Genomic DNA, 129,785 nt, shown 5'->3' with positions numbered 1-129,785 from the left:
TCTCTGACACCTAGAGACTTTTACATCTCTAAACAATGTTAGTACTTCTGTTGTTTGTATATTTTTTTATTAGCTTTTTTTGTGTAATTTGACATTTATATTTATGTAATTGTTTCTTTTTTGTAATTTTGGGTTAATTTTATTGTTTGTAAAAATTTACATGTATAAGTGCCCCTGTGGCCTATTTGCTGAATAAATGTTTGATGTTTAATGAACCGTGATACAAATACTAAAACGTACGGAACCCTCGGTGGGCGAGTCCAACTTGCACTTGGCCGGTGTTTTTTACTTTTTTGTAAAATTTGTTACGGCTACCGTTGCGTTGTAGTGCGTCTGGTATGTTCACCGAGAACAAAGTAGCCTTTTACGCTATAATTATTAATTATTATTTTAATGTAATGGGCTGATACCTGAATAAAAATTATTTTTATTCTTATTTATTAACAATCCTTACCCTGCGACGACGTCACCGCAGCAAGAACAAGTATAATCACGAAAATAAGCTTCCACATGATAACTCTTTGACTGAAGTTGTTTTCGAAATTTTGCGTTTTTTATTACGGCCGTTTCAGTTGTGCAATCAAATGAAATGTAAACAGTTTCAAGTAAACAGATAATACAGATATCGTCAATTTGTATCTTGTATCTTATACAGTTTTAAAAAGGTTCCTTATTGAATAGTGGCATATAGTACACGTGTACAAAGAAACAATAAAAATAAAAATTTGCAATTTTCTGCAACTATTTTATAGGATTTTTTTCGACATTTATTTTTCCCTGACTATCCTGTCACTCCTAATTTTCCTGAACCCGATAATGTATTAAAATGTGTATGTCCGGATTTTTGGGTCAAAACCCCTGTGAGTGGCTGTGACTTTTTCTAACGGTAAAAGCGACTTAAACTAATAAAAGTTGTATAGAAAACGTATCAAATAAGAACGTTTATTTTTTTGGTTCTTCGTTAAGGGGATCCCATGCCCCAATGACCTTCGATTTGAATCCATTAGGTTTCTAATGTTTTTTGTAGCTTATCATATTAACAGCAACAGATTTTAGCAATATAGTATCCCATATTTACTTCAAAGTTCATTGTTTTCGAAATATTTGGCATCAAAGTTGAACAATTTTAGGCCAAAAAACTGGTTTTCTGGCCATAACTTTTGTGTTAATTAGTTTAAAATTAAAACCTTAGACAAATTTTTAGAGACGTCTAAGACGAACGCAAGTATGTAGATTTCGTATAAGTAAGATCTTTCACAGCAATCGAGATACGAAAATAGTTATTTGTTATACAAGGGTGCAAAGTTGTATTTTACCCGCGAGTGTAGAATTGAAACACGCGCAAGCGAAAGGATTCTATAGGTGAACCACGAGCGAAGCGAGTGGTTCTAAAATAGAATCCTGAGCGTAGCGACGTTTCAACACACGAGAAGTAAAATACATTTGCGCCCGTGTATAACACAAAACTTTTCACCTCACTATAGCGAGGAAAATACAACATCCACAGGCGTTAGATCATCTTCATCACTGGAATCACTCATTTCTTTACGATATTATAACAGAAAACTCTGAAAGTTGTGTATTTTTACGCGAGTCGGTGAGAAAAGTTTTTTAGTAAAAAAATTGTTGACAATGTTGACATTTCTGACGTATGAAATGTCAACGATGCGTTTTGAAATTGCATCGACTCAACTTGTGCGTTCAGAATTATATTTAACATCATTATAAAAAAACAAACGTTTCTTATGGAATTTTAAGGTTTATGACTTAAAATCATTAAATAAAGCTAAATTTGGTATTTTTCATTAGATTCTCAAACCATTTATTTAATGATAATTAATATCGAACGAATCATTTTCATAAACGATTTACGTTTTGTTATCTGTCAAGCTACTTAAACACGCTCTATCCAAGGTCAAATTACTTTCCCCACTAGTGGATAAAACGCGTTTTACCCCGCTTGTATTGAAGGATAAAAGACAACTTTCCGAGCTAGTGAGGGGAAAAAGTGTTTTTTTAGACAATGTTTAAAACAATCATAAATAAATAAGTATTCATTTTTTTACAATCCGGTAGACAAAAATGGAGATAAAAGATTGAAGAACCGATAGCCGCTTGTCTTATAATTCTATATGTAGTGCAAATGTAGGAGATACAATTCAAAACTTGTCAAAAATCGATGAAAACCTCAGGTAGCCCCTTAAGAACGAACTGAATATTCTGCAGTACTACCTACTAGCAAAGAGAATTATGTAGACATAGAGTGCTCCCTCCATACATCAGTTTTGTTACCAATACGACTATTATTTCCGTAGTCGATATCTAGCGTCAAGTAGCGGAATTATCAGTACAGCTACTCGACAATAGATGTCGCGACGAATGGAAAGTCTAATGCTCAACGATTTTCAGCGAATATTATAGCCGGATTAACCGGAACTCTATTTTCAACTCCTTCTGCTTATAATATTAATTGTAAATTGTTGAGCAATACGCTTTTCGTCAGTCGCGACACACGGGACATCTAGTGTCGAGTAGCAGTACTGATAATTCCACTACTTCACTGACGCTAGATATCGACTACGAAAATAATAGTCGTTTTAAAACTGATGTATGGAGTGAGCACTTTATGTCTACTTACTTAATTCTCTTCGCTACTAGGCTACTAGGTAAGTAGTTGTTGTAAAAAAAATACATACCTACTGTTTTTTTTTAACAAATAAATTGAGTGATATACGGATGTATTAATAATAAAATAACTTCAAATAAAAGCATTCATTTATTCAGTTTAAAATGAGGTCAGGCCGACGCGGTAGTTCGGAACGTAAACTTTGTCCAGGGAGAGCGGCATTTCTAACAACTGCCCTGGCTGATACATCTTTAGTATTAGGGTATTAGTTTGATTCTAAAGGACAATCCTCAGGCGACACGCAGCTTTTAGTTTGCTTGTTATAGTAGAAGCCATCTTTGCATTGGCATGTGGTAGGGCACGATACCCTAGGGCAGATTACGTTGACACCGATGTCAGAGCATTGTCGACCGCAGTTCCAGCCACAACCTGGTTCGGCGTTGGGGTCGCCACCGCAGGAGTCTGGAATGATAACATTTTATTAGGCAATAAATAATTTTCAATTTGGAGTTGAAACTCTAGGTACATGGGGTCCCAGCGGGCACAAGTTTTTTGCAGAAATCGCGAATCGTCTGTTTGACGTAACTGGTGACCAAAGAGCTGGCGGCTTCCTCGCACAACGTATCAGCATTGCGATACAACGAAGAAATGCCGCCAGCACAAAAGGTACAATTCCTCAAGGGTCTATTTTAGATTTAAGCTAGTTATTAATTTCGTTTAATAGTACCACTGCATAGATCTATCTTGTATGTAAATAAATGACATTTTCTTAGAGCAAATTTCTTGTATCTGTGAAAATGCGTTATTATTGCGTAACAATCCAGTATCGATTTAATAATGACTTTAACATGAAATGTTGTGTGTGATCAAATGTCGCTATGGTGATGCGGTTCCTGAACACATAAGAGAGTTTATAAAATGTGTGTGTAGATAAAGCAGTGTATGTAACTGTAAGTACATACTTAGGCATTAAAACACTCGTGTGATGTTTTTATGAATAATGCCACACTCGTGTTTTAATGCCTTTCATTATGCAGTAATCATATTTACTACTATTGTTTAACAATTCAATTTATTTTCTTTAAGTGTACCTACGGCAATGCAGTGTGTGTTGTACAAACACACACTGCACTGCACTGTTGGAGGATGGTACGAGAAATGTATGGATATTCGAACAATAAATAGTCGATGTATCGATAGCTCCCAGAATGTGCATATCTATCAAAATGATCGGCAAAAATAACTCGACGTTATTAGCAAAAGTAGGTAGTCAGTCCAAGACTGGACATGGACATTCTGTCAAGTCCAAGACTGGACTTGACAGAGACCTACCGATGGTCAATTGATCACCGAATGCTTACGCAAGGAATGCTTCTTTTGACACAAGCAATATTTACGTATGCCAAGTGTATTTAATCTTTGTTGTAGAAAAATGTGTGTAGATTATTTAAGTTTAACAAAATTGTTTGCTATTTACCGTGGCCGTTTACGAGTTATTTACGAAAAGCTATACACCTTTAACCCCCCCCCCCCCCCCCAACCTACCCATTAGCGCCATCCATCAGTACTTTCAGTATGTTGTAAAAACCGACCAAGTGCGAGTCGGACTCGCGCACTAAGGGTTCCGTACCATTACGCAAAAAAAGGCAAACAATCTGTTGTATGGGAGCCCCACTTTTATATTTGAGTTGATTGAATGAAAGGTAAATTGCGGTTTACGATTTATGACGTATTAAAAAACCGGCCAAGTGCGAGTCGGACTCGCGCACCAATGGTTCTGTACTTTTTAGTATTTGTTGTTATAGCGGCAACAGAAATACATCATCTGTGAAAATTTCAACTGTCTAGCTACCACGGTTCATGAGATACAGCCTGGTGACAGACGGACAGACGGACAGCGGAGTCTTAGTAATAGGGCCCCGTTTTTACCCTTTGGGTACGGAACCCTAAAAAGCACCTTTACCTTATTCTGTGCCTATACCTACAACTGTGCCAAAATTCGCTTATATACCTATATACACGAATTATTTCCCGTCCCCTGTTTTTTCTTCGTTTGGTGGCCTACTATCATTGTGAAAACCCTCTTACGGTGTTAATGCGCCTTATACAGGAACAAGTCAGTAAAAGGCGAGGCAAAACTTAGTGATTTTTCGAGCTTCGACTCTAATCTGGGAACCTGTTACACCATTTGGTTCTTTTGTTACGGCTACCATGGCGGTGTAGTGCGTGGTTTATTCGCCGAGATGTCGAGAACGGAGTAGATGCCTTTTACGCTATAATTATTATTTTAATGTAATGGGTTGATACCTGAATAAAAGTTTTTATTTATTAACAATCCTTACCTTGCGACGTCACCGCAGCAAGAACAAGAATAACCACGAAAGTATGCTTCCACATGGTAGCTCTTTGACTGAGGTTGTTTGCGAAATTTTGGGTCTTTTATTACGGCCGTTTCAGTTGTACAACCAAATGAAATGTAAACAGTTTTAAGTAAACAGATATCGTCAAATTAAGTGTTTGTATCTTATACAGTTTTAAGAAGGTTCCTTATTGAATAGTGGCATATATTACACGTGTACAAACAAACAAACAAAAATGAATTTCGCATTTAGGTAGGCGCAGGTAAACCATATTCGAAAATACAATCCTCCCGTTTGTTATTTGAAATAAAGTATTATATTTCTTATGTAATATTTTATTAATACTTGTAAGTAGGTACCTACCATCTATACCTAGCTACCATCAATATCCTAGGCCAGGCCACATAGAGGACTTTTAAATAGGCACTACTGACAAACGAAACGTCCTAAAGGAACAACGCTGTCAACTAATTTTGGGCATGACATGACCAGCCTTTAGTCCCCTAGACTAAAGAAATTACAAACAATTTAAAAACTTATTAACTACATGTACTAATTCTTGACTCGCATAATTCTCAATAACCCCGTAGGTTACAAATAGCCCTAATCAATGGTATTATTTATATATAACTGGGTTTATATAGAAAGATTCTTCAGTTTTCCATTCAAGTGGCGTTCCTCATCATTACCACAGATTATATAATACTAGTACAGATACCCAATCCCATACTAAAAAAGCGCACCGTCCTAAGTAGCATATACTTGTAGGCTATTTTTTAGTTCACAGTAGCGAACAAGATGGTGCACGGAGCTAATACAACTCTTACGACTAACATGCGTTGAAACACCTCTCTTGCGACATCTGTTGTAGCTTCCACGCAATAAACCAATACGTCACATTCACTTTTAAGGTAAATTATTACTAGATGGCGTTTCAGATATCAGCGACAAAATTAAAATTTATTTGCATGATTTTGAAGTTTGATTGGGTACTTTAGTAAGGCGTCAAAGTTTCGTTACAAACACTAATTAATAAACTAGTGGATGCGAAATGACTGCTTTTAGTATAAAAACCAGTGTCGCTAAACTCACACATTCATAGCCATGTTAAAATACATTACACACTTACAAAATTGCTTTGATTCGTAGCAACTTTCCATACCAATAGGTTATTACCGGTTGACATTTCTCGAACGGTTATCAACTGTAGGCTACACGAGCGACGGTCTAAGGTATAATGTCAAAGTTATAAGACATACGACTTTAATTATCTCATTCATCTCACAAAACCTCACTCAACGTTCACCTAATACAACTACTGAACACCAGATGGCGCTATTTTTTTATAGTTTTAAAATCACTTACTTATTATAGGCGAGAAAAGGGCTAAAGAAACCAGTATAAGTAAGATCTAATTACGCATGGTTTGTTACGGATCTCACGGTCACGTTACACTGGTGTTTTCGAGATCTCTACACGCCTGCGAGTAGCTAACCGTTGGGAACTTCTTTCATTCGATGTAGGGAGGGGACAGTGTAATCCGAGTGTTTTATCGATATTTGTGTGTTCGGTTAGGAATTGATATTTCATTACCGTATGTTTTATAACATTTAGATTATATTTTATTTATGATTATAATATAGGTAGTGATAATCGTGATTGTATGAAAAATAATATGTAGTACAGTACAACAAATATCTAACTAAAAATTTGTTTCTTATTTATTGACCAACTAGGTTGTTAATGTAAACATTCAGATTCAGATTCAGATTCAGATATTTATTAATAAAATTTAGTATTTTACACGTCATTTTCAGTATAATAAATAGTTATATTAAATTATCACTAATTAATTTACATTTTTAGTATACATTTTACAAATATAGGTACTTAACTTACGTATCTATTTTTATGTGGTTGGGTTGGCTGCCCTACTGACAAAGTCGTCGATGGTATAGCACGCCAGTTCAGTTAAGAGTGCCCTGAGTTTTTTTTCAAATGTTGTATCGCTTGCATCAATTATTTCGGCAGGAAGCGAGTTGTACAATTTTGCCCCAACAACAACGAGTGACTTTCTAGATTTAGCTAGTTTACGTTGTGGGACAACTAAAAGGGGTCTCCATCGGGTGCTTCTTTCCCTGGTAGTAGAGGAGACATAGTTGTGTAGATTTGCTCTTATATACTTGCACGCAGTGAGGACATAGACACTTGGAAGCGTAAGTATTTTCAATTCTTTAAATAATTCTTTTGCAGGATGGTCGTGACACTTTCCTGTTATGATCCTTACTGCGCGCTTCTGCATTTTAAAAGGTCTGTCACGATCAGCTGCCAGGCCCCACAGGTCTACACTTTGCGTTAGTATTGAATGGAAATATCCATAGTACGCCTTAAGTAAGTTAATGCGCGATAGGGTAGGCGCGAGTCTGGATAAGGCATAGCACGCTGATGCTAGCCTGTCACATTAACATGTCACATTAAATATATCTTAAGGTTAAATAGATAAAATCATAGTTATTGTTGTTATTTTGCAATCACAAATCTGCAATTACCTATGTCAGTATTCGTCTTTAATAATTTGTAGCAGCATTTAAGCTTAATCTAGACGGGACAACCTGATTCAATTGTCAAATTAATTGTATGGTGTGTAAGCAAACATTAAACTGGATCATCGATCCCATGCCTATCAAATCAGAAAGGGGCGCTGCAAAATTCCAATATTTGACGTTAGTTTGCGTGGTAAGAAACACTTTTTATTAATTTAGTGAGCCCGAATGTCACAAATAATTACTAAATTAGTAATTAAGTTTTAGGCGTGTGGACGCTAGATGAGATCAGATGTATGTCAATTTTATCCCCAAAAATCTTTCTCTAAGAAATGCTGCGAGCAAATGGTGCTTTATTTTTGGGGAAACTAATTTTCTTGCCCAGTAGCATTAATCCATTTATTTTTAATATCTGCATCTTTTGGAAATCTAAAACATTTAATAATAAAGAAATGGAAAATATAAATCGTTTATTCATGGCACGTTGCATGCATTCTACGCATAAGTACATTAAGTACCTAGTCTAATTATATTAACGATGAAAATATGATGGGTGTAAAAAACAAGAACAAATAAATGTATATAAAGGAATACAAAGGTTTGAAAGGTTGCCATGAAATGACCCCGACTTAACTTAGTGCTTGATGACCAGAGCTGCCATATTTACTTATAGACATTGATTATCCCAAATAATAATTTATTACCTACTAACCAAACATCAAACTTGAAATATCGTACTGTTACGATATTTCAAGCTTTAACTTTATCGATATAAATATCGACATTGCGCAGCATTTAAGTAGCGAAGTTGTTTGACATTTAGGATAGCGAATATTCCAGATAAACGTAAAGAATAGTGACAAAGGATTATGAACTCTAAGTTTAAACAAATAAAATATAGTTTTACTTAACGACAATCGTAAATAATGCAAAATAAACAGACTTTTCGTATTTATCGGATTATATTGAAAGAAATAACCACCGGTGATAGGAGATACCTCCACGTGAAAGGTTTTTTTAAACCGCTGTGATTTCTGCAGCTTAATACTGCACAATATGGCATTTTAAATTTAATTAGGTATAAATTTTTGTTAGACGAGCGTACGTATGACGTGAATGTCATTCGAGCATGAAATTTACACAACAAACTGAGCATAGTCTGTGCATAAAGTGAGTCGACCGCTCGCTACTATTACAATTGTGGTATTTTCTATAAAAAGGGACCTTATTGTCGATGGCGCTTACGCCATTATTAACGATGCTCCGATATAAATGCAATGCCGCGCGACGCTGTGCGGCGTAAGCGCCATCGACAATAAGGTCCCTTTTCATAGAAAATGCCCCAATTACCGGTCGGTGTTGGTACCTACTACCTAGTACCTACCCATCGTTTCATCGTCTAATTTGTGCAGTAGACACGCGAGAGTCAATTAGCGTGACTCGCGCCATAGAACATTGTGCTAGCCTCGGGCCTCGCCGCACTTGCCGCTCTCGCTCTCGCTGGGCGACTGGACGAACGGGTGTTGCTTTGCGTGGTTTTAACTCTAAGATTGCATTAAAAAATGAAACGCAGAAAACTTTTTTTTTAGGATTTATGGATTTTATGGACTAGGTACCTAAGCGTGTTTTGTGGCTTATTCAGTGCGGCTACCATGAGTTGACATTAGAAGTTTATGCCGATCGCAGTCTATTAAGCTCGTACCCCTATAATATATTTTTTAATACAGTTGCTCAAAAAGTGCTACTTTACGTAGCTGTTTAGCGTGCGGAAAGTTGGTATTCGCTTCGCGAACAACTAGTGCTTTTTACTTTTCCAATTTTTGAAATTAATACTTGTTTTAATTCATGACTACTTATTGATGAGTGTTAATATTAGTTTCCTTTAAACGTCGTAACCAACATAAAAACCTACTGTTAATTTAAGAATACGAAAAATATACATATTTCATATTTTATTACTTACCTCTTTATCATTATAACACGTTTATTTTTTAATATTGAAAATAGAAAAACCGTTCTTAATAAGTTGTCTGTATGGAACGGAATAGCTCTGGAAGGTAGAGGTAGGAATAGCTGCCGAAACGCCTGTCAAAGAAGAAGCGTTTTTTCTTACTGTTTCCAAAGGCAACATGCGATATTGTTTTTATTCCTTACTTGTTGTTTTTCTTATTTGCGCCGTTTTCAACCAAAAGGGTAGTTATTGTCGGTTGTCAATAACGTTGGTTCTTCCCATAAAGCTTCAATTTGAAATCAACCTTATCGACAACCGACAATGTGGTACCTTTTAGTTGAAAACGTCACATTTTATCGCAACTGTATTAAAAAACGTCGTTCGATACACGTGCGGAAATGTCATTCTTCACTCTTCCCGAGTCTTGCCACTCGCCTACGGCTCTTGGCAAGATATCTCGGTACTCGTAATGACATACTTTCCGCACTAGCATCGAAATGTACTATAAAGGCTCCGTCACACACGCGCGTTTTGCGGACGGAGCGGACGCCGGCGCGACGGGAGCGCTTTCATTGCGCTCCGCTCACGCTCCGCCCCCAAAACGCGCGTGTGTGACGGAGCCTTTATGCGGTTTTCACCTATGAATAAGTAGGGTGATTCTCGAGGAAAGTTAAGGATGGTTAAGGCGTATAGTTTGTTAAGGTTTTGTGTAAATTGGTTGAAATATGAAGATATTTGCTAATGAAGTCAGCTTTCATTGGTTTACCTACTAAAAAGTCCGCGATGGCACGCGATGATGTATGTCTATCTTTTAAGGATAACTTACTAAGTATACCCATTCTTATCTTCTACAAACAGAAACAGATTTCATAGTATGTGGTATTTGCAAAACTATTTACACGGATACAGTATTAATAATTATCAAATTAAATACGTTAGTTCTATTAAGCATTTCATACAGATTACAATGGTCTCATACAAGATACAATTAAAATGAATATCTCAGGAGTAATCGTAAATTAAAGTTTCACTTCGACCCATATAACTTGTATGAAATGTTAAAGACGCTAACGTCCGTTAGTTGCCAATTTTTACCACCTTATGCGCTGCGATCGTTTTACTTACCCCCACCATAATCTTCGCACGGTGCCAGTTAGCCAACATGAGGAAACAAATATTGTCTTCGGTTACCGCGATAGTTACTCATGAAATAAAACTATGAAAACGGATTATATCGCGTATATTGAATTTATAATACATCCCGACGTTTCGAACTCTTTACAGCGTTCGTGGTCAACGGGTGACTGAGGAAAAATTACAAAATGCAAAAATACCCACATACTAAAATAATGAACAATCATAGACTTATGAACCGATTTTGCATGTACAACCAGCCTTAAAGTTTGTAGTCTATGATTGTTCATTATTTTAGTATGTGGGTATTTTTGCATTTTGTAATTTTTCCTCAGTCACCCGTTGACCACGAACGCTGTAAAGAGTTCGAAACGTCGGGATGTATTATAAATTCAATATACGCGATATAATCCGTTTTCATAGTTTTATTTCATGAGGAAACAACTCAAAATTTGCATCAAATGCTTTGCCACTTTGCTCAGTAGATAAATAAAATACAACTGTCCCATATGTTTCTTAAATATATATATAGAGCCTTCAGAACTGGTATGTCAAAAAAAATATCCCTACCTACTTTTAAAAAACCGGACAAGTGCGAGTCGGACTCGCCCACCGAGGGCTCCGTACTTTTTAGTATTTGTTGTTATAGCGGCAACAAAAATACATCATCTGTGAAAATTTCAACTGCCTAGCTATCACGGTTGATGAGATGCAGCATGATGACAGACAGACGGACAGAGGAGTCTTAGTAATAGGGTCTCGTTTTTACCCTTTGGGTACGGAACCCTAAAAAAGCAAAACATGATAATATCAGGTTCTGTGTGATTCTATTTCTTAAAGATAAACACAAATTGTATTCCTATAAGTAAATTGCTAAAACATAGAATTAAATAAAAACAACAACAAGAAGTTAAGGAGGATATGTTTATTTTTGATAGCTAAAGATAACCGTGGAGAAGACAACCTGTCATTTAATGCCTCAAATCCCTTATAAGCATTTGATTACCTTATTTGTGTTATAGGCTCGCTCGCTCACTGAATACATTGCAGGTTCAATATAATGACGCATTCAGGGTGCTGTTGCGGCTGCCGCGGCAGCACCCTGAACGTCTGGCATGTTTGCGCACGCGCACGTGGACGGCTGGACGGTTTCCATGCGACGCCACACAAGCGCTGCGCCGCGACGCTCTACAAAGTCTGCGTCAGCCGCCACACTCATAGCCTCCTGAGCGTAGTAGCGGGTAGGTGGGACAGTGGCGTAGTCAGGAACTGGGCCTCGCTTCACAGACGCACAGCTGTCCATAGCCAAGACACGACAACGGATGATCGCCCTACACGGTGAGGCGCGACAGTCTCCAAAGCAGAAATGCGGACGAGAACTCCCACATGCACCCTTCCACAGGAAGGGTGTCGAATGATTAGGAATAGATTAAGCGCTTAAATTTATTAATTTCTTATTCTGATTTTTTTTCTGCAATCGCCTATGCTTCATTCTTTCTTTCTTTGGTATCTTCAATAACAGTTTTTAATCTTTTACAATTCGGTGTGTCGCTATCGGCTGGTCGCTTGCGTTTTTTCGGTGTCGTAAATATTTCCTCCTCATTTTCTTCTTGATTTTTAACACCAGGGTAAACTTTTTTGGTGTTAATACTTTTAATTCTGTCGGTCCTTGGCCTAGAAAAAAAATAGGTACATAATATTGTAACGAACTGCTATATAATAATATACCTACTATTTTTTAGGGTTCCGTACCTCTAACGGAAAAAACGGAACCCTTATAGGATCACTCGTGCGTCTGTCTGTCTGTCTGTCCGTCTGTTACAGCCTATTTTCTCCGAAACTACAGGACCAATTAAGTTGAAATTTGGTATACATATGGAAGTTTGTGACCCAAAGACGGGCATGAAACGTAAACAAATACATTTTAAACACGGTGGCTTTTGGGGGGTAAATGAGAAAATAAAAATAAAAAAGTTTTCAAACTATATCGTGTTACATACCAAATGGAAGAGCTCATTGTGAGAATCTGAAATATATTTCTTTATAATTTTAAGATAAACAGTTTAGAAGTTATTCAAGAAACGACCATTCCCTCCCTTTATCTCCGAAACAACTGGGTTAAAAATGTTGATAAAAAATACACAAAATAGATCTTTACACGCACATAGGAAAACCTATTATACATGTGCAGTCAAGCGTGAGTCGGACTTAATTACTTAGTTATTGATCCGACACCTACGGGTTTTTTAAAGACATTTCACATAAAAAATACATTGTTTAAATTGTGTAATGTACGGGACCCTTGGAGCGCGAGTTCGACTCGCACTTGGCCGGTTTTTTTTTATCAGCGTAATTTAGTGTCCCACTGCTGGGCAAAGGCCTCCCCAAAACGCTGCAAATTGTGTTAAAGTTATGAAAATCGGCAAGATTGATCTTTAGTCCATATAAATAAATTTGACCCAAAGCACCAGAAAAAAAAACAGGAGTAGAGTCCTATCGTAACGTGTGTAGTATTCAATAAAAGGGCATCTTGAGCCGGTTCTAAAAATATATCACATCATTACATTGCAGTGACGATAATTTTCAAAACATACCAAGTTTGGGCTCCTTCAGATACGATACCGTTGAATAATTTTTTGTAAAGTATATTCTGGGTATAATTTTCTTTTCTAATCATACGCAATATAATCCATTTACAAACAATAATTAAAACTAATAATCTAAAACTAATAAACTAAAGGTCTAATATGCGCCTCCACCCTGCATCGTACCCGGCTCAAAAGTTCCCATGATGCCTGCAGCATTCCCTCGCTGCACTGCAATTGAGATCTGTTGAACCAGGTACGATCCAGAGCGGGGGTCGCATTGTAAAGTATATCTCAAATAATACCTAATATCCAAGAAAGTAATTTTGAAAATAATTTCATTAGTTTTTTTTAACTGGACAAGTGCGAGTCGGACTCGCCCACCGAGGGTTCCGTACTTTTTAGTATTAGTTGTTATAGCGGCAACAGAATACATCATCTGTAAAAATTTCAACTGTCTAGCTATCACGGTTCATGAGATACAGCCTGGTGACAGACAGACGGACAGACAGACAGACAGACAGCGAAGTCTTAGTAATAGGGAACGAGACTTATGGCACAGAATAACTAATATTACTACCGTACAGAAAATTCACTCCTTCACAAAAGCCAGATTTAGGTATAAAATTATACCTACACTCGCCGCCTGCAAGCAAAATTGAAACTTATAACCGCGCACGAACCGTGAATCTTCTTTGCGCGCCGCAGTTTTATGACCGAGCTGCGAGTGTCGGCACGGGGTTGTCACGCGACAAGTTTTTGTACCTATACCTACTGATTTATTATTTTTAAGATAAATATGTAGGAATTACAAACGTTGATTCTGTAAACATAAAATTTTTAGCCGGAGATAGTATGTCTGATTCTCACGGAAGTAGGTATGCCACATAAGTACTTATTCCTTTGAAAATATGTCGGTCAATATAGTCCGGAATTTAAAAAAAATGTTTTTTTCTGCTTCTTGGTTCTTCCGTTTATTCAGACATCCGTAAACAGAACATTATCTTTTATACAGATTAGATCGCGATTTAGGTTTCGAAGCCATTGCGTATTTTCAAATTTTTCAATTTTGCGCGAGCGCCACGTGAGCACGTGACACGACTATCGTGCGAGCCGAGCGGCAGCCCACTGCCATACACCTGCCCGGGCGGTGCGCCGGCCAAATATACCTAAACTGCGCAGTGACACCCCCCTGCTTATGGAAAGTCTCGTAAAATAGGTACTGAAGTAGAACTGTGTTACTTTGTAATATTGAAAATAATAAAAAAAAACAATGGAATTATTTTCAAAATTTCGTTCTTGGGGTTAGATATGAGGGTATCACGAATGATTTGTACCTATAGTATATTATACAAAAAAAAACTGCCATATCGTATCTGAAGTATCGTATCATATCGTATCTGGGAGGAGGAGGACTTGGTAGGTATTGAAAATTATTTTTATTTTTATTTAAAACACGTGACTAAAATGTAATGACGAGACATATTTTTAGTACCGGCTTAGAATGCCCTTTCATTTAATAGCATACACGATATAATAGGTTTCTAAACAAAAACAAATTTCTCCTGTTTTTTTTGGTGCTTCGAGTCAAATTGATTTATACAGGGTGTCCCTTAGCCATTGGACACAGCCGAAATATACATATGCATTAGGGTATTTAGAACCAGTATACAAAGTAGGTATCATAACAACGGGTGTAGCGGTTACGAAGAAATTAACAAATTACGATTTTTTACTTTAGAGCAGCCTGATGTATGTGTTAGTAGCTCCTGAGGTAATAAATAGTATGAAACCTTCTTCGACCTTTGTGATTATCTTTTTTATTTATGACACTAATACGATTCTGACTTTTGACAAATGTCATCATTGCCGTACATTTTCGAACAAATTGTCAACAGCACTGCCAATGATTAATACAGCATGTTTATTTTTGTTGTCGATTATTGGAAATAACTTTTGTTTGAACATTTATTTTTTTATCTTTTGTTCTAATTAAAAAAATATTAACGTTATAGAGCATTAACAAGTTTTGAGAACAAATCAAATTATTTTATTAAATATTTTGATTTTGTGTTTTTTTAAGTAGTCACACTACTATATATAAATTAAGAACAGTAATAGATGTCTCATATATTTAAGAAAAAGTGACGAAGCCCTCCAGTGGTGAAGGCCGGATTCGAACCGGCGTCTTTAGCTATCGCGGCTAACGCCATGAACCCCTAGGCCACCCCGCCACGGCGGTGCCCGTCCGAATTTCTCGACTATATGCCATCTTAGTAAGACTAGGCGTCTTTGACCAGCTCTAAGGGCAAGCAGTGCGCGCTTGCACCTCCTAAACGAACTCCTTACGGATTTACGTTGTAGCGAGAGAGACTGGTGCTGCCATCTATGAACAAGTTTTGGAAGTTATAGAGCATTCCTGAGAAGTAACCCTACGTGGGATTTCAGGGTCTGTCGAATGGCTAAGGTCACCCTGTATAGACTAAATATCAATCATGCCGATGTTCACAGCTTTAACACCATTTGCAGCATTTTACTGAATTTCGAGGTGAACCGCCAGGACTATACCGCGAACACCGAAGTTCGCAAACGGGCATCTTTTTTCACATCACCAACAAAGACACTGAATATATACATACGATAGGTATAGGTAACGACATGCACGAGCTAATTAATTATAGGTAATCACATACCTTCTGATGTTGACGCAACTGGTGAATCTGGGAAGTTCTCTGTCGATGGATCTCCTTTGTAATGGACAGGTACGGCTAACTTATTCAATCATTTGAATGAACCGCTTTTCGAAATGATCAATGCAGACATATTTGTGACGAAGAGCATCTCGAGACAAGTGGGCAATGGTCATGTTACCTGAAAATGATATTTATTTAAACTCTTTTTTTAGTTTTTTGTCAAAAATTTCATTTTTGATAAAAACTTTTATTGCTGACTGTAAGTACTTCTCTTGCGTTGCCTGTGGAAAGCCCAAACCCAAACACAATTAGGTGGCGTTGTTTTATCTCAGTTCCAATGGCCACCTCCTGTCTCCGTCATCAGATCAGCTCGATGGTACCACAATATTGCATTGTCACCCTTCTTACATATGTATGCAAATTTTCAGCTTCATTGGAAACCGGGAAGTGGGCCTGGGCCTAAGCCTAACTTGCAATACTTGAATACAGACGTCCACCAGACGTCTGTCTGTGTCTACACTACACATACAGCAACAAGACAGGTGAAACTAAAAAAATAAAAAATAAAAATAAAATATGTTTTATTGCTTATACCAGAAGAAAAATATAAAAACATTGCACAAGAGCCAAACCAAAAAAAAAAACATAGAAAACATGCACAGAAAAAAAAAGAAAATTGAAACAGTAAACTACATCTAGGTCTGTTTGTGGTATAGGCAATGGGTACCAGTCTCAGCTTTTGCTAGATATATGTTGATATACCCAGCGCTGATTTTCAGACGGGCCCCTTTTGGTCGGTCGTTACACACCATTGCTCAAACCAGTATGTACCTATACTGGTCATATTATATATATGCGATCGGCGCGGCTGCTTATAGCTGTGTGTGTGTGTGTGTGTGTGTGTGTGTGTGTGTGTGTGTGTGTGTGTGTGTGTGTGAGTGTGTGTGTGTGTGTGTGTGTGTGTGTGGTGTGTGTGTTTGTGTATATATATATATATATTTTTATTAGTTATATTGTTATATTGTTTTTTATTTATTCGTTAGATAGTTAGGGGGGGATTTCCTTTCTGTATTCTTAGTAAATGTACTTTACCCAGTTTCTTGAATTTTAGCAACGGCATAGGAGTTCTTAGTGGTGGTGGGAGATCATTCCAAATTTTTGTTGCTGCGTACTTGAATCCTCCCCTAAAGAACTTGGTTTTATGTTTAGGTTAAATTAAGCTTGTATTAAAGAGGATTTAATGCAAAAAGGTATTTACTACTACTTATGCAAGGCAAACATTGTGTCAGCAAACAATTATTAAATTATAAGAACAAGAACTTTTCACTGGTACATGTAAATATTAATATTAACCAACTAAAATATGGCTACATACTTTACATATAATATACAAAATATCAACTAATATTATTTCCATATAAATAACTGCTGGTAGCCTAGCGCTAAGAGCATGCAATTTTCCATCCGGAGGTATCCCCGGCTTGTACCAATGAGTTTTTTATAAGTTATGTAACTAACTAACTCTTCATTAAAGGACAATATTTATGTGATCTGTGACAATATTATGAGAATCAGCGGGATTGGAAAATCAGCGGGAAATCACTTTCATTAAAACTAGTGCCTATGCCAATAGTTAGAATTAGATGCCAAATGTACATAATTTCCATTGTTTTTAAGGCTAAATTAGATGCTTGTAAAATTATGTAGGTGGGTATTTGGAAAACTTGATTTCCTAAACATCTATCCGTGTTGAATTATGTTTCATACTTAAAGTTTAACTGCCCATAATTAATACTTTCCAACACAAAAGACAAAAATAAAATTTCAAAATGCAATGGATTGGAACACCTTTTAATTGGCATCTACACAATGATACACTAGGATTGCATGATCTGTGACAATAACATTATTTGTCACTGTATCTCTGTAATATGTAACATACCTGTTACCACAAAAAATTATAATTTATTGAAACAAAATCTGTTTAGGTATATTTTATATCAATAGACAAATATGTACATTGTCAATACAACATACCTAAACTGCAAACACTTTTTAAGAGGAAAGGGGATGGCCGTATCTCCATACTATGTTAGTCCCCATTTTCCTCTCTGGATATTGACATTATGGAAGATATTTTTACATAATTGGATGTACATATGTATATTAACCATAGCTATGCCCCTATGTTTGACTATTTTGAAAATTAGGAGCGAAAACAGATTTCATACAATTTTTTTATTTTTTTTTTCTCTTATAATACTTAATTAAAAATTCGAAAAAATCTAACATAGCTGTGGTTTATATACAAAAAATTGTGTCAAAATATTCTCAATAATGTTAATATCCAGAGAGGAAAATGAGGACTACGTTTGTATAAAAAGGCGATTTCGCGCGGGTCCTCCACTTTCGTCTTAAATCAATTATTGAATTGGTTAGAGGAAAGTTTAATGTAAGAAAGCTTTAGAAAGTAGTAAAAACTTACCACAGTTGTCAATCCAAGTTTGCAATCGAGCACTGTCGCCAGTTGGGAAGCGGAACATCGACTTCTGACCGGTCATGGCCTTGCATTGGTAATACGAACACGTGGGCGGCATTTTTCTGCATTACTTCTGTTTTCGAAAGCGTACGGTACGGCGTATCAAATTGTAGCGGATTTTCGAGTCCAAATCCAAGCCAGGTCGTCGTGAGTAATTGTCGGAGTCCTATTAATTGCCAGTCGCGTATGTGGAATGTCCGTCAAAAGTCCGTTTGAATGCCAGGTCGTCGATTGCAATTATTGGTTGCAGGAAATTAGTAAATACAAAGGTACCTAAGGTGCGCGTTTGACTCGGAAACCAAGCGAAGTGAAAACTCCAAAAACTGGATTCTGTTTACAAAGTATTCTTGCGTTTTGATAATGCAGTAGTAAAAGACATTGCGCTTTGCGTTTTTAATTTGTATTTTAACATCAGGCCTACTTTAAAACACCCATTTAGATTATATGTATTCACCGGTCCCTTTTTTACATTTTGTGATAATTTTCGTAATTTATAACTTATACGTAATTATTTGAAATCAAACATAACATCACACCTTAAAAACGAGAAAACGAGAAACAAAACGCAGGATAGATGGATGAAACGGAACGCACACACTCGTCCCGTTTTGATGAACATAAACAGAGGGCCTACCGCGAAGCACGTTCGATGTGTTGCCTCTCTGTCGCACTTGTAAATTCGTATGTAAGTGTGACAGGGAGGCAACACGTCGAACGTGGTTCGCGGTAGGCCCTCAGAGCAAAGTATGTTATCTTCATGCAACGTGATACAACGCACCGCGCGCGGTTTGTATGTGTGCGCGACTTGTATCTATGGTCGCCGCACGCACACTGAAACAAAATCTCGACCCGCGTTTCTCAGTGCGCAGGTCGGCTCCATCTAGTGTCAATATTCAATATTATTTGGAAAGCCCAAAAACTGTCGCATGCTGTTACTTATGTGTGTTTACGTCGAAGACGTTCGCCATATAGTTGTGATTTATAACTTTCTAAAATAATGCATTGAATTCGTGCTTTTATTGATGTTTGTATTTAATTTATAATGTTTTGAATTAATGACACTTTAAATACCATTAATTAAGTCTTAATCTGTAGGATAAAAATTTCGTAATGGTCGATCGTGACAGTTGGCGCCATCTATTGATATCGATTTGAAAATAATTATAAGGCCTTCGGGATGGGAGGGCATGTCATTACATTTAACGAATGCCACTATAGACATTACTAGTAACTACCAGTCTGTATTATTTATATGTCCGAGCCTCTTTTAAAGATGCAAACCTACCCTCAGGCTATCGAAATAAATTCTAAAGCGGGCATAAATACGTATACGTAATCACTATTTATTATTGAATTATGAAACCTTGTATTACGAGTATACGGGTAATGTGATGATATAGGGCCTTATAATTTAACTTTTGATTTGTGCCCTATGGTACCAATTATAACAAAATTTGACCCGTAAGTAGTAAGAGGGTACACTATGATATCGATATAATAAAAAAGACATAAATGTACATTAGTTAAGAGACTACGCGGCGCGAAGCCGTGAATCGCGCACGAGTGTGGAGGTCCCTTGATGTCTGCTGATCACTCATTTTGCTCATTGCAAAACTTGAAGCCTTAAAATTACTTTTTCAAATCTGGTTTCAAACGATTAACTACTATCCTATAAATATAAAACACAATGATTGAGAACATGTTACGTCGTTACCGTTTGGTTACCGTTCACTCATTTTTGAAAATAGCTAAGAATAAGTCATTTATTAAGGGTGTGTGATGATAACATAGTCTGGAAGAGATCGCTTTTTAGCGATAAGTCCGCCTGTTGTTACCTACTCACTTATGTCCTGTCTTTGTTTGTAACATGTATTTTTTTTTGTAGTGCACAATAAAGTATTTTATTATTATTATTAAGTGTATCTCCGTTTTAAAACTCTCGGGTCTTTCGAACCCGGTCATTTATAAAGCGTGCGTGGGGATATACAAGTGCGAAGGTCAATACAAATCAGAAAACCGCGTTATCAGCCTATTTTGCCTTCGCCCATGCATGGCTCCAATACGGTGTAATATTATGGGGAGCCAGCACTGATGTACACCAATTACTCATATTACAAAAGAAATGTATCCGCATTCTATCAAATACCCGGGTACCAGATAGCTGTCGTCCGCATTTCATTAAACTTGAAATCCTTACGTTACCCTCTATTTATATTCTGGAAGCAGCTCTATTTGTTAGGAAGAACATGAAATAAAAAAACCAGCTAGAATTACCAACTTCAACGTTAGCAATGTTCAGAAATGGTCCGTATTACCGATGTATACTATTAGCAAATAAAATACCCGAAGAAATAAAAAACGAAACCAAAGATGAATTGTTCAAACGAAAACTTAAAGATCTGCTAATTAAAAGGTGCTATTACTCTATTGATGAAATTTTTAATGATACAACCTTATCGAATTAAAATATATATAAATGTAAATGTTAATAAAATGTAAATCATATTTTCTTGTACATTGAATCAATTTAGATTTTAAGCAATTATGTAAAATATTAAAAATGAAATTTTATTATTATAAAATTTAATCATTTTATTGTCGACGTTAAATGGTTCCTAATCTAGTTAAAATTAAAAATATGTATTATGACGTGTCATGTTGCATGCAATATATATAAAAATAATAGTTGAAATATTATTGCTTTAGTATTTAGTATTAAGTTTTAGTTAATAAGTACATTGCTATATACCCTAACAGGGTTCATGTGAACACTTTAGCTGTAAAATGCTCTTTGTAATACCTTATTTATGTACCCACATGATTATAAATGCAATAAATGAATTATGAATAATAGATCCAACACGTAGAGGCCGTTTGGAGAGATTTGATGTCATGTAGAACGCCTGCTGGAACCCATTCACGGGTACATCAATAGATACCCGTGAACCGGTTTCAGCAGGCATTGGAAGCTATTGTAGAGAATATGGACAGAGTACTGGTCTATGGTTTAAGTTTGGGTGGAAAAATGTGTCTTATTCCTGTAAATTTCCCTCCACACTCGTACGCGAATCGCGAACGCGAGTGTGGAGTCTAGTTCGCTAATCAGCAAAATCAAATTCACACTCGCGTTCGCGGCTTCGCGCCGCGTAGTCTGGAGCGAGCTTAATATGATCTATTTTTTATTTGTAAATCGATAGTAGGTATCGATTATTATAGAAATTGCGTTTTACATAGAAAAATACATTTCACTTATCTGTATTTAGTATGGCAACACTGCAAATGCCAACATTAGAAGAAAAAAAAATTGACAAAAGTGTGCTGTCATTTTTCTGTCCCAAATTAATCACTGTTGATTTTCTAAAACAAAAGCTATTTAACAATATTAGTAATTATGTTTCGAGCAAATAATTTTGATAAGTTGCTCGGTAAGTATCTAAGAGTTACTTTATACATAGTATACAATACAGTAAGTATTATTAAGTCTAGTATTTAAGTTGACAATTGCAATATCTCCCGATATCTCTACCTAGTAGAATTTTCTCTGATTCACTTTCTTTAGCTACGTATAAAAAGTTTCTAACACGAATCACTTATCTCGGCCAACGTAACGGCAGCAAAGCAGCAGAATTAGTTTTTGTAAAATTCCTGCAAACATAATCGAAATGTTATGAAAATTTTAATTTCAGACAAAGCCACAAGTAATCTACGTTTGGATCCAGACTGGCCAACTATCCTACAAATATGTGATTTGATTCGGCAAAATGATTGCACGTATGTATTATTTACTACGAAACTTGAAGTTTACATGATGAATACTGATGGTGATTTGGTGATGACTTATGTTGATAATATTTGTAGGCCAAAATACGCAGTTGCCGCCATCAAGAAGAAGTTGTACTCTCAGAACCCGCATCAGGCCATGTTTGCACTGCTCACCCTTGAGAGTGTTGTAAAAAACTGTGGTAAGGGTAAACTCATTAACTTCATAATGCAATGACTCTGAGACCAATTAATATGACTGCTTAGGGCCAGTTACACCAACTGTAACTGATGCACCAATCAGCAGTGAACTATGTAATCATGTAATCAAATTTATCAATTATTTTAACATGGTACAACCAACTAATTCCCGGTTCTCGCCATACAATCTCAGTACCGGGAGCAAGCCCTACAACCAACCCTTACTGTCCAATAATAATAAATCAACATTCCAGCCCATTTGTGTGTGTATAACATACATACACACACAAATGTTTGACGATCGGTCTGGCCTAGTGTTCAAATCCCTGTAAGGGCATTTATTTGTGTGATGAGCACAGATATTTGTTCCTGAGTCATGGATGTTTTCTATGTATTAAAGTATTTGTATATTACTTATGTACTTACTGTGGAACTTAGTCAGTTTGTGTAAGAATGTCCCTATAATATTCATTTATTATCTTTTCTTCTCATATTACCTTAGATTCTCTGTTACAATAGTTAACATCATGTATCAAACATGTTTCATGCAATGCTTTAAGTATATTTTTTTTGTTTTAAGATATTTTTAATACAAAATATATGTGTGTTTCACAAGCATTGTTGTCAATACTTAACCTTTTGGACGCCAATGACTGATATATATATGCACCGTAGGTTCAGCATCAAAGACCGATTAATCGGTCATAGACCACATATTAACTTGTCATCTAATGTCTTGTTTACAAGTTTATTTACTTTAAATGACCCTGCACCTACTTATTATTTCTGGTTTAGCCTATGAGCCAACTGGTAAAGAATTCCGCCGTTTGTACTTTCATGTATTGTGCAATAAAGATTAAATGAATAACTACTATACTTTTGTTAACATTCTTACCATTACCACAGGCTCCGGCATGCATGATGAGGTGGCTTCAAAGGCGTTCTGTGAAATGCTGAGGGACCTGGTAAAGACCACCCAACATGAGAACCTTCGTACCAAGATCCTGGAACTGATACAGGCATGGGGATTCGCTTTCCGGAACAATCCAAAATATAGAGCAGTACAGGTATGCTTTGAACGCTATTCGACAACAGTGTTTTTCACAAACAGTACTCTTTTAATACTTTCAAAAATGCCTTGAAGCCATTATTTCGCTCTGACAATAATCAATATTACATGGCTTGACAAAAAAAACCGGCCAAGTGTGAGTCGAACTTGCGCATGAAGGATTCAAAAAACAGCAAAAAAATCACGAGCCCCACTTAAATATTTATATTATTCTGTTTTTAGTATTTGTTGTTATAGCGGCAACAGAAAAACATCATCGGTGAAAATTTCAACTTTCTAGCTATCACGGTTCATGAGATACAGCCTGGTGACAGACGGACAGACAGACAGACAGCAGAGTCTTAGTAATAGGGTCCCGTTTTCACCCTTTGGGTACGGAACCCTAAAAATGACCAAAGTTAGGCTTATTATATGGGCTTTATATTTATTTTGCCAGCGAGTTACATGAGGTGTTAATTCATAAGAATTATCCTCAAACACTTTATAATCTAAAATAATTATCCTCAAAATTGGAAAGGTAAACCAGGAAAAAAAATCAGTCGGAAATAAAGTTATTTTTGTAGTAATGTGATATGAATGCTCAATCAATTATACTTGTGAAAACTCTCTGCTGGTATAACCTTTATATGGGTAAACTACTGATCCTGATTTAATAGAATTTGGCCCTTTAGATGGACATGTGACACTTTTTTGTGAATCAAGAGAGGTAACGCAGGCTAAATCCTTAACGGGTGGAGTCATAAGGTAGGGCAAATTATAATTATAATCTGTGTATGTATCAATGGTGCTTGGGTAAATACTTCAAATACAAATACCTACAAATCTTTATTTATAACGTCAGTTACAAGTCACAATATTCACAATAGGTACATTAGTAAACCTTCACATTAGTCACTGTCGTTTTCCTATAGCAACGCCCTAATCGTAATTGGCTATCATTATTTACATATTTTCATTTTTATCTTCTTATTTATCTTAATTAGAAACACTTAAATATACGAGTATTCTTATCATAAGCAATACCTACTTGCAAATATGAATTTTGTTTAGTTTTAAAATATTATTAGAGACCACTGATGTATGACCTTTAACAACCCGCGTTGTGCTTATGCTGTCAAAGGTAGGTTCATCTTGGCATTGTCATTTTGACTAGGCCCCTAGAAGATCTTGCTCATCTAACTCCAACAGTTTGTAATGTATCAGGACACTTACTTATTTCTGTAGTAACAAAGGTGTGTTATGATATATTTGGCCACTTTAGCCCTCATTAGGTATTTTGATGCGGCCACTTTAGCCCTCACTAGGTGTTTGATGCTGACTGTACATTATCGTATGAAAAGGGTCAACTAACATTAGGGATAGGTACTATGTTTATAGGTATGTAAGTGTAGTGAGTCATCCTTTATTATTTTCTCTAAAAATCCATTTTTATAGTGCTACATAAAATTTTAGTTTCTTGGCAAGGCTTGCGTCTATCTATCTAGCATAGAATATTGACTGACAAATTCCAGCTAGACGAGGTCATGCTTAAACATAGACAATGATAACAGAGTACAGTCGGCTACAAAAATATACTTATACTTACTGCTGTGGCGCAACGACCCAAAGTGGATCTTGGCCTCCGACACCAAAGACTGCCATGCTACTCTGTCCAAAGCCGTTTCTGTCCAGTCGACGGCGCCGAGTTCGCTGAGGCCTTTCTGCACTTCGTCTCTCCAGCGGTACCTAGGGCGCGTCCAGACGGTCTTCGTCTTCGGCCACTTGGTACTCCAGAGTACGCCCTCCAGACAACTACAAAAATATGATACACTAAAAATAATGTGTAGACAATTTTAAGCGTCTTTACAGCCCATATATGTTTTTAATTAACTCTTTAGCTGATGGCGGTGAGATTTTTTTAGGATCCAGAGGATCAAAATGTTTATGCTACCTATTTGGCGGGTGTCAACTGTCAAATAGCTAATATCTTATACCTGCCCGAACAGCTCGACATTCATGCACACAGCGAAAATAATGCTTTAATACTTCCATTCCACATAAACATGTTTTCTGAACAAACTTGCGAATCTTGCGATATCAAAGTGTTTTCACCGTAGAACTTGTTAAAATTAGGTAAGGTTAATACAGATAAGTGTGGCTGGCCTTCACATTGGGGTCTGTTTACACATTGACACAGAATAAGTAATATTACTACCGTACAGAAAGGACACTTCCTACAAACCCGAAGTTTGACAGCGATTCAGGGTCGAATCATGCTGTCCCTTCCCTTTCTAATGTATGGCACTATCCGTTTCGGCTATTTAGGGTTGTCAAAATTCAAGTCATTATCTTATCTGTGGTCGTGCACGCAAAGGGACGTCAAGTTGTGCTAACCCTAATTATTGCTCGGAGCAATGCTGAGCCGAGCGGAGCCGAGTTTGCCCGAAACGAGAAGTGTCCCCCCACTGACATTGATTAGTGTTTATTTCGAGTTCATACGTTTACCACTAAACTCAAGTATCAAATACGACACATAAATATAAATAAATATTATTATAGGACATTCTTACACAGATTGACTAAGTCCCAGTCCCACGATAAGCCCAAGGAGGCTTGTGTTATGGCTATGGGTACTCAGACAACGATATATATATAATATATAAATACATAGAAAACACCCATGACTCAGGAACAAATATCTGTGCTCCTCACACAAATAAATGCCCTTACCGGGATTCGAACCCAGGACCATGGCTTCGCAGGCAGGGTCACTACCCACTAGGCCAGACCGGTCGTCAAAACACATAGCCACATAATATAGAAAATACAATTTGCCATAGTGATTCTTGACACTACTGTTATTTTATTGATTTCTAACCCAGCTAATCTAATTAGGTCTCATTATCACTTGACACTGCTCAAAGCCCAGTGACACTGTACGTTTCCTAGTGATAAAATGACAGCACCATTTATAAGAGTAAGTTGAAGATTGAATGTAAGTAATTACAGTAATAGTTGTTAAACATTATTCATTATTAATGTGTTTATTTGTATCGAGAGTTCTCTGGAAAACAACTGTCATTGTCATTAATATTATTTAGGTATTTGTTGATTTTATAAGAAATCATGTATCAACCGACTTCAAAATTTCGAAAGAGGTTCTCAATTCGCCAAATTGTGTTTTAACCAAGTTAGGTCACCCCCCCAGGCCTTGGAAACCCCCCAAAGAGTTGCTTTATGATAGTTAGGTATACTATAAATAAAAAAATGCCGCCCAGATCTATATACCGTGTTTTTATTGAATTCCGTTAACTTCGTGGTATGGTAACTTAACCACTTGCTTACGTTTAAAAAACACGTACTTACGTACGTACACGTACTTACGTTTAAAAAAAAAATGGTATAGTTAATTTACAAAAAAAAATATATACCTATATTTTATAAATAGTATTTAAATTAATTTTTAACAAGCAGAAACGTCTGCGATCGATGCTATTAATTTATATATATAATAAGTAATTTTTCCACTTTTAAATTTATTCTAAGCTTAATAGCATCGATCGCAGACGTTTCTGCTTGTTAAAAATTAATTTAGAATGGGTAGCACATCGTAACTGGTGAATTTCCAATATGACTTGGAACTCCGGTGGCCGTTTAAGAAGTGTAACACTCTTACGGTAGATGTCGCTAGGGTCCCCTAGACCCACATAGTGGAAAGATTTGCTGACTATGGATGAGGTCTTGGTGGCTCAGTTGGCAGAGCGCTGGAGTATCGATCCAGAGGCCGTGAGTTCAAGTCTCACCCAAGGCAGTAATTTTTCCACTTTTAAATTTATTCTAAGCTTAATAGTAATTAAATGTTGCATATAGCGTTGTTGTAACACGGGCATTACATTTAACTCTACCAAACAATTGAATGTCATTTTGAACATCGATCATCTGAGATAGTACTTAAGTTTAGTAGAAAACTAGCGACCTGCCCCGGCTTCGCACGGGTGCAATGCTGATGTATTATACATATAAACCTTCCTCTTGAATCACTATCTATCTAAAAAAAAACGCATCAAAATCCGTTGCGTTGTTTTAAAGATCTAAGCATACATAGGGCAGACAGATGAGACAGATAGCAGGAAGCGACTTTGTTTTATACTATGTAGTGATGTATGAACTATTACTAAACACTAATCAATATGTAAACAGGCCCTAAGGCAAGTGTACACGCTCGTTTCATTATCACAAAAAAAATTGATATACCAGTGTCTTTAAGAAAGTTATTTGATCTAAGCTCAGGAATGCACCCTTGAAATTAACGAAAAAAAACACGGTGTATAATATTGTATCGATTTATTAGCCGAACTATAAGCTCGGGTGTTTTCATTTCTAACGAGATACCAGTAACAGCAACACGCAAATGAGGTCATTGACCTGATCACCTCACAATTACTTAGATAAGTAGTAGTAAGTAGCAGATAGATTTGCGCAGGGGCTCATTTCTCGAACAGTATCTAATACCTGTTACTTTCTTATTTACTTACTACAGTATATAGTTAGCCCATATAGTTTCTGCCCGCGACTTCGTCTGGAATGATTAAGTTTCCCCGGGAATCAAACTATATCTCCATTTCAAATTTCATCTAAATTGATCGTATACAGATTAAGGGCCAGTTGCACCAACCCAACCGACTTAACCAGCAGATTGACCAATGTTAACCAGCTGTGGACTTTGAAACTTCCCATAGAATACAATTTGACGACAATTTTAATGGCGACAGACGGTTTGGTGCAGTCAACCCTTACTTTCGCATTTATTATTAGTAAGGCATGAAAACAATATCTGCACCATCTTATTTAGTAGGTACCTAAGCGAAAGCATTATTGTGTTTATCTTCATAGCCTGTGGTTAAAAGTGTTACAACTTTAAGACGCGAGTTGCGTTATCGCCTACCTGTCAATGATAGTGACTCATACCTAAACAGAGCAAAACGTCATACTGAAACTCGCATTCACTCAATACAATGTCCTTTAACAGTTCAGTGACTCGTTAAAAATAATATTTTTTCACTGTGTGTGTTGGCGCTGTACGTTTAGTTTAGTCAGATCATTTTTAATCAGTGTAAAGGAAATAATATCTTTCAAATGGTATGATATTCTTCATAATCATCATTTTCTATTAATGACAGTTTTTACATTGCGTTTTTTTCTTCCCAGTTCCTACTCGTGGTTATGTACAGTCAAGGCCATAAGTATATATTTACAGTACATATGGTGCTACTTTTTCGCACTAGTGCGGGAATGAGCACTTTGTGCATATGTCGAAAGTTTAAAGGGCCATATGTACTGTAAAAGGTAATTCGCAACTCGTGTCGATTTAAAACACTCCCTGCGGTCGTGTTTTAATTTATCGCCACTCGGTTCGAATTTCCTCTTTTCCGCACTTGTATTGTAAATAACTATTACATTCCCGGTTTCAAAAATATGGTTACCTACGCTCTTACACCTTAGACAATAAAGTCGTGTTCACACATTTTTGAGCCATTAGTGTGGATCGATATTTTTGCCTTCGACTGTAGCTGTAATAAGTAGTTAGAAACTGTTTTCCCTGCATGGAATCCGGTTAGTTTTGTTTCCCCTACCAACTCAACGGGTGTGAATTTCAAAAAAATTATGTAGCTTATTTCCGCCCTAGAGCTTATACTTTCTGTATGACAAATTTTAGTTATTTTGAAAAGGTAACCGAGAGGTAGTATTAGGGGGGGGGGGGGGTGATTCGTGGGGCTACAATGTCATTGTTTGACAGATGTCAGGGCAGGGCGGCGCCACTGCCACTTAGGGTCTCCCCAGATATATCGACGCGGAATCGGCAAAACCCGATAGGAAAAACCTTTATGTCTGCGCAATAAGAGCTAAAAAGTCGTAGGCGCCGGCCGATGCGAGCAGAGCCGAACGACGACCCTATCTGCTTTTGCCGATTCCTCCTCGATATATCTGATCCTTAGAGGCCCATATTATTAGTGATTTTAGGAGTGGTTAAAAGTGTTAGAACTAAAATAGAATGGTTGTCAACAGGACACGGTGAATATTCTCAAAGCCGAAGGATACAAGTTTCCACCGCTAAAGGAGTCAGACGCCATGTTCTCTGCTGACACTGCCCCGGAGTGGGCTGACGGTGAAGTGTGCCATAGGTTTGTATATGGAACGAATTTTTACTCTAATGAAAAGGCTTTTCTTGCTGTATCTGCAAATGTGCGTTTCCAATTTAATTTGCTAATTTTATGGACAGCAAAAGTACTAAAAATCAGACAAAACAAGGATGGAATAGATTTTTTTTTTACAATAAGGATTTCCTCTATCACAGCAATATCCATGTTCGTTTGACAGATTTCCCATTGAGCTTTTAACTAGAAAACCAATAAAGTATGTGCCTGAAGAACTTCTATAACTGGGGTTAGATCTTGCTAGCTTCAGATTTGAAGCCACCTCCCTCCCACTCGGCTATAAGTGCTTGACATAATTATTATACCATACTTACCAAATGTGCCATTTTCAACCAAAAGGGTACTTATTGTCAGTTGTCAATAAGGCGCTATTTCCATATAGCTTCAATTCGAAATCAACCTTATCGACAAGCGACAATGTGGTACCTTTTGGTTGAAAACGTCACAAATGTTGTACACAGATGCCGAGTTGCCTTCTCTCTGATGGTCCGTCGGCACCACTGCAGAGCCTGCGGCCAGGTGTTCTGTCAGCAGTGCAGTTCAAAGAGTTCCACCTTGCCCAAGTTCGGCATTGAGAAAGAGGTGGGTTTAATGTGCAGATTATAGTCTGGTCATTATTCATTTCAATAATGCAATGACGATTTCAAATGATGGGTGGTCAACCTACATTATTTTTAATTAAGCGGGTTCTGCTAGTTACAAAAAATGAGGCCAGACTATGTGATAATAGTGCAATCATCATCTTCCTCGCGTTGTCCCGGCATTTTGCCACGGCTCCATGGGAGCCTGGGGTCCGCTTGGCAACTAATCCCAAGAATTGGCGTAGGCACTAGTTTTTACGAAAGCGACTGCCATCTGACCGTCCAACCCAGAGGGGAAACTAGGCCTTGTCGGAATTAGTCCGGTTTCCTCACGATGTTTTCCTTCACCGTAAAGCGACTGGTAAATATCAAATGATATTTCGTACATAAGTTCCGAAAAACTCATCGGTACGAGCCGGGGTTTGAACCCGCGACCTCCGGATTGCAAGTCGCACGCTCTTACCGCTAGGCCACCAGCGCTCTATGTGATAATAGTGCAATAAAGTACCAATTTTTTTTGTCAATAAAAATGATTTCAAACTGCAGCTTTATGGTTGTTGCACCTTATTGAAACCACCAAAACCAAACCTACAACTAATTATCTTTTGGTTGAAAAACATGCATGTTTGAATGTTTAATGATAATGTAGTCTTCTGTTTATGTACAGTACCGGTCAAAAGTTTAAGTTCACCCTTTGCTTTCGGTCCAAATGAGTTACTTTTGTGCGATATTTTTGCAGTTCGGATGTGGAAAATTGTTTCCAACTGATCCGTTATTGTTTCCAGACATGTGTTTGACTAGTCAGACACAATTTATGTACATTTCTAAACAACTCATTCCCTATAATCTTATAGGAATGACGGCAAATGCTGGGCCAAGTGGGCCATACGGCCTTGCCACTTTAAACGTACAATGCTCAGAGCTTGGTTTTCGGGTCTGAAAGCTATTATAGCTTTTATTTTACTCAGGTTCGGGTTTGTGACGCTTGCTATGACAAGGTGAGCCGCCCACCGACCTCAACAGCGAAGCTGGAGATAGTCGACACCTCCAGTGACTACGGCCCTGCTGCAGCACAGCCACAGGTATGCACGCTTATAATTACTGATTTTTAGTGTTGTTTCAATAAAATTATTAAATTTACAGCAGCATGTGAATGTACAGTGAGCTGCAAGTGCATACCCACTATGAAAGATTTCCAAATTTCCATTTATTAAGTGGGTATGCATTTTAGCAGCTGTGTACATGTAGTCAGCGTCAAAAATAGCCGATCAGACTATGTGGCAAAAGTATCTACTACTACAGTAGAATCCGCATATAATGACATCAAAGGGAAGTGACAAACACGTCATACTAAACGGATGTCATATAAAACATAGTTCTTCTTCTTCTTCTTGTGTTAGGGGCATTATTAAGGCTCCAAAGCCAAACATGAAATGAATACATAGTTGATTAACTTCTTATGTTTGGTAATTTTTCCAAATTAGTCACAAATTCCTTTGTGAGAGATGAGCTTTATTAACCTTGTACCAATTATCAACTTGTCACTGACAAAAACTAAAGCAACACATGCCACGCACGCACCAAACGTCCTTGCAGGAAAAGACGTGGGGACGGCCACAAAAACCATAGAATTCATAGGTGATAGTAAGCGATTAGTCATTATAAGCGAAGTCATCTTATCCGACTTTGTCACAAAGGATTTTATATGGAACCCAAACTTCGCACAGTAATTACGTCATAGTAAGCGCTTGGTCAGTATAAGCGGAGTTGCCGCTATAACAACAAATACTAAAAACAGAATAAAATTTATATTTAAGTGGGGCTTCCATAAAACAAACGTGATTCTTTTGCCGTTTTTGCGTAATGGTATGGAACCCGTCGTGCGCGAGTCTGACTCGCACTTGGCTGGTTTTTGGAAGTTAAGCACATTAATTTTTTTAGAAATGTAACAGCGCCACATGCACTATCCCACTAACACGGGGTTGACCGGTTAAACCTGGAGTTACCATGGTTACCAGTACAATTTGACACTGGCTTAACAGCTTAACCCCGGGAATTGTGGGATGGTGCAATTTTTTTTTTTAATTTAAGTCCAACCAAAACAAATAAACAACTGTCATATGGATTATCATTTGATAGAGGTATATGAAATTTACAATAGAGTTAAGCTTGGTTTACTAATGTATTTAATATTGTCTTCGGTTACCGCGATAGTTACTCATGAAATAAAACTATGAAAACGGATTATATCGCGTATATTGAATTTATAATACATCCCGACGTTTCGAACCCTTTACAGCGTTCTTGGTCAACGGGTGACTGAGGAAAAATTACAAAGTGCAAAAATACCCACATACTAAAATAATGAACAATCATAGACTATAAACTTTAAGGCTGTTTTTTCAAGTAAAGATATATATATATGTTTTGAAAAGATGTGTCCTGCCGAGTTTGTTGCCGGTCCCATATTAGGATACCCTCCTACAATTTAGGAGGGAATTAAATCTTCTCGGGTCCGTGGTGTATGGTTGGAGCCGGCGTAGTTTTTTTTTATTTTTTTTATCGCGTGTATATATATATATATCTTTACTTGAAGCCTTATGAACCGATTTTGCATGTACAACCAGCCTTAAAGTTTATAGTCTATGATTGTTCATTATTTTAGTATGTGGGTATTTTTGCACTTTGTAATTTTTCCTCAGTCACCCGTTGACCACGAACGCTGTAAAGGGTTCGAAACGTCGGGATGTATTATAAATTCAATATACGCGATATAATCCGTTTTCATAGTTTTATTTCATTACTAATGTATTGCCAAAAATCGTTTCCCAAAGTATTACTTCCCAAACTATTTTACGCAAATTATCATTTGGCAAAATTTCATTTCGCAAATTTTCATAATCCAACCTAACCTAACCTTGTACGTGATTTTCATTTCCCAACTATGGGGTTGCGAAATGAAATGGTTGCGAAATAAAAACTTGCTAAAATTTCATTTGGGAAATGAAACTGATGCCATAAGTTTGTTGGGAAGTGAAATTTGGCGAAAAATATTTTGGCGAAACGGCGGTATCCCGTTAAGCTTACATATATTATTATGTTGTCATGAAATCAACATGCAAATTTATATATCTTGACTGCATTAAAAACAAGGAACTTATGAAGTGAAGCTAAATAACTCCTAATTAAATTATGGGGTTATAATGGTTATATATACAACTGCTGAATTATTACAAATATTAGGTTAGAAAACTTATTTTATTTATTATCTTATGCTATAAATATCACTGGGCTTCGTAATTTTCTCCTGGCATTTCACCACCCGGCACCAACATTGCAATGTTATTTCCATTTAGTAGAATTTGATCCAATTTGGTTATTTTCCTTCCTTCCGGCGTTGATTCGTATTCTGTTACATCATCAAGTAACATGTTCACAAAATCGTCGAATCCTTGTAGTGTTCCCACCATTTCTTTGTCGTTTTTCATAATAATGTGAATTCGGGAACCTATGCACTTGTCCACTAATTCTAGCGGCAACAGCGTGTTTGGATTTGGTAATGACGATTGAGCCATTTTTTTCAATAGATAGATTTCCTTCTACGTTGCCGAGTATATTATAGTAAGTTTACACACAATTTAGACGTAATTATTAGTGAAATATTAAGAATCATACATAAATTTCTCACAACAAACGCTTCGAACGCAAATTGTGATCAAGATTCAAGGTTATCAAATCAAATCTGACAGTTGCGTTTGACGTTTGAGACAATCTTTTTTTTTCGTCCATGTGGACAGGCTAAAGCTCTAAGCTGTACTGCCTTGTACAGATAAGCCGTTTCCACACAATAACAAACGATATGAATAACCACTACGTTTTAAGAGACGGGACTTCCTTACTGGCCAATGGAATCTTGGAATCAATTATGCACATGTCTAGACATAGACACACACACAATAGGACACACGTCAAACGTCAAAATTGAGTCAAGCAACGTGGGTGCCAACACAGCGAAACGAATAGTGCTGTACGCACGCATTCCCAGCATTTATCGATAAATTATCTGTGTTACCTCTCGGATAGTCTGGCTAATGAAAGTTGAACCTGAAAAAGCGCGGCAATTTTAAAAACTGTATTAGGCGGCTCTTTGATTACAAGGATTGCATAACTTTTATACTTTTTATAATTCACATATACTAGAAATCATAATAAGTATAAAAATTATGCAATCCTTGTAATTTGAGAGCCGCCTGCTACAGATTTTTTGAAATTGCCGCGTTTTTTCAGGTTCAACTTTCATTAGCCAGACTCTAAAGGGCCCTCCACACTAATGCGCGAATCGCGGTGCGAAGCCGCGAACGCGAGTATGGGAGTCTAGTTCGATAATTAGCGAAATCGACTCCACACTAGCGTTCGCGGCTCTGCGCCGCGTAGTACGGAGCGGGCTTAATACATAATAAGATCATATTTATCGATAAAAATAAAACATAATCTTGCAGTCGTATTTTATTTAGAAAAATTACAGTTTGTAATTCTTCTGTAATACAAACATTACAAAGCTTATTTTGCTTGCCCACCTTGCTCAGACGTTTTTAGGGTTCCGTACCTAAGGGTAAAAACGGGACCCTATTACTAAGACTCCGCTGTCTGTCTGTCTGTCACAGTCCGTATCTCATGAACCGTGATAGCTAGACAGTTGAAATTTTCACAGATGATGTATTTCTGTTGCCGCTATATCAACAAATACTAAAAAGTACGGAACCCTCGGTGGGCGAGTCCGACTCGCACTTGGCCGGTTTTTTAATAAATTTTAATTTTTTTTAAGGAATAAAGCATATAATCGTGCTTTCACGTTGCACGGGACTAAATATTATCCGATTTCTTGCTTACACTCAGGATCCAAAGGAAATCTCGCCATAAATTTCCTTTCTTTATTTTCACATCGGTCGGCAAGAATTCCACAAATAGCACAAGTTCTATATTGTTTCCTTGGTCTTATTTTTGTAAATATGCACAATCCGTTTTAGTAAATGATTTTTATATAATGATAACACGAATTAAAACCAAAAATACGACGAAAAGCTAGAAAACTAACAGAAGTTGTTGAAGCTCCCTCAAACACAATATGGCGACAGGAGCAGATAAAAATGGCGACTATCAGATGAAGTAGATGGATAAACAGAGAGAATGAGAGGGCAATATCCGCCGTTAGTATTGTGCACATTTCCATACATATTCTATTTTTCTTCCTACTTGCGCCAGGTTGGATATGATATGCAAAAACGGTTAGTTCGCTATCAGCGAAATCGACTCCACACTCGCGTTCGCGCCTTCGCGCCGCGTAGTCTGGAGCGAGCTTAAAGGGACCTCCACACTCATGCGCGAATCACGGCGCGAAGCCGCGAACGCGAGTGTGGTGTCTACTTCGCTATTCAGCGAAATCGACTCCACATTCGCGTTTGCGGCTTCGCGTCGTGATTCGCGCATGAGTGAGAAGGATCCTTAACGACTAAAACTGCGTTGGCACATCACTACGGATTTACCGGTTTTTACTTTGGTATGGCAACACTGTGTTGGCCAATTGATTCGAATCCAAGGTACTTTTTGTACAAAAAAGAAAATTAGCTTCATGTTCTTTCAACAAATCTTTTGAATTTTAACGACGCGACGTGCGGATGATATTTTGAATTATTTTGTTAAGCGTCGAATAACTGTTTATTTGGAGTGTAGTTTATTAAAAATGTCTAAAAAATACGTGACAAGTTATCGTGGTGATACATACTTTACGCCAACCGCCAAATTTTGCATAAAGGACGAGCCAGTTACTCCAATAGAGGAAGACTTCGGCGAACACAACACATTAGATGATTCAATTAAACTCGACCATGGGGCAATGAGAAAATCTATGTCTATGAACGACATCGACATAGCTTCGCTTGCTTCGGAACTAGAATATCATGAAGATGCAGACCACAGGCACCGTAGAGTGACAGGAACGGGCGAGCTGTCAAAAACGAAATTTGTATCAATGGCTGAAGCAGTTTATCATTATCAGAGAGATACGCCAAATCGCTTCCATTCAAGTCGACCTCAAGCATTCCGTTCTAGTGCAGCTCCAGGGCCGTCAGGGCTCACTATTCCTCAGTCACCCATGTTAAGATGTAAGGCACGCTCCCGACCTCTTCACGTTATGTCTCAAAGAGAAAAAGAAGAGATGGAAGCAGAAGAAATCAAAAAATTCAAGATTAAAGCTAATCCAATTCCGAAATCAGTGATTGAAGGGTGTAGAACCCTTCCTGAGGTGCCAAAGAAATTGCTAACGGTTCCTGAACCATTCCACTTGACCGAAGTGAATAAAAAAATAGCTCAATCACCCGCACATGTCCCTGTATTTAAAGCGCGTCCTGCACCCAAACACATACTTGAGAAACCACAGGTGTGTCCGAAACAGGCTATTCCAGTCACCATACCTTGCACTCCGAAGTTCCACTACAAACCACCCCCTCAGACACACAACTCTGCACCTAAACCATCCAAGCCAGTTGATAAGCCAGTCCGTCTTGGACCCATATTGGTAGAGCCATTTTCATTTGAGAAGAGAGATCAAGAAATCAAACGCCGTCGTGAAGAGAGAATTAAAAAACAACTTGAAGAGGAACGCAAACAAGCATGTCAATTTAAAGCTCAGCCACTGCGAGGAGCTGTAAAGAAGCGAATGCAAGTCGCTGCAGTCAAATGCGGTTCATCTTCAGCATCCTCGGAAAATAAAGAGAACCGCATCAAATTTGAAGCCAAACCTCCTGTAGTATTGTACAAAGAACCTTTCAAACCCGTACTAAAGGCAGTGCAAATTGCAAAATTTTCTCCATTCCAGCTAAACACAGAAAAGAGAGCAGTGGATAGAGAGAGATTTGATAAGGTTTTGAAAGAGAAGGAGGAGGAACAAGAGAGGCTTAGACAACAAAGAGAGAAGGAGATACGAGAGGAAGAGGAGCGAGCTAATGCCAAACTGAGGGCTAAACTGGTGCACCATCCAAAACCAGTTCCTGTTGTTCACCCCCCATTTGTTCCGGAAAGATCTGTGGCTCCACTCACTGTGCCAGAAACCCCTAAATTTGTTAGGAGATTGAAGCAACATTTATAGGCCAGCATACTACAATGATCACAAGATGGGAAAGATGGTAAAATAAATGACAGTGAGGAAAGCGGTGATGATACTATGGAAGATGGTGAAACTTTTTTTTAAGAAACTTCAAAATCCTTTGACTGATAAGATATAAAGTATGGTACCATTAAATCCCAAGTACAACATTTAATTAAGTACCAATATCAATGTTATTTTTAGTATTTTCTAAACGCTTTCTGCCATTCATGAAACTGTTGCCTCCGAACTTAAGTATTTCAAATAATAGACATAAATAAATCAACATTCCAAGTTAGGAGATTTTGGACCGTTACGTGGTTTTGCCAATGGTAAGGTGGATGCACTCTGCCTAGAGGAAGGAATGCTTAGAAATTGAACATATTCTAGTTTTTTTTTTTTTAAAGCTTTATCCCACATTAGTGGTCTCCAAGGGTATAAGCCATCTGTCTCCACCTCTCTTTGTCGGTGGCAACATCCATCCATTTTTTCCCCGCAGCCTGTACAATGTCATCTGCCTATCGTTTTCTTTGCCTTCCTGCTCTTCTCTTTCCAGCTGGGCCTGGCCATTTTGTTAACATATTCTAGTTAATTACGTTTAAACATTTTTTTGTTACTGTAGGCCGAGCACATGATTGACGCGACAGTATCTCGCCGCGAGATAGACTACCCGTCTTTTACTTACTGTATGAATTAAAGGGGGACGGGTAGTCTACGTCGCGGCGAGATACTCTCGCGCCAATCATGTGCTAGCCCGGCTGATTTTAGATTATGGACTGATTGACAATAATGTTAATGTTTGTCAAGTCATTAGCAATTTCTATATAAATTTTATTACATGACATTTTCATTGATTTTGAGTAGTTTAGTTTAGAGATAGTTTGTATTGTGTAGTTTAAAATATTGTAATAATGTTTTCCGTTTATATGTCATTATATACGTAATATTAATAATGATTATTGGTTTAGTAATTGTGTAAGTTAACTTTAACTCTCTATTAAAAATTGTATAACTTGCTATTTTTGTTTTCTTTAGCCATGTAAGTTAACTTTAACTCGCTTATTAAAAATTGTATAATTTGCTATTTTTGTTTTCTTTAACCATTAATGAATTAATCAACTGTTCTTGAAATTTTTGCACTGTCCAATTGCTAAATTTAAAACGAGGTTTAGAGTTTAGACTAGCAAGAACATGCATGCAGTTTTCGTTGCATTGCGGTATCTGATCAACTGATAGATAGAAGGAAGAATATTACATGGCGAAAGTTCTGGTCATTCAAAGAAATTCTGAAAGGAAAATATAGTATGAAGATAAAAAGGATAGTAATGGACACATGCCTTTTGCCCAGTTTACTATATGGATGCCAAACGTGGACTTATACTAACAAAATCAAACAAAAAATAAATACTACACAACGAGCTATGGAAAGAAGCATACTGAGAATTAACAAAATGCATAAAATTAGAAACGAAACTATAAGAAGCAAAACAAACGTAAAGGATGCGCTCACACAAGCTCTAAAGCTCAAGTGGCAATGGGCAGGACACATCTCAAGGTGTACAGATAACAGATGGACAACATTAACAACAAAATGGAAAGGACCATTACCAGCGAAGAGGAAAACTGGAAGACCTGTCAAACGGTGGACCGATGACATAGTAGAGGTTGCCGGGAAAGACTGGATGTACAATGCCAAACATAGATATTTATGGAAGAAATGGGAGGAGGCCTTTACCCAAACGGGATCCATACCCCAAGAAAGAAGAAAAAATAACAGAAACAACAACAGCATAAAAACATATTTTAACCAAATTTAAATAAATAAAAAAAAAACTAAATAATGGAAAAGAGTATGGAAACAAAGAGGCTATAATAATAATATCATTTCCGGTTGTTCTCATCTTGCTAACGGCGAGTACTTGCACAGACATAATCTCGTAGCCAGGATTATTCACCAGCAGCTTGCTCTTCTATACGGCCTTGTGGACTGCGAAGTACCGTACTACAAGTATTTACCTGTGCCAGTTCTCGAGAATGGTCGTGCCACGCTCAGGCGCGGATCCAGCCCTCAAAAAAGGTTGTGGTCACAGCCACCCGAAAACCGAAAATCGGCCAAGTGCGACTCTAAGTTCGCTCATAAAGCAATTATGAGTCATGAATGACTTTTGAATTTGATTACCTATTTCCTTTTTCCTGCGCATCAGGACTTTGGCTTTGAATTAATTCTGAGCTGATTTCGTCCAATTAAATAGTCAGTTTTGATTAAATTCCAAATCAATTTCAATCAATCTTTTTTTTTGTTTCCTATACTAGCCACATCTAGTAAGCCAATAGGGACACTAAACTGGGCGGTGTCTTGACGGTGTCTCGGAAATTGTAGTGTGACCAGCAAGTGACATGCACCAGGCGAAACTTAAGGATGACTCACTAGTTATCACTATCAGCAAACAATTATTTGTGACATTTGTCATAAACAGTCCGTTGCTCGGATATACAACTAGTGTCGGGTGGCCCTGACGCTCCGGCCCCGGAACGCTCCGGCGACGGTGGCGCTCCTGATAGCCCCTGTGTCGGATCGCTCCGGCCCGCCCCGGTCCGGTCACGCCCCGGTCTAACGTGAGTCATCCTTTAATTTACAACTACTGAACCGATTTGATGAAATTTCGGCTACTTCAAATGATATCAAATTAAATTAAACGCTAGTATACATTTTACATTAAATAACTTTATTTACAGTTAGATGCTAAACCGAACCGCATTCTACTCTACTTTGAAATGAATCTTAAATGTAGGTATACGAATTTGGTAAGCAATTATGTTTGCTGTAAATTATTTCTCATTTTGAGTAATTTGAAAATAGGATGTTGAATTTTATCTTTAAAAAGTTATTACCATGTTTTGCACCAATCATAGAGGTATGATTGGCGGGTAGTCGGGTAGTCTATTTTTTTTTCATAACAAACCTTCTAAGATCTTCATAAATATCCTTTGACATCCATCAAGTTATTATACGTACATGAACTAAAAATAGATAATTCGTTTATTTATTTTTTACTTAAATAGAAATTAAAGATAATGATCATGACTGATGATTAGTAATATAACTACTCCTTTTTAACCAATATAATTCAGACAAGTTGGTTTGAGTAGGAACTTTAAAAAAAAATATAGGATTTTTTTATGTAAATAGGTATAGTGCTACAACACTATACCTATTTACATTCCTATAAAATTTTATTATTAATTTGTTTTGTTATTGTAACGCGTCTTATAATAAACAGCAATTCTCTCAAATCTTAAATCTAGTAATTATTGCAGAAATAAATACTACGTGCAAAAATTAATCAGTGGTCTGCTTCATACATATTTATTTGCAATGATTCAGTTTTGCACCACTCTCTTTGTTTACAATAATTTTTTGCAAAAAATTATTTGAGCCAATCTGTTATATACTTATGTAGTACAGGGAGTCATTCGTATCGAGGTTATGAAAAAGTAAGAATTTTACATTTTAGCCTTTTGCGTAAGTAAATAAATGACTAAATATTATAGGACATTCTTACACAGATTGACTAAGTCCCACGGTAAGCCCAAGGAGGCTAAGTAAAAAATCATAAATGATAGACAGCTAATTTGTGGACTACTTAGTTGTCAGAGCTTTTCATAATCTATAAGTTGCATTAAAAGCAATTAAGTCATGCTAGACTATAATCAATATATATCTATTTATTACATTTATTACTAAGGTACTACTTTTGACTCAGTTTTAGGTAAAGACCTACTTTCCAAAGTCAAATTTGAATAGGCTTAAGAACTTAAGATAAGAAATATTTTATGTTTATACCGTATTTTTATTAGTTAATTAGTACATTTCTAAATAAACGAATGTGCTATACTTCCAAAAAAGTGTACGAACATTTTACGTGACAGCTGTTCCATACAAAAATGAACTGTCATAGGCATCATCATTGGACGCGCGAGGTAACGAGGTATAACTGTGGGAGCACCCAAACGTAAGTTTGATTTTGCTATTTAAGTATATACTTAAATTACAAATTCAAGCTTACGTTTCTTTTTTGCGAAAACGTTGATTATTTGATCTATATCTAGGTTCGTATCTTTATGTATATTCAGGAGAGCTAGCCCGGATAACCTTTCCTCTGCCATTGAGGCCCGCAACCAAGATTTTACTCTGCGAAGAGTAGAAAAAGATCTCTCTGCGGTAGCAACGCTAACCGGGAGAGTTGCTAATATTTGTAAAAACATTTTGATGTTAGGGTACAAATCTTAGAGAAATAAGTAAGCATAGAGTACTACATATACCAGTTTCCTTACTTAATATATAGTATAGTAAAGTTTGAAAATTACTAATAATACATATGTATTATGAATCATTTTTAAACTCCCTTGAACCTAATACTTAGTAAACGTAGTTACGCTTAGCTGACTTTTTTCCCTATAGTATGAGGTATTCCATTACTACTCAATCGACCACTAAATATGTAGGTAAATTATTTTATATTTGACTAGGTACATAAAGAATCTACCCAATTAAAATTTTTAAATCTAAATGTTCAGTCGAGATAGCATGATATGCCCCATAAATATATACCTATTGCACAGCTGCGTGAGTAGTTGTAGGATTTAATTTTCAAGATATTTACTTAGTCATTGACTAGAAGACGCCAAAAAACCCCCTCAAGAAAACAAATCACACACAACACGAAATATCATAGGTACAAATAATAAATCGATAAACAATGTAGGTAATGAATATTTTATTGGATAATTTGTAACTTTGTTTTATTATAAAAGTAATATACATATTTCAATCAGAGCGATAAATTGCTCTGATTGTTTAGGTAAACCCTGGCCGAAATGACCAAAAAACAAAGTTAAAATAAAGTTACAAATGATATATAGAGTAGGGCATTGCATTAGAGCGGTAAAATAGCAATAATTTCATTAAAATAACTTACCATTGTGTCGAAACAACAATCACACTATCACAGCTATTTTACCCTGACTGACATTAACAAAAAACTTTTCAAGAATGGCGGCTTGCCTCGGAACTTTTGGCATTTTGGCGGGAATCTACATGTGCATGCATACAACTCAATACACTCTTGCTTTTAAATTAGTAGATCTGTCTATTGTCTATGGTCTGCGCGAGTGCGCGCTTCCAACCAGTAGTCATCTCTTTTTTTCTAATACATATTCATGCGCCAAAAAGAAACAGATAATATGTTGTAAAAATGTGACAAAAAGTATCACCATTTTTGTCTATGGCTCTTTGCTGCGTTCCGAATCACGCACGATTCATTGTTTTTATTTTTTATTTTATGAAGGCCTATCGATCTCAATATACCGTGAAAGTGTAAAAAAGGTTGTGGGCATGCCCATCTTGCCCACAACGGTGGATCCGCGCCTGGCCACGCTCTATTGGGATCGATCTATCATCACTGACAGGACTATTGTAGCCAATAAGCCTGACATTGTGATAATAGATCGATCGCAGCGCCGGGCCGTTGTCGTCGACATCACCATCCCCCATGATGAGAATCTCGTGAAAGCCGAGAAGGACAAGTCCAGTAAGTACCTAGACTTGGCTCACGAGATAACCGCCATGTGGGATGTTGATTCGACGATCATTGTCCCGATAGTCGTTTCAGCGAACGGTCTCATAGCGAAGAGTCTCGACCAACACCTTGAGAGACTCTCGCTAGGTGGTTGGATCAAGGGTCAGATGCAGAAGGCGGTTATCTTGGACACGGCGCGGATAGTCCGCCGGTTCCTCTCTCTGCGGCCCTGACCACCGGCAGCTTGGGCCTTGCCCCGCTGCCGGCGGTACCCTAGGTTAGGTTTTTTATAATGTGTTTATATATTTTTTGTAATGTTTTATAAGTGTTTTTGTATTTTACTTTTATATCCATATTATAAAAACCTAGCCTAAGATGAAAGATAAATAAAGAGAATAATAATAAATAATAATAATAATCTGATCAACCTTTTGAATACTGTTTACTTTAGTCAGCAATGTAACTTAAATTGCATGCAAATTCTTGCTAGTCTAAATCTCGCTTAAGAGTCCCCGGCAAGCTCGGTTCTCCATACAAACATAGTTCCGCTCTCATTTTAAAACTACTTGTACTTACAATAGGATAAGGTATATCTATGTCTGTAATTAGTTTATGTAGCTTCAGATACCATTGTTTAAATAAAAAATACAGCGAATTTAAGTTTTTTATACAAACTGTGTTTTTGTTCTATTTCGTTTGTTTTATAAACTGGAGCTATATAAACTACTTACAGACCTAGATATACCTCATGTCATTGTATGTGCAAAGTTTCATTACAATCCAACACGTAATTTTAAAATGAGAGCGGAACTATGTTTGTATGAAAAGGTGCAATTCGGCCGAGCTTGCCGGGGAGTCTTAAGCTGAACTCCCATTTGTCCCCTCTGGGTATAGGCGCTACGCTACATATAAATCATTCCCGTCTATCCACGCCCCATTTATGGCAGCGGTCACGTGGGGCGGGGGCAAATGGGAATACAGCTAATTTAACAGTGCTGATGGTAATTCTTTAGGTCAAATTAAATTGAGGCAGGACGCAGGGCGAATGGAACAAAACATTATTTTTATTTGTTCGGTCCACGCGTAGGACCATGCTGTGTGCATATGTGACGTTTTCAACCAAAAGGTACATTGTCGCTTGTTGATAAGGTTGATTTCTAATTGAAGCTATATGGAAATAGCGCCTTACTGACAAGCGACAATAAGTAAGTACCCTTTTGGTTGAAAATGGCACATATCTATTACCCAGTCATTTTGCAATAAGATGTCAACCCGAAAAGTTGACATCTTATTGCAAAACTGGCCGAGTCCAAAAAAAAAATCACGTTTGTTTTATGGGAGCCCCACTTAAATATTTATTTTATTCTGTTTTTATTTGTTGTTATAGCGGCAACAGACATACATTATCTGTGAAAATTTCAACTGTCTAGGTCATCACGGTTCATGAGATACAGACTAGTGACAGATAGACAGACAGCGGAGTCTTAGTAATAGGGTCCCGTATTTACCCTTTGGATACGGAACCCTAAAAATGGAATCTTAGGTAACGAGAAGGAAATTTTCTCTATATGTTTTCCTAAGGTTAGTACAGTCAGCATTAAAAGTAGCGGATCAGACTACACGCCAAAAGTATCTGCCTGACATTTTCTAAATAGCTTAACAAAAAGAGACGTCTTTACTCTATATATGCAGAATAATTATAGCAAAAAAGTGAATACTTATTTTATATGTCGGGTAATCATACTAGAGAGAACACATTAGATATCGAACTGGCAGTCTTTACTGGTCATACCATCCATAGGTCACAATTATTACAAATCGTACACGTTATATATCTCAAGTAGAGCATACCAGTATCCAGTATATGTAGGACCTCATGGCGGTCGGTCGGCTTACGCTGCTATCATAGAGTAACTTCTACTAGAGCGGTACTGTCATAGTAAATTTTGTAACCCCAGTAACTGCCATCTGTCGACACACTTTAAAACTAAAAATGAAGATTTATAAAAATACGATAAAATGTATTTAAATATGGATAAATGATTTATTTTATTTGCAATAATTATTTTTATGATTTTGACCCATGTTCTTTCACTGATATGCGTTAAAATTGTTAAATAACAAACGAAACCGTCAACGCCATCTATACGACAGTAGGCCAAAGCTAGTAGCGCCCTCTGAACGAGAATCAAATTTTCTTGATTTTTGAGGCACGTTTTTTCCTTAGACTGTATCCATCTATTACGAAGTTATATCCATCTTTGGCTGCTATTAACGAGGCTTCAATACTAATACGGTGCTAGTTGCTACGCGACGTAAGCGCCAACCGCCATAAGCTACCTTTAGCCGTGGAAAGTCACATATATTGTCTCAACTCAATAAATAACTATTATATTTAATACAATTTGGCCTACGTTAATAGGGAATATTACGCGAAACTGCGTAGGGGGCGCCATTACCACAATCTGAGGGTCTATCGCGAAACAAGACAATGGAAATTTCGTTATCTAAAATCTCTGTCACTCTTGCATATTCGAGCGATAAAGAGGCTGATAGCGAAATTTCGGATTCGCGTTTCCCGGTAGGCTCTTTGTAAACAAACCGCCTTGATGCATCAATGTCATATTTTTTTTTATCTCTGAAAACTTGTCAAAAAACTGTTATAGGCACAGTATGTATAAGTTACTCTATTTTACTATAGGAGTGCTGCACTCTGGTGGCAGAACATTGCAGCATACCCCCTATTACTATTCAATTTGAATGCAGAAACGTCCCGGCAAATCCGAGCAGGACCTGCAAGAAGAAGAAGAACTACAGCTAGCGCTCGCGCTCAGCCAATCAGAGGCCGAGCAGAAAGAGAAGGAACGCACGCGCTCCCGCTCGCACATCATCGCGCCGGACCCTGTGACGCACCCAACCGGTAAAATTGTTTAAGTATTTACAATTTTAGGTATACCTACGTACTTTGACCTACCTACATGTGAATGCGAAAAACACTCCGAAAAAAATTGTATAAGGTCTGTCACCTTGTCTGTAAAATTGGTTAATAAAACTTTTATTCCGTTGTATTTACAGTATCGCCAACCCCTTCATCCGTGAGCGCGTCCCCAGAGCACGCGAACCAGTCCAACTCTGAACTTTCCCGCTACCTGGACCGCAACTATTGGGAGCAACGGATCTCCAGCCAGAGCGCGCCCACCGCGCCCATCTCTCACACCACCAGCGACACCTCCGAGGTAATACTGTACTAGACAACTGTACCATGCACATACTACACCATCCACAAACCGAACCAGTCCAACTCGGAGCCCTCCTGCTACCTGAACAACTATTGGGAGCAGCGGATGTCCAGCCAGAGCGCCCCCACCGCGCCCATCTCACAGACCACGAGCGACACCTCCGAGGTAATACTGTACTAGACAACGGTACCATGCACATACACCGTCTCTAGAGCGAACCAGTCCAACTCTGAGCTCTCCCACTATCTGGACCGCAATTATTGAGAGCAGCGGATCTCCAGCCAGAGCGCGCCCACCGCGCTCATCTCTCACACCACCAGCGACACCTCCGAGGTAATACTGTACTAGACAACTGTACCATGCACATACTACACCATCCACTAACCGAACCAGTCCAACTCTGAGCTCTCCCGCTATCTGGACCGCAACTATTGGGAGCAGCGGATCTCCAGCCAGAGCGCGCCCACCGCGCCCATCGCACGCACCACCAGCGACACCTCCGAGGTAATACTGTACTAGACAACTGTACCATGCACATACTACACCATCCACTAACCGAACCAGTCCAACTCTGAGCTCTCCCACTATCTGGACCGCAACTATTGGGAGCAGCGGATCTCCAGCCAGAGCGCACCCACCGCGCCCATCGCACGCACCACCAGCGACACCTCCGAGGTAATATTGTACTAGACAACTGTACCATGCACATACTACACCATCCACTAACCGAACCAGTCCAACTCTGAGCTCTCCCGCTATCTGGACCGCAACTATTGGGAGCAGCGGATCTCCAGCCAGAGCGCACCCACCGCGCCCATCGCACGCACCACCAGCGACACCTCCGAGGTAATATTGTACTAGACAACTGTACCATGCACATACTACACCATCCACTAACCGAACCAGTCCAACTCTGAGCTCTCCCGCTATCTGGACCGCAACTATTGGGAGCAGCGGATCTCCAGCCAAAGCGCGCCTACCACACACACCACCAGCGACACCTCCGAGGTACTAATAGCAACACAACATTGTTAGAACTTACCCCGTTGCAATAGGGTTCACGAATTGTCAGTTATGTGGTGTATTTGTGCACGTGGGGCGACGACAAATGGAATAAATACACCAGTTACCTGTACCGACGATGACATACACATGTGCAGTCCAACTATAGTTGGAAAACTCGAGGCTTCAAGCCTAGATGTAAAAAAAGACAATTTTATCGAACCTTTACGAGTATGCTTCGAAATTCGAATGCATCGGTGTCACCATAAAACGGCACTGACACTTCATACACGGCTGTCAACATTTTCAGCTACAGTACCTATATTGTACAGTGAGCTGCGAAATTGTATGGAGAAATTATGAATGAATTCATTGATAAATTCGCCATGCACTTTTACGGCTGGTACACTAGTTTACGAGTCTTAAATAGGGTCGGCTGCACCAAACTGTTTGACATCGTTAAAGAGGTCGCTAAATTTTATTGTATGGAAAGTTTTTATAGTAAACCGCCGCGGCGCGCCGGGTGACGTTGATCAGTCTGTCACGTGCGGGTGGTGCAACTGACACTTAGGGCCGGTTGCACTAACCATAATTGACAGACAGATCTACGTCCCGCAGCAACGAACTATGAAATTTCCCATAAAATAAAATTTTGCTAACGAATGGTGACAGACGTTTTGGTGATATGCACCCTTAGTGTATCTCTTTAAATATAATTGTATGAAACGATATATTTTTTTCAGGAATATGTTAAGCCAGCCACAAGCAAGGCGCAAGAGGACGACAACGAGGATAAAGAAATTGACGAGTTCGTAGAAAAACTTAAGTCTCAAGTCGAGATTTTTGTTAACCGAATGAAGAGCAACTCTTCCCGGTACGTTATTTTTACACTCCTAACCGCATTGTTATACCCAGAGATACAAATAAAGCTGTAACAGACGGGTGTAGCGGACTGCGACCTTGGTCTGGTCTTCGCCTGACCTTCGTCTTGGCCTGTTCGATCACTGTAAGGACGCAGCTATAAGTGAGAGCGAGCAAGATTTTTTTTGACCGGACCAAGGTCACAGTCCGGTACGCCCGTCTGTAACGGCTCTAAAACGGACTAGACTTATTTAACAGTGCTACTAAACGCTAGTAGGAATTATCAAATGTATGAACTCGCAAAAAACACTAGTCAATGGGTAAACAGGACCCCTATGTATAGGCCAGTCACTTTCCCCGCAGCAACACTTACCCTTATTGACCTTACGCATATTAGGGTATTTGACTACCAGTCAAATTAGTTTCTTTTTTCGAACTGTCAAAACGATTTTGCTACTATGGAATTTATATAAAACACTAGCGCTAGCGTGTGACGTCACAATCAAATTACCTACTCTTTATAGTTTTATACCAGTTTTAAAATAGAAATTGTGTCTAAAAATAACTGCTGTCTACGTTTCTCTATTAATCTTCTGGTGTTTTATTTCATGCATGGTGTAAAATAATTGATTTTATATAAATACAGTAAAATACCCTATTGCATATTTATATTTTGCTTTTTTTATACAGAGGCCGATCTATCGCGAACGACACATCCGTACAGTCCCTGTTCATGAACATAACCGCGATGCACTCCCAGCTACTGCGCTACATACAACAGCAGGACGATAAAAGAGTGTATCTGGAAAGCCTTCAGGTATTTAAAAGATTTAATTATACGAACGGGTCTACCGCGATTCAATTTCATTGTTTTTAATTTAAATTCCGACGTTTCAGCTGAGTTGCACCGGCTGTGGTCACGGAAAGACCAGTCAGTCAGTGTAGTGTAGTAAATGCAACTCAGCTGAAACGTCGGAATTTAAGGTAAAAACAATAAAATTAAATCGCGGTAGACCCGTTCGTATAATTAAATATGTGTTCAAAACGCGAGATGTGAGATAAAATGTTGTTTAATATATTTATCTTTATAAATAAACTGAAATAGATGTCATATATTTAAAAAAAAGTGACGATGCTCTTCAGTGGTGGAGGCCGGATTCGAACCGGCGTCTTTAGCAATCTGGGCTAACGCCTTGAACCCCTAACTTTAACTTTTTCTTTAATATGTGACATCTATTCAGTTTATAATTTATATATAGTAGTGTGACTACCTAAAAAATACAAACCGAAAATATTTAATAAAATAATTTGATTTGTTCCCAAAGTTGTGTATTATCTTCAGTTAATTAAGGCAAAAATGGACTTTACTGTGTTTACTTTTCAGGCTTAGTTGTCGTATTCAGAAGCCGAGATATTTTGATTTCTGATTCCAAATAGTTTTCTGAAGTTCTCTTGGTGGTGGTGAAAAAATGGTGTATTTTTTTGGCGACACTGATTTTTGAATCTGTTTTTTTTTTTCTAAAAATCCAACTGACGCTTCTAACAGTTTTATTTGTAATGACTTTCCTGATTTATTCAGTGTACAAATTGCAATGTTTTTCACTACGTACTTAATTGCAATGGAATCACAAATATTGTTTCACCATCTCGGTTAGAGGTGCGCAAAGAGAAGAGTCATAGAATGTGTTGGTTCCCTTATATTCCATGACTCCTCTATTTGCGCCCATACTCTAAGTTATTAAAATTGTTCTTTTTTTATAGGACAAAATAAACCAGATCCGCGACAGCCGCGCGGCGCTCGACACGCTCCGCGCCGAGCATGCGGCACGTTTAGCCGCGCAGGCCGAGGCCGCCGAGCGACAGAGACAGATGCAAATGGCTGCCAAGCTGCAGGCCATGCGCAAGAAGAAACACGAGTATCTGCAGTACCAGCGCCAGCTCGCGCTACAGAGGGTGCAGGTACGTGTAGGACACGGACGGCACGAGAGCGACGGAGACAGATGCAAATGGCCGCCAAGCTGTCACTTTTGAGCTCTGGTCAGGTCAGACTTATAGGTGTTGCATACAATCAGTGCTGTTTAGACTTTTCTGCGCTCTGGCGGACTTAATATTGGATGCGAAGCATGCCGCTCGCCGCGGCGTGCGAGCGGGACATCGCTATTTACGCTGTCTCGTTTACACACCGGAGCGACGTGCGGAAGTGTGTTACCGTGCTAGCTACATTGCCGTCGCTACTATGTCGGAGTTAATAAATTATAATATTCATTTTAATGAATTATTCTTGAATGTGCAGTGCTTTTATTATGTCTTTTCTCCTTTCAGGAACAAGAGAGAGAGATGCAAATGAGACAGGAACAACAGAAACACCAATACATGATGGCATCAAGCACCGGTTACTACATGCCAGGAGTCACCATGCAGCAGTACCAGCCTGGCTTCCCCAACCAGCCCATCTACGCCAACCCACAGTTCCACCAGATGATCCCGCAGACCACAGACGGTACTATCCCTCCAACCGTACAACCTCAGATATCCCAAGCCATGGCTCTCAACGCCAACCAAATTGCAGCAATGTCACAATCCATGCCTCAACTTAGCAACGCCTTCGCCATGCCCACATCAGCCATGACCATGAGCCAAGCCCCAATGACTTCCCCATCCATGAACCCACTCAACATCCGACCAAACATGACCCCGCAGCAAATCCAGCAAATGATGATGCATCAGCATCAGATGAGAATGGCCCAACCCGGGCAGAGTGTCCCACAAATGTTCCCAGGACAAAATGTACAGCAAAATGGACAGGCTCAACAGCCTAAGAACCAACCACCAACATCTATGATGGCTTCTATGTCCCTCGGACAACCTAATCAGCCTCAGCTAACACAAGCTAACCCGATGCTCGGAATGCAAATGTCAAACATGAGAATGCCCATAATGCAAGGCCAAAACCCACAGTTTCCGATGAACCAACCAAATAGTCAATCTCAACATATGCAGCAACCTCAATTGCCAGGGCAACCCATGTCGTTACCAGGACAGCAAGCACAAAACCAAAGTATGCCGCAACCTAATAATAATCAGAATATACAGCAAATACCACAAAACATGCAGCAACCCATGTCAATGCCAGGGCAACCTATGCCTGGTCAACAAATGAACATTCAAGGTCAGCAACCACAGAGCCTTCCTCAACAGGCAATGATGAATGCAGGACAAACGCCCATCCACATGGGCCAGTTAGGACAACAAAATCCGCAGATGATGCAACACATGAGTCAAATTCCTCAACAGATGTCTCAAGGGCAACAAATGCCTCCAAATCCGACGATGCCTCAAAATCCGACAATGCCTCAAAACCCGGCCATGCAAATGGCGCCCGGTCAGCAAATGCCAAACAACCAAGGCCAACCAGTCAAAATACCGTCACAAAACTTTACCAATGGCCAGCCGGCGCCGCCGCCCAATCAGAACCAACCACAGACCCAACCGCAAACGCCTGTCAAGTCGGAGAGCAACAATAACACAGCGGAACTCATCAGTTTTGATTAACACTGCTAGTGACGTGCTATAGGGCCCAAAGATAACACTTGGAAGTTTTATTCACTTGCTAAGTTTTAATCATATAGGGAGATAGGGACACAATTGTATATTAGAATGAGAAATTATTGCTATCTCATTTTAAATGCTTATGAAAGTAAAACTTCCAAGTGTGAGGACGGAGCATTATTGACAATATTGTCTATCTGACTCTCATTTTATGTAGTCTGGCTGTCGATAGTTGAATCTATAAAATTCGATTAGGCAGCAACATATACATTCTATGTTTTGACTTATGTGGGGCCAAAATATACATGTAAGTTGCAAATCGGCATGCGGCCTTCTCACTATTTTTATTGCCCTACCTGCAAGTTGATTTTGGCCTCGTCATAGCAGTATAGTCTGTAGATTATATTGTGCAATAAAATTGATCGTATATGGGAGGCCGGAGGAGATTATTAAGTTGACTGGGCATCATCTGTACGTAACGTAAAATTAATACGCAATAATAAAAAGCACTTAGAATTCACAGTAAGATATAGCGTTTCTGAAATTATAATATTGATAGTGTAATAAATGTTTTTATATTATAACTTACTATAACGGTACGATATATTCACGCTTTTCATTTTCATCAATATTACAAGTTTATTATATTTACCGATCAAACATTGCGATTATGTTTTATGATTGATAGGCAAATTATTAGTCTTCATTTTAAATTCACCTTTCATTTGGTGTAGTTGTTTAAAAAAACCGTTCTTATGGCCTTTGTAACCTAATGTAAATGTGTAACATGTAAAATATTTGTCATTTTGTAGGTTTAGATGATACAAGAATTATATTTAGAAATTGAAAATATTTTGTTTACCGATTTTTTATTATTTGCTGATAGAGGTTTTGTTATTTAACTAAGTTATGATCTATGATGTATAAAAACAATAAAACATTTAAAATATTTATTTGTTTTGTACTATTTTTTTAATACCCAATCTCAGCAACAAACCCTTAACAGAAATTATTTACGCGGATCAATGTGGGTAATTCAGTCTATAGTATTTCAAACAACACAAAATATAACTTCATCGATAAAGAAGTAATTGTTTTTAGTCAAAAGTAGGTAAATAAATAAATATTGTGTACAAATTTTACACAATCAATTACATTGCGCCCCAACAAAGGCTTAGAGGGGGGACTGGACAGTCCGAAGCTTAGTTGATAAGAATTACCATCTCAATCTACAAATATAACGCTTCACACTACTTAATTCAGACACCTTATTACTTAACCCAATGCATGATTTTTTATTTTTGGAACCCATTATATTTTATTTTATTTTCTGTTGAATCTGTGAGCTGTCCAATGCTTTGTATACATTTGGCAACAATATGCATTTAAGGGTTAATTGTTGGCACTAGTAATATGAGGGTTAGTAATTGGCACGATTGTTCCTTAGCTGATTCGGCCCGGTAGCCACGAGATCGTACCGTGCATTCCCTCAAAAAGGGGGGGTGAAAGGGTCGCTACCCAGGTCCAATCTGCTATATTTCTTCCTGTTCTTAGCATTTAGAGCAAGTTATGTTATATATCATTTTCATATAATTTAGGGACGAGGAATTCATTTCTGAAATAATTATTATATACCTTTCCATACAAAAAAAAATGTTTTTTGTACATAAAATAAAAAAAAATGTGATTTTTTGTGACAATTTTGGCTGTTACAATCACAGTGTGGCGATATTCACAAAATAAAAAATTGGATAATGTAGCCCATTTAGTTTTTATTCTATTCTGGAACATATCACGTATCAGTAGGCATGCATGGCGTTGGCGACCGTTCCGTTCATTTTCGACTTCAGATTCGTGTTAAGGGTCCTCTCGGATCCTCAGATATCAATTTGCATCAAGATTGAGTCGAGAATAAAGAAAATCAAGATGGCAACCGTTCCGTTCAATTTCGACTTCAGATTCGTGTTCGTGGGGTATGCGCGCACGAGCCGCCAGGCGATTTATTTGTCTCTTTACGACAAATAAATCGCCTGGCGACTAAGTTGCTTGTGATGCGCGCACGAGGGCGACTTTTGTGTCCGCAACTATTTTGTCTCTCACATCAAGCCTATAGGCTTGCTATAGACCTCCACACTCGTGCACGAATCGCGGCGCGAAGCCGCGTACGCGAGTGTGGAGTCTAGTTCGCTAGTCAGCGAAATCGACTCCACACTCGCGTTTGCGGCTTCGCGCCGCGTAGTCTGGAGCGCTATATGTATAAGGGTATATGTATGAAACTGGGTGCATGTAGCGACTCGACAAGCAAGTGACTTTCGGCCGACCGGCGACTTATTTGTCGCCCGTGCGCGCACTTGCATTGAAACCAATATGGAAGGAGACAGTTTCGTCGCAGGCTTGTCACCGAACCTGCGGACAAAAAAGTCTCCCGGGAGTCACTTCGCTACGTGTGCGCACTTCCATACTAGCCCATATACTTGATGTGAGAGACAAAATAGTTGCGGACACGAAAATCGCTCTCGTACGCGCATCACGAGCAACTTAGTCGCAAGGCGATTTATTTGTCGTAAAGAGAAATAAATCGCCTGGCGGCTAAGTTGCTCGTGCGTGCATACCTTTAGGGCACCGAAATGTTTTAATCCGGCACACTTAGGCCCCATTCCCACGAGAGCTTAAAAAGCGTTGCGTGTGGGATCCACCCATAAGTAAGAGCGAGAAAGCGATATCTCAACGCGCTTTCTAAGGCGTGTAAATCACGGGCTCCCCTTTAAGAGAAGAAGTCCTCCCTCACCAATGTGGATAAGGAGGGATTCACACTGGTGGAAAGGAAGAAAGGCACGCAGGTCGCCCCGTAAGACTGTGTGGCACTGCGGAGCCGATTAATTCCGGTCTACGGATTGCAACACCGAGTAAGGCGCTCTACGTGTCTCGACTACATTACTCCGCCGGAGCCGACGAGGTGGTGGAGTACATCTGCCAGAAGACTGAGGGTGCACCAGCTACAGTCGCGTCACTATGTGCACTTCAGTTCATTTGTGGTGCGCTTGCCGCGGCCGCTGCAGGACACCATCGCTAGCGCGGACTTCTGGCTGAAGGTTGTGGTGTTTCGGTGGTTCCGGGGCAACTTGCCAAATTCTACACCAAGTCAGACGACGCAACGGAGCCACGCTGTTGTGTCGTCGCCCAAATCTACTTAAATTGTATTTTGTTATTATTTGTGTTTTCTCGTCTTTGTATTTTTATTTGCTTTGTAGTTCGCAGTGCCTTAGTAGTAATACTGTAATGCTGTGTAACTAATTTGAATAATAAAATAAAATAAAAATAAATAAAAAGTCTCTTTCTCGCTCTTACTTATGGGTGCGTCACACACGCAACGATTTTTAAACTCTCGTCGAATGGAGCCTCACGCGCTGGCCACGACATTTTAAGGGACAAGGACCGTGAGTACCTATTAGGTTTGACCTTCTACCCGTATAATTCCCTTAATTCGTATTTTGATTCGAAGAATTGCTGATACGGAAGATGAAGGCTGAAGGCTGGGTCGTGTTTTAAGGGCTCTCCACACTCGTGCCGCAAACGCGAGTGTGGAGTCTAGTTCACTAATCAGCGAAATCGACTCCACACTCGCGTTCGCGGTTTCGCGCCGCGTATTTTACAAAAGGCTTGGAATCTAACAGAGGACCGCGACCTTGGTCCGGTCAGCATATCTTTATCTCGTTCTCAGTTATAGCTGCGTCCTTAACCTTCCACTCGATCGAACGACAGACAGCGGAGTCTTAAAGCCGCTCCAGACTACGCGGCGAGAAGCTGGGAACGCGAGTGTGGAGTCGATTTCGCTGAATAGCGAAGACTTCAAACTCGCGTTCGCGGCTCGGCGCGGCGATTCGCGCACGAGTGTGGAGTGGAGGATGCTTTAGTAATCGTTTTTACCCTCTGGTAACGGAACCCTAAAACCGATAATATTTTAATGGTAGGTACGTCCCTACGTATTTTAATGGCGGGAAATGAAAATCACTTGACAGACAGTTGACAAAGCGAGCCGAGCGAGTGGTCGACTTGTGATTGAATGTGAGGAACCAACTGTTTATTTACAATTTCGTGGGTTTGATTAATAATATTTAATTATTAGAACCAGCGTCAATCGTATCGTGTCGGAGGTGTCGTAATCTTTACAAATATGGACGAAGAAGGCCAAGACGGGCCGTTCACAGTATGGCAAATGTTCAATGCGCCGACTATGGTGCTCTTCAACAACTTGGAAAACGCAGCCGACGGCCTTGAAAGATTGTTAAATTCAATAGTGAAGCTATCAGGGTAAGTACACGCTTTGTAGAATTTCTTTGTAGCATTTTCTTTATTATCATAGAAAAAAAGTTCAGAATATACTTATACAATTTGATTGTAGAAATTGGCTAGAGAAAAGACAATTTTGAAATGTATATTTTTCAGTGTTTCAGAAGTCCTAGTGCCTCGGCCAGGATCGAAAAAGTATCCAGATATGTATTATAGCGCCTTTAATACCTGGTTAATAGGAAGGCTGTTCTATGTGTGGTCAATAAAGGAGCTAAACAGGTAAATAATAAACAAACGGTTAATATTTTTAGTTTAATATCTCAAGGCATTTCCTTAAATGATAAGTTATGAATATTTCTTTAGTTCAAGACATATAATCTAGGAGGATATAACCAAACGGAGTAGCCATTAACAGGCATTCCCATCTGTCGAAAATAGTCGGCCAATGGTCATACACAATGTATTTTGACATTATGCATACATTTGATGTTCCCCTCCCCCGCAAAAATCAGCAGACTCAAGAAAATTACAGACATGGTGTCTCTGTTTGGTTATAAAGAATAAAGATCATATATTTTTCAGTTAAAGGTTACAGACATACCAGGGGTCTCCGCACTAGGCAGTGCCTGTATCGCGGGGAACCAATTACAATTTAAATATCAGATTTGTTACAATTAAAAACTATCATTTAGTAAGAAACTACTAACTACAAACTAAGGCTTAATCTAGACACAATATTGAATTGATTGGTTATATCCTCCTAGCATAAAAATGATACACATAAATTATAAGAGCAGTCAAACTTCATTGTTACAATTGCACAGTACACATTTACCTTTTTAAACACATTTTTCCTATTAGATAGAAGTAGTTAGGATTTTTTATTTTATAACAAACTATACTAATAACAATGTAGAAACACTAATACAATTTACTAAATTGGTACTTTGCTATTTTATTTATAATCGATGATGAATTAATGCAACATATTTTCAGAATACATACATTAAGTAAAGATGCACAGTTGAAAATTCTGCATATTCTGAGTATGAATGATGCATCATTCTATGACAAATTGCATTCTGAATATTTTTCAATACTAAATATACTTATTCAGTGTTATAATGATTCAGCAAATAATCAGCCTGTAGAGATATGCTTACAGTATTTTACTCCAGATAAAGTTGTGATTCCAAATGTGGAATTAAAGTTAGAACCAATATATGTTCATATAAAAGATTTAAAGGCATGTAAATCAATGATAGATCTGACATTGCAACTGCTGTCCGAGAGCATTACATTTAAAGCAATAGCTATTGATCAGTACAAGGAAGAATATGAGAAAGTCTTTGAACAAGTGCTGTATGTACTTGACAATTTTAGTGCCGACCTAAAACTTGCATCATTGAAATTTTTCGCTGATCTCTTTACAAACTATGAGCACATGGCTATAAGCCGGTTTCACCAAATATTCCCGGAGGTTTTCAAAGAAATCTTGCAGAGCTTTGAAGCTGTTATAAAGTCTTTGCATGTGTATTATGAAAAAGGTGAAGTGGACAAATTAGACTTGGAGAACTTCAAATCTGTATCTTTGACATTGATGAAGTTCATAGAAGCAAATATAGAGCAGGAATACACAGAAATATTAACTACAATATGCACAGTTATTCTTCAAACTAAGAACAATGTTGTTTTTGGGAAAGAGTTAAAACTATATTGCCTCTCAATGAGCAGCAAAATTGAGCTACCAGAAGATTTGATGGACATAAAAAAACGAGATGCTTCCGAAGTAAATATGCTAGCGGAATGCTATTGCAGTAACATCATATCTCACATTCAGAGCAGCATAGAAAATAAACAACATGTTAATTTGCCAGAAAATTGGTATTATAATCAATTAATGTCAGTTTTTCAAGAGTTACGAAAATATGACGGTTTATATGGAGAAAAGGTGCTCTATGAGTACACTTTACATAAATGCCGTGCAGTTTTGAGGATACTATACAAAGTTTTTGTGCAAGGAATGAAAAGTAATAAAAGAGAAGAATACACAAGCTACTTTTCATTGTTGAGTCAAGAAACAGCTCAAGGAATATGGACGTTACAACTGCGAAATATAAAAGTATTTAGAGATGAACTATTGCAACTTCAAGATATCTTGGATACCATGTTGAATATGATATTAGACATAATAGGTCTTTTAGACAAATCTACATTGGCTGTGGATGAAACTAATGAAGTCCTCCGGTTGATATGTCTGCAAACCTCTTCAGGGTTTTCATCATTTTCTTCCAATTTTGATCAAAAAATAACAGCTGTTATTTTAAAATGTGTGCTAGCTGCATTGACCATTTTGAAGAAAAATAAAGTGAATGAGGCTTGGTCCAGATTTGTGGCACTCATGTTCAACAACCTGATCAAAGTTAAAAATGAATTGATGTATCTAGAGGTAAGCTTTACTGATATATTTGGATGATTCATTTTCAAGATACAGGTACTGCAAAATTGCGTGGACACACTATAAATTAAAGTGGCCATGCAAGCCTGTAGAAAATGTAATGTAATAAAATAATTGTTTTATTATTATGGAGTTAGAAAATTTGTTGTGCTACACACTAACCACCAATTGTTATTTGTTATTGTTATTTGGTGCTAACACCAAAGAGTTATTGACTATAGAAGAGTTGTAAAGCCTAAGAAAAATACGTCAAATATCTTGTGGTAACTGAATTGTCAAATGTCAACTTTTGACAACCAGAGCTACTGCATAATGTACTTTCATGGCCATACATTATGTTAAACTTGCCTAACAGTGTTATATTTTTGAACCCACATACTTTTTATGATTACAGGTGATATCCATGAGCGGTCTCCTTCTCATCAGCAAAGTTCTATCAGCCAGCAAACTCATTGGCGACATACTCATGCCTGCATTCCTGACCAAAAACAAAGACATACAAAAACTTTTAACCAAGGAACTACCCGCAATCTCTTGTATAGCATTGGGCACCTACCATGTTGCCTTAGACAATGCTGATGGGACTGAAGGCCATTCAATATTCAATAATGGCACTGTAAATGTATCTATAATATGTTCTAATTGTCATAAAACAAATGAAACCAGTTCTGAACGTCTGACTCTTCATTCAGAAAGTACCAATACAACAGAGAACCAAACGACAACATTAGGTTTGAGAAACCTCTTTAGCAAATTCTTGAATGCTAATCAGTATATAGACCTGAAAAATACATGCTATTGGGATCTTGTTAGGAGATTATGTCGGCACTATTATGTGTTCAATGGTGGTGTGCCAAATGATCTGGTGTGTGAAGAGAATTGTCATCATATTTTGAAAGCTCTCAAGCCCCTATTGGGATATCAAGCGGTAAATATTAAATCATTCACTTGTATAGTGCTTGTATAATAGCTGAAACTGCCACTTTCAGAACAAAGTTAATTAATTACTAGGCAGCAGAAGTTGCTAAGCGGGCCAGGTGTTCAAAATGATCTTGACGCGACTTTATTGTTAAGAGAATAAGAGCGTGTCAAGGTAATTTTGAACACCTCGCCCGCTTAGCAACTTCTGCTGCTGACTGGATATACAATATTTTACTTACACCATCTAGTGATATTTCTTATCGTCAGGTGACAACCAAAATTGCATTAAAAAAATTAAACAAAAATCAACCTTTGTTTTTTTACTAGTACGGTTCACTATGGCTCTGAATTTATGGCAGTAATTATAATAACTGAGTTTTGGTTGTCACCTGAAGATATTTTATAGCTGGTAGGCCTTTTTAATTTACTTGATATTTTGATAATAAAATTTGTAACACTGCATTGCTTGTAATTGACCTACTGCTCTTTTTTTTTCAGGAGAACATAGAGTTACATGCCCATAAAGATGACGCACTAAATTTGTGTGTCAATCTACTTGTTAAGTCGACAAGATCTTGCCTCGAAGACAACTCCTATAACAGACAGACACAAACCCTTAACAATATAAAGGAGTTTGGTATTCACGGCAATGAAAAAGTGATTTTACCAGTGATAAAGTTATTGGTATATTTTATCATGCACCCACAATGTTCCCTTGGGCCTAAAGCGGTTCTGTATCTAAGAGAAATTTGCGAAGTACATGGATATACACCAAACCAAGTATATCACAGATATAAGAAGGACTATTGCAAACTGTTTGTAGAATGTAGCTTATACAGTGGAAAAGAATTCACTGTATCACTTCTAAAAGTTGTAAGAGCGTTTGGCTTTGTTGGCTATAGAGATTTCATCTCAAAAGATGTCCACCACTTTCTTCCGTATCTCATGCCATATTCAGTTATAGTGAAGCAAGTACCAGCCATGATTGAGGAGATAGCATCGTTAGTCCAATGCTCAGTTTCTGATTTCCTAATCGACAGATTCCCACACGTTTATGTGCATGTGTATTTGAACGAAACGAAGGAAGTAGCACAGAAATGCAATAACACGATAGAAAAGCTGACTAAAACGACAACGTTGAGCCTTATTAAGAAGCATTTTAGGGTTATACTGACTGAACTCCTGTTGCAGTACTGCTGCAATCCTGAGAAAGTTTTGAACGCGTGTAGATATTTGGCCTGTCATGACCCTGACGTGTCTACACCAGATGGAAGCATGAGCATGAGTACATCACAAATAGCAGACTTCCTAAACCCTAAATTCTTAGGAGTGCTGGCATACTTTGATCACAAGCTAGTCAATGCTAAAGTAGCATTGTCCGTGAAACGGAAAGCGTTGAAAAGCTTTCCCGATATCATGCAACTGATGGGAGAAAAGTACCTAACACCGTTGAGGTTTAAAGTGTTGGCTACGTTGAGATCGGCCCTTCCTTTAGCGAAGGAATTTCCGAAAATCCTTGCTGATGCATGGGGTGCTTTCATACACAACATAGATAGCATTTCACTAGGGCCACTACTGACGAACCTAGCCGTTTCTCTGTTACAACAGCTTGATTATGCGCCTCAAGATATCAACAAGATATTTCAGTATCTCGTTATAAACAACGAGAACTTACTAAGCTCTCACATCCCTGAGCTATTCTTCTTAGAGGACACAAAATTATCCGAGAAAATCAAGATGGTTGTAAAAAGACACGTGAGACGAACGCAGCCTGAATCTTTCCTAGATAAAGTGAAATGGTACTTGCACCATTTGGATCAGGATATACCGCGTATAAAGGCATACGCTTTTACCCAGTTGGATAAGCTGTTGAAGAAGAATAGAACTGAAATTCATAAGGCTATCTTTGGTGGGAAAAACATAGATTCGGCTGTTGTTGAGCTTATAGATGCGTTACTACAAGGTGAGTGATATTCGTTCATAAAATACGTAGTAAATGCAGTACCAACTACACTAAAAATCGTAGAAGTAAGTAGAATAGCACTGCATGGCTGCCATATATTTCGCGGCAACTAGTTTGCCAAAGGCTAAAATTGAAACCATAACTCATATAATGCTTCAGGGACTTGCATCATGAAGCCTCGTGAATGTCAGCTGTAGTTCCGTGTGTGGATTGAGTAGCGTTAGCCTCACAATAATTAATTTCCTATTAAAATGGAAAAAGAAAGAAGTTAACTGACTTCCGTACGTACGGAGTTCCGTAGGCTTATCGAGGGTGGTCCAGTCTCTGAAACTTGCCAATCTTGCTATCACAAAACTTTTTGGCGTCGTGCAGCGCCATCTACAGTTACATCTAATCCGAGAACTTAGACTTGACACTTCATGCCAATAAGTGCATGCCCCCTGTCTGAAACTCGCAAACCGTTTAACCTTTCCAGGTTGCAAGCACCCGGACCCCCGAGTAAGCTCGGCCAGCGGCGCCTGCCTCGGCCAGCTAGGCGCCATAGAGGCCGGGCACCTGCCCCGCCAGTACGTACAACCTGACCGGTCACCATTTGCTTTCTCTATTGGAGACAACTGCTTTGCAGCCACAGCGTTGATGGAGCTAGCTAGAGCGTTTCAATATGAGAAGGATACTATGGTAAGTGACATATTTTAGTCTGTCTAGGCCAATTAGCAAGTATTTAGGTATAAACGGGTTAGCACTGATCGACTAGCAGGACTAACACGTTATTATTTCGCAGATTAGCGGAGCAATATCTTTGTTTTAATTAGTGAGCGCATTCAGATTCAGTTGACTAAATATTTGTTATTGTTTCAGAATATGGACAGCTACGCTCTGACGATTCAAGAGATCTTGAAAATATACGATATTTCGCCGACCGGTAGCAAGAAAGATGTGTGGGACAGCTTTCCTGAGCACATGCACCAAATAATGTTTCCTTTGCTAAGTTCGAGGTATGTTTATGACAATTATGACTATAATCAAAGAGTTCTTAATAGTGGAAGAGATATTAAGTCTCAGAAATAGTCATGCTCCGAATTGAAGTTTTTTTTTACAAAAGTTGACTTCGAATTTGAACTGTTGTGAGACATGTCGCGCGAGTGACTAAAACAAGTGAGTCTAAACCGTGAAATTATTTAATAAAAGTTGACTTAGTTGATTTAAATGTCAATTCAGGCGTTGTTTGGCGCCATTTGGTTGTGTTAAGGTAGGAAAATGAAACGAATAGAAAACATTGTCAATCACAAACTAGAGTACCCAGCACACGTACAGTCAACTGCAACAATATCTTGCACAACAAAGCCCTCAAAAATATATTTATGGCACACTCTTTTAAAACTACAAATACGACTGAATCAGATATTTTACACGCTCGTATTTTATGATTATCTGTTCATTAACAGGTATACCTTGGCATATCCGTCTCAACCCAAGAAAGCTCATCCACTGTTTGGAAGTACTTTCGCCACAACTTTCTTGGAATGGGCGCACAAGTAAGTTAGAAATACTTCGATATAATTGTCGTTTTTATTTATCAGCATGAAATTCTGCTGCTAAAATGCCTAACGGATGTAGAGTACAAAAAATCAGGCCTTATAAAATATGAATATTTCTTATTACGCTTAAGACTTAAAATTCGTTCGATATCGAGTTAGAGGCCTTTGAATGTCTTGACGAGCTAAAAAAATAAGGTCCATTCTGCTCTGCTAAGCTTAAAAGCTGAATTCTAATGAAAACTGAATTTAGGCAAACAGATTAAGATTTTAAAGTGCAGGTTACTTTAAAATCTTAATCTGTTTGCCTTTTAACTTAGGAGGGCAGCATTATGCCTCTGTTTGTCTCAATTGTCTCATGATTTCTTATTCGCGGAAGTGTTCCGGAGCCTAAATAGCATAACAGGCTGTTTCTTTGCCACTGAAATGACTAAATATATTTTCGTTATCAGCTGGGCCGGTCAACTGATCCCTCTAATAGAGTCAGAGAACATTCGCGAACTATTACGCACCGTGCACCCGAGCATGCGCCGTGACGTCAGAACCCTGTTCCTGTTCCTACCGTACGTGTTGTTACACGCGGTCATGGCCAACAACAACACGCAGTACGTACAGGAGGAGATACTGGCTGTTATAGGTATGATATAACCAGTTTTAGCTGCGTCTGGGTTTTCCTCTACCCCGCTTCCTTCCTATCCGCCCCTATTAGGAACACAGTTATGCGTTAAAGGTGGTAAGCATGATTTTTACTGCACAAATTAATGTAAATTCGCCTAAATGATTCATATGAAATTAATTTCAGGGTCCGAAAGCGCTAGAACCGAAAGTGGCATTTCAGACAGAACCCGATACAAGATGCTTCGAGACGTACGCTTGACACCGAACATAAATACAGTCCAAGCCGAAGAGGGCAACCAGGTAACACTAAACTCTTATTATTTTGTAGTTAAGCAAGTAGAAAGTTAAGATAAAGATTTATTTTTTATTTAATTTCAGAGCAAATGTAGTAAAACTATCTACACCCTGCTAGATTTCTTGAACAGATGGATGTTGGAATGGTGCCATTCAAAACAGCGGCCCCTGGAGAATGAAAATTACAAGTTAGTATGAAAATAATATTTACAATGGTATCTGTGTGTGAAAAATTATGATCTTACGATCGATCGATGCCTCGATCGACCAATCTATCCATTATCCCACCCAAGTGAAAACCTCTTATATAAAACGCTAAACCAAACTTAACTAGTGTATGGACTTTTCGACGCATTTTTTTTATATTTCGTTGGTTTTACTTTTCGATTGACGTTTGTTAAGGGTCTCCGGCAAGCTCGGTTCTCCATTCAAACGTAGTTCCGCTCTCATTTTAAAACGACTAGCTAGATTGCTCTGAAACTTTGTACTTACAATAGGATAAGGTATATCTATGTCTGTAATTAGTTTATGTAGCTTCAGATACTATTGTTAAAAAATACAGCGAATTTAAGTTTTAAATACAAAACTTGTTTTTGCTCTATTTTGTTTGTTTTATAAATTGGAGCTATATAAACTAATTTCAGACCTAGATATACCTTATGTCATTGTATGTGCAAAGTTTCATTACAATCCAACACGTAGTTTTAAAATGAGAGCCAAACCATAGATTAGTATATGTTATTACAGCCAAACTACATTTGTATGGGAAGGTGCAATTCGGCCGAGCTTGCCGAAAACTATTAATAATCGATTATCTTGGCTATGGACCCTGATCTGTCATAAAAACTTACAATTTTAGGGCGATATCTATGTTCATGGACAAATTCGACAAGCTTCTAATAGCGCGCGGTAACTTCGCCTGCGGCGAACTAGAGCGCGCTCTACAATACCTGGAACTGTACATGGGAGAGAATAAACATAATATGCAGGAACAACTCCCTCTACTGGCGGAAATATACGCGCTGCTGGATGAACCGGATTCGGTCGCTGGTATGACCATTTATAAGATATGTGGCGAAAATAAATGAAAGTGAAAACATCCCATCGAAAACAGTTCGTATAAAGTGTTGCCAAGACTCACAAGTGCATAACATTTTTAATCTAGAGGCCGTGAGTTCAAGTCTCACCCAAGGCAGTAATTTTTCCACTTTTAAATTTATTCTAAGCTTAATAACATCGTTCGTAGACGTTTCTGCTTGTTAAAAATTAATTTATATTTTTTTTACTCTGAAATTGTTTCGACATCAGTAGGCCGAGCACATGATTGGCGCGACAGTATCTCGCCGCGAGATAGACTACCCGTCTTTTACTAACTGTATGAATTAACGGGCGACGGGTAGTCTATGTCGCGGCGAGATACTCTCGCGTCAATCATGTGCTAGCCCGGCTGGCGGTCTAGCATAAGTTGCGTTCTCGCGCGCAAGTCCATACTTGAAGTCGCGCTAGATGTATGGAGTCGCGCGCGAGAACACAACTCATGCTAGCAGGTCTGATCTTGTAGATACCTTTTAAAACAATTAACCCCGAAACTTAAAATTAAACCCTGAATCCTGGTCAAGCATTAGGTCTCGGCTTTTTCAAGTAACTATTGCAGAACACCACGTTCAGGACCAGTGATTACTTTTTGTACGTCATACTGCAAGCCCACTAAATCGGTTCTATTTCAACCCACAAGAGGGTCAGACGCCTTGCGGAAACCATATTTTCGACCGTCGTAGACATGTCATATGTTGATATACTCGTACATATAATAGATACACGATTTAACAATTTTCAGGTATATTGTCCATCAAAAGGTCAGAACCGTCTTTGAACGAGCTGATACTTACGCAAGTAGTGACGGGGCGGTTGCAGGATGCAGCTCTCTGCTACGAACGACTGGCCCAAGAGGGACAACTAGATAGGCACAGTTTGCGGGTAATTGACATATTTTTCTGACTGACTGTTGAGTCTGCTCATCTGTGACGTCATCATTATTTTTCTTGTCTGGGTAGTGGGTAGTGACCCTGCCTGTGAAGCCGATGGTCCCGGGTTCGAATCGCGGTAAGGGCATTTATTTGTGTGATGGCACAGATATTTGTTCCTGAGTCATGGTTGTTTTCTATGTATTTGTATATTATATATATCGTTGTCTGAGTACCCACAACACAAGCCTTCTTGAGCTTACCGTGGGGCTTAGTTAATTTGTGTGTGTGTGTGTAATTTGCTTCAACAAAACTCTAAACAGAAGTTCGAGGGTTTGGTCACTTTTCAGACTTTGGAGGACACTTTACAGCTAAAAGAAATTCGTATCTGTTATTTAAAATAAATCAAATCGGAGCCGGACAGTTGGGTACCTTTCCTTGTTAGCTGTTTCAGACTAACTCCCCCGAGATTTTGTCTCCATAAAAGTCCCTGTAATAAAAAATGTTCATGTTAGTCGAGGTTGTAAATTATCTGTGTGTAAAATTTAGTCACGTACTTTTCGGCCGCTAAATACTTTCTTCCACTCTGATTTCAACTTTTAAATTTTCAGGGCATGGTAGACTGCTACCTAGGTCTAGACCAGCCGTTTACAGCGTACCGCCTGCTAAGCGAACACGAGGCCGAAGGTTCTGCTGCAGAGTTAGCCGCAGAGCCACTGTGGAGGCTCGGCCGGTTTGAGCAGCTTGATGAACTCATAAACAAACCACTGGTAAGACATAGGACCTAGGTCTCGACCAGCCGTTCACAGCGTACCGCTTACTAAGCGAACACGAGGCCGAAGGTTCTGCTGCAGAGTTAGCCGCAGAGCCACTGTGGAGGCTCGGCCGGTTTGAGCAGCTTGATGAACTCATAAACAAACCACTGGTAAGACATAGGACCTAGGTCTCGACCAGCCGTTCACAGCGTACCGCTTACTAAGCGAACACGAGGCCGAAGGTTCTGCTGCAGAGTTAGCTGGGCACTTTGAGCAGCTAGATGAGTTGATAAACCAGCCATTGGTAATACATATTACGCGAAGAAAATTTGTGCAGTTAAAGACATGTGAAAAGGACAAGGACATTAGAGTCGTCTAACTACTACTAAATTCGTTTAACAAAATAACGTATTTCAGACTGATCAAAGGTCACAGGAGGCAGCTTGTCCAACCGCCGTTTAACGACCTTAAGGGGCCCACTGATTACCAGTCCGCCTGCAGTCTCTGGCCTGTCACTTGTTCGGAATTGTCAACTTTTTGTTCTAACTGACAGGCTGATATCGTCCGGCGGACTGGTAATCAGTAGGCCCCTTTAGGGTCGAATTCCATAAACCGCTCCAATTAAGTTAAATATTTTTCACGAATATTTTTCCTTAAAATGCTTATCAAGAGTTTTTAGAACTTCTCCCAATTAAATCTTGTTACACCAAGAAGTCTCCTTAGAATAGCAAATCTATCTTCACTTGACACATCTACCTATGACAACGCATAGGGCCCTAATAGTAATTAGGGTTCCATTTTGCTACTTGCACTACCTAACATACCTACAATCCTATTTAAGCATTAATTTATTGTTCCAGCCAAGTTCCCGCGAAAACTGGGGTGTTCTAATGGGCCGGATCCTCCTCTCGTACCGCAGTGAAGACAGCACTCGTTTCCACCTCTCATGTAAAAACGCTACAGCCAAACTATTAGCACAAATGGACGGTGAGGCCAAAGGAGAAAGTGCTTTAAGGAGTGGATATCAAAGCGTGTTGGGCTTGCATGTTATTACTGAGGCGGGACATGTGGAAGAAGTCTTGCAAAGGTACCACACTTGTAATGAAACTTGTAATCAGAATCACGCATGCTTACTCGCTTACGACTTACGCTTACTGTTATTGTTTGTCCTTGTCACAGTCTCACATTTTATTTCCCACCGTAAATTTAGTATGGTTTATGTTGGGCTACAAATCTACTCGACCAATCATATTGTCGCATTGCGTATGATCTGTCCCTCACGGCACGCGTATAGCTCATCTATGTAATGCTAGGTCTATGTTATAAATAAATATGAATATTATACTTGTATATCGTCGCCTAGTACTCACAGCACAAGCCTTACTGTGGAACCAGGTCAATCAGAGTAAAATTGTCCTATAACATTTATTCATTTAATTGTCTTGCGGAATTGTCTTTACACGATTTTCGAATGAATCAAACTTTCCTAACAGACTGAAATCCGTAAACGACGGCGACAGACAGGCCGCTGACGTATTAAACAAGTTGTTGGACGAGTGGCGCCGTCGTCTCTCCGTAGTTCAATCGGACGTCCGGACTGTGGAGCCTTTGTTGAGGCTTCGACGGATATTGCTGCAACAGACACAGGTATAACGTAATTAGATTTGGGCTTTGAATGATTCACGGTTAGTTTCACTAGACTTATATTGACCGGGATATAGACCGTGATTACCTTTTGTATTGTTTTTGAGCTCCCGATATTTCTACGCAGTTACATGCATTTTGTTCACGGGTTAACAATACAAAAGGTAATCACGGTCCATATCCCGGTCAATATAAGTCTAGATTTAGGCTATACTCAATCTGCGGTCAACGATACATAGGTACAATCGCGGACATTCCCGGTGAACCACCTTAAGGGCAAAAATCGTTTAAACGTCTTGCAGACGGTCAGGCGATATTATAAATGTGATGACCAATAGCATGGCACTTGAAGAAAAAGAAAGGTTAGCTCAGGTAAAGTTTATTGCCGTCCATTGTGTGACGGCCGGCATTTCCAAACTAAGATATTAAGGAATCCAAAATGCGGAGCTTAGCCTAAACAACTAATAAACTGTCCTTAAGTACTACCTTTTGTTTGATCGGTCTTTGGCGTTGGACCTACGGTGCGTATATATCGGTCATTGGCGTCCAAAAGGTTAACAGTGCCTGTAAATGAGATGTAGCGTGCTTTTTTAAATAAACGATTTATATTAAAATAACCTTGTGTTTGTAGGATTTATTGGAGCCAACGCACCCAACAACGGCGGGCATCTTCAAAGCTTACATAGGTGACCTTTGGCTGCAAAGCGCTAAGCATGCTAGAAAAGCTGGCATATTTCAACAGGTGAAGATACTTAACACATTCGCGGACACGAATGCTATAGCGTTCGCGTAGTCTTTTGTTTCCTTTGGCCTATGTCACATGACGTCACTTACCGTCCGCGAACGACGAATAAGAATAGGATTGGACAGTCCTACGAATAATGTTAAATTTTTGTTTTTTTTAATGGCCTGTATGCTTTTTATCTCTAAAACTAGAAACAGGGAAAACCTATGCTGGCGCTATCTATAAAAGCCTTTGATTGTGGCCATCCCCATCATATAGTGATTATCGTTAAAAACTATAAATAAATAAAGTCTTGTGTTCATCATTGTGCATCATCAACATCATTTTTAACTAAATATTTTATTTTCCTGTGACAAAATATGTACATACACCAAAAAGCTATCCTAATTTAATTTGTATGAATCTTCTCAAATGATTTTTACGTCTTAGACCCTAATCTGTTAAACAAAAGAAACAATGGATTTTGTTTAACAAATTAGGGTCTAAGGCGTAGAAATCATTTGAGAAGATTCATATTATAACATACACAGCATTCATGAAGTGGTAATCATTGTATAAACCTGTAAACTGTTTATTGTATGAGTGTGTCAACGTCGAAATCTTACACAGCGAAACATACACAGCATTTATGAAATGGTAACTATTGTATAAACCTGTAAACTTAAATGTTAATAAATTTTTCCTTTTTTTTTATTGTGGGACGTACCACATTATTACAATCTATAATTTATATATACAGATGTCAATCACAATGAAAAAATCAACGATGATCAACTCTGGTCAACGTGGGACTCGAACCCACATCCTTGGATTGCCGGTCCAATGCGTTACCAATTGCGAAATGGGTTCGAGTCCCACGTTCACCAGAGTTGATCATCGTTGATTTTTTCATTGTGATTGACATCTGTATATACAATTTATAGATAATCTGTAAACTGTTTATTGTATGTGTGTTAACATCGAAATCTTGCCTTAGAATAGTACTAACACAATTATTTTTCAGTCATACATGTACATATTAAACGCCGAAGAATACCGCCCAGAAGAGTTGTTTATAGAGAAATCCAAAATGTACTGGGCTCGCGGTCAGCACGAGCATGCCTTCACCACGCTCAGGAGAGGGTTGGAAGATGCGTATCCACAGCTGGACAAACTTACTAGTGAGCAGAGGTAATATCTCTTCATATGCAGAGAAGTTACTTTTTTAGGGTAGTAAATGGGTTAAGAGGAAACGTAACGTAGTACCCCATTTTCCTCTCTGGATATTGACATTATGCAAAATATTTTTGTATAACTTGATGTATATTAAACATAGCTATGCCTTTATTAGGATTCCGTATCCAAAGGGTAAAAACGGGACCCTATTACTAAAACTCCTCTGTCCGTCTGTCACCAGGCTGTATCTCATGAACCATGATATGATGTGTTTCTGTTGCCGCTAAAACAACAAATACTAAAAATAGAATAAAATAAATATTAACAAACGTGATTTTTTTGCCTTTTTTGCGCAATGGTACGGAAACCTTCGTGCGCGAGTCCGACTCGCACTTGGACGGTTTTTATAAATTAATTAAAGTCAGTGAATGTAGGAAAGACCTTTAGTACCATATTTACAATCAAAAACCCAGGCCCATTACTGTACGGAAAACTTGAAGACGAGGGTTAAAGGGGCTCGTGTAAATATATGTACATACACATAAACAGTGGTGAAAGCCGGATTCGAACCGGCGTCTTTAGCAATCGGGGCCAACGCCTTGAACCCCCTAGGCCACCCCGCCACGGAGGTCATAGAGGGCTTCGTCACTTTTTCTTTAATATATGACATTGAGTTTATAATTTATATACTTTATAATTTATATACTAGGGTCCCGTGCTATATAAATCGCAAGTCAGACCCCATATGGAGTACTGCTGTCACCTTTGGGCAGGAGCACCTGGATGCCAGCTTGGACCCTTCGACTCAGTCCAAAGGCGCGCTGTACGAATCGTCGACGATCCCAAACTCACAAGCGGTATCGAACCTTTAAGTCTAAGGAGAGACTTCGCCTCCTTGTGTGTGTTCTACCGCTTGTACAATGGGCTGTGCTCTGAAGAATTGTTTGACATGATGCCAACGGCCGTTTTCTATCACCGCACCGCTCGCCATCGGCAGGGTGTTCATCCTCACACCCTAGCACCTAAATGGTCGCGTACTGTGCGGTTTAAGAGGAATTTCCTCCCGCGTACGCTTCGGCTGTGGAATGAGCTCCCTGCCGAGGTTTTTCCGAGGGGCTACAGTATGGGGTTCTTCAAAAAAGGAGTGTACAGGTTTTTAAAGGGTCGGCAACGCGCGTGTAATATCTCTGGTGTTGCAGGCGTTCATAGGCTACGGTAACTGCTTACCATCAGGCGGGCCGTATGCTTGATTGCCACCGACGTGGTATAAAAAAAAAAAAAAAAAAAAAAAAATACTAGCTAGGCTACATTTTCTACCTACTTGCAAATTGGAGTAGGCACAAACCGTACAAAAAAAAAGCGTGTCCTGGTGTAACCTTTTTTAAACGTTTTATATTTGTTTCAGAAAAATATGTGCCAAAGCAAAGCTGCTCATAGCCAAGTATAACGATGAAACTACGAACGTGGACGTGGACGTCAATATCGGGTATTACAAAGAAGCCGTTGATGTGTTCAAGCAGTGGGAAAAGAGCTTGGTAAACACTATACACATTTTGGATATGTTAATATTTTGATATGGATAATTATTACGGAATATATGGAATATACCGGAATTATTACGGAAAGCGGCCCGGCTAAAGTGGGACTGGGCTGGTCATGTCTGCCGAATGCCGAGCGAGCTGTGGGCCAAAATCACCACAGAGTGGCAGCCCAGCTCAAAACGAGGATTTGGCAGACCACGTCGGCGATGGCGGGACGAGTTAGACTCTTTTTAGGGTTCCGTACCCAAAGGGTAAAAACGGGACCCTATTACTAAGACTTCGCTGTCTATCTGTCTGTCCGTCTGTCACTAGGCTGTATCTCATGAACCGTGATAGCTAGACAGTAAAAAAATTCACAGATAATGTATTTCTGTTGCCGCTATAACAACAAATACTAAAAACGGAATGAAATAAATATTTAAGTGGGGCTCCCAAACATCAAACGTGTTTTTTTGCAGTTTTTTGCGTAATGGTACGGAACCCTTAGTGCGCGAGTCAGACTCGCACTTGACCGGTTTTTTTCTCCAGGTGTGTTTAGGCGCGTACTACGAGAAAGTAAGCAACAGCGAGACGACAGGCAGCGGCAGCCCCAACTGGTCCCGAAAGTTATACGCGCTCAACAGCTACGGGAAAGCGCTTCAGTACGGCCACAAGTATCTGTACCAGAGCATGCCGAGGATGCTGTCTATATGGTAAATACACTGACTTATTTTATTAATTCTTTAAATTATATTACGATAAATAATCATTTATTATACACAACACATAGTTCATGATCAGCAACGCAGGCTTCGTCAAGTGCTTACAACAATAAATCAGCTACAGGCTTCGTCAAACTTAAACACTAAATTAAACTAGGCCAAGTCCCCACTTCGGACCGTAGCCGGTTCAAAAGTCCCCATGACACTGGCAGCGTTGCCCCGCTGAATTGCCAAGGAGATCTGTTGGACCAGATACGATCCGGAGCGAGGATCGCCACCCCTTTCTCTTAGTCGCCGACCCCATTGCCACACAAACTCCTTAGCCTCCGCACCCCAAGATCCTGCAGTCTCCACCGCCACCGGTATGAACTCATACGTCGGTTCCAAGGCAGAGTACTTTATATGCTTTTGTTTGGCCGCATACTCCGCAGCCGAACCAGCAGTACTGATGGTGTGATTCAGATGGGACGGGGCAAAGGTGCTAACACACGTTGCGTCCCATAAGAGGCACCGGCCCTTCTGCCAAGGAACCAACGTAAGACCATCTGGCCTTTTGCCGTCCGAACGGCACAAACCCGGAGGCTCCAGGACGCAGGGAACGTTGGCTGAGACCAAAGCCCTGCGAACTACCTCATTTATCGCGTGGTGACGCGAAAAACGACCAGCGCACCTCTGGCAACTAAGCCCATGGTGTCCGTCCTCCTGAACCATGGCTCCACATATACATCTATGCACCTCGCAAACCTTCGAACCCAACCGTAAGGCAGCCGCAATCCTTAAAGAATCATTATCCAGCAGCGTGCCTAACTGGGGGGAAGGTAATGCATGAAGCCATGCTCCTGACTCACACCTAGATGCGGCCTTGAGGCGCGCTAAATCAGAGCCGACTGCCTCGCTCAGCAAATCCGTAACCACCTTCTTACACAATATGTCATCCCAACCTCTTTGAGTGGCAGGATTGCTTGGCGGCTCAGTACCCTGACAAATAGAGGACCACTTGAGATATGCTTCAGCAGCAAAAGGTATTTGGGGATTGCCACCATTGCAAGACAATATACGAGTGACTAGCCCCAAAGTCCCATGCGCTGAGGCAAGGAAAGCCACCACGCCTACCTCACGACACCGACGGATCCCAAGCCCACCATGACGCACCGGAAGAGCAGCCTGCGTCCACTGCGTCCCATTCAGATGCACATTTAAAATAGACTCTAACGCTAACTTCAGTGTGTCATCTAACTTCGCAACATCATCCTCAAACATCCAGGTGGGAGACGTTCTCAAAATGTACGTAATCCTAGGCATCGCGAAACAGTTCCGCAGAAGAACTAGCGAGACGTGCGCCGATAGATTGCTGAGGTGCGCCTGGGCTCTAACTAAAGCCAACCTCTTCTCCTCCAGAGCAGAACCGACTCCTTCTGGAAATATAGGCGCGCCCAATAGAGAAAATTCTGACCTCTGCAGGCAACGCACCCCTGGCAATATTGCCTCAAATCCTGACAGGGTATCAAAATTGGCGGAATCGTAGCAGAAGAGCTCGCATTTGCCCGGATTTATCTCCAAACCGATCCCTTTCAACGCTGGCACAAGCTTGTTTACATCATCTAGAACTGTTTTTGGATCACCCCCAATCGTCCCATCATCCAAATACCACACGTTCAGGGGTGAGTCCAAAGATGTGATTACTTTCTGCATGGCCAAGCAAAATATCAATGGACCTAAAGGGTCCCCCTGCTGGGCCCCAACACGCGAAGATATCAGGCTGTTGTTATATAGTAAATGGCTGTCAGAATGGTAGCACTGATAAAGGAACGGGTAAATTGACGGTATTAATTAAAAAATAATTTTTTTTTAATAATAAATAAGTTTTTGGTAAAAATTTCATTTTTGGTACAAGATTTTATCGCTGACTGTACTTTTCTTTCCACAGATAACTAATACTCATACATAGACATTTTCTAAAAACCCCAAACACAATTAGGTTGCGTTGTTTTATCACAGAGTTCCTATAGCCACCGTCTCCATCATCAGATCAGCTCGATGGTACCATAATATTGCATTGTCGCCCGACTTAAGCCTGGTTCACATTTGTCTGACGTGTCGTGTTGTGTTGTGTCGTGACGCATATCGGTTTCATACATTTAATATGGTTGCGTTCACATTTGTCGGATGCACGCTGCGTCAGACAAATGTGCACGCAATCATATTAAATGTATGAAAACGATATGCGTCACGACACAACACAGCACGACACGTCAGACAAATGTGAACCGGGCTTTACATGTCTATGCAAATTTTCAGCTTCATTAGAAGTCGGGAAGTGGGTCAAATTTAACTTGCAAGATTTGACTCGTGTACGTCATACCTTTCTTAACCTTACCTTACAGCGCTTTCCCGATGGTCATTCCAAACAGATATCGCTTTTGCCACTATAACTGCCAACTTATCACTTCACAGGTTGGACGTAGAAGTGACGTCATCAGACACGACCATCCATTCAGTGCTGGCGCAAATGACGGAAGTGATAAAGACTTACTCGGAGAGACTGCCCCTTTACTTGTATCTGACTGCCTTCTCGCAAATTGTGTCGAGGATTTGCCATCCTGTTAAAGAAGTAAGTCATTTGTATGTATAGTCCTCCTCATCGTTTTCGATGACGGCGACCCCAGACAAACATTATGGACGTGGTCTAGCGTAAGCCCTAATGTGGCTGGCCTGGCCGAACTTGCTCTTAAATACTCAATGCACGCGTGACAAAAAAGTTGGCCAACTGCGTTGAACTGGTATCTCTTTTGGCTGGCGTTTTATGTCTAAGCTTGTGAGGTGGCTGTCTTCAAACATTTTGACTCCGTTATGGATGGTAGAACGCCAAGATGACCTTCTTCCAGCAAGCTCTTCCCAAAGCTCAGGGTTTAAGTTATTTGTGTAATAAGGAATTGATTATATCACTTCCTACAGCCTTGCCATTTACTGCAGAAGATTGATGAGTTAGGTGAGTGATGGTTAAGTATGAATAAGTTGCTCTTCATAATCAAACATATTGGACTCTTTGTGCTAATTGATAACCTATAATATTACTCCTTTTTTCCTTATGATGCACAAGAAAGGTACATGCTGTCATTTTGGCAATCCTTCGTAATTAAAAACATTTTATGTGTTATTAAATTACAAAACGAAAGTTAGTTGAAAAATAGTTGTTATTAGTTTGTTTCTTTCACTTCACAAATTCATAGAAAAAAAAAACTACTAAAATAAACTAAAATTAGACAATTCGGGATATTGTACTTTCAGAAATTACTAGTCCAATCTATACTAATATTATAAATGCGAAAGTCTGTCTGTCTGTCTGTCTGTCTGTGTGTTCCCTCTTCACGCTTAAACCGCTGAATCGATTTAGATGAAATTTGGCATAGAGATAGGTTGAGTCCCTGAGAAGGACATAGGATAGTTTTTATCCCGAAAATCATCCCTTAAGAAAGTAAAAAGCGGGGTGGAATTGAGATAATTAATGAAGTGTCTGCTAATTTGTGTGCATAATATGCTCAAATTGAATAATTGCTATAAGATTTTCTCCAGGCGCTATTCTTACTCTAGCTGGGGTTACTAAGTCCACGCAGACGAAGTCGCGGGCAAAAGCTAGTATTATATATTAACCGCAAGGTGGTATCGCGTTGCTATTTGTCCTGTGTTTTCGTACATTTGTATTGTAGATAGACGTAAAAATGTAAACAACATTTCTTTTTCAGGTATACCTCCAACTAAAAGCCATAATCGTCAAGTTAATAATCGCGTACCCCCAACACACGCTCTGGATGATGATGTCGGTCATCAAGTCCGCGTATCCGCAACGCATCAAGCGCTGCAGCGACGTATTCACGGACTCGAGACTCAAGGAGCCGCACATGCTGAAGCTGCTCACTGACTTCACTCAGCTGGCCGAGAAGCTGATCGAGCTGTGTAACAAACCTATAGTTGGCAGTGGATCGGTAATATTCTTCTTTACTTACTGCTTACTTACTGCTAGCCTTTCTCCGCAGACGTCTTGTCTGGTTGCTCTTGGCACAGGCCTCTCCCATATTCCTCCACGAGTCCCTGTCCAGAGCCTGTCTTCTCCAGAAGGCTCCGGCCACCTGCCTGAACTCGTCTTCCCATCTCATTTTTTGTCTTCCATCATCCCTTTTTCCGTCTCTTGGGTACCATGTTGTGATGTCTTTTGACCATTTTTCTCTTTTGTCTCTGAGCATGTGGCCGGTACACTTCCATTTCAGGTTTTTCATAGTGTGGTTTACTTCGATTATTTTTGTTCTCTTTCTAATCTCCTCCAGTTTTATTCTATCTCTAAGTTTTATATTCAACATGCTTCTTTCCATACTATTTTGGCAGACTTGGAGAGATTTCCTCTCCTTGACAGTTAGGGCCCAAGTTCCATATGTAAGGTAGGGAAGGATACAAGTGTTAAATACTTTGGACTTAATGTTTGTTGGTATTTGGTTGTTATTTTAATGATCTTCTTTAGATGCCTGTAACTATACTCAGACGAGATATGAGAAATCTCAGGGGAATCCTCCCACTCCCCCGCGCTTTTAGTCAGTTCCCTGACATAAGTATCCACTTTTCTATACAGCTAATATGGCAGAGCGTAATTTCGAAGCTTTGGTCCTGTGACTTAAGTTGGCAGTTCAGTGTATAAAAAATTGCATACTAAAATTGAAGTGCGTATGGGCTTTTAGGCACATGTTTTCTATGGTAACCAAAGGTATTTATTTCAGACGACAACAGTATCGGCTCTAGTCCGCACCCTGCCCCGCCTGCTAGCCAGCGAAAATTTCAGCCACATAATGATGCCCTTCCAAGAGTTCTGCAAGATAGTCTTACCATCCAAGGCGGCTCGGCAAGAAAGGATCGACTTCAACATTCCGGCTACACCGCCCGTGTATCTAGCGGGTATAGAGGAACATATCACCATTCTACCGTCGCTGCAGAAGCCAAGAAAAGTCACGTTGAAAGGTAATATCAACATTCCTGCTATCCAACGCGGTGGCAGGAGATGATTGACTTCAACATTCCGGCTACGCCACCCGTGTATCTTGTGTGTATCGAGGCACATATCACCATTCTACCGTCGCTTCAGAAGCCGAGAAAAGTCACGTTGAAAGGTAATGTCAACATTACTGCTATCCAACGCGGTGGCAGGAGATGATTGACTTCAACATTCCGGCTACGCCACCCGTGTATCTTGTGTGTATCGAGGCACATATCACCATTCTACCGTCGCTTCAGAAGCCGAGAAAAGTCACGTTGAAAGGTAATGTTGACATTACTGCTATCCAACGCGGTGGCAGGAGATGATTGACTTCAACATTCCGGCTACGCCACCCGTGTATCTTGTGTGTATCGAGGCACATATCACCATTCTACCGTCGCTTCAGAAGCCGAGAAAAGTCACGTTGAAAGGTAATGTCAACATTACTGCTATCTAACGCGGTGGCAAGAGATGATTGACTTCAACGTTCCGGCTACACCGCCCGTGTATCTTGTGTGTATAGAGGAAGATCATTATTCTACCGTCGCTGCAGAAGCCGAGAAAAGTCACTTTGAAAGGTAATCAACAGCAGACCCAATGCTGCAAGATCGTCCTGCCTTTCAAGGTGGACAGGAGAGGATCGACTACAAAATTCCTGCAACACCAACCGTCTATCTCGTGGGTAACATATCACCATTCTACCGCTGCTTAAAATGCCTAGAAAAGTCAATGAAAGTTGAAACTGAGTAATATTACACGTTGTAGCTATAGACGTTATAACTGTTTCAAATGCTTATGGACATTTTTGTGCCTAACTCATCAACTTTTTATAGGTTCAGACGGAAAGGCCTATATTATCATGCTGAAGCCACGAGATGATCTCAGAAAAGACTACCGTTTGATGGAATTCAATGTAGTCGTCAATAGATTTCTACAGGTATGTTATGTGTTTACGACTCGTTATCTAAGATAAAATTAGGAAAAAAAAAACTATGTTCTAGAAAAGTCTAGTCTAAAGTTACCTAGGATTTGATATAAGATGTAAATAATTGAATTTAATTGATAAACTTTGTGTAATGTTCGATATAATTTTAGGATGCACCAGAGACGCGCCGTCGTCGACTGTACATTAGGACTTACTCGGTTCTTCCCCTAAATGAGGAATGCGGCGTTATCGAATGGGTGCCTAACCTAGTCGGACTGAGGCCTATTTTGCTTCATATTTATAAACAAAAAGGTATACATTTTTGCCTAATGTCTGCCCCCCACTAATGGTGGGTGTATTCAAGCTGAAGGCAGCAGCATACAAAAATAGGTGTAAAAGATTTGTATATTTAAGTGTCGATCATCCAGTAATTTAGAAATGTCCTATATCGGAAATCGACAATGTGATGAGATGTTTTTTTTGCAGCATTATTTATTAACTGTAACTGTTTTCTGTCTATCTTTCTATCATTTTCATTTTTAAATTTGTAAAAAAAAAATACATTTCCCGGCAAAATTTTACTTGAACTTTAATTTCAAAGGAATTCATACAAGTAACCGTGAACTGAAAGAGATGATGTGTGCCAAAAACGACCCGTTCGAGAAAAAGAGACGCATGTACGAAGAGAAACTGCTGCCGCGACACCCGCCCGTCTTCCAAGAGTGGTTCCGAAGGGTGTTCTCAGACCCGTACGGCTGGTAAGACAGTCTTTACATGATACGTTAGATTGTAGAATCAATAGTAGCGGATGAGATTACACATCAAAAGAGACGTATGTACGAAATAAACTGCTGCCGCGATACCCTCCCGTGACTCCCGTCTTTCAAGAGTGGTTCCGAGGGGTGTTCTCCGTACGGGCTGGTAAGACAGTCTTTACATGATACGTTGGATTGTATCGAATGAAACAATGCGTCAAAAGTATGTCCTGTAAGTCTTCAGATGTAAAAAAAAGTTTGGCAGATACTTTTGAAAGCGGACTATAGATAAACATATATGGCTCATGTTACGTACTATAATATTTATACATAATATTATTAATAACAGTTGTATCAAACGCTTTTCATTGTATCATATTTTTATGTTTTAGGTATCAAGCACGATCGGCTTACATAAGGACGACTGCAGTTATGTCAATGGTTGGATATATATTGGGTAAATACAATAATAAAAATTGTTACTTTTGTTTATAGAATAATTAACCCTTAAATGCATGATTTTTTATTTTTGGAACCCATTTTATTTTATTTTATTTTTTATTTTCTGTTGAATCTGTGAGCTGTCCAAGTGTCCAATGCTTTGTATACATTTGGCAACAATATGCATTTAAGGGTTAAGAAACGTGTGATTGGCAGTTATAGTACGCTCGATATGGTACAGAGCTTTATCGAAAATATATATTGCGTTTGCTGCCCAGGACTCGGCGACAGACACGGCGAGAACATATCCTTCGACTCAACCAACGGCGACTCGGTCCACGTGGACTTCAACTGCCTGTTCAACAAGGGCGAGTCCTTTGAGTGGCCTGAACGTGTTCCCTTCAGGCTTACGCACAATATGGAGGCCGCCATGGGGCCGCTGAAGCATGAGGGCATGTTCAGGTGAGTTCACTCTTACTAGACCGGCGAGAACATATCCTTCGACTCAACCAGCGGCGACTCGGTCCACGTGGACTTCAACTGCCTGTTCAACAAGGGGGAGTCCTTTGAGTGGCCTGAACGTGTTCCCTTCAGGCTTACGCACAATATGGAGGCCGCTATGGGGCCGCTGAAAGCATGAGGGCATGTTCAGGTGAGTTCACTCTTACTAGACCGGCGAGAACATATCCTTCGACTCAACCAGCGGCGATACCGATCCACGTGGACTTCAACTGCCTGTTCAACAAGGGGGAGTCCTTTGAGTGGCCTGAACGTGTTCCCTTCAGGTGAGGTCGCTTTTATTAAATGCAATCTCTTGAAGGCGTAAGGTTAAAAAAAAAACACAAATTAAAATATTTTTATAATATAACTTTATTTGTTTCCTAGTACCACGTTTCAAATTCTCGTTTCAAACATATATTATTCTTGTTTACACACAACCCTTGCGCAATCCACGAACGAATACATGATTTATCCCTCCCATATTCAAAAACTTGGCGCTCCATATCCGATTCAATATACACAAGTTTCGAACACCCATTTGTTTAGTTATTCATCAATCACTTCGCTGTTTCCGTTCAGGAAAAGTTGCGAACACAGATCATTGCTTACTAATAGATAGATCATGTATGAACATTTGTGTATTGGGTGCGTGTAAAATATCACGCACTGAGCACTGAGCCGCACGTGCGTGCGTTTAATGTTACAACAGCTCGGAGAGGTTATTTTATAGTTAAAATGCTTGCTCACTCTAAAACACGTGACGCACTGATATTTTTATATTACTTTCAATATATTTTCACAACACCAACTGGTAAAGGCTCTCTTGATTGTTCAAAAACTGATGAGGAAGTTGCATTTTGTCCACATGTGGGGTAATATATCAAATGCAAATTTTGAGTTGTTTCCATGATAAATATCAATAATCGCCATTTTGAATTGATTTGCTTTGATATTTTAGTTAGTATTTTCCTTGTTTTGTTTCACTCGGTGGCAAAATTTGTTTAACCTCGTGGTTATGCTCGCTACGCTCGTGGTTCAATTTTGGAATCTTTCGCTTGCTCGGGTATCAATATTAGCCTTTGTAAAACAAATAACTATTATTTTACCCATACAAACTTCCAATTCTTTTATAATAAAGCTAACTATCTACTTTTATATATTGCTATTGTACACTAATAGCGTTATTCATAAACGCGTTACTGGCCTGAATTAGCTATGAATCGTTTGTCTTTATCTGCCGTTTTGACTTATGTATTTGTAAGAAAGGGATAAAACATACGTTAACTAAATCAGGCCCGTAAAGTTTTATGAATAAGGGGGTAAGACAATAACATGCGTGCACGAGCGGTGAGTGTCTGAGTGTGATATTGCGGGGTCTAATGTTAGGTAATCCATGGTTGCGAAGGGCTATGGGGCCATTCTGCCCTCACATATCCTTTCATTTGCACCCCCTAAGAAGTCAATTACGTGAGTGATATCAGTTTGGCTTACGACGCAAAATGTTAGGATGAGGACGTAAAAAATCCTTTTACAGTACATATGGTGCTACTTTCTCGCACTAGTGCGTAAAAGAGCACTTTTCGTGCATATGTCGAAAGTTTAAAGGGCCGTATGTACTGTAAAACGTTGTACGATACACGTGCGAATAGGTAATTCGCAACTCGTGTCGATTTAAAACACTCCCTGCGGTCGTGTTTAAATTTATCGCCACTCGTTTCGAATTTCCTCTTTTCCGCACTTGTATCGTAAATAACTATTTCATCACACTCGCTCAGTAAATGTGGAATCGCACGTAGGCTTAGCGGGAATTATAGAAAAAGCGTTTTCCCTACGGAGTTATGAAGTTTCTAGTATTAATTAACAGTTTTTTGTCTTTGTACTTCATTTTTGTATCGCAAGTGTGATTAACCCTTAAATGCATAATGATGTATATATGCATCGTATATTTGATGGTCCGTGGCTCAATATGCAGCTATCCAAAATCACATTTATTACTTTTATACAGCATGACACATCTATTTCAATTTATTAAAAAGTTATACAAAAAATCATGCATTTAAGGGTTAAAAACATTGTGTGTAACTCGGGGCGTAATAATTTAACTTACGCCCCATGTTGCACAATATACTATTAAGGGCTAATTTTTCAGGTGTGGAGTCCACTGTGGACACATCTGTTTTACGTTATTAAGGACGTGTAGGTATTACGTAATCCCTACATTAAGTACGTACTTAATATAATAAAATACCTATATACTATTACGAGTATATATTAACTCATATAAGCGTGCGATATTTATACTGAACTGTCATTATTCCCATTTAATAAAATTCGCTTTAGCATTCGAGGATCGGCCCATAGTCAGCGTGAAACCTTGAGATTAAGATTTAGCTGAGAATAAGTGAACTGTCTAAATCATGAAAAAATCTCGGTGTCATGGGTTTTTTATGCATTTATTTCAAAAATATGTATACAGAATGCTTCTAACTGTTCATGCAAAGCAGTCATGAATCTAGTATAACTGGATCGGTCATGAGGAGTGGGGGAAAATGACCGAACGGGATAGTCTTATGTATCTTTCAGTAGGAGTAGCAGAGAAAGCGCTGTTATTGTTTGTCCTTGTCATAGTTTCACTTTTCCACCGCTGCCAGTGGCAAACAAATAAGTACGTGACATGTCATGTTTGTTCGTTGCTTGTTTAATTATCGTTGTTTTGTATGAAATTGTGCTTTCTCTTATAAAATATAGTGATGGTTAGCGTTTTGAATGCTTGAACTTTAATAAAATACTGGTGAATTGTTCTGTAATCGGCTGTAATAGCCGCTCTGAGCAAAAATATGAGATCATAACCTTTCACACGTAAGTACGGTATTTTACACCTTCCTCTTAACGCAATATGTGAGAATAACATCGTAAAATTACGTTACACTCAAAGCAATGTAGAATCAAACGATTTCAATAAAAATATCACAATTATTTACGCAAATTAACAAAACATTATTTGTAAAATTATCCGCCCAAATTACGTAGGTAGGTAGGCGTCTGAGGTCAGCCATTTTTAAACTTCTTCTTAATTTAGCTGCATAACAATCATGTTAGGGATACCAGATGAAAATATCATAATTTTATGGGTAATTTTGACCTCGAAGTTTTTTCGTACTTCTAATTTCAAAAAATAAATAAACAAATGTTGTGAAGATTAAATGTGGTGTACATTAATTGGTGTGATTGCGATTTGTGATTTCTTTAAATTAAAACCCATAATACATTTTATTTTACGTTTTATTTACTAAACATGTTTAATTTTGTACCACCTGCGCGAATTATAGGAGGTATTTCATTGTTCATACGCCTAAAAAGAACGGCCCATTGACATTTTATTCAACAATTTTAATACCGTCAAACTTTGCCTCCAGGGTAATCGCCCCAACGTGATATCAAATATTGAGGTAATTTTTACCAATATGGTATCCCCACGTTTATGACGTCATCTATGTCTATCCCTTACGGGCGCACGCGTATAGCTGGTCTATGTAATGCTAGGTCTATGAAAGCAGTTAACCGACGTTTATATTTGTTATAGGAAAAGCTGCGAAGCAGTAATGCGAGCGCTTCGAGCCCAGACCGCCGCCCTAATGTCCGTGATTGGTCCATTCGTATACGATCCGCTGGTGTCATGGGGCCGCGTGCGACCCATGGATTGCGGGGAGCGGACGAACGAGCAGGCCTTACAGCATCTTATACATATAAGACAGCGGTTGAACGGACTGGTGAGTATTTACTGACATATAGTACAGGTGACCCTGATGACAGTGATTGGTCCATTCGTGTACGATCCGCTGGTATCATGGGGCCGCGTGCGACCCATGGACTGCGGGAAGCGGACGAACGAGCAGGCCTTACAGCATCATATACATATAAGACAGCGGTTGAACGGACTGGTGAGTATTTACTGACATAGTACAGGTGACCCTGAAGACAGTGATTGGTCCATTCGTATACGATCCGCTGGTGTCATGGGGTCGCGCGCGACCAATGGACTGCGGGGAGCGGACTAATGAGCAGGTCTTACAGCATCTTATACATATAAGACAGCGGTTGAACGGACTGGTGAGTATTTACTGGCATAGTACAGGTGACCATGAAGACAGTGATTGGTCCATTCGTATACGATCCGCTGGTGTCATGGGGTCGCGCGCGACCAATGGACTGCGGGGAGCGGACTAATGAGCAGGCCTTACAGCATCTTATACATATAAGACAGCGTTTGAACGGACTGGTGAGTATTTACTGCCATAGTACAGGTGACCCTGAAGACAGTGATTGTTCCATTCGTATACGATCCGCTGGTGTCATGGGGTCGCGCGCGACCAATGGACTGCGGGGAGCGGACTAATGAGCAGGCCTTACAGCATCTTATACATATAAGACAGCGTTTGAACGGACTGGCGAGTATTTACTGACATAGTACAGGTGACCCTGAAGACAGTGATTGGTCCATTCGTATACGATCCGCTGGTGGTGTCATGGGGTCGCGCGCGACCAATGGACTGCGGGGAGCGGACTAATGAGCAGGCCTTACAGCATCTTATACATATAAGACAGCGTTTGAACGGACTGGTGAGTATTTACTGACATAGTACAGGTGACCCCGAAGACAGTGATTGGTCCATTCGTATACGATCCGCTGGTGGTGTCATGGGGTCGCGCGCGACCAATGGACTGCGGGGAGCGGACTAATGAGCAGGCCTTACAGCATCTTATACATATAAGACAGCGTTTGAACGGACTGGTGAGTATTTACTGACATAGTACAGGTGACCCTGAAGACAGTGATTGGTCCATTCGTATACGATCCGCTGGTGGTGTCATGGGGTCGCGCGCGACCAATGGACTGCGGGGAGCGGACTAATGAGCAGGCCTTACAGCATCTTATATTCAGATTCAGATTCAGATATTTATTAATAAAATTTAGTATTTTACACGTCATTTTCAGTATAATAAATAGTTATATTAAATTATCACTAATTAATTTACATTTTTAGTACACATTTTACAAATATAGGTACTTAACTTACGTATCTATTTTTATGTGGTTGGGTTGGCTGCCCTACTGACAAAGTCGTCGATGGTATAGCACGCCAGTTCAGTTAAGAGTGCCCTGAGTTTTTTTTCGAATGTTGTATCGCTTGCATCAATTATTTCGGCAGGAAGCGAGTTGTACAATTTTGCCCCAACAACAGCGAGTGACTTTCTAGATTTAGCTAGTTTACGTTGTGGGACAACTAAAAGGGGTCTCCGTCGGGTGCTTCTTTCCCTGGTAGTAGAGGAGGCATAGTTGTGTAGATTTGCTCTTATATACTTGCACGCAGTGAGGACATAGACACTTGGAAGCGTAAGTATTTTCAATTCTTTAAATAATTCTTTTGCAGGATGGTCGTGACACTTTCCTGTTATGATCCTTACTGCGCGCTTCTGCATTTTAAAGGGTCTGTCACGATCAGCTGCCAGGCCCCACAGGTCTACACTTTGCGTTAGTATTGAATGGAAATATCCATAGTACGCCTTAAGTAAGTTAACGCGCGATAGGGTAGGCGCGAGTCTGGATAAGGCATAGCACGCTGATGCTAGCCTGTCACACATAGACTCAATGTGAGGGGACCACGTGAGGCCGGCGTCCATCGTGCAGCCCAAGTACTGAACTTGATCCATCTATGGTACTAGTACGTTATCTATTAAAATGTTAAGTTTTTTATCGTTTTTTCTAAGCTGAAAATGTATTATGTTTATTTTGTCAATATTTAGCATCATTCCGTTTGCCTCGAACCAACAATGTATTTGATGCATTGCGTTTTTTACCTTAAACTATAATTGTTCAAAGCTGTCGGCATCCACCAGCACACACGTATCGTCGGCAAAGGTAACAAGCTCAAGGCCAGGACACGCGGAGGAGATATCATTTACTAATATTAAGAATAAGTTATTTCCTGTTACGGAACCTTGAGGAACGGCACACTTCCCAATGGGCTCTAAATCCGATTTCGAATCAAAAACGAATGTACGTTGTTTTCTGTTGGTAAGAAAGGATCGAATCGTTTTGAGGAACTGTCCTTCAATTCCGTAACGTGACAACTTTTCGAGTAGTAGGGCATGTTCGACCATTTGACCACGTGAGGCATTGGCAGTTAGCCTAGATATAGCGAAGGCGTTCGATCGGGTCTGGCATCGGGGTCTCCTGTCGAAGTTACCATCTTATGGATTGCCGGAGGGACTATGCAAATGGATCGCTAGCTTTTTGTCTGGCAGACGCATACGAGCCGTAGTAGACGGAAGCTGCTCCAATAGCATGGACATTAACGCTGGCGTTCCGCAAGGCTCTGTGCTATCCCCAACGCTGTTTTTGCTGCACATCAATGACATGTTGTCTATCGACGACATTCATTGCTATGCAGACGACAGTACTGGGGATGCCTATTACGCAGGCCGTGCCAACATCCCTCGTTCCGTGGTGCTAGAGAGTCGTGAAAAGCTTGTGTCGGATATTGAGGGCACTCTATCCAGAGTTTCGGTGTGGGGCCGGGACAATTTAGTGCGATTCAACCCCACCAAGACACAAGTTTGCGCGTTTACCGCTAAGAAAACCCCATTTACTGTGGTCCCACAGTTCGAAGGCACAGCCCTTACCATGTCAGGGAGTATTGGGATCCTCGGTGTCGACATCTCCAGTGACGTCCAATTCCGTAGCCACCTGGAAGGGAAGGCTGATCTGGCATCCAAAAAACTCGGTGTGCTCAATAAAGCACGGCGATACTTTACTCCGGGGCAAAGACTGCTGCTATATAAATCGCAAGTCAGACCCCATATGGAGTACTGCTGTCACCTTTGGGCAGGAGCACCTGGATGCCAGCTTGGACCCTTCGACTCAGTCCAAAGGCGCGCTGTACGAATCGTCGACGATCCCAAACTCACAAGCGGTATCGAACCTTTAAGTCTAAGGAGAGACTTCGCCTCCTTGTGTGTGTTCTACCGCTTGTACAATGGGCTGTGCTCTGAAGAATTGTTTGACATGATGCCAACGGCCGCTTTCTATCACCGCACCGCTCGCCATCGGCAGGGTGTTCATCCTCACACCCTAGCACCTAAATGGTCGCGTACTGTGCGGTTTAAGAGGAATTTCCTCCCGCGTACGCTTCGGCTGTGGAATGAGCTCCCTGCCGAGGTTTTCCCGAGGGGCTACAGTATGGGGTTCTTCAAAAAAGGAGTGTACAGGTTTTTAAAGGGTCGGCAACGCGCGTGTAATATCTCTGGTGTTGCAGGCGTTCATAGGCTACGGTAACTGCTTACCATCAGGCGGGCCGTATGCTTGATTGCCACCGACGTGGTATAAAAAAAAAAAAAATAATTTCGAAGGCGCGCGACAGATCACAGAATATCGCGGCAATCTGTCGCCCGCCCTCGAGGTGCGTCACCACTCGCGCGACGTCGTCCCGCGTCGCGTCCGCCGTCGAGAGGCGCTGCTGGTATGCATACTGTTGCTTACTCAATAGGTTATTAGTAGAAAAATACTCCATTAGTTTTGAGCTAATGAGGGACTCGAATACCTTAGAGATAATGGGTATTAGTGATATTGGACGATAGCATTTTTCTAAATCCGTATCTCCTTTACCCTTGTAGACGGGCTGTACCTTTATTTGTTTTAGCGAGTCGGGATATACTCCGTTTGCGACACATTCGTTAAATAGGAGAAGAAGCAGCGATATAACAATAGGTGGTAAAAGGTCAAGCATACGCGTCGACATATCGTTAATATCTTTAGAGTCCTTCCGCTTTATTTTTTTCAAGGCTTTTATAATATCTGCAAGGGTGAATGGTTCGAACTGGAAAGTAGGCATTGATAAGGGTAGGTACTTAGATAAATAGTCAAGCGCAGATTGCACGCACGGTTGATTGTTATTAGTATTAGCGTTAATGTAATACCGGTTTAGTCGGGATGCAGCGGACACGGCGCACTGATCAGCTGATTTCAAAACAAACAGGTTGATAGCACTGTTTTTCTTGTTGTTATTTTTACATGTTTCTGATGCTATTACACGCCATACGTTACGGCACATATTTTCGTCGGATTTTGATATTTGACTGTTAATGTAATCCCTTCTTACACTTTTTAAGGTAGTCCAGTACAATACTTCAGTGTTTTGTAACTGGGAGTATAACTCGGTGTCGCTAGGGCTATGTTTTATTTTGTACTTAAGTTTTCGTATTAGGTAGCGTAATTGTCTAATAGCATCGTCAACCCAACCACTTACATGTGATTTTACTAATTGTTTTCTGAGAGGAATTACATCAAAACATTACATTTAGTACTCGGTCAATTTTTTCACCGGGGCAAATATATTTTTGTTGTATACTATTCCAATCATATAGATTAAGGTTAGCAATAAAGTTATCGGTATTGATTCTGGAAAAAGTTCGTTTGAGTGTGTGTTGATTTAATGAGTTGTAAGATTGAGTTTTAATGTTGATATTTGTACATAAATGGTCAGATAGATTGAGCTCAATACAAGATACATTTTTATATTCGTTTTTGACATGTTAGTGAACACATGATCTATGCAAGTGCTTGAAGACTGAGTTATACATATAAGACAGCGGTTGAACGGACTGGTGAGTATTTACTAACATACTTAGTACATGTGACCCTGATAATAGTGATTGGGCTGTTTGTGTACGACGAGCTGGTATTGCGGAGTCGCACGCTACCCATGAAATACGGGGAGCGGATTAATGAGCAATTGAGAAGGTCTTGCCTTGTAGCATCTTGTACATTAGGCAAAGCTGACTGGTGAATATTTACTGGTAGATTGTGCAAACTCTCCTAACTCCCTGTGGACCGCTTCGTGTATTTACGATAGTGTCCAACTGAAGATTCGGTTTCGGCATAAAAATCACGTTTCAGCCGAAGGTTCGATTTCGATCAAAAAACTCAAACTTTTCGGCCGCGTAGAAACTGTATTTTTGGTAGTGTCCGACCGAAGTTTCGATCTTACTCTCCTAACAATAAAGTTGTTCTAATCATTTTAAATACCTCGCTCGCTTAGCTACTACAATTAAAAAAGTCACAATCAAATCATTGAGGTTTTAGTGTGTTTTGGTATTATTAATTGTCAAATTAGGCACGTGGAGATTGATTTGTAAGGACATCTAGTAAAGCTAAAGGCAAAAGTTTAATGACCCGGAATATTAAACTTAGTTTCAAGTTGACTCACCGAGTCGCTTGTAGCTCGATTGATCCGTTGATTTATTCCCTATGTACGTTATTTGCAGTGTTACCAGCCCGTATCCCCAGTTTCGGACGATGTGTAATCTAAAAAAGGACGGTTTTTATCACAATGGGACGAAAACAAAGTTGGAACATTTTTATCATAATTTGTGTACCTGCGATCAATGCAAATGGTCAAAACTATCAATGTTAGTGCGTTGTTAGTACATCAGGCTTCTTCAAAACAGGCAAATTATCGATGTATAGACAAATACACAGGCACATGCTACTTAGGTACTCGATATATACCGTCGATGGACGGTATTCCGGTAAAGATTTTCAAAATCTTTTATACTGGACGCTCGATGCCCAAAAGGGACGGTAGTTCGGAACGGACGACAAAAGGACGGTGTGGCATTAAAAAGAACGGAAAATCGTCCTATTTGGGACGACCTGGCAACACTGGTTATTTGTTTGACGTCAGCGAAGGAACTGTGTAAATAAAACCAATATAAAAACGTACAACATCCGGCCCCGACAACGGAACTGTAGTTCATTAAGCTCGATCTCTGCGATGTTTTCCTTGTGTTTTTGATCTTTGCATCGATGGCGACAATGTTTTATATTATTAGACCATAAAGAAGCAGGCATAAATTGGGTCAGACAATAGAAAATAAACAAAAGCCCATTTATACAGTGTTTTTGAAGGTCTGCCCATCATACTACACGAACTGAATATGACGTGACGGTCATCCTATAATACTTACCTTCTACTATGGGACCCACTAGAAACCTAAATAGACTTAGCTTGGTCCATAGACTTGGTCTATAGACATCTGATCTGACATCTGCAGGCAAATTATGGATAGCTTTATCCACGTGATAAAATAAGTGTCACTTTTTAACGCCACGCGATTGAAAGAGACGGACTTGTCTTTATCACGCTGTCATGTAGACTAATGCGACCATAATAACCCTACCCTTTTAATATCTATCAATAAGGGATCAGAGAGAGAACGACGTCTATGAATAAAATTATTGGTTATTTTCAGGTAAAAACGAAGAATATGCAGTTGTCCCTGTCACTCTCTCCCGAAGGACAAGTGGAGCATCTCATAGTCGAGGCGACTAGTGTTGTGAATCTGTGCCAAATGTACATAGGGTGGGGACCCTTCTTGTGATCGGTCTAATAACTAATTTTATTAAAGTGCCTTAATATGTGATAATAAATATATTAGTTATATTAATACTGTCTTGTTGTTTTATTTAGCTGCAATTTTCAATTCTTTCGAAGAAAGACTTAAGAATCTTAATAACCTGTTACATCTTTATACATAATAATAATATGTTTTTTTTTTTTCATACAATGACGGGACACCCTATTATTCAGAGGTGTTTGATTTCTGATGTATATTTTGTTTATTCTTGTAGCAATAATAGCATTGTATGCATTTCATAGTGCCTTAGTGTCTCACTGAATACTGTGTAATCTGTTGTTTGAATAAAAATAACTATCACGAAGGGGTTTTCTGCTCTATACCTATTTGAATATGCATATCATTACACAGAAGCGAAGCTGAACCACAGAGCTCATTTCCTTCATGTCACATCAACTATCGGAGTTATTCTCGTTTTTCTGTTCAGACTTGACAGATATCATCCAGTACGGACGGATATATGATGGTCGTTTTTGCCTTCGTGACAGCACGATAAAACGGCGTTCGTCACTTTCTATCTCGCGGAGTTTAAAAGTGACAGTTATTTTATCACGTGGATAGCTTTATCCACGTGATAAAATAACTGTCACAGGCGTATTATGGATCGCTTGATCCATAATACGCCTGCAGGATCCCCTCGGGCTTGACGTAAGTACCTATATTAAACTCTAAATAAATACGTAAGGTCGTATCAAAAATATGCCAAGTGAAGTTTTATTCGTTCAGTGTTCTCTAGTTAATCATCATAAATCTGTTGACCCGATCTTTTTACCGCGAATCGTTTACCCGCCAGGCATTAACATACAACATGATTTGAGCCTGTCTTACGTCTCACTATCAGGGGACGGGTGATATATTCCAATCCGCTCATTGTAAATTCTCTCCGCGTCCGACACGGCCTTCCCCTGGGTTTGTCCTCGATGCTTTGCGGATCAGTTATTCGACCTTTAATATCATAATACTAGTTCATAAAATAAAGTATAGTTGGTCAAGCAAATCTTGTCAGTAGAAAAAGGCGCGAAATTCAAATTTTCTATGGGACGGTAACCCGTTGCTTTGCGCCTACATTTTTTAAATTTGCCGCCTTTTTCTACTGACAAGATTTGCTTGACCAACTAAAAATATATCCAGAGGATGAACTTTTGAATGCCATTTTAATTTTTATTGATTACGTTAATATTTCTTGAAACTAAGTGAGGCGAATGGAACAAATGATGAGTGAATGGAATCTGAACGCGCAAAATAATACCTTTGCGCTAAGAGCGTTTCACATTGTCCGATCGTATGTTGGATGGCCTTTGGAAAAACAACTCTTTTTTATTTATGCATTAACACTTTCTTTTGAACAACAAACAATACCTAAATAAATGTATGAAGAATATAAAAACGGCACTTTGTTAATTTTGTTTTCTTTGTAGTCGTATATAGGTATCCTTCATCGGATATCGGATCGGACAATGTGAAAACGCTCTTTATTGTGTGTGTGTGGCCTATCCACGGTTCAATACCTATTTTTGGGAATTCATTTAGGTAGTGGTACGGTCCACAGACTTTAATTGTTGACCCATCTAAGGTTCAAGCTAATTTGGTTGTCAATACTAACACCATGAAATGTCCAATGTAAAGTAAACCCTAATGGCTCAATAATTAAAGCCCGTGACTGTACCCATATAAAAGTAAACAACTAACATTACCACTTTTAACTAAAATTGCCTCTTATACGCGTATATTTATGTTCCACGCTTACATTCGAATTTTAATCCCCAACATCCTAATAAGATCAGTTTAATGAGACATGAGTAGGTTCTCATAAGGGGACTAACTCCCAGGATAATTCTATGGCTCTACCAGGCAATCATACGACCAATAATAAGCTACGGCGCGATAGTATGGTGGCCACGCACCAAACTATCCACAGTGGAAGCTAGACTACAACGACTCCAGAGGCTGGCCTGTATGGCGGCCACGGGCTGCATGAGAACAACACCAACTGCGGCCCTGGAAGCCCTACTGGGCCTGCCGCCGCTGCACCTCTTTATACAACAGGAAGCGCTAGCTGCGGCGGTACGTCTCAAAAAATCTAATCTCTGGAGACCGCCTAGGGTGCCACACACCGAGATCCTCTACGAGGCCATAGGTAAGGAACCGCTAATTGAGGCGGTGACTGACAGGATACCCAGGCAATTCGTCTTCGACAAAAAGTACAAAATACAATTACACGAAGAACCCCATGAAGGACTCAACCCAAGGGAGCTGAGAATCTTCACGGATGGATCAAAGACAAGGTCAGGCACTGGCGCTGGGGCATTCTCAGAGGACCTAAACATACACATCTCGACACCACTTGGTGCACATAACACAGTCTTCCAGGCAGAATGTATGGGCATCATAATGGCAGCACACGCAATCGTCTCAAGGAAAGTACTGGACTACCCCATCCGCATACTCTCCGATAGTCGGTCGGTATTACAAGCCCTGCAAAGTTATACTTTGACCTCAGGGCTAATCTACGAATGCCACAAAGCGCTATCAGAGGTATGTACCACCAATAGCGTAACTCTGCAGTGGATTAAAGGACACAGCAACTCGCGAGGTAACGATGCAGCCGACATATTAGCAAGAGGAGGCTCGGAACTGAAGGTGGCAGGACCGGAGCCAATCCTACCTCTGCCATATGCCTGGCTCCGGAACATGCTGCGACACAACACCAAGGTAAAACACCAACAGTATTGGACTAACCTAGGTACCTGCAGACAGGCGAAGGAAGCCCTCCCGACGATCAACCCAGGTCTGTCACGGAGGCTGCGACTGCTGAAGAGGCCACAACTCCGGCTACTAACTGGAGCCATAACTGGCCACGCCTCACTAAACAAACACTTACTAACCATGCGTGTTACAGATAGCCCCCTTTGCAGGGCATGCATGGAGGCAGAAGAGACAGCCGCCCACGTCATCCTCGAATGTCCAGGGGTGGCAGAATACCGGGCACAATACCTCGGTTCGCCGGGGTCTCTCCCAGAAGTCGTCGGCAACATCAAGGGTCTGCTAGGCTTCCTGGAGGAGTTGGGTTGGCAGGAGTAGTGCCGGCAACCCATCACGCAAAATAGGCGCATCGTAAGACGTCGAGTTGCGGAAACCTAGCCCGCGAACACCTATAACCTATAGGTTCTCATAAAAGCCGTTAACACACTACCGCACTGCACCAAGGTCACGTCAAAGTCAAGGGAGAAAAAAATCTCTTTCTCGCTCTCACTTATGTATGCGGCGCACCAATGTCGCGGTGCGGTGCGGTAGTGTGTTACGGCTTTAAGAGCGGTAATCATTAAAGCGACGTCAACGAACTAATCTTAACCAAAAACCAATCAGATTGTTTACCAATCACCTATGTTTACTTACGCAGGTATAACGTAGAGCACCCACCCTATTGACATCTTATAAACACGCATAGGTACCTATTGATTTAGTCGCTTAAAGGTGACTGTCCATTTTCAACCGCAGCTGCGTTACTGCTCCGACACTACTGCAGCGGCCTGAACGCGTCGGTGTTATTGTCAATTTCCATAGTAAAATGAATGACGATATCGACTGCACGTAATATGGTGATTTTAACGTTTTCCCAACCGCAGCTGCACTACTGCTCCGACACGTCGGTGTTATTGTCAATTTCTATAGTAAAATAAATGACAAGGCCGACTGCACGTAGCATGGCCATTTTTGCGTATTTAGTGTATTATTGCAACTGCGGCTGCAGACCGCACGTCAAATCTGTCACCTGCACTGAAATGTCTTTGGGTCACAGATATGAGTAGTTCTAAGCAAAGAGGATATAACCACTACGTTCTAAGGAGTTATTACACCCACGGATAAACAACCCCGATGGTACCGTCGCCATATATCGCAGATATATCGGGGCGGCCAAGGAGCTCACAAATATCTGAACACGCCTTTATTGTCAAGGCGCTAGAGTGCATGTTCAGATATATTTAGCACCTCGGTCGCTCCGACATATCTGATGGCGACTGTAGTACTACTGTAAACTTTTTTGCTAATCTATATTGAGCCATACGAGTATCACAAAGCCATTTAGGAAACTAGAATGATAGGTCCGAAAAAGAGAGTGTCAAATTCGGAAGTTAACTATAGTCTGGCAAACCCTTCGAGCAACACCGGCTTCCGACACGTCGGAAGGGAGGAGCCCAAGCGATATCTTACCGTACAAATCGTTCTGCCATTTTTTGCGGGGGAAAACGTGCACACAGTCGCACTTCTCACTCACTACTTGCAAAATCCAATCTCTAATTAGGATTGTTCATTTTTTTTTTAATGTTCTATTTCGAAAACCATTTCGAGATATTAGGTTTTTAAACAGTTTCCGACATTTGCTGCGATATAATAATCGAGGATTGAAGATATTTCAACAAATATACTGATGACCTTAGTTTGACCTTCTCGCGAGGCTGAATATAATAATGTCATCGTATAGTAAAAGTTATCGAACCATAGTAAATAAATCCGTCACTCACGTAATTGTCAAAGATGTCATTGTCATCAATTGTCATAATAAAAAAATTCAGTTAAACCGCTAGTTTCTTACGATTTGATTTATAATTTTTAATACCTAAACAGTAGATTTTGATTGCTTAATATATCAAAAACCTTGTTTCCACTTGTGGGAATGATTTACAAAAATTATAGTCCGCGAAGACCTACGTAAAAGACGGTGTTGTCGTGAAGTAAATGTGGAATGGAATACTTCAAGTGTTACACACAATATTGCTGTGAGGATCACGTCGATGTAAGTATAAAATTAATATTATTTTACTACGAATATTTAAAAGTCGATTTTGGTGGTCGGGTCACTATTACCTATTTATTTTCTGTGATGATGTGGCCAGAATATCTAAAGACAAACCGTTTAACACAGCTTGTCCGCTACTAGCTCCGTTTTACTGATTTGAAGTTAAATTCAACAAACAGACATACATATATGTAACTTATAACCATCTTGCAAGCAATAAATCATATACATACAAAAATACATAGTTATATTCAAAATACAACATGAAACTGAAAAGATAATTTCTAATTTCCAGGTACCTACAAGTTGCAGTTCAAGGCTCAAGCTGCTGATATCACGATCATGGCGGACAAAACTAAAGTTAATAAAGAGTTGTGAAAAATAAAACATGTCTTATTTTTTACTTTTTTATTAATTTACGAAAAACCTGTTTCCCAAAAAAGTGTATACATTATATGTTCAACATGTTCTGCACGTAAGGTTGACATTGAGGGCTTTGTTTAGTAGCATTCAGTTGAAGTTGATTTAGGTTCTACTCTTGTTGATCCAGAAAATAATTGTATAGTTTATTATTAAATCTATGCTCACGCCCAGGCACTATTCTTGCTATAACTTTACATTCTCCGCCTTCTCTAGAAATTTGTACATTATATACATCCAATAAAACTAAGGTATATAACTTAAGGCAGATTTATTTATTTATTTTTATTACAAGGGGCAAAGATGTTATTTAATACCTCATGGTAACATATTGATATCCAAACATACTAAACGATACAAAATTGAACCACGAGAGAAGCGAATGGTTTAAAATTTAGAATATTGACAGTTGCGGAGGTCTCAAGGCATGAGGGTTAAACAAACTGTGTTACAGTGCAACACGTAATTCTTCACACCAACACGAGGAAACCATTTATTATTCAAATTAATTTATTAAAAGTTCTTTCTATCGGCCAAGGTGAGGGAAATATCTTTCTTCATAAAGGATTTCTTGTCTCGCCCGTCAAGTTTTATATGGATGGTGCGGTCATATCATAGAGTGCCGTCGCCCATTCACACCTGCAACTGGACAATATGAAGTGTAAATTACAAATTATTTTATTCATCATACTTCACTGTTTGGTACCTAAAGAAAGTAAAATTGGCTTAATATGGATACTTAGAAAGATAAATCTGTAATATTTTGCTAACACCGAACGACTGCCTGCCCACCATTGGATAATTTTATTCTTACGTGTCGCATCGTCATCTCCAGAACCCACGAATCACTTTGCAGAAATCAATAAAAGGCCTGCTAAAAGAGCCTACCTGGCATGGTTTTGAGGGGACGTTTATTACAGACTTCTAAATCCAGCCGCACGTTTCTGACGGCCGAGTACCTATACGTGATGCAGGTGGATCAAGTGCGCACTCCCCCCGTATATATCACGAACTCCATGAGTCCCGTTTCCGTCGGATTGCTGTGTGCGGTGGTTACGCATTTAGGCAAGAGGATGGGGAAGAAAATTTCACATTGTGAACTTACCTTAATGTTAAGAATAATTTTTCCTCTGCATTAATTTTATTTGAGTAATTTGATTGTATTTCGTCAATTATTAAGTCTCATTCAATGTTGAATTGCTTTTCATTTAATCGGCAATATTATCTGAATAAAGGATCACCATTAAATATCAGATTTTTTATTAATATTGCGTAGCTGCCTTCGTCGGACTCTGACTATTGTAGAAAGGCAAACTGGTCTTCTTTTTCATGTAGCATGTAGCATTATCGTCACTCGCTTCTTCACGTAAAAAATACAAAAGTAAATTAGTATTTTATTTGTACGGCTGACATTATATGACTTGACATTGACAAGCCATCAACGAACGCTGTCGCGACTGCACGCCGCAACAGCCGCAGTCGTGCTGCTACAGTAGTGCGGCACCGCGTAACGTCGCAACTGCAGTGCAGCGGTAGTTACAAATGGACAGTCACCTTAAGGGTAGCTCAAGGTAGTCAAGGCACCCTATCTGTTAATTACACGCAGGTTATTACTCGCTAGCTCAGTAATCCGTCTAATATCGCACGAGAGTGTATCTCCACTCAGCACTTGACTAGAATTGCGAACGGAATACAATACTACTACGTACCGGGATAAGTTATTGTTTATGAGATCCGTTAGTGGCTGCTTAGAAAATAACTATGAGCGGTATTTAGATTTTTTATACTCCAAGTTTCAGTAAACTACTTACTTTTACTCAAAATCTAGTTGTGATGGAACTATGGATAGATAAATTACCCAGAATTTTGAAGTACTTGAAATTACCCGAATATACCTTATACATACCTTCTACATATTTCTCTAAAGTAAGTAATCTATCTAAAGTAAAAGTAGGTAAGTATGTATGTTATTAAAATAATATTCCAAATAGTTTCATACGTATAACGCTTATTAGCCACTTATTGTTTCCGAATTCGCTGCGGCATTACTTTTTAGTGAAAACATAAATCAAAGATTCCCCGCAATGCAATATCGGAGTGCATAGTATTTTGCGAAAGAGCTCAACAAGATAATAAAAGAGCTCGGGTCCTCTTTTATGTGTGCGTTCCTGACCAAAGCTAGTACCTATATCGGAGTCCTCGCGTGCCGTCGGTGGCGCGGTTGACAGGCAATATCCGGATGATCCATTGTTCACCTCATTGCGGATTCTGGCCGGCTATGTGCTTTCATTCGGCCCTTGCCTTTCCGAGATAAGGTAAATGTAAATAGCAGGAAACGCTTCACGCTCGTTAAGAGAGGATAAGATGCTTTAAAGGATCGACGCGGTTACCGACACTGTCAGCTCGTAAGCTTCTTAGGTTTGAAGGGACAACTGTTCCAAGTTCCAATTGATCGGGAATATTGGGATATCGTTTTATATGCGAATGAATTCGTCGTTTAAAGGATATGCAGTTTATATGATGATATATTTCTATCATACTGTAACAATAATCGACTACTCCTCGATCTCCTCGGTACGGAGTAAAACTGAAACATGTCGAGCGTTTTTCGACTTAAAAATATGTGAGTGACCCGTCTTAATGTAATTAACACATTCATTGCCACCCAGCCACACAAGACATCCGCGCCAGGCGACAAAAATTTCGTCATATAAAGTAGCTAGTACAACGATCCCGACTATCGGGTCGTCCGGCCTGGGATCGAAACCATAAAATACCCGATGGTCGGGTTTTCGGCATTGAATGTGTTAATAATCGAATATAAGTACTTACCACCAATGTAAGCGACCTGAGTCAGATATCATAATGGAGATTATACAATCAATACATTTAGAATCGAGTTTTCATTGCTTATCTTAAAAAAAACGTACTTGGATAGTAAAAAGCCCTTTTTTTACGCAGGGGTAAATGCATTTACGCATCTCACCTCCGGGCTGGGGAAGCCCATTGGGGGGTGGTATGTGGGAATCGCTCCTCCCGTAACTTCCTCTGCTAGCCAGAGCAAGAGGAGGAGAATACCCACTAACATCCCCTGCGGCTTTTCCGTCTATGCCGTTGAGGGGGGTGCAATGGGGTCGCAAGCATGTCGACCACGGCACCCCCCCGATAGTAAAATGCCCTAGGGCATAAACGATCACTTTCAGCCCGCTTCATAGATAAACAATGAGCCACTTTTAGACCATGAGCAATGAAAAAAACGTGTCTTCGAGGCGTGTTAACATATTTTTGGACCAACGGTCATAATTGTTGTAATGATGTTTTTGTACTCGTTGACTGTAATGGTTGAATTAAGATTTCGTATACCAAACTATAATTGCGTACTTTTAATGTATCCCAACTCAACTATAATATTAATTTCGATACGCTGTAGTCAACTATAAAAAATTTTGACCAGTCACGTGCTGCCGCGCTTCCATAGAAAAGACTAAACGGGCAACAGTAGTCGCGCGTTGAAGTCTTTTGTATTACATTTTTGTGCAGTCGCCATAAGACATATCGGAACGGCCACGGTGCTCACAAATATCTGAACACGCCTCTATTGTCAAGGCGCTACAGTGCATGTTCAGATATTTTTGAGCACCTCGGCCGCTCCGATATAACTGATGGCGACTGTATTACCAATTTTCATTAGATATGTAATTATTTAGGTTTTATAGTAAAAAAAGTATTATTTTAGATGACTCGTAGAAAAAGTATTATATACAATCAAGCTTTTTAATCTCGTACTTCACTTAGGCAACTCAGCAAGCTTTGGTGCCTAATCACGATTGTATAAAATACTATTGTGAAATCAACTGTACAAGTTCTGTTAGTCGAGGCACTGCCAATGAAATCAGAATCCACTTGGTATTGCAGTGTTATCGCGCGCTTATTTGAAATTGGCACCGGAGATACTGGTAGGTGAGATACCTTTGGCAAACGAGTCGCTTTCTAAAATTTTATGCTGCAATAAATCGCTTTTCGGTGTTGTTTATTCCTTATAATACCTACGTTTTCGTTGTAATCGTATCGTTATCGTATCGTATCGTATCGATTTTTATTTACACATTATTTTTTACTAAAACAAAACTCAATCGCTTAATTAAGTGTTAAAATTATCTCCGACGTTATGACGACGAGGGATTATACGCGATTAAGTCCCGATTTAGTACATAATAAAGAATACATTTTTTGTTTTTGTTTTTACTTGTATTTGCTTCTAAAACAAGGGACAGTCTAAACGAATATGCTAACGGCCAATCACGAAACATTTGATTGAAAATTTGGAGTATTTTTTATATTTCATTGATACTTGTAAAATTCCTACCGCTGTTTTCGATGTGTTTATTGAAAAATACTGCAAGTGATTTTACATAATGACCAAATTTCAACTGTGTTTTTTTTCTCCAATCATATAGTTTTGAGAATGATGCCCCAACTATTAAATGTCAATTGAGCAAGTGCTTTACAGAGAAATTGTGCGCATGTCTAGGTATGATACTCTAGAATGCAGAATATACGTATTTTTTCATGATTTTTTCCAATAAATGGAGGCTCTTGTGCCAAGTGTCGCGACTGATCTAATATAACAAAAATCCTTACTGCTTTTTCCATATTTATGTTTAAATGAATCATGAATAAGACTGTACTGCCGTGTCAGACGTATCTCTGCTATCTTTGGATAGCAGAGATACGCCTAACCAGTGCAAAATGAAACTAGACACTATCCTTTATATAATACTTAAACAAAATTTCAAAAAATGTCTTTAGTTACTGAGATATTTCATGTTTTAAGATAGACGTTTTCGAATTTTTGGACATTGAGTTATGCGTATCTCTTCTAACTCAAGTTAGAATAATTATGCGTAACTCTTCGCAGTTTTTTTACGGCAAACTGGATATCTACTATCTCGAGTTATCATAGTTTCGCGTAACCACACGCAGGTAGTACGGCGATAGGCGGCTCGCGGTGAGGCGGGGGGTGGGGCGCGGAGGGAAAGGCTCGTCGCTCCTTGCCACGTGTATTTGTTTATTTGTGTCGTTTTCAAACAAAAGGTACCACATTGTCGCTTATCATAAGGACATTCTGGCAGGTTTTTCGTATAAAGATACAAGCAATTTTCGTCCTTATGGTAAGCGACAATGTGGTACCTTTTGATTGAAAACGTCACATTTACATTTCATTACGTACGTAATATTGACCCGGTTAAGTTAGCGTTCCGGTGTTTTTTTATGTTGTTTGTTCAAAATATGATAAATTAGTCTTTGAAATGAGTTTTTTACGAAGTAAAGCCTTGTTACGAATGTATAGTGATAGAAATGTGGTAGAAAACAAAGGTTGTGTGACTAATTATCTTAGCTAATTTCACTTTGTAATCATTGCTGAAAACCCTGTGAAAAACTAATCTATTTCGTTTTTTTTAAATCTTAAGATAACCTACATAGGTACTGAACTGTTTATCGTCGTCCGCTGTCTGTCATGAACTAGTCGTCAACTGGTCTTGTGATTGTCATGTCTAATTTTGAATTTAAATGTCGGTCGTTCCAAATGTTCCAATATTCCAAATATGTATGTCAGTCAGCCAGTCAGTCAGTCGGTCTATGTCAGGTCGCCACGGAGGTTAGAAGCCCCGACAGGTACCTACTTACAAAAATCTTAACGTAAATAAAAAATGACAAACACAAAATTAATTGAAATAACTGACAATATAATATAAGTAATGCACGAGTACTATCTTGTTACATACTTCTGTAGTAGTTTCTTTCTTCTGTAGAAGATAACTAATAAATGCATAAAAAGTAAGTAAAGTTATGAACATAATTTATAAAACATATTTTTACTCTTCTTTTCATTTTTATTACTAAAAGCAAGAAAAAGTTTCAAACAGTGTCAGTAGAGGCAAAATATTAGTTTAAACATATATTTGGATCGCTGGAGTGTCTTATTTTGAAATACATAGAAACGTATAGTTAATGATTCTGATTCTGAATAAATTTTTTGGAGTAACTGACCTTAATATTTTTACTATATATCTTCTAATACCCACAATAAATTTACACCAAACCTGAACCAAAACCTGAGTTCCACTAGGTACAGCCGGGGTTCATCATCAGCTCTATCTTGGGTACTGCTCTCCCAAGTGCTCATCAAGGCGTGTCGGATGACCAAAACAGCGTTTGCCTACGTTGCACCAAACCTGAGTTCCACTAGGTACTACCAGGGTTCAGTATCAGCTTTATCTTGGGTACTGCTCTCCCAAGTGCTCATTAAGACGTGTTGGATGACCAAAACAGCGTGTGCCTATGTTACACCAAACCTGAGTTCCACTAGGTACAGCCGGGGTTCAGCATCAGCTCTATCTTGGGTACTGCTCTCCCAAATGCTCATCAAGGCGTGTCGGATGACCAAAACAGCGTTTGCCTACGTTGCACCAAACCTAAGTTCCACTATTAGGTACAGCTCTCCCAAGTGCTCATCAAGGCGTGTCGGATGACCAAAAACGGCGTTTGCCTATGTTACACCAAACCTGAGTTCCAATAGGTACAGCCGGGGTTCAGCATCAGCTCTATCTTGGGTACTGCTCTCCCAAGTGCTCATCAAGGCGTGTCGGATGACCAAAACAGCGTTTGCCTACGTTGCACCAAACCTGAGTTCCACTAGGTACAGCCAGGGTTCAGCATCAGCTCTATCTTAGGTACTGCTCTCCCAGTTGCTCATTAAGACGTGTTAGATGACCAAAACAGCGTGTGCCTATGTTACACCAAACCTAAGTTCCACTAGGTACAGCCGGGGTTCAGCATCAGCTCTATCTTGGGTTCTGCTTTCCCAAGTGCTTATCAAGGCGTGTCGGATGACCAAAACAGCGTTTGTCTACGTTGCACCAAACCTGAGTTCCACTAGTTACAGCCAGGGTTCAGCATCAGCTTTATCTTGGGTACTGCTCCCCCATCTACTCATTAAGACGTGTTAGATGACCAAAACAGCGTGTGCCTATGTTGCACCAAACCTGAGTTCCACTAGGTACAGCCAGGGTTCAGCATCAGCTCAGATCTATGTATACTAAAACCTTCTCCAAAATGTTACAAACATTTTTCTGAATACCGCATCAAACTCGGTTCAGCCAAACGCGAGATAATCTCGGACAAACATACGGGTCAAACTGAGAACCTTTTTTTTAAGGCGGTTAAAAGTTTTGGAGTAACTGACCTTCTGCCGTTAATTCCGCCTTTTACACTTACTGGGATTAAATATTAAATAAAGTACATACAAACAAACACACACACACACACACACACACACACACACACATACATACATACATACATACATGCAATACATACAAACGCTATTAAACATAAGGCTCTTTCCACCATACGATTGATCTACTTTATAACCAATGATGTAAGGACTGATGGAAATCGGGCTCCTTGTATGTAATGTGAGTTAGCACAATATAAAATGGATTATCTTGTGTAGTCTGGTTACGCGTTTTACTAGGAGCACTAATACAACGAACTCTTACAACTTAAGATAAAAGAACTACGCGTGACCACCTCAATATTCCCCATGCCCTGGTTACACGTTTTACTAGAAGTTGATACAATGTAGTCTTCTAACTTTAGATAAACGAAAACCGCAATAAGCCGGCGAGCCGTGGCCACGCGAAATAGTATGAGCTCTCATACAACGAACTCGTCTAACTTTAAGTTAACATAGTTACGCGCAACCACCAAATGTATGAAACAGTGGTTACGCCAAACTATGTTTATGCGTTTATTTCAAAAACTATGTACTTTTACAAAAAAAAAGTAAAGAAATATTATTCTTCACGTCTATTGAAACACAAAACACATATTAAAAATGACTTAACTCAATAAACTCACGAAATATATGAGTTTATTAGTTTTCACGCTCACCAAAAACTTTAAAGTCGATTTACTCAAAACTATGTTTTTTGAGATAGCAGAGATACGTCTGACACGGCAGTGTAACCACGCTGTCTACACGGCTATGAATACCATTTCGCCTATGTGTAGTTATCTCTGATTCCGTTCAAAGGAGTACCAGATTGAAAGGTTTAAGCTAAGCGCTATTCCGCACGCGAGTGCAGGAGCCGAAGAAAACTTTACGTCCCCAACAGCATTTATACGTCATTATGACGTTAGCGACGTCACTATGACGCCATAATTACGTCATTATGACGTCGCTGACGTCACTTTGCTACCTGGGGTACATCGTTTGGGATACCAACTCCTTGCCGTTGCAGCATTTGACACGTTTCCCAACGCACAACACACTGTAAATTTCCTTGATAAGTAGTCGCGTTAGAGTTCGTCGAGAGTGGAATGTTCATCGTCGTCACTTATTTTATTAAAGACATTGACAGTGACATCACCCTTCATTTTATTAAGATTGACAGTCACATCGTTCGTTGCCCTATGCTTCCGTGCTCGAACATTAGAAAGCGAAATACCTAAATGCTTGTTAAAAAACTTAAATGTCTACTTCTAGACCAATTATGACTGATTTTATGAAATAAATTGTTTGATTTTGGATGTATTTTTAGGAAACGTAAATTTTGACATTAATATTTTTTAATTTATCTCGATTTTTTTGTGATTAGCTTATGTAAAAATGTATGACCCGTAAAATATATTTTACAAATAAAGAAACTAAACTAGTAGCACTGCAGCGTTACTGGCACTGCTGGAGTTACAATCAGAATGTATCCGTAACATGGACGTTGTACCAGACGAAACTGAATGGGTTGATGATTATCTTGTACAGTTAATGAAAATGTTGTGTATAGTACCCATACATGCAACGTCGTGCATACATTTAATGATCTAAGCAAAAGCGTAATTGGTTCCTAGTCAAAAGTACCGCCACCGGATTTCTCCCGGGAAGAATCCACGGCAGGCCAGACTTGAACCGTACAAATGCTGTTTCGTTTAGCCCCGCTATTAACATTATGTGGCCCACGAAACAACGTGACTGGGTTATTTGGAATAGGGTTTGTAACAGCTTCAAGGTATTTGCGGTTAAGGTTAATAAAAAGACGCTATTGTTTGTGAATATGGATGTAACCTATGGTTTTTTTTATGTACACGCAAACAATATTGTCAAAGTGTTATAGTACCTACCAAATGATTGTATCTTTATTAATTTTGAAACATACATTTGGTACAACAGTTGGTCTTAAATGTATGATATAGTATCACTATAATGCTTCTTGTTCTTTGCCTGTCCCTCTTCCCAGTTTATCTGGGGTCGGGCCTCCTTGTATGTCTGCGCCAGAGTGCTCTGTTCTGGCTTGTCTGCGTACTCAGGTTCTCTTTCCGGATCTCTTTCTGCATGTCTGACCACCAGGTGTTGGGTGGTCTTCCGCTTCCTCGGGATTGGTTGGGTATATTTAGGGCCTTTTTAACAGAATGGTCATCATCACGTCTAAGGATATGGCCATACCAGCGCAATCGCTATATGCTATCACTATAATGCTTCACCACAAATAACTACAGAGGACATGTAGTGTGCAATTATAACTAATTCTTAATTGATAATAAAATATATCTACACGACAAGTTAAAAGGTAATGAAATTTCCTGAGTCTGACAAAAAATCTTGAATAGAGTACCACTTATGCTTTAGTTGAAAGGAAATCATACAATATTTTTTTAAATTTCTTTGAATTATTAATTTTTAAAATCTCTTGGTAGCCTATTATAAATCACAAAAGAGCACTCAATTCCTAAATATTTCCACTTTTATCCCTTTAATGTTTTTAACATGATAAGAAACTATTTAACCATTTTTTCTTACCTGTAATATAAGGAAGGATACCTAATATGGAATATTACAGAAGCTTGCGTGGACTGCAAAAAACATCACTAAAAATTAATTTCTGGAAGTAAAAGAACCGCGTTGCGGAAATATTATTATATCCAGACGATACAATCCATAAAAAACGATTTGATGACGGCCTTTGTATAAATGGCCTCAATAGAAAAACTCTTTGCTTTCGGTCAATATATCCGCAGAATGCCCCAGGTCCGGAGCGTCGTTGCCTTCATAGATGCCTCTATTTTTCTGTGCCAGCGTTTTAACAAACCTGGAAAAATCAAAAGTTAGCAAAAAGTATATTAAGTATATACATATATTAACATCACTTTGACGCGTACTAAACTGTAGGACATACACCACTTACTTGTAGAAATGTATAAAACCATCGCGCTTGTCCTTGAAGGTTCTTTGTTCCTCTTTAATATACTTTTCAAAAAGGTCGTCTGAATCTTTTAAATTAAACAGATTATTGTCATTAATTTCAATTCCATGATCACTTCTTAATACCTCTTGATGATCACCTTCTTTGACCGCATCATCTAAATCAATTAATAAACAAACTATAAATTCGTGAAACTAAGCTAAACTTCCAAATACAGAAGAAAGATAACATAGTTTTTTTTTAGGATTAGGTATTCAACATAAGTTCTGTCATTAGTGAGTCGTGAGTTCGTGACGTAGTAACATAACATCGACCTAAGTAAATACCCCAACTGCACTCACAAGTCTTTAAGTGAATAGCGTAGCTTTCCTCAACTTCCGCCGGGTCCAAATCTGCATATTTATTTATCACATAGATGGTCTTGCTCCCTTGCGATGTAGCATTCAGTGCCGCAGCTGCATTCAAGTTGTTAATAAATGCCAAATAATGATTTCTTTCATCAAACGAGTCGTTATATTCTTTATTATATTTTAACTTAAAATCGGTAAATTTATCGGTTGCATTATCAACTGTATAAACCATCCCATAAATATCTGGGATATGGAATATCAGAGAGCAAATAAATATAAAGTGAAACAACATCTTTACGTAGGAATACAAAACAATTGGCGAAATGGCTATAGTTTTCTGAACACCTATCATTTTGATTAGTATTAGGTACATATAATCGATTTAACGCACCATCGCAGAGATATCGGTAACCGTTTGGCAATCATACGAACGAAAACGACATACGACAAATTTGTAAGAATACAAAAGAGCGACCCTAAATAAAAAGGGATTCATCGTGTAATCAGCTAATCTTGCGTGAAATACAGAATCCAAGTTCGACACGCTGTAAGTGGCACGGAATTTACAGGCGTCTATATTAAATCTCCTGTTATCCGACATTGGATCGGGACAAAGGGAAAGATTTCGACAAAGTTCTAGGCCGAACGAGGAAAATTTACATTGCAAACAAAAAGAGAAAGCGAACTTCCCAGACGTGAAATTACAACTGTAAGGATCAGGGACACATTCAGCCCGTCGCGAAATATTGCCGAGGAGGGCACTATCACATGTCTGAAAGGACCTTTATTTATCACTCGCTTTTAGTCCCACTTCCTGGCCTTCCCAAATAAAAGCATAGTCAATGAAATATTGACCGTGAAATCGATGAGCCGCCCTCACGCTCCCTTTGATGTTTATGATGTCATCCAGGATATATTTCTATCAATGCCTACTGTGAACAAAGACATATTCAACTACTGCAACTGCCTTTAGAATTACCCGAGCGAATGTCGAAACGAATGTAATTTAATTTAATATTCATGGGTAAGCTAGATCCCCGGTATCACCGCTGAGGGTACGAATTTAATTTTGGGCCTTTGATCTAATATAATATTCGAGGCTAAACTCTAAATGCTTTAGGCCGGTAATCTCTCCATGCTCTAGAGCCGCGTGATTAAAATTTCCTCTCATTACGAATACTATTAGCCGGGATTGGTCGAGATTAATTGCGTTCGATTAGTTTCTACCGGCGAAACTTATTCCATCAGTCCTCTCGTTTAACCTTATATTGGTTCGCTCTTTTTAACCTTTTTATCCGTCGTGACTGAGCTTGATCGACCACAGTCGTGCATGATTAATTTCCAATAATTCTCTCCCCCTTTTCAAACGCCATCAAATCTCTATGATTTATTGCTAAAATATCGGTAAGTAATCAAGATACGCAAAAATCGTTACGCGTTAAAAAATCGGCTCGCATATTTTATCATGGTGTATAATAATATTCCGTACTTAGGCAAATTTCATTCTAATTTAGAAATATTTCAAAGGATAATGATGATTCCATCAACACATTTTAAATTCGTGTAAAGACTATATTGTTTTCGACAAAATGTATTTAAATTCAAACCCCGTCACTCAGATTAGGTTACGAGGATACCAACATACATTCCAAGTGCTTTTTAGGGTTCCGTACCCAAAGGGTAAAAACGGGACCCTATTACTAAGACTCCGCTGTCCGTCTGTCCGTCTGTCACCAGGCTGTATCTCATGAACCGTGATAGCTAGACAGTTGAAATTTTCACAGATGATGTATTTCTGTTGCCGCTTTAACAACAAATACTAAAAACAGAATAATATAAATATTTAAATGGGGCTCCCATACAACAAACGTGATTTTTTTCCGTAATGGTACAGAACCCTTCGTGCGCGAGTCCGACTCGCACTTGGCCGGTTTTTATAAATACGTTTTCTGTAATCGTAATCACCTAAGGTTGTATAGGGCTATCATACGCATATAAAATCGTTTGGCATCATAATAAATACGTGACTTTCTTCACAGATGAGAAGACACGAGCTGCCGACTAACACTCTATCGGAGCAAATTGATTTTCGAACAGGAAATATTGAACATTTTCTAGACACAGTCGAGCGAGCGCTACATCAACAAAGTGTGCGCATCACACTAAATATTACGTTAGCTGATAAACATTATTTATCCGTATTTTTTACGTGTTGATTAATATAAGAAGCATACAATGATAAACTTATAATTCTGATTTCTGACGACGAGGTAGGTAATAGTTTAACTAATCTAAAAACAATTACGAGAAATATGAATTCTTATAATTTTATTATAGATGCTATCAGATTTATATGTTAGACCTACACGTACTTAATGTGTTTTCTTTTGTGCAGTTAAAACTAAACAATTTAAAATCTGAAAACCCACTCACTCGATAATAAATACTGGATATTGGCTTCGGATCAATAAATCTTTTGTTACAATTTTTTTTAGGTTTATTTATTTTATACAATATTACGGAATTATGTAAGAATTATTATTTAAGAGCAGCAGTAATTATTAATTCAATTTATGTTCATGCCAAATCTTCTATTCTGTCGGCGGCTAGTAAGGACACTTAGCTTTTTGGTAAAAAAGGTTTTTACCAAATCAAAAGAGACTTACTAAAATAAAAGTTAGATTAGCGGCTACCTCCTTCCTGTGTGTGTATAAGCGTTATACGTTTTCATATCATACCTACCGGACGTAGGCTCAAGCTCGGACACTCTGTCACTCTCAATATATGTTTGCTAAACCCTCGAGTTGCTGTGAAAACCCAGGACTGAATCCCAAACAAAGTTGCCCGTATCAAATTAAGCGTTGATATATAGCTTACGTGATTAACCCTCGAATTTCGGTGCGGAATTACACCAGTTTCAGACGTCGCCAGAACTTTTCTTTAGGTGATAAACGCTCTCGCAAATTGCCCACATTTATCCGACTCTGCAGGAAACCGCTGCTAATGTGAACTGTGGAGAATTCCTCTGTGTGAGCTCATGCCTCTTTATACACTCGGGATGTACCTACGCGGTGCACCCGGCCGTATAACATTGAAATTCCAATATGTGAATTGGCCTGAAATTTAACAGTTTAATTGCCTTTCCTTGCCATTTCCCGTGAAATTAAAATAAATTGCGTTCAATTAAGATAATTGCGTATACAATACGATAAATTTGATTTACGCTGGTTGGTTTCAGTGTTTCACAATAAGGCCAGGTTAGGCCAAGCAACAAGAAGGTATAGAGAGAAATGCTTGGAACACAATTTTTGACTCCGTAACTTTGTTTGGACTAGTTAGGAGGTGAACATTATCAAAAGTCCCCGGCTGTAACCTTTGAGCCGGGGGTGAGAGGGGGGCTTGAAGGTCCCATTTTTCGGTTTTTCACATATCTTGTAAACTTTGCGTCTTAGCGACATGACTACTCACAAAACGAAAGCTGATTAAATTTGCTACAAGTTTAATTTAGTCAAGTTTTTCGATATCTTGAATAGTTTTCGAGATATCCTCACTTGACAGTTTATTTGGGCCTCTCAATTTTATCTTGTTCTATAGGCCATGTTCGGGAATGCCAAATTTATTTATGGTATCACCTCTATAACTTTTTTTGAGCATTCGTTGCCTGGCCTACGATATGAAATTATAACATAACACATCGAATGGCGAAGCTTTGTCAAATTACTATTCCATTTGTTTATTTTGAATCTTATTGCATTTTCCTAGGAGTTTTAATTCAACAACCGCTTAAAGTGACCGAACAATTTTTTATGTATGTTAGTAGGACGTGCGTATTTATAATAGACAATGAGTTAGCCGTTAGGGCCAGCTTGAAAACTACTTGTTGCAATTGACTATTACTGCCAAAATAAATGAAAAGAAAATTAAGGCATCACATGTCAATCAGGTATTTAACATGTGATGCGATATTTCCGAAGGTCTAATCGACAACCGTTCTGACTATACCGAAAAAATAGGTCGATACCTTAGGTAAAAATATGTAGGTAGAGTTAGACCAAGAAAAACCTGCAACTATTTTGATAGCACAAGCAGTGCAAGTGTTATTTTTATATATGACGTATACAATATAAATAACACTTGCACTGCGTATGCTATCAAAATCGTTGCAGACTTATCTTGGTCTAACTCTATATGTAATTTTACTCATAGAGATAGACGATTACCTACAATGTTAAGATTCGCCATTTTTCAGAAACCTGAGAAATCCATTCCAGTCCATTAAATGAAGTGTAACATAAAGTATCATGTAGCTACATACACCAGCGGAATAGGGACCACATTCAGAAACAAAAATATATAATACCAATACACGTTTGAGTAATTTCTGCAAGATTTTCTATTTTTTTAATTGCCGGTGAAGGTGAATATGAATTGTGTTTATTCTATGTTTCAATAGGTAAACATATAGTGTGGCAAGCCATTTCCGCCAGTAGGAAAAACCGGCAAATTTACAAATTGTAGGCGTGAAGGGTTGTCTTCCCGAACAAAGTGGGTTTGCCAAAGTATAACTGGACTAGAAAAAGAATCATCAATATATTTTCGATACGTCAAATAAACAATCGAGAATAAAGCAGGGTCGTGACGTTCGTAGCGATCGTTGCAGAAATTTGCAATTTTTCTTCGAGCAAAATCTATTCCCGTGAAAAATGCGCCCGACGACGGCCACTGTCCTCGGAAAGTCACGTACTGTGGACTCAGATTATCCAACGATTATTGAGCGCTTGAAGGGTATATGTCTTGGACATGGCGGCTCCCTGATTAACGGTGGCAGGTGGCCGAGTAGATCTGGCGTCCGCCTTTCAATCCGGAGGTCTCGGGTTCAACTCCTGAAACTTTTTAGAAACTTAAGCGCCATATACCCTGATGGCGTCTAACTCCTTTGTGACCATTCCGAATGTTTTTCGAATAAAATAAAATAAAACTATATCACTGTAGAACCTGCTCACAAAATTTAACGAGGATCGCTTGAAAAATGTGACTGAATGTGCCTGACGCACGACAGTGCCTCTGTCTGTGTGTCTTGTGCATGTGCCAATGTCCGACAATCTCTCATTGTTAATATTGTTATACTGGACTCGCAATGTGTTGTAGGTCCTACTTTGCTGGGAGGATCTAACCAAACGGAGTAGCCATTAACAGGCGTTCCCCTCCGTCGAAAATAGTCGGCCAATGGCAGACACAATGTATGGACTGACGTTTATCTGACATGGCTATTTTTACGTTACGCATACATTTGACGTACCTCTCCCCCGCAAACATTGGCAGACTGTTTTGTACAGAAGATTGCAGACATGGCGTCTCCGTTTGGTTAGATCCTCAGCTACTTTGTGTAAAATGTACTTTGGCTAATATTATTAGTGCGTCGCCATGGCAACCCATACGATTTGACAGATTTGAGGGGCCCATTTCCCGAACGGCATTAGACTAATATTATTAGTCCACGATCTGTCAAATCGTATGAGGTGCCATGACAACACACTAATAATAATGATCCTAGGTCTGGTGCGTACCTGGTCCAACGTATATCTTTGGCGGTTCAGCGGGGGAACGTCGCTGGTATTATGGGGACGTTTGGGTCGGGTACTTACCGGATTAGGGTTTAGGTTTGCTCTTTTGTGTTATTATTATTGTACTCATAATTTTTTCTTTGTCATCAATGTTGACGATGCGTGTTGCAGATAACTTACGTGTAAACGAACGTTCTGTTTTGACGAAACCTGAGGTGGATGAGCTTATTGTAATGTGACGAAGCCTGCGCTGTGGATCTGATGGTATGCCTTTTTTTTTTTTTGGTTAATAAATTTTTTCATTTTAATAATATTAGACTAATATCGTTCGACAAATTGGGATTGGTAAGTAGGTGCGCGTCGATAGGTATCTATCTTTAGCGACCCGATAAATGGGTTACGTTACGAGTTTTCGAATTTCATTAAAGTTTTAGTGTGTCATTAACTTTAATATCCACTAACACGCAAGCAGAACTGGAAAGCAGTTATTTTATTACAGATAAGTTATAAGTTTAGCAATGGATAGCATCAGTTATTATGGTAGTTACTCATTGTACCATTGTGATAACTATTGGACTAGCAATTATTTTGGGCTATTTAATGTATGTGATTATTTCTATTGTAATTGTAAGTAGTTAATTAGAATTATATTTTATCCCTTTCTTATGTATTAGAATTTAATCAATGAATTCATTTATAATTTCTCCATGCAATTTCGCAGCTCACTCAGCTGTACGATGATAAAAATGGAGAGAAAATGAGAAAGCGTGACTCACACGACACTTAGCTACTCATGTATAAATTATATAACAGTAATGTAGTTTGTTTTACTAGCTGGTGTAGTAAAAATATCTTCCTATCTTCTTCTGTTCTATTCCAGCGACATTACGAAAGTCGTAAAGATGTGCAGTTAAATTATGACGCTGCACATCCATTTAATCCCATTTGGAGACCAGCAGGATGCAATAAATCATGTAGAACTAAATCTTAGCAGAATATTCGTGGCGAGTTCGAGGTGATCAATTCCAATCGCTTGGCGTACGTTGGCAAGATCCAGTAATAAAGCGTTCAATTGTGTCTGACTTTTAGTAATTTTTAGGGTTCCGTACCGAAAGGGTAAAAACGGGACCCTATTACTAATACTCCGCTGTCTGTCTGTCCGTCTGTCACCAGGCTGTATCTCATGAACCGTGGTAGCTAGACAGTTGAAATTTTCACAGATGATGTGTTTCTGTTGCCGCTATAACAACAAATACTAAAAATAGAATAAAATAAATATGTAAGTGGCTCCCATACAACAAACGTGATTTTTTACCGCTTTTTGCGTAATGGTACGAAACCCTTCGTGCGCGACTCCGACTCGCACTTGGCCGGTTTTTAATGTCAAGACTTACGATAGATTATAGACAGACGATAAAATTGCGACCACCTTAGGCCCGCGGGTTACCGATCCGAGCACGGATAAGGTTTCTCCATTTCCAATATAATAAAAGTATGTCTTAAGAGGAAAGGGTACGGCCGCTTCTCCATAGAAACGTAGTCCCCATTTTCCTCTCTGGATATTGACATTATGGAAAGTATGTTTACATAATTTGATGTATATCAACCATAACTATGCCCTACTTTTGATTTTTTGATTATTGTAAAAATTTGGTGCGAAAAACCGATTTCATACATTAATTAAAAATTCGAAGAAAATCTAACGTAGGGTAACATAACTGTGGTTTATATACAACAAATTGTGTCATTATATTTTCAAATATTGTTAATATCTAGAGGAAAATGAGGACTACGTTTGTATGAAAAGGCAATTTCGCGCGGGTACCCCACTTTCGTCTTAAAGCGTTGTTCTTCGTTGGGTTTTTGAAAGCTTCCTCCTTTTACTGCAACCCGAGAATGAGTGTTTTATACGCGGTGCCATTATTATGCTTTGCGCTACCGTAAAACCTCCCAACTGTAGTCCAATAGGTACTACAACCATGAACCACGAGCCCAATACGTAATTAAGTATCCATAATCTCTCTCTGGGGCCCATTTCTCGAACGCTATTAGTCTAATATTATTAGTGTGTTGCCATGGTAACCCATACGACTTGACAGTTCGTGGACTAATAATATTAGTCTAATACCGTTCGAGAAATGGGCCCCTGGAGGAGGCCTTAATCCTCAGCTAAGAGGGGTTCTTGCTTAACATTACTTTTTATACTTTATTATTATATTACTATTGACTATTGAAGTTTTAATTACTATCAGCATCTTTCAAATGAAATGACATGAAAATGTTAAATTTAATTAAATGTATTAAACTTAATGAGTAATCAATCAATCTTGAAAAGGTACAAAAAGCCTTTTTAAGGTTTTTATACAAGAAAATGTTTGGCTATTACCCGTTTCTCTATCCGACGAAGTATCTCCTTGGGGCCTTAGGTTACAACTCTTTGGAGGTGAGACGTAACCTTAGCTTATTGACGTTTGCGTGTCGGACCCTGCGCGGTGATTCAGACTGCCCAGAACTGGTGAGTCGACTCGTGCGACTACATGTACCGGACATCCCCAGGATAGCCCTCAGACCGCGGCGACGCGATCTGTTGGCTTTGCCAGAGAGACGCACCGTGTCGCACCTAAACTCTCCGCTGCTCCGTGCCCTCACACAGTTGAATGCTCTCTTGGCATCAGCACCCGAGTGCGACCTGTTTGCGTGGCGATGGGCGTCTGTGAGAAATGAATGCCTGAGATTCTGTGAGGTGATGGATGCGAGGCCTACATCCGTGAAAGTTTAATTAGTAATAGTTATTTGTAATTGTGTTATTTGTAAATATTTGTTTGTACCTGATTGTTATTTTTAATAACCTGTTTGTTTAATGTTAATTTTAAGTTTCATGGCGCATTGGATTTCTGTAGTCATGTAACATATTTTTAAATAAAATAAAAAATAAAAAAATAAAAAAATCAATGCCTACTAAGGAATTCATCAAAAATTGCATAATAGAATAGGGAGATATAGAAATGTACTGTGAGTACTGTGACTTTTTACGAAGCATCTTTTTTTGTGACTATTAATTTAATTCTATGTGATTGTACATTTTATCTTTGCGAGAAATAAAATGCTTTTTTATTTTATTTATTTATTAATTCCATAGCCATGCCACTGTTGTTCTCAGATCTTACGAGTATCTGGATTAATTCAAATAAAAGTCGGCTAAAAATAAGACTAAAGGGGCCCACTGACTATTCCGCCGGACGATATCGGCCTGTCAGTTGTTCGGAACTGTCAAATTTTTGTTCTAACTGACAGGCCGATATCGTCCGCCAACTTGTAACTTTTAACTCTGCAGTCAGTTATACTCATACTAGGACATTTATATGTACTTACTGTATTTAGAATTTATAAATTTTGAGTATAACTTGACTAACTTGAGCAAAAAGTATTATGTGCATCGATATCTAAATTATATGGCAAATCGTTGTAAATATTGTTTCTTAACTGTATGAAGGATGACTCACGTTAGACCGGACCGTGTCCGGGCCGGAGTTTCCGGCGCTTACTTTTCTATGACATGACAGGTGATCACGTGATGCTTTCCATAGAAAACGAAGCGCCGGAAGCTCCGGCCCGGACACGGCCCGGTCTAACGTGAGTCATCCTTTAGATAAGTAGTTACCTAGAAATAAATAGAAAATTACAATTGAAGCGCTTAGTCAACAGCAACAGAACCTGCGCAATATTTAATGTGGAAAATTAGCTCAGATTTCCAGAGCGAATGAATTCCCTCTTAACCTAAATACTTGCTAAACAAATCTCAACGATGATCTCAAACAATGCACGCGCAAATGCGATACGCACTTAACCCAAATTCCTTTCGACTCCCTCTCCCTACATAAAATTTTGACAACTGTATAACTGGGTTAAAATATAATGGCGTTATTCATAAACGCGTTACTGGCCTGAATTAGCTATGAATCGTTTGTCTTTATCTGTCATTTTGACTAATGTATTTGTGTGAAAGGGATAAAACATAATTTAACTAAATCAGGCTCGAAAAGTTTTAAGAATAAGGGGGGTAAGTAAGTACCTAGAAAGAGGGCATCGCTGAGACAAAATAGTTTTTCACCTCAGCAGCACGAACAAGGGTACTTTGCTGCTCAAAAAGAGTGAGCAAAATCGCATTTTGCTCACTGAGTGAGACAAAATGACATTCAAGTGACCTATATATTCGAATGTCATTTCGAAGAGTGGGGCCTAATACAAGTTCAAAATACTTGGATTCTATTCCCTCTGTCCCTTTCACGTCATTAGCAAAAAGAAAGAGACAAAAAAAGTTAAATGGTCATTCAACGGTATATTGACGGTTTATAATAGACCCCCGAAATAAGTCAGAAAGCATCGTTCCAAAACACCTATGAGTATGATCCTATTCGTAATAATAATGATGATACTATTCGTAATAAATAATTAATAAAAAAAAGTTTCAAATTTCATTGAAACACTATATTTTACGTATTTTATTGTAAAATTAAAATAATGAACTTAAAAAAATACAAAGATTATAACGCAAAATAAATAATTCTATTTTTAACGATCTCTACTATAGTTGACAAATAGTAGTATCTACAGTTCGGACTCTATCTTACAAAGTTTTTTTTTAACAAAAAAAGTTGTCGATTGAACTGTCAAATTATATTCATTATTTCCATATTAATTACTGAAATTTATTTCGTTTTGTTTTTGTGTTTTATTGCGGTAATTAAACTTAATTGTTAGAATATCTTAAGAAAAGATGAGCGAAAAATTGATGAAGAAGGATTACATTTTTTCAGGTTGTATTTTTCCTCCCTAAACATGTTCTCACTGCTGAGATGAAAAGTCTTGTGTACTACACGAGATCAAAAGTATTTACATCTCGTGTGCTTTTGAGTCCCTTGCTATGCTCGAGATTCTAAACTAGATTCACTCGCTACGCTCGTGAATCTATTATAGAATCTTTCGCTTGCACGGGACTCAAAATAAGCACTCGAAGAAATATCAAACTTTGCTCTCTTGTTGTACAAATAACTATTGTTTTACAAGGGGGCAAAGTTGTTAACCTCTCGTGCTAATATTGATACTCGAGTAAGCGAAAGATTGCAAAATTGAATCACGAGCGTAGCGATTTGTTCGAAAAGTGGAATCTTGAGCTTTGCGACAGTTTTGAAGCACGAGGTTTAAACAAATTTTGCTACTGAAACAAACACAAAATCTTACACCACTCAAACGCATGGAAAATACTTACTGTCAAACATTACAAATCAAATTCAAATGAACGCTGTTGAATATACTTATCATTCAAAATGCGAGCGGGACATCGCTATATACGTGCATAGCGTTGTCATGCTCATACACGGGAGCGACGTGCTAATTCGCATCAGTGTCATTTTAACCGCGTACCTCCGTCTATTCTATGGGTCATTCTCTGAGTATATGTCTGCGGTTGCGTCTAATTGCCACGACTTTTTTCATACATTTTGTATGGGTCGCGGCAATTAGACCACAGACATATTTTTTTAAGATTGACCCATATAATGTCAACTCCGTGTACAGACAGTCATTACAGAACTCGCAATAACTCTCCACAAGAACCCGGATATTGAGCTCTCCAACTTTGCGTCAACAAAGCAGTTTGATTGTAGTTCCTTCGAGTTAGACATAGACAAGCAGAGGCCCGATATTTATGACAACTCCCCCGGAACACAAACACAAAGTTCAAAACTAGCCTAACCCTTCGGGAGTTATCATCTGAGCGGAAATCCCAACAATTTTGTCTATGAAATTGAATGGTCCTGACTCAGTTTTAGAACTTTCAAGTGATATTATAAGTTTATAGGCATTTGGGGGCCAAATATTGAAGGGTAAGTACTTGCGTTATAATCCTTCTAAAACAAATTGAAAATTGTGTTTGTCTCAAAAAATAATATTACAACTGTAAATAGTAGTACCTACGTTTTAGTTTTTCGAAGCCAAATAAATGTTCCTTATTTTAAATTTAATCTAATAAGAAAAGAAGACACTATTTCTACTATTAGAAATAATATATCATATTTAATGACTGTAAAGACCTATATTTATTGAATGTTAAACAAACTCATCACTTTCATTCGATCGTTTACTTTATATTGTTTTTCTAGAATCTGTAGTTCAGGATCTATATCCCGATGAGCCTTATTTAATTTTAACTGCTCTGTATTTAACTTCTTTTTCTCTCCATCCGTATAATCTGCATATTTATTTAGCATCAGCTTCTGTGAACCTATTATAGCATTATTATTATTTAAATACTCAACTGTTTTCATGAACTCTCTATACCTCAATTCCTTCTCCGCTTCATTTTCATTGTGTCTCCCATATTTTTTAACAAATGCGTCGTAGAGTAGAGGGCCCTCTTCCATATTGTACAGGAATAAAGGATATCTCAAGTCCAATATACCGGCCGCTGCGATAGATAACAAATCCAGCAAAAGTAAATAAACAAGGTTTCCCATCGGTGGAGTTTATACACGACTTCACTGACAAGCAATACTCCTTAAAATGTTTGTGCGGTTCATGCGAGTAATTTCCAATTAGATCTGTAATTTCATACGCTCGCGGTGTGATAGGGCCTTCATAGATTGCGTTTGGATTTTAATTAAGAGCGAGCGTTGTGGGCCTCGTTGTCATTCTTAATGGAATCCACGACGCACATTCGACCTGTTATAATGGCAGTTCGTGATATGGTTGCCCACCATTATTAAATAAATATAGCATAATTCTAGATATGCAAATCTAACGAGACACTGACAATTTCCTTGATAAAATGAGTCTGAGGATATTGACAGTGACAGCGCCCGCATTAACTGAGCTGCAGTTTCCATTCGAAAATATACTATAAAATCACCGCACAATTACAAAAGTTAACAATTTTCTTAAGGCCGTTCCATCGGTTTGCCGCTGTCACTGTCACATTTCGCAAGAAAGAACGGGAAAGATCATGCGCGCCAAGTGTCCATTTTGATCGAATTTTGTCGATTATTATTTATTTTAGAAACGTTACCTTACAATATCGAAATTCGAAAGCTATGAAATTACTATTTAAGTTAAGATTGTTTTTTCTTCTGTTTTTGTTAATAGTATCACATAATAAATAACCGAGTAAAGTTTGATTAAAAGTCCGAGTTAGAGGTTTGTTTGGAATTAATTGTATCGAGCAAAGTTATGTTATTAAAGATAATATAGTCAAGAACTACATATATTTTTTCCACGTCTACGAATATCAACGCCTCTTAGAAAAACATGATCATATAAGGAGATTTTTCGCCTTCTGGCTCAGGGAACCGCCAAAACTTAAAACCTAGGTTAATCTTTAACGTTTGACGAAAGTTCTATATTTTCTTCTTAAGTGAATCATCAGTGATGATCAGATTAAATTTCAGGATTTACACAAGCAAATACTACTGCTTATGTTACTTATGTACAATAAAGTGTTTAGGGTAAGATGGTTGACACTGGATCACTCCATTTTCTAATGCCTGTAATAACTGTGATACATGATTACTGTGATTTATGAACTAATATAGACATAATTTATTCAAGTTTCATTATATTATACTTCAAAATTTAAATTTCTTACCATTTAGTGACAGTAACGCTTTATTAGACAAGTCTTAAGCCCTTTTAATTATAATATTTCCCTACTTAGGAAACTTCTCCAGGCAGTTTTACAGCAAAATTAAATTTTTATTCGCTAAAAAAATTGCATTGTGAGGGTTCCTTTAGCGAGCTTTGACCCACCAGCTTTGATCAACCTGATCCAGTCGATCCTCTGTCGACCCAGGCTTCAATTACAAAATAAGTAAAAACAAAAAAAAAGCAATAAGTCAAAATCTAAATCAATGTCATATAGGAGTAGGTACCTTATTAAACTATAAAAAGAAAAAAATATAAAGGAATTAATAAAGTTGTATATTTCGAATAAACACATTAAACTTTAATAATCGTAAATATTTACCCACGCAATTTCACATAAATAGATCTCCTTGTCGTTGTGTTCACTTTATTGAATATTTACTTAGGTTAGTAAAAACTTGTTGCCAAGGGGAACCTTTTATGCGGAAAAAAGTATTAGAAATATTTTGCGTTTCCTCAGAATTTGCGATAATTACTGTGCACCACCAACCCACTGTCAACCAGCTTACCCTACATATATACATACATACAAATTAGCTGTAAAAATGCACTTATGCTTGGGAAGTTGTGGGCATTATTAATTAAGGTTAGATCAGATTCCTGTTTACATAGATTCACTTTCGAATTAAAATACCTAATTTTTAAACCGGTGTTTCCCGGTTACAAATCTAAATCAATCTCATCTGTCATTGTCTTTCTTTCAGCAATGTAATTGGGTACCTTGTGCCGTGTACGTGCGCCGCGGGTCTCGACTCGATCGACCCTTTCCATGTCCCCGCGGGTCGGACTCGAACGGTCCGTCATCAACCACGGGAACAAATTCGAACTTTAAAAATCTGATATCGATTTAATATTCAAATTACTCGTTGTGCTTACACTAATGTAAGAACAGACAAGATGGGCTAGTTAAATCACAAACGTTTGTTTGCCATTTGGTGAGAATAAACAAACTGAAAATTAATCTTTTTGTGACCACGAACTCGCCTGATGTGAAATAGGAAAAAAATCGATGTCACTACTTTTTAAAATTGAAAAACGTATATAGCAAATGTGTTAATATATAGTTATTATTTTTATTCAAATTATATTTATGTCTTTACTGTTAAATTCACGATTTTATGAATTAAGTACAAAAAGATAAAAAGGAGAAATAACAAAAAAAAACCACAAAAAATAAACCCGTTTAATTAAACAGTTTCTAATTAGCATCAAAAACTCTTAAACTGTACATAGAAACAGTAAGAACCAGCTGTAAATATTTGTATCTTACCATCTAAACCCACTATTATTTACAACGACGGGACTTAATCGCGTAAAATAAGTTTTAAAAACGAAAAACGTTCAAGTTAATAAACAAGACCAAGTGCGGGTAGTTCGAAAAACTCGCGCGCCTAGAAGATGTTGATGTCAACTTTAGCCAGTCTTCTCCAAAACCACGGGGACAACGCCGTCCTCGAAACGTCGGAGGTAAAGTTAAAACTTATTTTACGCGATTAAGTCCCGTCGTTGTAAATAATAATGAGTAAAAATCGTGAAAGTTTAAATCAGTGATCTAAACCCACGAAGTATTAATTTAAAAACCACGCTTAATTAAGGATCCTTATCCATACGAAACACATAAATGAGTCTAAGGATTCACAAGATAACGCTAAACCGAAATGTACATAACTGTGTTTGAATAGGAAGCGTTGATTTTCGTCTCAACTTTGCCTCACAGATGAGGATTTGGGCAAATAAATGGATACAAATGGAACGCTGTAGATGCTGATGCGTCCGTGTGACCGGAATACGGGCTCTGTGACAAACTTGCACACGTGCAGGCGTTACTCCTAATGTGAATACTAGGCAACTACACGAGAATGTATTTACATAAATTGGGAACTTGAATTAATAAACAATTAAGCGAAGGAACAGATGTAGCAACGTAACAAAACATTATTGTTATTATTGTTTTTGTTTTGTACAATAAAGTGATTTAACTACTACTACTATTATTTATAATTTATAATATTAGGATAAAGATGAACCATTATACCATACAAAGATAGATATAACTCCGTAATAGATGGATACAGTCTAAGGAAAAAACGTGCCCCGAAAATCAAGAAAATTTGATTCTCGATCAGAGGGCGCTACTAGCTTTGGCCTACTGTTGTATAGATGGCGTTGACGGTTTAGTTGGTTATTTAACAATTTTAACGCATATCAGTGAAAGAACATGGGTCAAAATCATAAAAATAATTAATGCAAATAAAAAAATCATTAATCCATATTTAAATACATTTTATCGTATTTTTATAAATCTTCATTTTTAGTTTTAAGGTGTGTCGATAGATGGCAGTGAATTTACTGGGGTTACAAAATTTACTATGACAGTACCGCTAATCTTATTATATCCTCTTTGTACCATATTTCTGTGCACTCTGCAAAAGCGTAAAGTATATCTCATATACCTAAAATCACACAATCAAAGCAATATTCATCGCCTAGTTTTAGAATTTTGGTAAAAAAATGTGGAATATAGGTTTAAACGGTATCTTTACTTATTTAATCTTATTTTGCTCATCAAAATTAAGTTCATTCCATCAAAGCCGTATAACATTGTGTAATATTAAAACGCTTTTGTGTAACGCAGCGTCTTACTTAAGTGAACAACTCACGAACGCGTTCGCATTCGCAACAAGATGGCCCACGTAGGACCCTTCTATACTATAGGTGTCTAAGGATTGATTCTCCCCGCGCCTCATCGCTTCGCTTCGCGTTCGCGTGTTGTTCGCCTACGTAGTACGCTGCGTAATCGAGGTAGCCGTAAATTATTATGCTCAATAACCGAGCTGTGTGCCAAGCTACATTGTTGCCGTGCCAGAACTTTCAAACTAGAACACTTTTACTAAGTCATATTTTAAATATGATACTCTGTTCAGTTTGTTATATGGCTATTTTCAAGTCTTTAACTCTTAAAAGTATTTAACTTTAAAACGAGTACCAAAGTTAAAGTTAGGGGAATTTTGCTGATGTTAATTCATAGTGTTAGACCAAGAAAGTCCGCAACTATTTTGATAGTACACGCGAAGATGCTGGCTGCGTTACCCCGCTGAACTGCCAGACTGATGCGTTGAGCGAGGTAACTGCCAGCTCTCAGGTCCCCAGTTACGTCCCTGAGTCTCTTTGAAAGGTCGCCAAAGAGACAGAGCGCCAGGGCCCCACGGACCCAGGGTCTCGACGCCGAAAGGAACAAACCTGTATTCGGCATCGAGACCGCGGTATTTGCCCACCTTTGCATTTTCGGCCGCCTCCGCGGCAGCTGCCGCCCTCACAGAGGTTCCGTGGAGATGTGGTGGGGCAAGCGTTCTACACAGGTTGCATCCCACACTAGCACCCGCCCCATACTCCACGGAATCAAAGACATCCCATCAGGTCTCTTGCCGTCACTTCTCGATATGCCGGTCGGCTCCAAAAGAGCAGGCACATTGACTGATGCAAGAGACCGACGAATGATATCATTAAGGGCGGCATGCCTGGAGAAGCGGCCCGCGCTTCTCTGGCAGGAGAGTCCGTGGTGACCTAACTCCATAGAAGTTTGGAGTTTAAAATAACACCTGCACTGCGTATGCTATAAAAATCGTTGCAGACTTATCTTGGTCTAACACTAACAAAACTAGCTATCGCTTCTTATATATTTTCCAATTTTCATCCAACGTTTTACCCGACAACCCGAGGAAAATCCTGAAAAGTTAACGGTTTCAGAACTATGATTAATGATAATATGACAATCATTACATTATGACTTTCAATAATTATGTCAAACAATAGAGACGGTACCCATTTAGTTGTCCTAAGATTAAAACAGGAGTAACTTAATTGTCCTTCGCAATCACCTCAAAGCGCCTAAACTAACTAAATCAAAATGTTAAGAAATTTAAACCCATGTCCACACTTTATTACGTGGCTAAAAGCTGAGTATCCGGACCTCGCGGAGTGTTGTAATGGCCGCGGGTCCGGCCCTTTCCCTGTACCTGCGGTTCCTGAGGTAACTCAACACTGCCGTCTAATGCCGACTTTACAATCCGCAAATGGACGACTGGTCAGTCCTTTCGATGCAGCGTTCACAGATCTACTAAAGACAGGAAGATCCGGACACAAACGGGTCAAAACCTTTTTAGGATTCCGTACCCAAAGGGTAAAAACGGGACCTTATTACTAAGACTCCGCTGTCCGTCTGTCCGTCTGTCTTTCACCAGGCTGTATCTCATGAACCGTGATAGCTAGACAGTTGAAATTTTCACAGATGATGTATTTCTGTTGACGCTATAACAACTAATATTAAAAAGTTCGGAACCCTCGGTGGGCGAGTCCGAGTCGCACTTGGCCGGTTTTTTTTTAGTTTAGGTTATGCGTGTTATCACGTGTTATGTAGACATCATTAATTAAACATTAATTTTCGTACTTTATCCTTATCTTTATCCTGAAAACGTTATACTTCTGAAATAACTTTTATTTCATGTGTAACTATCGCGGTAACTGAAGACGATATAACGTTATACTTCGTAAAATTTAGGCATAATATATGGTGAGTCTTAGAAAAAGTGTCCAAATGGATAACTTGTAATATCCACAGAAAATACGCCGTATTTTCCGAACGTTTTTGACCCACACACGCAGAATTGATGAATCTACGGGATATTTTTGTACATTCAAGTTACCTACTTCATGTAAGTGTATTGAGCTAATTAAAGTTGAATTGTTTCTAAGTTTTGATTTTCCCTACGTGACTACGTGTCGTTGTAATAATATACTCGTATTATCATTTCACTCGGGAAATTGGCAATTAATTTACAGCCAGCAAACCTAATTAAAAATAATTAGGGCAATCTATAAATTTATGAGAGAATAGAGAGATAAGAGACAGTAGTTTCGCAATGCTTATGAGCAGGCAATGCAGGCATGGAAATTGCTTCGCTTTAAAGGTTGCGCCAAGAGGGATATGATTGCCTTCCATATCAACCACTAAGACTGGGAGAGGCTCGCAGAACAGCGGACGGAGTGGCGCAATCGTGTTGTAGAAGGTCGCGAGTTTTGTGATTAGGCCTAGGGCTTAATGTAGCTCCGCTAGTTTCGCTGACGAGAGGCAAAAAAGACGAAACGGCGTCAGTGCCGTCTTCCGCAAATCTCTCTGGTCTGGCCCCGTAGCCAACACGCCAATCGCTAACGCTCCGTAGCGATCGAAACGCAACTGTCACTGTCGCACTAATATGGAAGCGTGATAGAGAGACGCAAAGCGTTTCGTTGTCGAAGAGATAGCGATTGTCACCTTGGCTAGGCCAAGCCTGTGGTAGACAATGTCAGTCTCGCATCGGTCTATTCAGCCACTAAAAAAGGTGTCTCTCCAGTTTGACATCATAAATCGTCTGCAATAGACGCAAAGGACAATGATGATGATGAGCAGGCGTGGTATGTATAGGTACCTACATTTAGCTTAGCTAGTTTCTCTAATTCCAGTAATAAATGAAACAAGTCTCTTTCTAATTTAATTTTCTATATAAATGCGTAAAGGAAAGTAAAGTTTAGAGAAATTACTAACAAAAACATCGTCGTTCTCGTTCCAACATTCAGAATTTTTCAGTTGATTTGAATAAACATGAAATTTGGCAGCCTTAGGGACTGAGTTTGCTTACTTAGCTTCAAATCTAATCTTAGTATAAAACTTTTAATACAAAGTACCTATGTAAACTCTACTTTTTTGTCTGAAACTCGTATTTATACAGTAGTGTCCTACCGAAGTTTTGGTTCGGACTTCTTCAGGCGGATATTACCGAAAATATAATTAGGACCTTTCGGCAGTTTTTTTGGCCGAAACCGGACCTTCGGCCGAACAAACCTCAACCTAGGCCTTCGGTTTCGGGGCTTCGGCTTTGTTTTGTGCATGGTGTGAATTAATGTATTTTAAATATGTACAGTCAACATCCCTATCCTAACAATAACCTCAAATAAACAATTTGACAAAGCGTTAGATTAAATGATGATCTCTTTATTATACCCCTTAACCCTTAACTACTTAGTCTAAGAGATAGTTTGATAACTACCAAAGTTATTGAATAAAAGCAAAAGATCATCCCTCGTTAGTTTCCCCACATAAACAGGTTTCGGCCAAATAAACTCTGGAACTAAGCAAAAACTTCTTTTACGCTACGCCAGTGGCAAATAATCCGGCCCTTATGGTAACTGGTTACCAGAGCCGAAACTTAAGAAACAACTATTGTTTAAAGGGACTTTGAACTATAGGTATTCGGAATAAACTTAGACAGGGTTTATTTAACAGGTGTAGTCAAAAAATAACTATACCGTAAAATGGGGTGGGTAGGAGCAAAACTAACAGACTGACACTCAAACCTCGATAACATTGTATTTTTACATATCCAAACTGAATGGTGTATATAATAAGTGTTCCGGACGTTTGTATTTTAGTTTTCATTTTATTTTGGGTAGTTCCATTTCATAACTTTGAAGATAAACAGGAAAAACCACCTCACCCCGTAGTCTCTCATAATGGGTGAGATGGGTTTTCATACAAAGGTGATTTTGGAAGATTGTTGGACCTTTTTTTATTATGAGTATTACCATCCATTCATTCCATTTTAAATTGGAATACATTACTTTTGTAGCAGTAGCCCTAAAAACCCATCTAATCCCCCTTTCAATCCTTCTCTCCCCATTCATAACCCAACTCTCCCCGCGAAACCTACTCACCCCATTTTACGGTACATGCAGACAGTGCCTTTAAATTCGAACTCGCTATGCGCCGTACTCAGTATAACCACGCCCTGGAAAAAACAACAGCTTGAACGTTCCGAATATTCAGAAAAATATACGAGCCTCCCTCATTCAAGCTACACTGCCGAGTGTGAGCTTCTAACCACTAAGCTTCCTATAAAATTTTAGTATTTTTCACACTATTTCCACCCCGGACCTAGTTTCGCAAATACTCCCGGAATTGCATTGCCTTATCCGACCCGAGGCTAACTGTGGACGTGGGCGCCCGTAGCTTTTCCAGGATACAACAATAATCACCCTTATCTTTCGTGAAAGCGTTTGTCCTTTACCAATAAACGTGAAGTGGGCCGTTCTCTTTATCTAACCGCTAACCGATAGTGGAGTAATCTGTGCACGGCTGTACATATGTATTATCAATAGATGGATACAGTCTAAGGAAAAAACGTGCCTCGAAAATCACGAAAATTTGATTCTCGATCAGATGGCGCCACTAGTTTTGGCCTACTCTCGTGTAGAGGGCGTTGACTGTTTCGTTTGTTATTTATAATTTTAACGCATACCAGTGAAAGAACATGGGTCAAAATCAAATAAAAATAATTAATGCAAATAAAAAAATCATTTATCCATATTTAAATACATTTAATCGTATTTTTATAAATATTTATTTTTAGTTTGAAAGTGTGTCGACAGATGGCAGTGAATTTACTGGGGTTACAAAATTTAGTATGACAGTACCGCTCTAGTATAAGTTACTTTATGGTATTATGGACCATACACATTTTATAGCTTGAGAATTGTCACAGTAGGTACCTACACGGTCGCAGCCTCTTCGGACACAAGAGGATTCCAATATTTTAGAAGGTCCTTTGTGCTCGCTCACTATCGGTCTATTATCAAGGAATTTAATGAAACATTTATTCTTAGTCGGTTCATTTGACGAAATGAGCTGTAACTAGCTTATTATTTGCTTAATAAATTAAATTAATATTTATTTCAGGCACCAGTCCCATAATGTTAGTAACAATTATGCCTACGTCTATATGTTAGTCACAAAAAAAATACGAAATTTTTACACTAATTCATTCTTTTTATTAGTTAATTGTTTTTAATTAGGTGCAATCAATTTACAATAATGTATAAATATTCGTTATTTAAATTTATTATTATTGCTGGGTTCATGGAGTTTGTTGAAAGATCTCATGAGACGGCAGTCTATTCTGGAGACAAATGCGTTGGTTTGTTGACATGATATTACTCTGAACAAAGAGCTATGAAGTGTATAAGATAAATAAAGTCTAAGATAAAAGCGTGCCTCGGAAAATCAAGAAAAAAATATGCTCGAAAAGATGGCGACACCATCTGATATTTAACAATTTAACACAATGACATATCAGTGAAAGAACATGGATCTAAGTCATATGGCATTCTAAAAAAATATCATATATATATATTTTATTCATTTTAATTTATAGTTTTAATCCTTTGTCGAAAGATGGCAGTAAATTTACTGTGACTACAAAATTTACTATGACAATAAGCCTCTATTGCAACAAGAGCTACACACAGAGTAATTTCGTATAAATATTAAATCAGAGGGAATTTAAAAATCGGAATGCCGTACTCGTATTTCATTTATGACCGTTTTTTACCGATTTCTACTACACGTAGAATATAAAAGTTTATTTGCAACAACATATAAACATAATCACAGTACTTATTCAGCCGAAACAGCATGAAAATGGTCAAAAAGTAAAATCTACTTATCTATACCTTATTTAAAAACTGTAATAGATGTCATATATTAAAGAAAAAGTGACGAAGCCCTCCAGTGGTGAAGGCCGGATTCGAACCGGCGTCTTTAGCTATCGCGGCTAACGCCATGAACCCCTAGGTCACCCCGCCACGGCGGTGCCCGTCCGAATTTCTCGACTATATGCCATCTTAGTATGACTAGGCGTCTTTGACCAGCTCTATATAAGGGCAAGCAGTGCGCGCTTGCACCTCCTAAACGAACTCCTTACGGATTTACGTTGTAGCGAGAGAGACTGGTGCTGCCATCTATGAACAAGTTTGGGGACAAATCAAATTATTTTATTAAATATTTTGATTTGTGTTTTTTAAAGTAGTCACACTACTACTCGTATATATAAATTAAAAACTGTAATAGATGTCATATATTAAAGAAAAAGTGACGAAGCCCTCCAGTGGTGAAGGCCGGATTCGAACCGGCGTCTTTAGCTATCGCGGCTAACGCCATGAACATGAATAGTATAGGTAGTGTGACTACTTTAAAAAACACAAATCAAAATATTTAATAAAATAATTTGATTTGTCCCCAAACTTGTTTATTCCTTATTTGTTAAAGTCTCATTTCCATATACTTACTTATTCCTTTATTGAAAATAATGTTCTTAAAACGCTGCTTTATTAATTTAATCTTAAATTCTAGATCATGCAACAGCTTCACACTATCAGGAAGTGGATTAAAAAATTCTACACAAGTATTTGTAGATTTTGATATGCTACGGGCTACGACGACGTAGCAATACGGTCGTAGAATAACAGTAAATATAACTACAATGTATGAGACCGTTTGAATTTACAAATTGATATCAAAATTTAAAATAAAATAATCAAACTATAATAACATATTATAGTTACCTACATTTCGAATACGTCGGACATTATCATGAATGCATGTGCGCCACGAAGTAAATAAAAACACATATTGGTGTAACTTTTATCTCATTTTAACATCATTCGCTCGTAGGTAAATCTTCCTCGTACTTATATATTGACGATGCACTGCCTAAGAACACACTAAACAGATTTTAAAAGTTTTAACGCTGCTCCAATTGCAACGGGACAGAATTTTCAAATGGACACATTTGAAAAGGGACGCAATGCAGTCACGTTAAAAATTCCATTGCCTAAGCATAGTAAGTATGCCAAATTTCAGTTCAATCGGGCGAATTTGCATTTGAACAGAATACGTAACAACATTGCAAGTAAAAAAATCGGTGCGAGTCGGACTCGCACACGAAGGATTTCGTACTATTACGCAAAAAACGGCAAAAATCACGTTTGTTATATGGGAGCCCCACTTAAATATTTATTTTATTCTGTTTTTAGTATTTAATGTTATAGCGGCAACAGAAATAAATCATCTGTGAAAATTTCAACTGTCTAGCTGTCACGGTTCATGACACGGTGACAGACAGACAGACGGACAGTGGAGTCTTAGTAATAGGGTCCCGTTTTTAGCATTTAAGTAGGGAACCCTAAAAAAAGCTAACACACAGGTCTCGGCTTCCGAGTACTCCTGTGCTTTTGACCTAAATAACCTAAGCACCTGTTACAGGCCGCGTCAGCAATAATCTTCGTCACTGCAGCTGCACTTTGTAAAAAGTCCACGATACCAGTTTTTCTTTGAAAATGTTCTATATGATAAAGGGGCGGTCAGCGTCAAAGATATGTTAACAAATATGCACCTTATCTCATTGTAGCAAGGAGTAAAATGTGTGGATATCTTTGGCATGCGTTTTGTATGCGTGACATATGACTTTATGTAGCTAAGGCTGCGCAGTCGTGTGTCGCGCGGCCATTTAAATCCGCGG

General features: G+C 38.9%; 5 protein-coding genes and 1 long non-coding RNA gene across 7 annotated transcripts; 3 read left to right on the top strand and 3 right to left on the bottom strand.

The window, feature by feature from the left end:
- Positions 1–11,540: 11,540 nt before the first annotated feature.
- LOC134743869 (uncharacterized) lies at positions 11,541–18,667 on the bottom strand. Its single transcript, XR_010128052.1, has 3 exons — positions 18,378–18,667; positions 15,893–16,070; positions 11,541–12,288 (listed from the first exon to the last, which is right to left on the bottom strand). It is a non-coding gene; the product is annotated as an uncharacterized LOC134743869 (long non-coding RNA).
- A 3,043-nt stretch (positions 18,668–21,710) lies between these two features.
- Positions 21,711–52,559, top strand: LOC134744070 (hepatocyte growth factor-regulated tyrosine kinase substrate). Of its 2 annotated transcripts, XM_063677734.1 has the most exons (13): positions 21,711–21,856; positions 22,118–22,202; positions 22,290–22,393; positions 23,298–23,458; positions 29,506–29,621; positions 30,116–30,236; positions 31,204–31,317; positions 45,722–45,875; positions 46,031–46,191; positions 47,940–48,070; positions 48,748–48,874; positions 49,819–50,016; positions 50,380–52,559. In XM_063677734.1, the coding sequence occupies exons 1-13, from the start codon at positions 21,823–21,825 to the stop codon at positions 51,607–51,609; spliced, it is 2,736 nt and encodes a 911-aa protein (XP_063533804.1). In that variant the 5' UTR covers positions 21,711–21,822; the 3' UTR covers positions 51,610–52,559. The 2 variants fall into 2 exon arrangements, with proteins under 2 accessions (XP_063533804.1, XP_063533805.1); XM_063677735.1 differs by lacking the exons at positions 21,711–21,856; positions 22,118–22,202; positions 22,290–22,393; positions 23,298–23,458 and adding an exon at positions 26,381–26,416.
- Positions 33,475–33,966, bottom strand: LOC134744072 (U6 snRNA-associated Sm-like protein LSm5). Its single transcript, XM_063677737.1, has one exon. The coding sequence runs from the start codon at positions 33,808–33,810 to the stop codon at positions 33,520–33,522; it is 291 nt and encodes a 96-aa protein (XP_063533807.1). The 5' UTR covers positions 33,811–33,966; the 3' UTR covers positions 33,475–33,519.
- LOC134744071 (targeting protein for Xklp2 homolog) lies at positions 35,909–37,953 on the top strand. The gene has a single exon (XM_063677736.1). It carries the CDS (start codon positions 35,976–35,978, stop codon positions 37,377–37,379), a length of 1,404 nt encoding a protein of 467 aa, XP_063533806.1. The 5' UTR covers positions 35,909–35,975; the 3' UTR covers positions 37,380–37,953.
- Positions 52,560–55,654: 3,095 nt separating the features above from the next.
- LOC134744108 (serine/threonine-protein kinase ATR) lies at positions 55,655–90,323 on the top strand. The gene is made up of 30 exons (XM_063677801.1): positions 55,655–55,917; positions 56,053–56,175; positions 56,893–58,345; positions 58,749–59,282; positions 59,774–61,238; positions 61,714–61,916; positions 62,097–62,233; positions 62,684–62,773; positions 63,226–63,410; positions 63,576–63,691; positions 63,770–63,873; positions 64,545–64,735; positions 65,523–65,662; positions 66,261–66,419; positions 67,265–67,491; positions 67,898–68,051; positions 68,680–68,790; positions 69,797–69,963; positions 71,354–71,483; positions 72,018–72,181; positions 74,645–74,801; positions 75,934–76,173; positions 76,957–77,194; positions 78,044–78,147; positions 78,306–78,447; positions 78,737–78,893; positions 79,283–79,347; positions 79,610–79,793; positions 83,416–83,602; positions 90,144–90,323. Exons 1-30 carry the CDS (start codon positions 55,781–55,783, stop codon positions 90,270–90,272), a joined length of 7,593 nt encoding a protein of 2,530 aa, XP_063533871.1. The 5' UTR covers positions 55,655–55,780; the 3' UTR covers positions 90,273–90,323.
- A 15,155-nt stretch (positions 90,324–105,478) lies between these two features.
- Positions 105,479–106,443, bottom strand: LOC134743868 (uncharacterized). Its single transcript, XM_063677495.1, has 3 exons — positions 106,130–106,443; positions 105,771–105,945; positions 105,479–105,674 (listed from the first exon to the last, which is right to left on the bottom strand). Exons 1-3 carry the CDS (start codon positions 106,428–106,430, stop codon positions 105,563–105,565), a joined length of 588 nt encoding a protein of 195 aa, XP_063533565.1. The 5' UTR covers positions 106,431–106,443; the 3' UTR covers positions 105,479–105,562.
- Between the last annotated feature and the right edge of the window lie 23,342 nt (positions 106,444–129,785).

This window comes from Cydia strobilella, chromosome 9 (genome assembly GCF_947568885.1).
Source record: "Cydia strobilella chromosome 9, ilCydStro3.1, whole genome shotgun sequence".
Taxonomy (NCBI): domain Eukaryota; kingdom Metazoa; phylum Arthropoda; class Insecta; order Lepidoptera; family Tortricidae; genus Cydia; species Cydia strobilella.
The sequence above is the reverse complement of the archived record's forward strand: the minus strand, read 5'-3'. Positions and strand labels throughout refer to the sequence as shown.

What these genes read in the sequence shown, in the direction of transcription:
- LOC134744072 (XM_063677737.1), bottom strand. Translation starts at nt 33,810, where the DNA reads ATGGCTCAATCGTCATTACCAAATCCAAACACGCTGTTGCCGCTAGAA.
- LOC134744071 (XM_063677736.1), top strand. Translation starts at nt 35,976, where the DNA reads ATGTCTAAAAAATACGTGACAAGTTATCGTGGTGATACATACTTTACG.
- LOC134744108 (XM_063677801.1), top strand. Translation starts at nt 55,781, where the DNA reads ATGGACGAAGAAGGCCAAGACGGGCCGTTCACAGTATGGCAAATGTTC. An exon ending in GGAGATACTGGCTGTTATAG is followed by an intron (nt 63,411 to 63,575) that starts GTATGATATAAC and finishes AATTAATTTCAG; the next exon opens with GGTCCGAAAGCGCTAGAACC. An exon ending in AACTCATAAACAAACCACTG is followed by an intron (nt 66,420 to 67,264) that starts GTAAGACATAGG and finishes TTATTGTTCCAG; the next exon opens with CCAAGTTCCCGCGAAAACTG.
- LOC134744070 (XM_063677734.1), top strand. Translation starts at nt 21,823, where the DNA reads ATGTTTCGAGCAAATAATTTTGATAAGTTGCTCG. An exon ending in GACGGTGAAGTGTGCCATAG is followed by an intron (nt 29,622 to 30,115) that starts GTTTGTATATGG and finishes TGTTGTACACAG; the next exon opens with ATGCCGAGTTGCCTTCTCTC. An exon ending in TCGCGCTACAGAGGGTGCAG is followed by an intron (nt 50,017 to 50,379) that starts GTACGTGTAGGA and finishes TTCTCCTTTCAG; the next exon opens with GAACAAGAGAGAGAGATGCA.
- LOC134743868 (XM_063677495.1), bottom strand. Translation starts at nt 106,430, where the DNA reads ATGTTGTTTCACTTTATATTTATTTGCTCTCTGATATTCCATATCCCA. An exon ending in CGCTATTCACTTAAAGACTT is followed by an intron (nt 105,946 to 106,129) that starts GTGAGTGCAGTT and finishes TAATTGATTTAG; the next exon opens with ATGATGCGGTCAAAGAAGGT. An exon ending in GGTTTTATACATTTCTACAA is followed by an intron (nt 105,675 to 105,770) that starts GTAAGTGGTGTA and finishes TGATTTTTCCAG; the next exon opens with GTTTGTTAAAACGCTGGCAC.